At 40.7% G+C, this 117,232-nt stretch overlaps 2 protein-coding genes and 3 pseudogenes across 2 annotated transcripts; 2 read left to right on the forward strand and 3 right to left on the reverse strand.

The window, feature by feature from the left end:
- Window positions 1-10,086: 10,086 nt before the first annotated feature.
- Window positions 10,087-11,150, reverse strand: LOC122118772 (annotated as a pseudogene).
- Window positions 11,151-14,027: 2,877 nt separating this feature from the next.
- On the forward strand, window positions 14,028-18,966 carry LOC122118853 (annotated as a pseudogene).
- A 7,485-nt stretch (window positions 18,967-26,451) lies between these two features.
- Window positions 26,452-27,344, reverse strand: LOC122118854 (cytochrome c oxidase subunit 8C, mitochondrial). The gene is made up of 2 exons (XM_042692819.1): window positions 27,234-27,344; window positions 26,452-26,544 (listed from the first exon to the last, which is right to left on the reverse strand). Exons 1-2 carry the CDS (start codon window positions 27,342-27,344, stop codon window positions 26,452-26,454), a joined length of 204 nt encoding a protein of 67 aa, XP_042548753.1.
- Window positions 27,345-45,193: 17,849 nt separating this feature from the next.
- Btbd7 (BTB domain containing 7) lies at window positions 45,194-113,694 on the forward strand. The gene is made up of 11 exons (XM_042692548.1): window positions 45,194-45,414; window positions 59,206-59,393; window positions 60,639-61,718; window positions 83,882-84,090; window positions 86,326-86,401; window positions 94,542-94,702; window positions 98,274-98,417; window positions 101,856-102,045; window positions 105,127-105,305; window positions 107,058-107,510; window positions 108,549-113,694. The coding sequence occupies exons 2-11, from the start codon at window positions 59,312-59,314 to the stop codon at window positions 109,368-109,370; spliced, it is 3,396 nt and encodes a 1,131-aa protein (XP_042548482.1). The 5' UTR covers window positions 45,194-45,414; window positions 59,206-59,311; the 3' UTR covers window positions 109,371-113,694.
- LOC122118669 lies at window positions 81,235-82,000 on the reverse strand (annotated as a pseudogene).
- Window positions 113,695-117,232: the final 3,538 nt, after the last annotated feature.

A 117,232-nucleotide genomic window follows, 5' to 3' on the forward strand; every position in this document is an offset into this window, starting at 1 on the left:
CTTTTTAAACACAGTCTTGCTATGTAGCCTAGGCTGTTCTTGAACTCACAAGCCTCTTGTCTCAGCTGCTGAGGCCCTGGGATTATTATAAGTGTGCACTCTACAACAACTGGCTTTTTTTTTCTTTTTTTGTCAGTCATGGGGCTTGAACTCTGGGCCTGGGTGCTATCCCTGAGCTCTTCAGCTCAAGGCTAGCACTCTACCACTTTAGGCCCAGCACCACTTCCAGTTTTCTGGCAGTTTTCTTCCAGTTTTCTCATGGACTTTCCTGCCCAGGGCTGGCTTTTAACCATGATCCTCAGATCTCAGCCTTCTGAGTAGCTAGGATTACAGATGTGAGCCACTGGTTCTCAGCAATAACTGGCTTTTTTGTTTGTAAATGTTCAGTTTTCTCAGTATCATTGGTTGAAAAGTCTATTGTTTCCATCATACTGCCTTTGCATTCTGTCAAAGACTAGTCTAATGTTTATGAAAACATCTATTATGTCCCACTGATCTACTTATCTAGTCTTTCACCAATATCACAATATGTAGTGTTATTTATATTAAGTCAAAATGAAGTCATGCAAATTTTTTAATTTTGTTCCTCTTCAATATGATGTTGGTTATTCTGGTTCTTCTGTCTCTCCATACAAACATTTGAAACAATTTGATGATATCCACAAAATCACTTGCTAGGATTTTGGCTGGGGTTACATTTGAATCCATAAAGCAAGTTGAGAAGAACTAACATTTTATATTGAGTCTTTTTGTCTATGAACATGGACTATTTATGCATTGGATCTTTTTTATTTCTTTAATCAGTTTTGTAGTTTTTGTCAAATTAACATTAAGTACATTTCATTAGATTTATGTTTAAACATTTAATTTGGGATTGATAATGTACAGAGTATTGTGTTTTTAATTTTAAAAAGCACTTATTTAATGATAAATTATAGGAAAGCAACTGGCCTTTGTTAACCTTGACCTAACAGTGTTAGCACAACCAATTATTAGTTCAAAGAAATCACTAGGTGCCTTGGCTCATCTGTAATTCTACTTACTCAGGAGGCTGAGATCTGAGGATACTGGCTCAAACCCAGCCCAAACAGGAAAATCCATGAAATTCTCCAATTAACTTCCAAAAAGCCAGAAATGGAGCTGTGGCTCAAGAAGTAGAGCACAAAAGCTCAGGGACAGTCTCCAATCCCTAATATCAAGCCCTAGGTTGGGCACACACACACATACACAAATTATCAATGCCTTTGAATCTTCAATATAGACAATTATGTCATAAGCTTAATTAATTCCTTAATAATCTCTATATATTTTATTTCCTTTTCCAAGACTTGCAGATGATGTTTAAAGGGAGTGGTAAGAGGAAAGATCCTTGCTTTGTACTTGGAAAGCTTCTAGCTTCTAGTATGATATGAACTACAGGGATTTTTTAGACCTTCTTTATCAAATTAAAGATCTCTATTCCTAGTTTATTGAAAATGTTTATCTCTATTCCTAGTTTGTTATTTTCTTTAATCATAATAGTGTTAAGATTTTCTCAAATGCTTTTTTCCATCCACTGATATAACTGTAATTTTTCACATTTAGCCTATGGATACAATAGATTATATCAATTGTGTTTTAAATAGTGAACCTACCTTGCAACCTGGGATAGATGCCTCTTTGTCATAGTATATAATTCCTTTTATACATAACAGGTTTGATTTGTTAATATTATCTTCAGGTTTTTTGCATCAATGGTGAAAGATACTGACTTACTTTTTTAATGTCTTTGGATTTGGATTTATTAATCTAATGCTGCCCTCATAGGATGTGTTTGAAAGTATTCCCTCTGCTTCTATCTTCTGGAAGAGAATACGGACAATTTTACAATATTTTCTTTAATTGTTTGGTAGAACTCAACTATGAACCCATCTGGGCTTGGTGTTCTCTGTTTTAGAGATTATTGATTCAATTTGTTTAGCAGATATACTCCTATTCAGACTATGTATTTTTTGTGCATGAGTTTGGCACACTGTATCATTCAGGAAATGGGTCCATTTCATCTACATTATTAAATTAGTTGGCAAAAGCTATCCATAATTTTTTTATTTTCTTTTTAATATCCATAATATTTGTATTAATGTCCCCTCATCCATTATTATGTAAGCAATTCGCATTCTCTTCTTTTTAGCCTTGTTAGACACTTATTTAGTATATTGATACTTTCAAAGAACTAGCTTTTGGTTTTGCTGATTTTTTTCTATTTTGTTTCAAATAATTGATGAAGTAGGTCTATTGTCAATCATATTTTCTTTGCTTGTCTAAGAAAGTCTTTATTTCTCCATTCTTAAAGAATAATTTTGCAGGGTATAGGATTTTAGATTGTTATGGGGTTTCCCTCTCAAATTTTAATGTTATGCCCGTCTCTCCTTTTTTGTATGATTTCTGAGAAGTTGGGTAGAATTCTTATCTTCACTGGTTTATAGAAAGTTGTTTTGTCCATCTGACTTCTTTCAAATTTTTCTCATCTTGATTTTCTTTTGTGTGTGTGTATGTGTGTGTGTGTGTGTGTGTGTGTGTGTGTGTGTGATTGTATGTGTGTGTGTGTGTGTGTGTGTGTGTGTGATTGTATGTGTGCACCAGTACTAGGTCTTGACCTCAGGGCTTGGGTGATCTCCCTGAGCTTTTTTGTTCTTTTTTGCTTTTTCACTCTACATGAGCCAGAGCTCCACAACTCCACAGCTCCACAGCTTTGGGTGGTTAGTTGGAGATAAGAGTATTTCCTGCAAAGGCTTGGAAAAAATTATATTAAGTGAAGTAAGTCAGGCCCAAAGAAACATAGGTCCCATGGTTTCCCTTATTTGCAATATCTAGTATAGGTATGAGTCAAGCGGAAAAAGTCAGAAAATGTGATGTTAGGAAAACGAACCCTCAAATATGTATTTTAATGTTTTTGTTTCTTTCATGCATGTGTTTCTAACGCATTTATAAGATTATTTCTTTGTTGCATTGTATGTCCCTCCCCCACAGTGTAACCACCGCTTTCACTATATTTGATGTCAGTATAACATGTGGAGGAGACGGGGGCAAACAAGTCGTTTAAGGATTCAGGTGGACCTGTTGCAACAATGAGAAGTACAAAATGTCATGTCAAAACCAGCTTTACAATGTCGGTGTGGGAGGGGGGAGGGGGGGTATGATTGGGTGCAGGGGAGGGGGGAGGCTGGGAAGGGAGGTGAAGGGTAAACAAAGGAGGAGGCTGCAATGCTTGGTAAGAAATGTATGCATTATCCTGCCCATGTAATTGTAACCCCTCTGTACAGTATGTTCTCAAATAAAATAAAATAAAATTTAAAAAAAAAAAAAAAAGAGTATTTCCTGCATGGGCTGGCTACAAATCTGAGCCCCCAGATCTCAAACTCCTTAGCAGCTAGGATTATAGATGTTATCTGGCTTATCTTTAATTTTCTTTATCTTTGATTTTCTTTTATTATCACTGTAAATTATGTGCCTGGGGGGTGAAGATATGCTTAAATACATTGTATTCACAAACTAATGTGTTGAATTGAAAACCCTTTTTTACACTGTTTAAAAATAATAAAAATTAGGGGGGAGGAGGGAGGCTGGGAAGGGATGTGAAGGGTAAACAAAGGAGGAGGCTGCAATGCTTGGTAAGAAATGTACGCATTATCCTGCCCATGTAACTGTAACTCCTCTGTACAGTATGTTCACAAATAAAATTAAATTAAATTAAAAAAAAGAAAAAAAAATAATAAAAATTAAATTATAAGAAGTACACCAAAAAGAAAATTATATGCCTTGGTGTATGTTATCTTGGCCCAAATCCCATTTAGTGTTCTCTGATCATCCTGGATCTGTGATTTGGTGTTTCTCATTAATTTGGAAAATTTTTTTAATCATTATTGCTTAAAATATATTTTCTATTCCTTTCTCTCTTCTCAGGCTAGTGGTATTCCAATGGTACATATGTTACACATTATGTAGTTTTTCCACAATTCTTTGATTTGTTCATTTGTTTGTTACAAGATCTACTTTACTCCCCAAGATGGTCTTGAATTCAATATACTCCTGCCTCAGTCTCCAAAGTACTGAGATTACAGGCCTGCACCACAATAACCAACTTTTTTTTTTTTCAGTTTCTATTCTCTTTACTGTTTGGGGTACTTTAATTGTGTTTTATGCTTTTTTGTGTTTTTGTCATTTTCTCAGAATAGCTGAATATTATCTATCGGATAAGAAGAACTGTCATAAATAGGTCTTTAGTAATACGGGAAGGGAATAAGTCAGGGAAGTGGGAGCAGGGGTGGGGAAGCATCCTATGGCCCATGGTTAGGTCTCTTTCAGTAAGTATATGCCTCTGGAATATAAGACTACAAGTATTTTCTGTATCATTTTTCCTTCCTTAAGTGAGACAGAATGTTACAGTAGGCTAGGGTTTGATAATCACCTTCACCAACATAGAAGACTAAGGCTGATTAGAGTTGGATATATCTCTCCTTCCAGGTCAGCTATGCTCTAATAAAATGTCAACCTCATGTTGACATTTAATTGCCATGAGGATATTAAAAGATGGGAGATGATCTGTGCCTATAATCTCAGCCCTCATGAGGCTAAGATGACAAGATCTCATTTGAGCCCAACCTTCTATACATAATGAATTCCAAACAACCTGAACTACATAGTTAGCCCCTTTCTCCAAAAACATAAAAAGAAAGAAAGAGGAAAAGAAAAGCTTTCGGTAAGAGGACTTTTCAAAGATGATTATGTCATAAGGTTTCTGCTCTAATGAATTTATTAATATCATGATTGCAGGAATGGCTCAGATTATCTTGTGAATGGATTCCTGGTTTAAAAAAAAAAAAAAGGATGATGGCGGGTGCTAGTGGCTCATGCCTATAATCCTAGCTACTCAGGAGGCTTAGATCTAATGATCCGCAGTTCAAAGCTAGCCCGGGCAGGAAAGTACATGAAGACTCTTATCTCCAATAAACCACCAGAAAACCGGAAGTGGCGCTGTAGCTCAAGTGGTAGAGTGCTAGCCTTGAGCTGAAGAGCTGAGGGACAGCACCCAAGCCCAGAGTTCAAGGCCCACAACTGACAAAAAAAAAAAAAAGGATGAGTTTGGGGTCTGAAGATGTAGCTCAGTGGTAAAGTACATGCTTAGTATGCACAAGGACCAGGGTACAATCCCCAGCACCAAAATCTCCCAGGATGAGCTCAACCTGATTTTCTTTTAAGCATGTTTGCTTGCCCTTATACCTTATTATGATGCAGAGCAAAAGCTCTTGCCACATGCTGGGCCAAGCTCTTGAACTTCCTAGTCTCCAGATGGTAAATTAAATAAATAAAATCCGATTAACATTAAATTAACCAATATCTTGTGTTCTGTTACAACAGTAGAAAACACACATTAAGCTACCCCAATTTGTCAGGCTATGGTTAACTAGATTTGTATAAACGCAAGTCTTAATCAAAAACAAAAGAGAATACTTTGGCCAGGCATGGTACCACATGGTTTTTTTCATAGTAGGCTGCATGGAAGGGTCACTTAAACCCATGAGTTCAACACCTGCTCAAACAACGTAATGAGACCCTGTCAGAATTCTCTGGCATATTTCAAAATGATTCTTTTTCTCTTCCCCAGAAAGAAGCACAAGGGACTTTTCTCTGACATTCTTTGTGAAAACCTGGTCAAGCATCTGGAGATCAAATGACTAAGTTCCCTGAAGTTTCGAATTTTCAGACATCCACTCTGAGCCTCCAGTAATTTGTCAATTTCAGTTTAGACTTTCCTGTGCTGGCATCTGTTTTCATGGCAATTTTTTTTTTCATGGCAATTTGTGCTCATTAATTTCCATTCAGGTAAGCCCTTACTCCTCCCTATATTTATTTGTCTATCTCCCCAATCCCGTGGGCAATGGTCTAAGGACCTTACCTATCTGAGAAGAGCCATTGATTTTTTTTTTTTTCAGTCTGGCTCCTGGGGCGGGGAGAGTTTCTGGGGGGGGTTATTTTATTTTATTTTTTTTTTAGGTTCTTGGGATTTCATTCAGGCTTCCTGCTTGCTGGCAAGTGTTCTATCACTTGAGTGATGCTCTAGCCCTTTTCTTTTAGTTTTATTTTTGGTTTTGTTTTTCAGATAGGGTCTCCTACTAACTTTGCTGGGCTGGCTGCCAACAGGGATCAGTCTTCCTATGCCTCCCTGGTAACTGGGACAACAGGTATGTGTCACTAGGAGCTAGGTCTCCTTTCTGTTAGGATGGAGTGGCAACTTCCAAGCCCCTTACATACTAGAAGACAGAAGTTTAGATATTTTAATTAAGAAATTTTAATGTATAGTTTAGCCTTTGAATATCTCCAGATACATGTTAAAGAACAGTACATGTAGACAGAAATCGAGTTGGAGAATGTTCACATATCTGAAACTCTTCACTAATTTATTTCCTTTGTTGTAAGTGATTTTTTGCATTTGAGGCTTAGAAATACATCTAATTTTGTGTGTTTCAGCAGCCACTCTCTTTCTTACTTCACTTCTTGGAGCCTCTCATTAACTAGAAGTTTATATCATAGAAATGGCAAGCAAACCAAAATCCCCATAACAAGGCGACTTTTTAAGGAAGCTCTGTCATGTCTTCTGTGACTCCACCTAAGAATTCTAAACAAAAATGCAATTCATATATGCCTTTTAAAAACCTTTGGGATAATCCTGCTATGGGGGCCTCTAGTACCTTAGTTCCCTAAACCTGAATTGTACACAATTTCATGCAGATATTCAGTTAGCAAGTCTGCTCAGTCCCAAGGATCACTCCATATCCCCTGCAGAGCAACAAATACATAGGGAGGGTCATTTCTAAAACTCTACTTACTTTGAAACAGTTATAAGAAGTTGAGACTTTCATCCCACTAAATCCAGGATTATTTTTGGTTTTCTGCAAAGAGAAATGTAAAAGAGGCATAGTGATATTTAAGGTAACATGGCAGACAGATACTAAAGTCCAGGTGGAATAAGGAAACAAGTAGAGTCCAGGAAATGGACCAAACAGAACACAAATGTAGAAAACAAAGGCTCAAGCTTTTCCCACAAGAGTAAATTTTAAACCATAGTGCTAGAGAGACAACCAATCAAAAGGCTCAACAAAACAGGAAGTAGGCAATCAAAAGTAGCCTAATCTTGATTCTGTCTGCACATTACACACTGCCTCTTTAGCTCGCTACCCACCCACTCTGTCTCTTTTGATATAGGTCCTAATAAACTTTTGTTATTCCATAAATAAGTAAATAAATAAATAATACAACCTCAGGGGGTGAGCTTGCAGAATACCCTTGAAGATAATGCACAAAATAAAATATAGAACAAATATTTTAACTAAATAATAGTAAAAATCTAGCTTTCAGTCTTTTTTTTTTTGGTCGGTCCGGAGACTGAAATCTGGGCCTGGGTGCTGTCCCTCAGGTCTTCAGCTCAAGGCTAAGCACTCTACCACTTCAGCCACAACACCACTTTGAACTTTTTTTGGCTTATGTGGTACTGAGGAATCAAACCCAGGACCTCATGCATTCAAGGCAAGCACTCTACCACTGAGCCACCTTCCCAGCCCCAAGCTTTCAGTCTTTCAGGGGGGTTCTTATAGTATAGGGTAAGGCTAGCTATTTATAGTTTGTGTGTTAAGATAATATTCTAATTCCTAGAAAATGACATTTTTTTTTCCTCTATGCTTTTTTTTTTTTCGTCATTTCCAATGAGTTTAAAGAAGCAGAGAGCCAGGCGCCAGTGGCTCATGCCTGTAATCCTAGCTACTCAGGAGGCTGAGATCTGAGGATCACAGTTCAAAGCCAGCCGGGGCAAGAAAGTCCGTGAAACTCTTATCTCCAATAAACCACTAGAAAACCGGAAGTGGCGCTGTGGCTCACACGGTAGAGCACTGGCCTTGAGCTGAAGAGCGCAGGGGCAGGACCCAAGCCTAGAATTCAAGACCCATGACCGACAAAATAAATAAAATAAAGAAACGGGGAATGAAAATACCCTCCCCCACCATATTTTTTTCAGATCTGGCTCTTTGTTTTCATTTTTTTCAGTCCTGGTTAACATCATATAGTTAAATTTTTAAAAGCAAAACTAGCTAGGCACTGGTGGCTTATGCCTATAATCTTATACATTCAGGAGGCTGATATCTGAGGATCACAGTTCAGAGCCAGCCCAGGAAGACACATCTTTTGAGACTCTTTCTCCAATTAACCAGTAAAAAGCTGAAACTGGAGGCATGGTTCATGGCAGAATACTGTAAGAAAAAAAAAAAGCAGGGTGGGGGTGGAGAATTCAAGGCCTTGAGTTCAAGCCCCAATACAGGCACATAATGAAAAAAAGAAGCAAACTATCTGAATATCCTTACAGATGAAATTTATACTTTAAAATTGTGATGGTGAATAAAATAAAGTTCGTGTTTCACAAATACTTTCTTGGAGTGAAATCTAGTTTTTAATGAAAAATAATAAAGAAAAATGGAGACAGGACAATGGTGATTTGAGGCCAGACCAGATTTTTTTTAAAAGTCAATGAGACCTTCTCTCAAAAACAAGCTAAGTATGGTGGTACATGCATGCTTGCTATAATCCCAGCTACAAGAAAGATAAAAGCACAAGGATCTCAGTTTGAGGACAGCCTGGGCAAAAAATGGGAGATTCTATCTGGAAAAGCTCTAAAAGCCAAAGAACTGAGGGCATGACTCAAGTGGAAGAGTGTTTGCCTAACAAATGCAAGATCTTAAATTCAATCCCTAGTACCTACAGTCCACACTGGCCTTGAATTCAAAATCCTCTTGCTTCTTCCTCTCAAATATTCAGATTACAGGTATATACCACCATGGCTGATGTTAACTTGGATCAAGTCACTATAATGAATCTTATACTATTATGTTCATGTTGATTTCTCCATTCTAATTACTCATGCCCATAGACAAACTCACAGACTATAGAAAGATAAATGGTTACTCTCTTGGTGCTCTCTGTAAGAGCTGACAAGGGTCTATTAGGCCTTCTGTTACTTAGATCAATACTTGTTCTTACCACTGCCCAGGATGACTGAGTTTGCCCAGACAATGGATTAACAGAGGTAGTAAAATCATTGGTTATATTCACTAATATTTTAAAATTTTTATTCTTACCATCTTATGCTATTTTTCTAACTTATCATTTTTAATTTTCTTCTTTCCTGCCTTTCCTTTTTCTTGTTTTTCCTCTAATAGTTTGGGAAATATATAGTCTTTCTACTTTTTTTTGAGCCAATAATAGGGCTTGGACTCAAGGCCTACCCACTGTCCCTCAGCTTTCTCACTAAAGGCTAGCACTCTAGCACTTGAGCCACAGCTTCACTTACAGCTTTTTGGAGATTAACTGAAGAGTCTCACAGACTCTCCTGCCCAGTATTTCTATTCTTCATATCAACCTTTAAAATAGTTTTTTGAGACAGGGTCTTGAAATGTAGCCCATGCACATTTCCAATTCCCAATCCTTTTGCCTCTGTTTCCCAAGTGCTTGGATGTATAGGTGTATATCAGCACATTCATCTGCAAATTTTGATGAGATATAATTTCATTAAACATGTTTGAGAACATTTTTGCCAACAGTATCAGTAGCTATAGTCTTCCCTGATGTTTTTTTTTATATGTACCCATTCCTTTATTATCAAAACAATCTAATAGTCAACCTAGATTATACACTTTTAATACATATAAGTTACCATTTTTGGATATACTTTTCATCAGTACCCAGCCACATTCATATCTTGTCCTTCTAGTGAAAGGGTAAAATTTTACACGAACCTTACTCAAAGGACAAGACAATTGTAACAGAAAACAGGAAGTCTATGATGGGAGTCATTTGAACTTACAAGTAATATAGTATGGGACCTGAACTCTGGGCCTGGGCGCTGTCCCTCAGCTCTTCAGCTCAAGGCTAGCACTCTACCACTTGAGCCACAGTGCCACTTCCAGCTTTTTTCTTTTTGCTTATGTGGTGCTGAGGAATCGAACTCAGGGCCTCAGGCATGCAAGGCAAGCACTCTACCACTGAGCCACCTTCCCAGCCCTGTTTGTTGCTTTAGAGATAACTTTACTTTCTGAATAGTAAGGTCTTACAAGTACAACACAGATGATGCTCCAGCCAAGTGTTTTAAATAAATTCCAATGACTTGATATTCAAGTCAAAGCTAGATATTCAGTGTTTTCTTTACAGAAAATATATCTTTGACTTGAGGTACAGAGTGGTCTTTTAGAATCTTACATGAGGCATTGGGACATCAGCACCAGTGACACTGGCTTCTATGGCATCAATGTCCATTGGTCATTGATGGTACGCATATTACTTACCTCACATTCAATTCCCTCTTTAGATAGTACAGTCGCAGCTTCTAAGCAGTGGCCCACACGTCTCGAATGGGCAACTACGATTATATGTGTCTCTTACCTTTCTATTTTGGCTTTTCCAATGGGAATCAAAAAAATCTTTTGACTGAGCTTCTGCAGTAAGTCCAAAGGAAACTCCATACATCAATTCATTCTCTAACATCACCACTGGATTGTTATCCCGAATGGCTGATTTAATAAGTCCTTTTGCATCCTCTGAATTCCAGGGGCTGACCACCTTTAAGCCTGGGCAGTGCCCATATCATGCAGCAAAGCACTGTGAGTGTTGGGCAGCCACACCTGCTGAAGCACCATTAGGCCCCCTGAATACTACAGCACAGGCTGGAGGCCTGCAGACATGTAGTAAGTCTTGGTAGCTGAGTTTATAACCTGCTCAATGGCTTGCATAGAGAAATTGAAGGTCATAAATTCACAAATGGGCCACCACCCAGCCAACAGCTACACCAACTGCAATTCCAGCAAAACCCATCTCAGCTATGGGAGTGTCTATGATCCTCTCATCTCCATATTTTTTCCACAGGTCAACCTTTATGCCCCATCATACTGGGCAATTTCTTCTCCAAGCAGAAATACCTTCTCATCTCTTTCCAGGTCCTCATCCATACCTTGATTAATAGCTTCTCGAACTGTCAGCTGCAGCACCGCCGGCACAGTTCTATGAAAACGCCTCTTCAGCAGCCCAGAAACCTGCTAAAGGGGTCTTCTCATCAGCCTAGACACCGCCACCATGTTGTCCATGTCTTCTAGCCTTCCCTGATGTTCTTCATATATCCTTACCCCAACACATATCCTACCATTTGAGTTTATTATCTGAGGGTATCATCTGAAAGTCCAGTCCCAAATTATTAAACCTTTGTTTCATTAGAAACAAAAATAGACTATTTTGTTTAATGAGTATCCTTTACCACTATTTCCTCTACCCACCTCTTCATCTTTTTGAGTTTATTTTTGCAGAGATGGTGCCTATAATAATTATTTACCAGGACAAAAGTGAAGAAATGTACTCTGGAGAGTTTTCAAGTCAAAGAGTATGAAAGCCCTACAAATAAGAGTTATCTACAAGAAAGACTTATCTACAGGAAAAAGAAAATAAATTTCTGTGAAATAGAATGCTGGGGAACAACTACTTTATTTTCCCAGAAGTATGACCTTGATAATAAACTTTCAGTTTGGAATTAAGAGAAACCAGGTATGTTGGTACATGCCTATAATTGAAATAGCCAAGGGATTGAGGAAGAAGAAACATGAGTTCATGGCCAGCCTAATCTACATTGCAAGACTTTCTCAAAAAAACAAAAAGGACAAATAGAGCCGGGCATTGGTGGCTCACTCCTGTCATCCTAGCTACTCAAGAGGCGGAGATCTGAGGATCACAGGTCGAAGCCAGTCCAGGCAGGAAAGGCCATGAAACTCGTCCCTAATAGACCCCAGAAAAATAGGAGTAGTGCTGTGGCTCAAGTGGTAGAGTGCTAGTCTTTAGCAGAAGAGTTCAGGCACATCACTAAGGCCCTGAGTTCTAGCCTCACAACTGACCAAAAAAAAATGAGGACGAAAGAATCAAAGCCTAGTGTTTGCTCCCACTAACTAATGGAATCACATTATTTCATTTGTGAATGATCACATCACTCAGGATAAAAGAACAAAATCTTCAAAAAAGAAAACAAGTTATCCCATATCCAACAGAAACTTCCTTGCCCAAACTTCATCTCCAGCAGTTGTATATCACAGTTGCACATAAGAACCTGAGGGTTATGGAAAGTTACACTGAGATGATGTGCTGCTATACCTCAACAGTAATGACATTTGTATCCTTAATCAAATCAGTAATGGTATCAATTTTGGCAAGGAAGGAAAGCATACTCTTCCACAATCTACAACTCACCTCATGTTCCTCAAGTAGTAGATTTTAAGGCCTTGAACATTTAAACAATTCTCTTTTGATTTTCCACTTAAATATTTCTTCAGCTAAGTACAGTATTGCAATCAGTTAGAAAACTCATTTTCCCTCCTTTCTTTGAAAATTTTGTGTCATTGCCTTGCAAGATTGTGTTACAGTAAAAGATCTGATTGTTTCTTTATAGACAATCTTTATTTGCTATATGAAAGCTTTTTAGTATTTCCTCTTTAGCCCCATCTTCTCAAATTTAACCATAAAGAATTTAGGTATAAGCCTTTTATAATTTATTCTACTTAGACTTGATAGATTGTTCCAATCTGAAGCCTTTTAGTCTTCCTAGCACTGGGAAATTCACTTTAATTTATTTTTCTCTCTCCTGCCTTTCATCTTCTTGGCTCCATGTAGAATTTATATTAGACACATACTGAATTCCTATCTATATTCCATGTGCCATTTTTTCTCACCATTTCTAATTCCTTGATCTTTACTCTGTGTTCTCAAAGAATTTCACAGCTTGCTCTTGTAGCTAATTTGCTCTGACTGTTATCATTCTGTTACTTGGCTCTAATATTGAGTTCTTCATCATGTTTTCAACTGCTAAAAATCTCAACATCTCAGTCAAGGATGCAATGTTTTTAATGTATTGCAATATATTTGTCTAAAAACCTTCCTCTGGTTGCTACATCAACTGTGATTCCTCACTAGTATTTTATTTCTTGGACTTGGTACTTTTTTTCTTTTTTTTGGGGGGGGGGGGCGTCTGGTCATGGGGTCTAAACTCTGGGCCTGGGCGCTGTCCTTCAGCTCTTCAGCTCAAGGCTAGCACTCTACCACTTGAACGATAGCACCACTTCCGGCTTTTTTTTCCTGCTTATGTGGTGCTGAGGAATCAAACCCAGGGCCTCATGCAGGCAAGGCAAGCGCTCTACCACTGAGCCACCTTCCCAGTCCCAGTACTTTTTTTATGGTATGCTATTCCTCAAGTATTTGGTGAAAAAGAGTAATCTATTCATTTTGTACTTGAGAGTTTATTTTTTGTTTTTCAGTTTTGTATTTTTAAATTTTTTTCATTAGTACATATTAATTATACAAGAGGAGTTCCATTATGACATTTCTAAGCGTGTTGTGTATGTGTGTACAATGTACCTTGATCAAATTTACCCCCATCTCTCTCCCTCATCTCTCTCCCTGATTAAGATAATTTCAACATGTTTCATTGCCCTATTTTTGAACATTCATATCAAGTACTTCAACCATATTCACCCTCATTCACCCTCTTCATTAACCTTCTTCTCTCCTGCTAGTACTTGCCCCAAGATGTCCTGTTATATTTCCTGTTATTCTTTTTTCTATCATTTTAGTATATATTAACTGTACAAAAGAGATTTAACCATGATAATTCACACATGCATCCATTATAGTTTAGTTAGATTAACTTCAGCTATTGCTCTTTGCCCTGCATTGAACTGCAATCCTACTTCTACCTCCCAAGTAGTTAGGATTACAGGCATATGTCACTTTTATTACTGGCCTATACTTGAGAATTATTTTACTACTATTTATTCTTACTGTGATCCAATTTTAGTAGAGAGACAATTTTAGAATAAAGACAAGATATGTAGCACCAAATAAGGTTTACAAAGGCTCTCAACATCTAGAAATCAGTAGCAGATACCTGTAGAAAATTTCAGCCTCTTTAGTTAGGCCCAATGGCCTCATTAACAATTTCAGTAGAGAAGCCAATGCCAATATTCATTTCTAGCTTAGATAGCGGAATTAAGAACCATGGTATCATATTTTTGATATTTTTAGGATATAATAATCATACAAAATATTAAGTTCCACTATAACATTTGTTTATTATTTCAAGATTTTGTTTTATTTATTTAATACCCAGAGGTAATAGAACTGAATCATATGAAAATTCTATTTTTAGTGTTTTTTGAGAAATATCCAGAATGGTTCTACAGTGGATGGACTAATTTGCATTCCTACTAGCAATGTGTTAAGTGTCAGCACCCTACCATAAACATCACACATGCCAACATTTGTTATTTTTTGTATTTTTGATCACAAGCATTCTGTCTGGGTAAGATGGAATCTTAACATGGTTTTGAGTTGCCATTTTCTTGATGGCTGAAGACATTGGAACTTTTTTTTCCTGGATATCTGTTCCATTCATTTTCCCATTTATTGATTGGATTATCCGCTCTTTGTGTGTTTAATTTATTTTTAGTTCTTTATATAGTCTGGATATTAATCCCATCAAGATGAAAGCTAGCAAACATTTTCTCCAATCTGTACGTTATTCCATCACTTTTTTTCTGTTCAGCTTAGTAATTTAATTCATCCCCATTTGGCAGTTCTCACTATTTTTTCCCTAAGCAAGTCCTATTTAAAAAATCACCACCTACACTTAGATCTTGAAGTGTTTCTCTATGTTTTCCTTTATTAGTTATATATTTTCATTTCATATATTAGGTTCTTTGATCTATTTTAAGTTGATTTTTAATTTTTTTATTTTTGAGTTAATATGTATTTGCAATTTGATAGGGTTTTATTTTTATATTTTCAAATATGCACATAGTGAACTTTGAACAAATTCACTCCTTTCTTTGGATTCCCATGCCTCTCCTGTCCTCTCCTTTATAAGTTGATTTGTTTTATGTGTATGCTTATCCTGGGGCTTAAACTCATGGCTTGGTGCTATCCCTGAGTTTTCTGCTCAAGGCTACCACCTGAGCCACAGCTCCACTTCTGGTTTTTTGGTGTTTAATTGAAGAGTCTCACAGTCTCTCCTGTCAGGCTGGCTTTTAACTATAATCCTCAAATCTCAGCCTTCTGAGTAGCTAGGATTACAGGCATGATTACAGGTACCATGTCCCTGCTATAAACTGTTTTTTTTTTTTTGGAGGAGGGGGGTTGTGGGTCTTGAACTCTGGGCCTGGGCACTGTCCCTCAGCAATTCAGCTGGAGATAAGAGTTTCACTGAGGTTCCGCTTGGACTGGCTTTGAACTTTGATCCTCAGATCTCAGCTTCCTGAGTAGCTAGGATTACAGGCGTGAGCCGCCAGTGCCCGGCAAACATAAGTTGATTTTTATACAAGGTAAGAGGGACTAGTTTCAGTCTTTCTACACATAGATATTCAGTCTTCCAAGCACCACTTTAAAGCCACTCTTTTTTCCAATGTATGTTTTTGGCACTTTATTAAGAATCAGAGAGTTTTAGCTGTGTGGGATTATTTCTGTATTTTCTATTCTATTCCAATGGCCTGCTTGACTGTTTTGTGGCAGTACCATACTGGTTTTGTTTCTATGGCTCTGCAGTATAGTTTAAAGTCAGATATTGTGATACTTCTAGCCTTGCTTTAAAAAAAAAAAACAAAAACACAACTTTTTTTTCTAGTGTAAAGGATTAAATCCAGCACCTTGTACATGGTAGGCGTCGCAAGCCTAGTATTGCTCTTTTTACTTAGGATTGTTTTTACATTTTAAGTATTTTATGTTTTTTGTTTTTGTTTTTTTGGTTGATCGTGGGGCTTGAACTCTGGGCTTAAGTGCTTTCCCTGCGCTCTTCAGCTCAAGCGAGCACTCTACCACTTGAGCCACAGCACCACTTCTGGTTTTCTTTCTAGTGGTTTATTGGAGATGAAAGTCTCCCGAACTTTCCTGCCCAGGCTGGCTTTGAACCTCGATCCTCAGATCTTAGCCTCCTGAGTAGCTAGAATTACAGGCGTGAGCCACCAGTGCCCAGTTAGTATTTTATATTTCCATATATTTTTTAGGACTTTTTTTCTACTTCTGTTTAGAAAGTCATTGGAATTTACATGAGGATTGCACTAAATTTGTAGATTGCGTTTGAGATTTGAGAAAAATATGATCCACTTTCCTTATATTTACTCTCTTAAGCTTAAATTACTTAGGTTATCTTATGACAACAGAGCTTATTATTTCTCTATTTGAAAACCTTTATTAGTTTTCCTGTATTTGCAAAATCCTTGTTTTTGAAACAAGATCTTTTTTTTTTTTTTTTTTGTCAGTCGTGGGGCTTGAACTCTGGGCCTGAGCGCTGTTCCTCAGCTCTTCAGCTCAAGGCTAGCACTCTACCACTTGAGCTACAGCACCACTTCCAGTTTTCTGGTGGTTTATTGGAGATAGGAGTTTCACGGACTTTCTTGCCCGGGCTGGCTTTGAACTGCGATCCTCAGATCTCACCCTCCTGTGTAGCTAGGATTAGAGGTATGAGCCACCGGCGCCGGCCGAAACAAGATCTTTCTATGTAGCCCAAATTGAACTCACAATCCTCCTACTTCAGTCTTCCAAATTCTGGAATTATAAGTATAAATTACACACCCAGCTCCTTGACATAACATTTTGAACATCTAAGACTTAGTTCTGACCTACTCCATCATCATCTTTATATATCATTTTTCTTTTTACTCCAAACCATCAAGGTACACAGCCTTCTTCAATTTTGTGAAGGTCAACATGTTCTGCAGGAGCTCATCTATGTTGTTCCTTTTGTCTAAAATGTGTTTCCTTCTCTTAGTCTTGACCTATTTATCTTTGGAATCTCAACATAAATATCATATATCATGTTAGCAAATTATTCCTGTGATTCTCCACTCCCTCAACTTCTTAGATCTCCTGGCTATTCTTCATGTCCTGCTTGTGATTATATGTAAAAAGTTTGTCTTTCTCCCCTTCTATACCAAGTTAGATACATGACTTATCTATTTGGTTTCTCCATGTATTCCAAATGCCTAACACAATATATAGTCACAGACAATGCTCAAATACTGGAAGAATGAACATGTATAAAGAGAAAAGCGAGTTTGGAGAGGGATTTCAAATTTGAACTTTTTAATCTAAAGTGTCTATTCAATATCCAAGAGGAAATGTTAAGCAGACAGATGTAACTAACTTGACTTGAGGAGAAAGATCTAGGACAGAGAGATTGATTTGAGAGTAATCAACAAGTACATGGTAATTGAAGACATCCAATGGGATGAGGACATAGAGGAATAAATTTTAGTACAATCTAAGACTAAAATAGATATCACTTCCTGAATGTCAGGCAGGAGCTACTTTTCTTTCTCTATTTCTCCTTGCTTTGGCAATAAACCTTTGATGGCCTTACACATTGTGTTTCCTCTTTTGTGAAAGTCTCAAAATTTTTTCATCAATGATTTCAAAAGCCTTGTATGTTGATGGTTTTGAGAGACCTGAACCAAGGATTCCCCCTCTCTTATCATGAATCCTCTTCATCTCTTTCCCTTCTCTGGTTACAGAAAACCAAGGTGAACTAAGCCAGGAAGTGACACACACAAGTTCTTCAGAGAATTTAGATAAGCACCTTTCTTCTAGTAGCTGGTTACTTAACCAGAAGCACAGTAAGAAAAGGAAAAAGCCTACATAAGATCAAAATCTACAGCCTTGACTATCATAAGCACAACAGCCATAACAAGGCTACTTCATTATTTCTACAAAATCTCTACAGAAATTGAGCTCCCTTTTTCCTTAGATTCTACCTTAAGTAACAAGAGCTGCCTTAACTCCTGGCAAAGTGAGTTTCCCACCAGAAAAGGAGAACAGAGACTTTTTGCTTCTAAGACTTTACCTACAAAAGAAATAAGTTTTAAATACTACGTAAATGCTTTGTCTGCAGTCATCTTCAACTTGAAATAACTATGAACATAACTCAAAACCTCAGATATGAAGAAAACATATTTCAGAGTTAAGATTTTTTTCATTCTGGTATACCATTGTCATCAGATGTGCCTCTTTATTTTTCCTTTTGAAATATTATTTTAAATGACTGAAATAAGGATCTTACTGAAAATAAATTTGTAGGTGGCCATATTATATCACTACTACCTGTACATAATACTTTGAGTCAATACATAAATGTATATAAGCCTTGAATTAGTTCAGAATCATCTGTACAACTCTTACAGGCAAGGAAAAAAAGTTAGTTGAGTGAAATAGCACTAGCACTAACAAAAAAAAAAAACTTGAATTTACCTTGCAATACACAGAACCAGTATCCATTGCAATTTCACTGCTGTCTCTAATGTCAATGTTCTATCAAGAAGCCAGAAATCATCTGCATGACAGAGATTAAGACATAAGAGCTATTACAACACAAATAATGGTGATACTTGTGACATTACTATCTCCAGCTAAGTTAAAGAAACTTCAATATAAGGAAATACTTACTCCAAACTAAGAATGGTTTTTCTTTAGCCTTTGGAAGACTATAACTTAGGTGAAGAGAAGATAGAAGACATTTCTGATTGTCTTCTTCCTAAGACACAAAAATATTTATAGAGAGAGAGCAAGCCAGGTGGTTACTATGGAAGCAAAGAAGAAACAATTGAGCACACAGTAAAAATAATGAAGAGCAGGACTTGCTTTTGAAAAGAATACCTTAATGAATTCAGTAGTAGTCAGCAATGTGCTGCTGAAAGTCCTTCAGAACTTCCTTCAGAGAATCATGACTTGTGTGTACATGATTCACCTTCTTTAAATGAAAATCAAGAAATTAAGTCTTTGTATTGGGAACCATGGGCTTTTCTGCTGAAGGATAAAGTTCCAACAGCCCTACTATGTCAGGATGAAAGAAAAAAAATGAGACTTAGAGAGTAATTCCTTTTAAAGCTATGATATCATTTTTTTCTATTTTTTTTTCTTTTTTTGATCGATCGTGGGGATTGAACTCAGGGCCTGGATGCTATCCCTGAGCTTTCCTGCCCAAGGCTAGTACTCTACCACTTTGAACCACAGCACCACTTCTGTCACTTTTTCTTCTATGTGAAAGTTAAACACAATTCATATAGATTACTTTATCAAAAAGGTAATTCAAGTTGTATCACCTATATAACTGAAAAGCCTGGTCATTTGGCTTGAGTCTTTGGAATATGACACCCAAATTTTTATTTAGGATAAAGTTATTTATACTGTTCCCTCTAAAAGGTAAAACATTCCAATTCAACACTTAAAGTGTTGCTTGTAATTTTACTATATTCATTTTTAAAAGAAAATAAATGCCAGACAAATTCAAGTTGCTCTATTATATATATGTAAATATATTTATATAGACCATGTCTTATATAGTATATATACCATATATAATCTTCTATGTGTTTGTAAAGTTGTTTCTATAAGCAAAAAAATAAAATAAATCAAAATGAAGGGAGAAAAAACAAATAATAGATCAAACTGAGGGGAGGAAATTGTGTGTATGATATCATATAGATACTATTTCAAATACAGAGTTTTTAAAAAAGAGAGGAAGGATTGAAAATTATCTCTGAGATCTAGGCATATACTTGGATATGACAGGGAAAGGAACATTTCAGCCAGGTACTGGTAGTTCATGCCTCTAATCCTAGCTACTCAGGAGCCCAAGACCTGAGGATCATGGTTCAAAGCCAGCCTGACAGAAAAGTCTATGAGAATCTTATTTCCAATTAACCACCAAAAACACTGGAAGTGGAGCTGTGGCTTAAGTGGCAGAGCACTAGTCTTGAGCACAAAAGCTCAAGGACATTGCCCAGACCCTGAGTTCAAGCCCAGTATCAGCACACACACACACACACACACAATTTCAGTTAGTTAAAAAATAAATAAGTGGAAACTGAAAAGACTCCCCAAAACATGTTTTTTTTTCTTTTATTTTTTTAAAAGAATGGAAGATAGTGGGTAGCTCATTCCTGTAATCCTAGCTACTCAGGAGGCAGAGATCTGGGGATTGTGGTTTGAAGCCAGAATTAACTACCAAAAAAAAAAAAAACAGGACCTGGAGCTGTGGCTCAAGTGATAGAGTCAAGGATGATGTTCAGTCCCTGAGTTCAAGCCTCACATCAGGCACACATACACCCATAAAAAGAATGGAAGAGAGACACTGTAATTCTGTTGCCTTGCTGTCTGCAGTGTCTCTCTTGTACAGGCATCCTAATATATGTTTCTATTCTTCACATAGTTACCAACCCAAGGCTTCAAATTCCACAATTTGGTGGCCTTCACAAGGAAAACTGGAAGAATTCCTTTTCAGATCTTCAGTAGTGTTGCATTTGGATTTGGATACAACTGCAGGTCTCTGTCCTGGGAGGCTCCTTGATGAAAGCTAAAGATACCTTTTAAGTGTCTTGAACCCATTACTCTTAGTAGTAAACGAACTGAGACTTATACTGATTCCTTCACGGAACCATCTACTTCCCTTGAAATTTTGAGTCTCTGTGCAGAGCTACTTTCTGGTAAAATCATATACCAAAAGAAATTGAAAAAAAGAGTCTAACTACCTTAAGTTCATAAAGCTGAAGAGCCTGCAAGCTCTTTTCCATTTCAAGCCCCCACTTCCAACACAGGTGTGAACTCTACCTCTCCCCTGACACTTTTACTTTCAAATACTTATATTGGTTCATGGGATGACATAATCTCTGCCCTGTGGAGTGAGTCTCAGTGTCAGTAGTGAATCACCCTTGTTCTTTGCCCCTTCCCTTCTCTGGGAAGGCCTATAGTCAGGACTGCATGTCCTGACTTCATACATGGGAGTTAGCTCAAACTTCAGTGACCCTCTGGAGTTCCTCTCACCCTTGGATTGCAGCCCAATTTGTAGAGTCCCTCTAATGAGAAGACATCCATCAAAGACAACACCCTATGGGGCTGGGAAGGTGGCTCAGTGGTAGAGCGCTTGCCTTGCATGTATGAGGCCCTGGGTTCGATTCCTCAGCACCACATAAGCAAAAAGAAAAAAGCCGAAAGTGGCGCTGTGGCTCAAGTGGTAGAGTGCTAGCCTTGAGCTGAAGAGCTGAGGGACAGCGCCCAGGCCCAGAGTTCAGCCCCCCCCCCCCCAAAAAAAAAAAGACAACACCCTATTCCTCCAGATGCTGGGACCTTTTCTCCCAGGAAGATTCCCAAAAAAGACTTAGGGTGCCAGCCAGAAATTCTTCCCCCAAACTGGGACAAACTACTTCCATTCTCAGACTCATCCTTAGGCTAAGTCTCCTAATTCTCCACCACTAGGCTAAATTTTATACTCAAACATTTGAGAGGAAAAAAAATCACTTTTTTTTGTAGCTGCTTTGCAAAATATCAAATTGAGAAGTCTAGCCTCAGAATAATACTCTCATGTTTTTCAGAGTAACACTCTTGACAATTTTACAACTTGATTTTTTTTCCTGCTAAGGTTCCTCTAAAATTCATTTAAATTCTTTTGGCATTCTGGCTGATCCCCAGCTCTCTGCCCACATGCATGATCCAGACTCTTTTCTAGCCCTCCTCTTTTCCAAGACATTGCCCTTCCCCACAGCTCTCTCCCTTTTCCAATTCCTCATAGATATCTTTCCATTCCTTCTCCTACTTCCAATCCCTGGAGGACATCCACTTAACTCCTTCTGATGTGGATAACTCTGACCTATCTCCATCACATACCAGGTTTGAATGAACACATAATGTCTATGTTTAAAAGTCCACAAAAGTCCAATGGCTCCTCCCAAGAAATTAAATTATTTCTCTGAAAACCTCCCATCCCGTGTTTCGACTGTCCTAATTTTCTGGATAGATTGGTCACTCAACACTCTGCCCTGAGGAAAAGTCTTTTGCTCTCCACAGACATTTTTGTGCTTATTAAAGTCCCAGTGAAGAAAAAGTTCCATTTGTTTCATTTCATTCTCCAGGATATCAGAAATTAAAATAGTGCTTAGTTTGAGAAAGCATCTTAAATTGTTTCTACTGCCTTTAGTATCTAGTGACACAAACAAGAAAAATGTGGAAATGTCTTATTTATTTTTATATGTTGTGTGTAACAGGTCTTATATATCCCATTCTAAACGCTATTTGGAAAATTTTTGTGGTTACCTCCAGCCGACAAACTCCACAAAGGGCACCTCCACCATGATGGCTCTGACAGCAGGATGGCAGGAAAGTCCTCACCATCTTGTAACCCCCAGATATAAGCATAATTAACCTATAGCTAAAAGTATATGTGAGTACCCTAAATTAATAAACTTATCCATAGGTATTTTTTGTACATTAGTCTATCAAACTTTGGGCTAAAACTTCACTTGACCCTGGAATTTCAGAAAGCAACTATTATTATTTTTGGGGGGGTCCGGTCATGGGGCCTGAACTCTAGGCCTGGGCGCTGTCCCTCAGCTCTTCAGCTCAAGGCTAACGCTCTACCACTTGAGCCACAGTGCCACTTCCGGCTTTTTTCTTTTGCTTATGTGGTGCTGAGAAATCGAACCCAGGGCCTCATGCATGCAAGGCAAGCACTCTACCACTGAGCCACCTTCCCAGCCCCGAAAGCAACTAATTATTATGGCTGATTTTCATTTTTATGCAAGTTTGTCTTGGAACACTGAATTTTTTTTTTTGGGGGGGGGGAGGATCCGGTCGTGGGGCCTGAACTGTGGACCTAGGCGCTGTCCCTCAGCTCTTCAGCTCAAGGCTAGCGTGCTACCACTTGAGCCATAGCACCACTTCCGGCTCTTTTTTTTTTCTGCTTATGTGGTGCTGAGGAATTGAACCCAGGGCTTCATGCATGCAAGACAAGCACTCTACCACTGAGCCACCTTCCCAGCCCTGAATTTAAAATTTGAATGTTGTGTGTGTAAATATATTTAGGATGGTTCTTAAACTAGTACAAAGTTAATACATTAAAACTATTGTCCCTTTTTATAAAAATTATCTCAATTGGGTCTAACTAAAATGAGGGCATTTGGGAATTAACTCTCAGCTCTGGACTAAAGAAAAAACTGTCCTTTTCAAAACTCAGGCAGCCATCTTGCCTGCCTAAATGAACACTTGCTCAGAGAGCCTTCAAGTATGGTGGCTGTTGAAATAAGGAGCTTAATCTGTTTCATTCTGACATAAATACAGTTTGGGTTCAATTACTTCCTAATATTTGGTTTATTAACAAGTGTGTTTTTTATAAGTTATTACTACATAAAAAGTTTAAAAGCCAGGTACCGATGGCTTACGCATGTAATTCTATCTACTCAGGAGCCTGAGATCTGAGGATTGCAGTTCAAAGCCAGCTCAAACAGGAACCAGAAAACCGAAGTAGCGCTGTGGCTCACGTGGTAGAGCGCTTTCCTTGAGCTGAAGAGCTCAAGGACAGCGCCCAGACCCAGAGTTCAAGCCCTATAACTGAGTTAAAAAAATGTTCTATGAAAGTAATTGCTTGTACATCTTAATTAGCAAATCAAATAAAATTTTAAATGATCTAATATTTAGGGCCCTACATATCTGAATAAAAGTATGTAGAGCTGTAACTGCTGGTTCTATTATATATTAAATTATGTTCCTTCAAGTATGTAAGCTTTCTCTGATGCAAAGCTTAGGAAAACACTTTACTGGTGTCCTTGAAGTTAAAACTTTAATAATGCTAGTCCTTCATAGGCTTTGTGCTTATGCATTCTTAATTCTAACAACACAAAAACTCAATAGACTCCAGGTATGCTCAGCTTCAGGGCAATTCTTTCTAGAACTCTTTGCTGCCTAAGTTTAGCCTTGACTCCCACCTGACCTGTTGCTGACCTCCAAAGTGAAATCAGGCCAAACAGGACAACATCTCATCCCAGTAACAAAGAAACATTTACTGGGACAAAGCTTGTCCAGGCAACAAGGAACCCAAAAACAGTTTTGAAGAAAACTATTCAGGGAATGTTGTCAAATTCCATATCAATCACTTGTCCTAACCCTTTCAAAAGTAATTAAAGCTGAAAATCTGTGAAGAAATGATTCACAAGTATGGTTACCTGATGCTAAAACAAGCTATATATTAAGAAGTTATCAAAAATGTTATCACCGCTTTCTCTTGCCCAACACTGGGTGAGTGACACATCATTTATGCCAGCAACAAGGAGAAACCAAATAGGAGATGGTCTAGGCCTACCAAGGCATAGAATTAGACCCTATTGCCGGGCACTGGTGGCTCACACCTGTAATCCTAGCTACTCAGGAGGCTGAGATCTGAAGATCATGGTTCAAAGCCAGCCCGGGCAGGAAAGTCCATGAAACTCTTATCTCCAATAAAAACCACCAGAAAACCGGAAGTGGCCCTGTAGCTTAAGTGGTAGAGTGTTCACCTTGAGCTGAAGAACTGAAGAGCAGCGCTCAGGCCCAGAGTTCAAGCCACATGACAAAAAAAAAAAAATTAGACCCTATCTCAAATAGGGCTGGAGGAAGAGCTGAGAGCACTTGCTTGACAAGCACAAGGCCCTGAATTCAAACTCTACTACCACAAAAGAAAAAATTAATTGTTACCAGAGGCTCACAGGAACTCAATCCTATACTTCTGGTTGGAGTAATAGTTCAGTATTAAATAATTCAATGTTCACAACAACTTTATAGAACATAACCTCCTCAAATAACAAAAAAAAAATCAATTGTACCTTAAACGTAACACCTTCATGCATGTGAAATTAAGCAGTGAGAGAACATTACAACAAAATGAGCTACCACTTCCCAACACACAGTATTAATGCATGAGATTACTCAATAAGGGAGTGTCAAATAAATGGATCAGAACAGTTCTATAGACAGAACATCCACTATTCTTCCTTAGCCAGGACAAAGGTAAACAATCTTTTGCCATTATGTGGAGGTAGTCATTAGAAAATACAAATCCATCAGAATCAGAGCGGGGAAAATGAAGCAAAAGTAGTAAGGTTTTGTTGGATGTGAAAGACTAAAAGACTGGGTTAACTCTGATGGGCCAGATTTCATTTAAAGGGCCTAAAAGAAGTTTGTCACCAGATTTCATTTAAAGGGCCTAAAAGGAAGTTTGTCACCTGTGCAGAGGCAAGGTAGATCTTGATAAATTGCTAAGACAAGCCGGTGCCCGTGGCTCACGCCTGTAATCCTAGCTACTCAGGAGGCTGAAATCTGAGGATTGCGGTTTCAAAGCCAGCCCAGGCAGGAAAATCCGTGAGACTCTTATCTCCAATAAACCACTCGAAAACCAGAAGTGGTGCTATGGCTCAAGTGGTAGAGCACCCTCCTTGAGCTGAAGAGCTGAGGGACAGCGCCCAAGCCCAGAGTTCAAGCCCCATGACCGACCAAAAAAAAAATTGCTAAGACACTTATTACATATTTTTACCCAACTACGAGGATTATATACTTCAAAGTGGCCAGGCTGTGGTACAGCCAGTATTTTGGCTGTTTCTGGGACAAGTGAGATGAACATTTAAATAAGGAGGCTAAAACAGATCCCGCTTCCTTCAATCAACTGAAGGCTCTAAGAAAAACAGTGACTTCCCCTAAGAGTGAAAACTTCTTTTAGAGTTAAATCCCTTCTTTTCAGTCTACTAGTGAAGACCCAACAAGTACTTGATCCAAAAATATAAGCCAACTATAGCAACCTTGTATCAAACCTGTTAAGATAACCAAAATACTAACAAAATCATAAATTAGAGGTACAAAGTTCACATTTACTTACTTACCAAATCCTGGAATGTTAAGAATTTAAAGAAGCAAACACAAACTGATATGAGGCTGGAGCTTAGTGACAGACAGCTTGCTTAAGCATGTCAGTACCCATAAATTCAATCCCCAGGTTAAGTGGGGAGTTATATTTCTCACAGCAAATAATGAAGTAGCAATACTAATAAATCACAAAACTCACTTAGCTAAATTTATAACTACTACTTATACAGCTATACATCTAATCTTTTAAAGTTGTTATTAGATATAAACATTTACTCCTACAAAATATTACCTGGTGTCACTCCAAATTCCTATGTCTGACCTTTCATAGTAGTTCCTATTATATTTTTCATCACCAAAATTTCATCAGTTTTCTATATTTAGAAAACAATCTATTAAAGGCTGAGGATACAACTAAAGTGGTAGACCATTTGCCTTGTATGTTCAAGGCACTGACAAGAATAAATATGTGATCAAACATATGCAAAGCATAAGTGTTTCAATTTTATTTAATACTTAAGCAGAAACAAGGTTTTGACAATGGACCTACAAAGTATGCTTTACTCAAAAGCCCAAAATATTTGCCATAATCATATGGCTATGAAATTCAAAGTTCACAGTAGACTCCATTGTTAATTTAAGAAGCCACAGCCTTTTCTGAAAGCTCTTTGGGACAAAATGGTGCTCAACTTCTTCCATCTACACTTCTTTGTAATATTCCAGTTTGCTAAGTATATATGCCGCAGGGATTAAACAGGAGGTAAAAAACACCAGAAGTCCAATAGCCTGTTCCTGGAAAAGATGAAAAACTTCGTTAAATGATTATGGATTCAACTAGTGATTCACTGCCTAACAAAAACTGCTTAAGGGCTAAGGTGTACATTATCCGGTGGCAGAGCGTGAACCTCTACAAGGCCCTAGGTTTTCAATACCCTTCCAAGGTGGGGATGAGGGCTTCAGATGATTTGTGGATTTTGGCAGTTGTCATAGAAACAGAGTACTGGAATTCAATTCATAGACGATGTCATTAAATTTTTAAAGAAAACTTACTTCCGAGAGTGCCAGGTTCAGACCTCTATGCTCTCTATACTCGGGAACTTTAATGTTGCCCAGCGATTCTACCATTTTAGAGGCAATATCAGGTCTTGGCAATGAAAAGACGGTTCAAAGGTGGTAAACTCTTCAATGAACAATGCTCTATCCACCCTGGGTCACCACACAAAAAAAGTCCCGGGCCTGGTCCACGCCTGCAGTCATCCACCCAGACACCAGGACAGGCGCCCCCACAAGAACCCAAGCCTGAGCCTCCGGTGGGGTGGCGCCACCAGAGAACCTCCTCCCAACCCTCACAACTCTAGGACCTCACTGGCTCCCCCACAGCAGCCAAGCTGTCTCCCCACCCCCTCCCCCTAAATTCGGCCTCAGCCTCGCGCTTCCCGCCGGCTCTGCCCCGCCGTCCTGGCAGGTAGGCCTGGCCTCACCCCAGCCGTTATTTCATTCTGGTGCCGAGGCTCCGAACTGGCCAGGCGTCGACCAAGCAGGACTACGCGGTGGCGAAGGAGGGAAGAACCGAGCAGCGACAGGTGAGACATGGCGAACCAAAACACCGAGACACCGGACACGGACACGCACACGGAGTGAGGCGAAGCAAGCAAGGCCCGGTAGCAGAAGGCGCTCCAACCGGCACGTGACAGTTGGGCTGCGCATGCGCGGCAACTGCAAATGCCTGCGTGTCACTGCCCTACGCCACGCCCCTCCGCTCAGTGCTGCCCCTTTGTCCCGCCCCTTCCCCTCAGCGTGCAGCACTCAGCTCCACCTCCGGTGTATGACTTCGCTCCCTCGAAGTTCGTTTCCCACCTCCGCCGCCGGAACTCCAGCTTCTCAGCTCTTGCCCTAATTCGAGGTCTCTTGTTGGGTGACAGACTCCGTTTCCTTTATCTTCCTCCCCACCTATAGAGATACCACTCGTCATTAACGGCTCATATTACTTATACTCTAGTCTCGAATGTGAGTTAGTTTTCTGTAGATATTTCCGTAGTTTCATTCTTTCAAGTTTGCTTTGTTCGGGGAGGTTTTGTTGTATCTTGTTTATGGTACTGGGACCCAAACCCTGGATCTCATTTGTATTAGGCAAGTGCTCTTCCAATAAGCTATACCACCAGCTCTATAAAGAGTTTTCTTAGTACCGGAAGATTGAAACCATTGCTCATGCTTGCTAGACAAACACCCTACCAATTGAGCCATGCTTTCAGTCGTGTGTGTGTGTGTGTGTGTGTGTGTGTGTGTGTTTGTGTTGGTTAATTGGCCATAAAAATCTCACAGACTTTTCTACTAAGGCTGGCCTCAAACATCTATCCTCAGATCTCAGACTTCTGATTAGAATTTGCAGATGGACATGAGCCACCATTATCTGACTCATTACCATGCAACAAGTCAGCTAGAAAGAAGTGTACTGTTAATGTATTTGTCATTCTTTTAATGCAGCTACTTTTTTTTTCTTTTTTGCAGTTTGGATGAGTTTCTTTTTGTCTTTAGTCTTGTGAAGTTTCTCCAGAAGTTCTACCACTTGAGCCACAGTACTTATGTGGTACTGAGGATTCGAACCCAGGGCCTCATGCATGCAAGGCAAGCATTCTACCACTGAGCCACCTTCCCAGCCCCACACCTGTTAATATTTTACAAATATTTTTCTGTGCATTTGTAAAATACTCTCAGCATGTTAATGTGAACTTATTTTTTAAAAGTTTGTCTCTGTTCCATGAGCACTCTGTGTTTCCTGTAGGGTGAATTCTCTTTGTTGATTTCACCTCTGATGGTTTTTTATTCAACTGTTTTAAAACTATTGGTTAGTTGTCCCTTCATGTTTATGAATATAAGCAATGAGATGAATTATTCAGGTTCTTTCCTATTACTATCTAAATCCATTCAGGCTGTTAGAATACCATAGACTGAGTGGCTTATAAATAAATTTATTTCTCACTGTTGTGTAGGCTGATGTCACTGACCAGGTGAATGCTTTGTTTCATGTAGGATAGAAACCAGGACTAATATAAGGGCTAGGCAGAGAATCAGGAAACTTGGTGGTTGAGAGCCATGACTTGGTTATCCAAAAAAAAAGAAAAGAAAAGAAAAGATAGTTTTACTGCTCAACATTGTTTAGAAATTTTATTATCTCCTCTCTTAAGTGATTCACTCTCTTGTATAGGTGCATATTATTCCTTCTCTTAATAAATGTCGCTTTATCACTATGTTTCATGTTTTGCTTGAAATCATCTCTCATAGGAATACAAGAATTGAAGACCCTAGCCAGGTGTGGGTGGCTCACACCTGTGATCTTTGCTACTCAGGAGGCTGAGATCTGAGGATCACGGTTCAAAGCCAGCCAGGGCAGGAATGTCTATGAGACTCTTATCTCCAATAAACCACTAGAAAACCAGAAGTGGCGCTGTGGCTTAAGTGGTAGAGTGCTCGCCTTGAGCTGAAAAGCACAGGGACAGCGCCTAAGCCCAGAGTTCAAGCCCCACGACCAACAACAACAACAAAAAAAAGAAGACCCAACCAAAACTCTCAGAAACAAGACAAGCACTACGGAAGTGCACAAAAAGTGAAAGTATATTACAGTAAAAAAAAAGTATAGCAGGCTATTCCACAGGCAGAGCAGCCATGAACAAGATGTACATTTCATTTTATGGGGAATGTTTGAATATTCATGCCCTTTCTGGGAATTGTGCTTTTTTTCTAGGAAAGGGAGGGGACTTTACATAAGCATCACTTTGCACATAGTTCAAAATGGGTCCAAACTTGTGTTATAACTTTTCTCAGCAGAAATCTCACTACCCAGAAGTCTACAATGAAGCCAATGATGTCCTCCATCAGACTTGTTGCTGTCTTGGTGATTTTGTGTGTGTGTGTGTGTGTGTGTGTGTGTGTGTGTGTGTGTGTGTGTACCAGTACTGGACCTTAAACTCAAGGCCTGTGGTACTGTCCCTGAGCTTTTTCACTCAAGGCTGGCTCTCTCTACTTCCAGCCTTTTGGTGGTTAATTGGAGATAAGAGTCTCATGGACATTCCTGCCTGGGCTGGTTTTTAACTTCAGTCTTCAGATCTCAGCTTCCTAGTAGCTAGGGTTACAAGTATGAGTTACAGGTACCTGGTCAGTTGGTTATCTTAACCTGTCTGCCTTTAGTTCTCTGTCTATCTGTTTGCCACAAGAAAAGTAATTGCTTGCCTCTCATCATAGAGAAGGGGTTTTTGTTGTCTTGTTTACTTATTTGTTTTTGGTGGTGGTAGTAGGCTTCAACCTCAAGGCTTTATACTCACTAGACAGATACTGGTCCATTCACATCTGCCCTCCAATACCTTTTTTGCTTTAGCCATCTTTTCAGATATATCCCACACTTTTGACATGAGGCTGTCCTTGGGCTGTGATCCTCCTATCTATGCCTCTATTTTAGCTAGGATTACAGATATGCAGCATCGCAAACTGAAAGCCTGTCTGTTTTATTGTTTTCAGGTTGCTTGCTACAGCTATTCCTACTACTTCCCTATATCACTAGGAAGTCCAAAATTAAGGTGCCAGCAGATTCCAAGTCTGGTGAGGACCTGTTTCCTGGCTGAAGACAGCTGTCTTCTCACTGTGCCCTCACAAGGTAGAAGAGGTAGGGTTTTCTGTTTTGTTTTGTTTTCTTGTGATATTGGGTATAAAACCCAAGATGAGTGGGAGGTGGGATGATAGAAGGAGTGTCTGATCAACATGCATTGTACCTATAAACTGAAACTCCTTTGTACAACTATTTGAAATAAATAAATAGCAGAACCTAATACATACTACACATCCTCCACCATGGAGGTCCATCTCCAGCCCCAAACCTTCTTCTATAAGGAAACTTATATAACTTCCCAAGGGCCTCACTTCCAAATATTACACTGGAGGGCTAGGACTTCAATATGTGAATTTTGAGGGAACATATTCGGTTTACATATAATGACTAATGTCTCTTCACTATGAAAGTACGGACTGCATATTCTATGTCTGTGGGATGAATATCTCAACCAGCAGTTTATTTCCTTGTCAACAGTAGGATTGAACTCTAGTCTTCCAGCTGCTGCTCTGCCAACCCACAAGATGACTGAGTTTCTTCAGAAGCATTTGTCTTAACATGTTTTGGGTTGCCAGGTCACCATTTATTTAGGGGAGTTTAAACTGAAAACTCCAGCTTAGGATGAAAACCACTCATTAAAGGGCTCAGCATATGTCAGGTGGTACTTCTCCTTACTTCTCCCTGTTTTATTCTGCTTTATTGATACATCTTTGTTGGCTCCTTACCTTATGAGTCTTACCCCTGGATCTCTTTGAAATTGTTTCTTGTTTGTTTGTTTGGTGCTGGTCCTAAGGCTTGAACTTGGCCTGGGTGATGTCCCTAAGCTTCTTTTGCCCAAGGCTAACACTCTACCACTTCTCTACCACTTAAGCCACAGCTCCACTTCTGGCTCTTTTTTTTTTTTTTTTGGAGGGAGGGTGTGATAGTTATTAGAGATAAGAGTCTCATAGACTTTCCTGCCCCTGCTGGCTTCAAACCCTGGTCCTCAGTTCTTAGCCACTTGAGTAGCTAGGATTACAGGTGTGAGCCACTGGTGATCAGCTCTCTTGGATTCTTCTTGTCATGAACACAAGAGCTTTAGATTGGGTGGGAATTGGAGAGTGAGTCAAGGAGCCTTTCTTTTATCAATGTCCCTTCTTGTTCCAAGCCCTTCTAGAGCTGAGTTGCTATCACTTGCAAATGAGAAGAGTCTTAATAGTCTACTAGTAACTTCTTTTTTAACTCGGGTATATTGTCCCATTTTTAATTTGAAAAAGAAAGTAAAAATACTAGTGTAGTGCAGGCATAGTGCTAATGCACTGTAGTCCTAGTTACTTGGGAGGCTGAATGATCACTTGATCCCAGGAGTTTGGGGCCAGCCCGAGCTGACAAGCACCAGCATCACCACAAAAATAAAAAAAAAATACTGAACTGCTAATGAGCTTAATAACAGACAAGCCTGGAGGAATTCATCCTTATCCTGTGAAGTTTGATCAGAGTGTAGAATCAAGCATTTTTAAGTGTTTCTCTGTGACAAAAGTCTTAAATTACTTTTGCCAGTGTCAGTAAATCCACAACCAGATTCAACCACAACACAGTTAAGCCTTCCTGACGCCCACCCCCATCCTGGGAGATAACTCTCTTAGCTGCTCAAATTACCAGAACAACCAACCTTCCTCCATTGTTTTCACCAAGTCACAAAAGACTACAACTGTTAACTCAGACCTCTGCAGTTTTTAATAAAGAGCTAAGTGGGCCTGGATTCAATGCATTCCCAGTGACCCATAAGGCAAGGCCTTACTTTGGCAGTTACATAAAAGGACATAATTAGAGCTTTAGCTCTATGTAACCATGAATAAGAAAGACACTCTCACCCACTTACCTCTTTTTTTAAGGTGATTTTATGAGTGTTCATTCTCTAAATAATCTGGTGTTAGGTAGGGTTCTAGAAAAATTATATAATGAACACTGTACTACCACAAGCCCAGATATCTTGAATTGTCTCCTCTCTAGAAAAGCACATCTAATTTCTGTTCCTGAACCAGAGGTCTTGGAGGAATGAAGTGCCTCTCTTTGTCTCTATTTGTGTCTGTCTTCATAATTGCATGACCTCAATGACAGAGAAACTCAGAAACACAAGCAGTGAGGAGAGGAGTTGCAAAGGTGAGGAAAACATTCAAGTTATGTAACTGGTAACTTCAGTAACACACTTCTGAATTGCAAGCACATCAGAATATTAGAAGATTCAATAAAAGCCCTGGTACATTATTATAAAGAATCTTGAGAAAGAGAATCTAGCTAAGCACTGGTAGCTCAAGTCTATAATCCTAGCTACTCCGGAAGCTGAGCTCTGAAGATCAAGGTTGAAAGTCAGCAACCCCCCCCCTCTGAGATTTTTATCTCTAATTGTTGTAAAGTGAATCGTCCCAGAAGCTACATTTTAAAATATAGAATATTGACCAGGCACCCCTGTGGCTCACACCCGTAATCCTAGCTACTCAGGAGGCTGAGATCTGAGGATCGCGGTTCAAAGCCAGCCCAGGCAGGATAGTTTGTGAGACTCCTTTTTTTGGGGGAGGGGGGGTGTCCAGTCATGGGGCCTGAACTCTGGGCCTGGGCACTATCCCTCAGCTCTTCAGCGCAAGGCTAGTGCTCTACCACTTGAGCCACAGTGCCACTTCCTGCTTTTTTCTTTTTGCTTATGTGGTGCTGAGGAATCGAGCCCAGGGCCTTATGCATGCAAGGCAAGTGCTTTACCACTGAGCTACCTTCCCAGCCCATCTGTGAGACTCTTATCTCCAATAAACCACTAGAAACCCAGAAGTGGCGCTGTGGCTCAAGTGGTAGAACACTAGCCTTGGCTGAAGAGCAGAGGGACAGCTCTCAGACCCAGAGTTCAAGCCCCACAATGGACATATATATATATATATATATATATATATATATATGTATGTATAATATTGAAGTCTTTATTACACAGTTAGTAGGCTGTAGGCAGCCAGTTGTTACAAAGGCCTAAAGCCCTCAAACACACATAGCACATCTAGGATACATGCTAGAGAAGAAAGAAAGAACAAAACAATACCAACAATAACCACAATCCAATTCAGCTCCAATTGGGACGCCGTGATGATTAGAGATGAGCCAGGACACAGAACACAGGACAAGATGGCGACACCCATAGCATGGTGTAATGGTGGGTAGGCTGGTCCCAGCCTAAATAGGGTCTAAAGCAGGGGTCAGATCCACAAGAAACTCCCAGTCCCAGGCAATGGATTGACAGATTCAGTAACCTATCAGCCAAGTGTCCTGTCTCCAGGGACCTGGGCACACCCATCACCTGGGCATAGGGAACTGGGCAGGGGTTTCCTTCCTTCAGCCTGAAGACAAGATGCCAGACCCAACAATCCACTATGTGGCCAATATGGCACTGGACAGACCGGACCTCCTTACTTCATAATTAACAACCAAAAGGCTGGAAGTGGAGCTGTGTTCAAGTGGTAGAGAGCCAGCCTTGAGCATAAAAACTCAGGGACAGTGCCCAGGCCTAGAGTTCAGGACTGGCACAGAGAGAGTAGGTGTGTGTTTCAAGTTCATTCTTCTTTTAGTTGTGTAAGAATTTTTGCCAGTTCTTTCCTCAAAATAATATTATTAAAAACTCTCATTTTTACATCAATTTATTTGCTTATTTATTTATATGCTGGTACTGGCTCTTGCTCAGCCAGTGTCAGTGTCAGTTGACACTCTACTACTTGAGTCCTGCTGGCCAGAGTTGGGATTTGCCTGCCTAAACTGGCTTTAAACCTCTATCCTCAGATCTCGGCCTCCTATGTAGCTTGGATTATAGATGTGAGCCACTGTTGCCTGGTTCATATCACCTTTCTTCTCTTGTGAATTATATCAACAATTCTCCAATGGGCTTTTCTTCTGCAGAAGTAAAAAAAAAAAATTTAAGAAGTAGTTGGAGCCAAAACATAAAAGGTCAGAGTCCTGTACAACTATTTACTAGCATGAATATACTTCTTTAAAAAAAAATCCATGATAGTATTGATGGATATTTGGGTGTTTTTTTTCATTTTATGAAATATGGAACTATATGATCAGAGGCACTGAGATGATATTTGGTTTTTTAATTGCTTCTAATGCCTATAAACAATGCTGCCTGGAAATTCTTGTTCATATATACCAGTGCACATGCCAGTAAAGTATCTCTACAATGACTTGGTTGTTAACAATGCATTGAAGATTCTTTTGCTCTGTTCAGATGGAAATCTCAAGACAAAGAGTAGCTCCCCTAACGTTGGAAGCTCTAAGCCTTGAGTGCCAAAGGCTTAAGAGCTAGGATTTCACGGCCAGCAGCTTACAGCTATAAGCTTTGAGAACTAGAGACTTAGGGCTCTAGACTCTCAAAGCCAGAGGCTTACTACATCTCAGATCTTCAGGTGTCAGCCCCCAGCTATTAGTCTTTTTAGGTGACTCAGCCAGTCTCTGGAACTGTTTCAGCGGTCTGGGCTTGCTTTTTCACAGCCTCTTGCCTTCTGCAGTCTCTGCTCTTTGCAGGCACTCAACCTGCCATAGTGGTCTCCACTGGCTCTTGTCTTCCCAGAGTTCTGGATAGTCTCCAGACTCCTATCCTAGCAGGTCTCTAGAATCCCAGCCGCCCTCTAGCTGCTGCTAATGAACTTGCTAGGGGCTGGCAGGCCTGAGAATTCTCTGCTCTTTTGAGCAACCAGCTCAGCCTGCTCTACTTCTTATAAAGATCACAAGCAGGCAATAAACCTATTCAGAGTGGCTTTATTGGGGTCTAAAGAGGTGGGGTATGGCAAGGAGGGAAGTCTGCAGAGTGACCCAGGAGTGGGTAGCAAGCTTTGCCTATGCAGCCAGTCACACAGCCACACACACTGGCCAGGGGTCAGGCAGGAGCTGGGGGGACACCTCCAGACGCAAGTGAGGACTGGCTGGGGTGGGGCCCAGAGCAGCAAGTGTAGGACCTGCAGTGGCTGCCGACCAGGGTCACCTGAGGGCGATCTAAATCAGTCACCCGCCAGGGGTTAAGTCTCCCGGAGCAGAGCTGCCGTTCGATCAGCGGCCAGGAGAGCCGCCGCGATTCCCGGGGCTTGGGATGAAGGCCTGCTCGGACCTGGGCAGCTGCAGAGACCTTTCCTCGGGCACAGCAGGCCCGGCTCCAGGGCAGCTCCAGGAAACATCAGTAAACAGCCGCCGCGCTTCGCAGGGAAAATGGCAGCACTGGAGTTGCTGGGGATGCCGCCCGGGACTCATCTTCAGGAGCGGCGGCAAAGTCGTTCCTAGGGCGGAGCAGGCGACAGCAGCCGTGGGTGGCTACCCACGCAGCTCGCGGACCCTGCGGCCGCGGCGGGCCTGGAGGCGGGGCTGGAGAGCTGTCAATCAAACCTCCAGGCAGCCAGGCCCTGACACTTTGAATCCTTCCAAAGGAACAAAAACAAACAAACAAAAAAAATATTATGGAGTGTTTGCAACCGAGACCAACATGAAATTAGTGCATTTCTCAGATAAATGTCAATAACATTTAAATCCCACATAAATACCTTTAGGGAGGGCTACGGCCTCCTGGTGTCAAATGAGTTTTGTTTTTTGTTTTTTAAATCTTTTCCAGGTGATAGATTTTCCTGCTAAAAGCAGGAAGGATACAGAATTTCTATTCATGCATGTTTTATTAACATTTACACTTAGAATTGTCTGATATTAGGATTTGAACTCAGGGCCTAGTGCCTCTGGTAGGTAGGACTTTACCTACATGCCTACAATCCTTATTGTTTTTAGTTACTTTTCAGATTGGCTTGGACAAACTTGGGACTGCCTAGGCCTGTACACAGGACTTCTACACAACCGGGACAAGGACATACCACCATGCCTAGAGATAGAGCTTTTTTGCCCAGGCTGGCTTCAAACTACAATTCTATCTCAGCTGTCTGTCACTCAAGTAGCTGAGATTACAGGCCTGGGCCACTTTAAATAACCCTAAAATTTGGTTTTCACTGTGTGTGTGGTGTGTGTGTGTGTGTTGTGTGTACACGCATGTGCACTGAGATTAGGACTTGACCTTAGGGCTTTGATGAACTGGAGTTTTTAATAACTGAAGTACACTTTCTAAACTTCTCTTTTTTCTTTCTCTCTTTCTTACATCTCTCTTCCTTTCTTTTCTTTCTTTCCTTCTTTCTTTTTTCCTTCTTTCCTTTTCTCTTTCATTTTTCTTTTCCCTTTCCTTACTCTCTCTTTCTTTATTTCTTTCTTTCTCTCTTTGCCAAGTTCTACTAGACTCAAACTCTCAATCTTCCAGCTTCAGCTTTCTGAGTGCTAGGATTGAAAGTGTGCACCACCTTTCTCAACTGGTGTTCACATTTTAAATGTAGTTGAATTGGGGTTGGGGTGGGGAGGGAAAGTAGGAGAAAAATGAGGGAAGGGTAACAAGTTTGATAAGAAATCTACTTATTAGCTTACTTTTTTTGGGGGGAGGGGGGTCTGGTCGTGGGGCCTGAACTCCGGGCCTGGGCGCTGTCTCTCAGATCTTCAGCTCAAGGCTAAAGCTCTACCATTTGAGCCACAATGCCACTTCCAGCTTTTTTCTTTTTGCTTATGAGGTGCTGAGAAATCGAACCCAGGGCCTCAGGCATGCAAGGCAAGCGCTCTACCACTGAGCCACCTTCCCAGCCCCTTATTAGCTTACTTATGTAACTGTAACTCCTCTATACATCACCTTGACAATAAATAAAGAGAAAAAATATATAGTTTAATCCATTAATCTTATTTTTATTAGTTTAATTACCATCAGTTTATTATAAAAGGGAGATATGGAAATTATTTACATGATGAAAGCTCTAAGAACGTCCATAGAATGGGCAGCTTCACATGATGACATTTTAGTGATGTAATCATTCTACATACTTCCCAAGAATGTCACCATCCCTAAATAAATAATCCTTGTCACAGAGAACTACTTTGGTGCCTCCCTATTCTGGGAGAAGAACTTTATCACCCATTTTCGCATAAACTGGCTGAATCTCTCCACCCTTTCCTTTAGAGCCCAATCCCACAGCCACTACTGTGGCTTGCAATACTTTTCCTTGAGACTTTTCCTGGAAGCATAATGCCTCCTTTGGTTACAGTTTCAGCTGCACTCCTTTCGACCAGCACTCGGTCAAACAGAGGAAGACACTTCCTAAATGCTTGCTCAGCCATGACTTCACTGCTCAGACTCTCCTCTCACGCGGACAGCGGGTGCCAAAGGACTGAAGAAAAGGAAGCTTTTCCTAGGCTTTTCTAGGCAGCCTACCAGGTGAAAGCGCTATCCCTCGTCCCCTTTCCAGAAATGACTTGATTTGACCCTCAACCCGTGGAGAGCGCGGTTCCTTCCAAAAAATTCTGGAATGGAGTGCAGCCCAGGAACTATCTTAAGCCCGCCGGAGAGGGCTGAGCCCATTAATCTTATTTGTAAGGATAACAGTTTGGGGGATTTTGTATCTTGCATAGTATTTTCATCCCTAACTCAGGTTCCCCAATATTAAGAAATTCCCTAACATTTTCTAGAAGTTTATTAATTTCATTATTTATTAATCTTAATAATGCACTTAATGAAATATTTAATTCATTAAGCATCCATAACATACTAACTAATCGCTGTTCCTGGGCACTTTGAGATTCTTGTTTTCAGTCTTCTTCACTGAAAGCAAACCCTCCCAGGAGACCACACAGATATAATCATACAGCAAAAGGAGTTTATTGTCAGCAAGGGCTGACAAGCCAGTTTTCTCACAGGAAATGGAGAAATGGTACCTATCCTTTGTTCAGGGGCAATTTATAGTCAGGGGACTAGAGGTGGGGGAATTTCATGAGAGGTGGAAGTACTCGGCAGCAGATGACACATGGCTGGGGTGGCGTTTTCTGACTGCAAAGTTACAGTTAGCAGTCTGCTGATGCAGCAGGGGCTAGAATACTAACATTCGCCTTTTAGACTCTGGGAAAAATGTCTTAAATATGTGAAAACAGTATCATATACAAAACAATATCAGGAAATACAGTTTTGCTTTTCTTTTCTCTTTTCTTCAAATAGTTTAGCAAGGTTGTTTCAATTTAACATGTCAATTTATGTGTACCCCATATCTTGATCACAGTCAGCCTTCCCATTATTCTCCACTCCCCACCTCTTCTATCTCCACTTATCTCCTTAAGTTTCCTAGTTGTTTTTTTGTGTATGTACATTGAAAACTATGGCTGTACAATATTCACAGACTATTCCTGCTTTCATTCATCTGCACTCGTCCTTTCAGATTTCAACCCCCCCCCCTCCAGTCTAGACATGCTTCAGCTTCCTGGTATGCATGCTGCACTGCTTAATTGTTCAAAGGGTTTCCATCATGGAGTCTCACTCCAATGTACATTATACATTAGTCATTTGAATCAAGAATATATATATATGACTGTGTACATGTTTACAAATGCTTATATATTAGAGAAAACATGTGCCTCTCATTTCTCCCAGCCTGGCTTTTTTCATACAATATGAGTTTTTCCAGGTCCATCACTTTCTCTGCAAGTGAAATAATATTATTCTTCCTGATAGATGAATATAATTCTATTATATGTATATAGTACATTTTCTAGTTGCAAGGCAACTAGACTGTTTCTATGAATTGGTTATTTTGAATAAAGCTGTAATGAACATAGCTGTGCAAGTGTCTTTACTGCATTTTGACTTACAATCTTTTGGGTAAATGCCCAAGACTAGTATTGCTGGATTGTAATGTCATTTTTGTTTTGTTTTTTTAATCTTTTGAGGAATCTCCATACTGACTTCCATAGGGGTGGCACTAATTTAATTCACACCAAGAGTATATTAAGAATTCCTTTTTCTTTCCTCAGCTCCTTATTGTTTATTAAGACAGGACCTTTCTATGTAGCCTAGGCCTTGAACTTACAATCCTCCTGCTTCTCCCTCCTAAATGCTGGGTTTATACTTGTATAATACCAAGTCTGATGTATATTTGCCTTTTCTTCTTGATTTCAAAAACCTAGTTTGATACTGTAATTCCAAGAAGATGAGCCTGGAAAGTGGCTTCCATTAATAATATGGAAAGCTACAAAGCAGGTACAAAGAAAGGAAAACACTGTAATGGCAGTCAATGAAATACAAAGATGGAAATGACCCAAGTTTTTGGCTTAGTTTGCTAGGTAGATGGAATGAGTGCTACGGAGGGAGCAGGGAGAACAGAACATGAATTCTTGTAGGATTCTTACTATAAGCAACTGAAGTGCACTGTTTTTACCTACCTCTAACTGGTTGAAAATTTAAAAAGTCGGAAACTTAATGGCCCCTAAAAATGAAAATACTTAGGATGAGTTAGATTCAGACATATCCAGACATTGGTATTCAAATGCTGTCATGGCTTTCTTTTCTCTTAGCTTCTCTGTTTCCTTCTGTTAATGGCCTTCCTTTCTACTGCACATGACTTCCTCCTCTTAGCTAAACAGGACAATTTACATTGCCTTTAAGGTCATAGTCCCAAAGAATAGAGCAAGAGGAAACAGCTACTTTAAGAGCTTGTCAGAAATTTTCAGAAAAGATTCTGATTGGCAACCTGTTACATGCCTGCTCATATCGATCTAATCTTTTATGGCTTGAATATGAGATATTGTCCATGAACTCATGTATTCAATGCTTGATTCTTAAAGGAGGTTGCTTTTCTGAGAGGTGGTAGAAATTTTAGAAGGTGGGGGCTGTCTGGAAGAAGTAGGGAAGTGGTATACTTTTGCAAATTATATCTGGTTCCAAGCCTAGTCTTCCTCCTTCTCCTTTCTGCCTGCCATAAGGTGAGCAACTTCTACTTTCTGCCTCACCACCCTGATCATCTGCCTCACCATGGGCCACAGTCAACATAGTCAGGACTATGAACTGAAGCCTCTGGAACTGTGAACCAAAATAAACTCCTCTTCCTTTATATTGTTTATGTCACACATTTTGTCACAGAAATGAAAATTCTGACTAATATACTCTAGAGCCCATACTCCAATGAATATCATCTCACACTAGAGTTTTTTTTTTTTTTTTTGGTCAGTCGTGGGGCTTGAACTCTGGGCCTGGGCGCTGTCCCTCAGCTCTTCAGCTCAAGGCGAGCACTCTACCACTTGAGCCACAGTGCCACTTCTGGTTTTCTGGTGGTTTATTGGAGATAGGAGTCTCACCATCTCTCCTGCCCGGGCTGGCTTTGAACCACAATCCTCAGATCTCAGCCTCCTGAGTAGCTAGGATTACAGGCGTGAGCCACCAGCGCCTGGCCCACACTAGACTTTTATTTCTAAGTGCTTCTCACTCTGCCTTTCCATTTTGTTTCTGAGCTCCTCAAGGACAAAGGTCTATTTATTTATTTCCTACCACTAGTATCTATTATGACACATCACATTGAATGCTTGGATGCTTTATAAACTATTTGTATTTTACTAAAATGGACTAAACTCTGGTGTTTGACAATACAGAGGAAATTGAACTCAGGCTTTCCTTTATTCTCACTTGATAATCAACCAAGAAGACCTCTGTGACCAAATGTTAAACAAGCAGATTTTCTTTTTCTGCAGCAGTAGACACAGAAAAGTATCATCTAATTCAATTCAACTCCAACACTATCTTCCTAGAGAAAACATAAGACCCCACAGTTGAGACTTGCAAGTTCTACAGGACAGTCCACTGCTTCCAATGTCAGTTATAAGCCTCAGTTGCTTTGACTGGGCTTCCAACTCACTTACTAGCAATAAGTTGAGGTTTCTATGTCTCCCTCCTTGGTTTTTATTAATTTTCTAGAGCAGCTCATATAGTTTAGAATATAACTTTTACAATAATCTAGTAACCATATTACAAAAGATACAGAGAAAAGATGCATAAGTAGGGTGAGATATGGAAGCTCCGTGACCTTTCTGGAGGTAATCACCACCTGTTCAGCTATCTAAAAACTCTATGAAATCCTGTTTCTGAGTTTGTACGGTGATTTTTATTACAGAGGCAGGCTCAAACAATTATTGGCCATTAACTATCAATCTCTAGTCCCTGTCATTTCTCCCCCAACCCAAAGGAGGGGAATAGAGCTGGAAATCCCAACTCTCTAGTTCTGCCTCGGTCTTTCTTATCACAGTCCCTCTATCTGGAGACTATCTAGGTCTGAGTAACTCATTAGAATACAGAAAGACATGTGTCACTTTGAAGATTCCAAGGATTTTAGAGGCCCTATATCAGGAAATGGAGATAGAAGATCAAATACATAGTTCATGGTATCACAATATGAAAACTGGTGTTGTTTCAAATTGCAGCAGGTGGTACAATAAGAAAGTACAAAGAGGGGGCTGGGAATGTGGCTTAGTAGTAGAGTGCTTGCATAGTATGCATGAAGCCCTGGGTTTGATTCCTTAGTACCACATCAACAGAAAAAACTGGAAGTGGCATTGTGGCTCAAGTGGGAGAGTGCCAGCTTTGAGCAAGAGAAGCTCAGAGACAGTGCCCAGAATAAAAGAAAAAAGAAAAAAGACAGTACAAAGTGGATGGACTGAAGAGTATACTTAAGGATGTGTTCTAGGCTAGGCGCTGGTGGCTCACTCCTGTAATTCTAGCTAGGGAGGCTGGAAGCTGAGGATCATGGTTGGAAGCCAATGCAGGCAGGAAAGTCTATGAGACTCTTATCTCCAAAAAACTACCAAGAAACCAGAAGTAATGCTGTGACTCAAGTGGTAGAGCACTAGCCTTGAGCTAAAGAGCTGAGGGACAGTGCCCAGGCCGAATTCAATCCCCATGACCCCCCTCCCCCACCACACACAAAGAAATGAATTCTAGATCATATATGATGATATATATGATATATGATATGATATAGCCTATTAGAATTCTCAGAATGTGCAAATCGGCAAAAGGATAAGGCAGAACCAGGAGCAGTAGACCTTGTATAGCTTTTCTAAAAGCCTTTGAGGAATTTTTACATCAAAGGCAGAAGAGTGGTGTTAACTTCAAATTACTTAGAATGTTATTATTGCTGATATTTTAATTTTGTGTTTGAAATTGTGACTAGGAAACAGAGCCAAAGTCAAATCATGAAGGTTAGGAACAAATAAACAGTGTTAATAGCGGGGACTGATCAATTCAACATGCTAATAGTTAAGTAAAAGGAAGTGAATTTTCATTTTCATTTACCATTCTAATAAATCATCAAGAGTCAAAGTAGACAATTGAAGTTTTAGGTTGCCTGTAATAATAGCTCTTTCAGTTAATACAATGTTTAGCTGATGAAGATAAAGGTGAAGTAATGGAAAATAATAGAATGTGGCTTGACTTTTAGATAAGGTTCAATTATAGTCTAAGGGAAGTAAAACAATATAATAGAACTAGTCACTGGCTCCAACTAGATGGACCAGTTTACCCTGATCATTCTCACTTTTCCACTGACTTAGCTACTGTCCAGGGCTTCAGGCATAGTTAAGATTCACAAGGTAAAGGGGAATACTTTTTCAAATTATTACTACAACCTCTACTATGCTCCCCAGATCTTCAAGGATTAGAATAAGGTAGACATATAAGGAGGAAGAGATCTTTCCAGGAAGAAAGAGGTTGATGAATGAATAGAAGGTAGGTATAGCAAATCAGAAAGAAGTTCAAAGAAAAATAATAGTATTCATAAAGATAAAGTCCTTCCATTAGAAGAGGTAAAAAAATCCACTTTAAATCTTTCAAACAAATACAAAATTTATAATAAAAGAATCAAGAGATAGTTAAACACATGATAAAGGGCTGGGAGATGAATCTCAGTGGTGGACCATGTACTTGACATAAGAAGTTCTGGGTGGGGCTGAGAAGGTGGCTCAGTGGTAGAGCACTTGCCTTGCATGCCTGAGGCCCTGGGTTCGATTCCTCAGGACCACATAAGCAAAAAGAAAAAAGCCGGAAGTGACGCTGTGGCTCAAGTGGTAGAGTGCTAGCCTTGAGCTGAACAGCTGAGGGACAGGGGCCAGGCCCAGAGTTCAGGTCCCACGACCGGACCCAAAAAAAAAAAAATAGAAGTTCTGGGTTCTGTCTTCCACATGACAAGAACAAAAAAGCCAGGCACCAGTGGCTCAGGCCTGTAATCCTAGCTACTCCGGAGGCTGAGATCTGAGGATCAGGGATTAAAGCCAGCCCCAGCAAGAAAGTCTGTGAGACTCTTATCTCCAATTAACCACCAGAAAACCGGAAGTGGTGCTGTGGCTCAAGTGGTAGAGCGATAGCCTTGAACTGAAGAGTTCAGAGACAATGCCCAGGCCCAGAGTTCAAGCCCCACAACCAACACAACAAAAAGAACAAACAAACAGGAATCAAACACATGACAAAATTCCATACTGTTATTATCCTTTGAGTTCTTACCAAGCCATGCTCATTTCACTCTGGGAACAGTATATCAATCGTTGAAACCATGGATTTGGGAAAAACAGTTTATTCACAAAACTATCAAGCTTGTGGAGACTGGAAAGCAAAGTTCAAATCCACCTCTCTGTGGATAGAGTATGAAGATATTTATTGCATCAAACTAAATCAACAATTACCATCATGACTTTACATCAGAAATGTTATCAATAGTCAAGTAACTGACTATGAGCAAGGGAATTGGGTTAAGTCTAGAAAAGCAAGTATCTAAGAGTAAACTACATCTAGGTTTATTCAGGAATTAATGTACAACTGAAGCAGGTTAAATCTACAAAGTTCATTTGAGAACTAAGGGCAAGTGGTTTATTCAGAGTTTCAAAAATAATCACCAGCTAAAAGAGGTATGTCAGTGCCAGTTGTTGGTGGCTCACACCTGCAGTCCTAACTACTCAGAAAGTTGAGATCTGAGACTAGAGGCTTGAAGCTAGCCTGGGCAGAAAAGTCCCTGAGACTTTTATCTCCAATTAACAAGTGAAAAGCCAAAAGGAGTTGTGGCTCAAGTGATAGAGCACTATAGCCTTGAGTGGAAAAAGCTAAGGGAGAACATAAGGCCCTGACATCAAGCCCACAATACCTGTACACATAGACACACACACACACACACAGTAAGGCAAAAACTTGTTTTCTTAGTAAGATGGAAAATGCAAATACTTTAAAAATATTCCTGCAGAATAGATCATGTATTGTTAAGGTCTAAGAGAATAGCAATGATTGTGCTTAGTGTTTGTAGCCAGAATGCTTGGATTCTAGTCTCAGCTTGCCTACTTAGCTGTAAAGAGTGATAATAACACCTGTCCCAACTCCCTCAAAGGGCAGTTTTAGCGTTGAAACAGAAACTATGTATTAAACTGTGTTTTCAAAACTATAAGTACTCGACAAATAAGTAGCTTTTGTTACAGCATAGCTGAAATGATCGCAGACTCACAAACAAGGGGCACGTAGAAAGAACACTGGCTCTCCTACGTTGGGGTGGGGGGCGGTGAGCTTTCATTAATCCTGTCTTGTTGAAACCTTTCAGTGTCCTTAAAAGACCTTTAACATCCTATACAACTATCATGGTAGTGCCCACCGAAATGCCCAGTCTGTGCAAAGGATTTTTCCACGGAATCGCAGTTGCTTTTGAGGCTGCCGGCCGCCGAGCAGTTTGACCACTAATCGAATGCCACAATAAGTGGGAATGAGGGGGACGCCGCGACCAGCCTCAAATCCCCGGCGATCAGCAGCAAAAACACGGCAGCGCTAGAACCCGGCGGAAGCCAGGCCCACCATGACCAGGCTCCACCCCCACCCTAGCGCGCAACGATGCAGGCCCACGTGACCCGAGCGTGGCGACGTCGGGGGCGGGCGGGGCTCGGCTGGCTCCGCAGCGCCGCGCAGGCGCCTTAGGGCCGCGCCGAACCGAGCCCCTCCTGCTCCCTGTAGGAGTCAAAATGGCGGCGAGGGGCACCTGGAACAGTCCCGGAGCCTGAGCTACTGACAGGAGAGGGCGGCGGCGTCGGCGGCGGCCGAAGGAGGATGGCCGCGGGTGCTGGCGCCGGTGCGGACGGCGGTGCTGGTGGCGGGGGCGGCGGGAGTGACGGTCCCAGCAGCGGCAGCGGCGGGAGGAGTCTCCGAGGTGAGTCCCTCGGCGTCTCTGGGACCGTGGAGCCGCCGCTCTGCCCCGCGCGGCGCGGGGCGTCCGAGCGCGGAGAGGGCTGTGGCTGGCGAGGGGACGCGGGGCTGGAGCAGGGTCGCCGCGGGAGGCGTCCGTCTGGGGCGCAGGCGCGGCGGGCGCCGGACTGGCCGGTCCCGGTGCTCGCCGAGGGTCCGCCGGGCGGGCCGGGCGGGGCGCCGCCGTCCCGGGGGCCGCGGCCGTGCCGGGGGTCGCGGCGCGAGCTGTGGCGTTGAGGGTGGCGCCCGGTGGCCGCGGCGGTGGCGGGGCCGGCCGCGGGCTCCGGTGCCCGGGTCTGAGGGGCGGGACCCGGGGAAACCTCCCCCGAGACCTGGGGTGCGGAGTTTACGGATGCCGGTGTCGGGGGTGGGTGTGAGGGCGGCCGGCGGGGAGCAGGCCTGTAGCCGGCTACTCCCGGGGGGAGAAGTTAGAGGGTCCCGAAAGTTACTGTTGGGGTGGGTTTTGGGGGGTGGAGAATTGGGCTTTTGACAGGTATGGAGGGAGACAATACCTTGTGTGTGATGAGGAACCGGAGGTTGTGCCTGGTGGGTATTTGATGGCCTTTCCGGTTCGCACGCGATTTTGGAGAAACTCCCGAGTGTTGTTTTTACTTTCTGCCTACAATAGTACCTCTTCCCCTACCACACAGGTAACAACTACTCAGATGTAGGCCTGATTTACAGAAGCAGTCTTAGCTCTCTTCTGTTTCTCGGCGTTCCGTTTCCTCCTCTGAAACATCTTATTGTAACAAGGAAGGGGACTTTTTTTTTTCTTTTGCAGAATTCCTTAGCTTTTAAGTCAACTAACACTCGTTTTTGTCTATGAATACCCCTTTCTTTTTAGATCGGTGGAGTAAATTGCTTTCTTCCTGCTATGAATTGCTTTACGGGAATCTTGGGTTGTTAAAAGCAGCTGTGATTAGGCCTATCTTGAATTTTTGGAGTCAGGAAAAGGTTTACAGAATTGGTGTGGTGGTTGTTTTAAAGCCAAGAAACGAGGGCTAAAAAATGGTTTGTCTTGAGTCTTAGAGCTGGTTAAGAGATAGGACCAAAACTCCTACCTAGGCCTTTCTACATACCATTTATAGCCTTTTTTTCTACACTCCGCAGTTTCTTAGTCTTCATTGTGTTCTTCACGGTCCTTCTATCCCTACCCCTAAATCTGTGCAATAAAGTTGAAAGCAGAGTGTCTCTGGTTCTGACAGCTATCTCAAATAACTGAACATTTCTTCTACTAATCTGAATTTAATAAAAACATGTTTCATGCAGAGTTTTTGTAAGTCCATGACTACATATTCACTAAATTACAGCATGGCTCCTTTTTCTTTTCTTTGGTCAGTCATGGAGCTTGAACTCTGGGCCTAGGCAATGTTCCTCACCTCTGCAGCTCAAGGCAAGCGCTCTACCACTTGAACCACTGTATCACTTCCGGCTTCCTGGTGGTCAGTTGGAGAAAAGACTTTCCTTCCCGGGCTGGCTGGACTGGCTTCGAGCCATGATCCTCAGATCTCAGCCTCCTGAGTAGCTAGGATTACAGCGAGAGCCACTGGCGCCTGCCTTAGCCATAGCCCATTCTAATAAAGCCTACAGGTATTTTATCCTACAAAACCTGACTTCTGTAGTGTTCTGTAGTGCAGTAACATCATTTAAACAAAATTTTTGTAGGATTTATAACAGGTTATACTGCCCAGTTTCCATGGCTCATCCTGTTGGATCATAGTAATTTTATTTGTAGTGTGTCATAGGTTTATAGTGTTTATAGTTAACCAGCAAAAATACAATAAAACCAAGTGAATCTAGCTTCATATTTTAATTACTGAAACATGTCCAAAATTACACAGGTGATTATTGAAGATCTGTTGGATCTTCAGAAGAGCTACTGGACAAAGGAAAGAAATGTAATTCATAGACTTTGCCCTCAAGTTCTTATTGGAAAAAAATGTGCTCACATGAATCTAGAAGACCATCTAGTGAATTCTAATACAAACAATACTGTGGGTTTTCAAGAGAGAGAATTTCAGTGAGGCCTTAGCAGTCTGAAAAACTTCCCAGAACACTTGGTACTTCATCTGGAGAGGGTTACTTTGTGAGAGAAAAGCAAAAGGATAATTTGAAGATTAATTTTGACAGAAGGGAATAAACAGAGACTAAGATAAGCAACAATAGAATTTATTTGGGAGGATGATTTCTTTTTGAAAGTTATCAGCCTGTAGAAAAAGATTTCAGTGTTTAATTGAAATTGGGCTTTTTATTTTCTTATACAAGATATAGATAGCCTTTCAAAGTTTAAAGGCCAAGGATTAATCTGTTAAGCAACAAAACTATCATTGATCTACTTTGACTCATTTTGTTACTGTAATTCATTTTCACTTACAAGTGGAATTTTGCTGTATTGTCCTGTAGTCACATGATTGTCAATGTTGTAGCAGGGTGCAGAATTGGTTACTTTACCTATTTACTTGGGTTGTTTTGTAAGTCTCACTAAGTAGTGGTGCTGGACTTGAGCCTGATGTTTATTTAGTCAAAGATGCTTTCCAAATCATGAGCCTTCCACTTCAGACTCCTCCTCCCACCCTCTTTTTTTAAATGGCACCAGGAATTTGACTAAGGATTTCATGTTTGCTAGGCAAGTACTTTACCACTGGAGCCATGTCCCTAGGTCTTTTTTTTTTTTTTTTTTTTTTTGCTTTAGTTCTTTTTTATTTTATTTTTTGTAGGTTGTGAGGCCTGAACTCAGGGCATGGGTGCTGTCCCTGAGCTCTTTTTCGCTCAAGGTTAGCACTCTACCACTTTGAGCCATAGTTCTATTTCCGGTTTTCTTGTGGTTTATTAGAGATAAGAGTCTCTTGGTCCCACAGTACTGTGAAATTGGGAAATTATGTAACCACTTAATCACAATAAAAATTTTGAAAAAAAAATGAAGAGTCTCTTGGACTCAGGCTGGGAAGGTGGCTCAGTGGTAGAGTGCTTGCCTTGCATGCTTGAGGCCCTGGGTTCGATTCCTTAGCACCACACAAGCAGAAAAAGCCGGAAGTGGCACTGTGGCTCAAGTGGTAGAGGGTTAGTCTTGAGCTGAAGAGCTGAGGGACAGCGCCCAGGCCCAGAGTTCAGGCCCCACGACCGACAAAAAAATAGTGTCTTGGACTCTCCTGCCTCTGATAGCTTTGGAGCACAGTCTTCAGATTTCAGCCTGAGTAGGATTACAGGCTTGAGCCACCAGCATCTGGCTCTTTTCAATATTTATATCCATAAAAATTTACATGTCCATCAGCATTGCATTATGATTCTTTTCTAAACACTGGGTACTTGCTTACTTTTTCTCTTTTTGAGAATAATTAATGAATCTGAAGTGGTATCACATTGTGGTGTTTTTTGTTTTTTTTTTTCTCGGTCCTGGGGGTTGAATTCTGGGCCAGGGCACTGACCCTCAACTCTTCAGCTCAAGGCTAGTGTCCTACCACTTGAGCCACAGTGCCATGTCCTGCTTTTTTTCTGCTTATGTGGTACTGAGGAATCGAACCCAGGGCCTCATTCATGTGAGGCAAGCACTCTACCACTGAGCCAACCTCCCAGCCTCTGTGGTTTTCATTTTTATTTCCCTAGTGATCATGAGTGTCCTTTTCCATTCTGTTTGGCTTCTTGTATATTAACTTTGAAGAAATACCAGGATATCAGGTTCTTTGCTTTTTTTTTTTTTTTAATACGAGGTCTCACCCAGAATGTTCTTGGAAATCTCCATTGTTTGCTTCAGCCTTTCTCCTGCTAGGAATCTAGATATGTATTACCAGGATCAGTTTGTCGATTTTTCATTTCAACTTTTTTTCCTTTATTTTTAGGAGTTTTTTTCCTGAATATTAATCTCGTATTAAACATGATTTGCAAGTGTTTTCTTTTTAATCTATAGTTTCATTGAACTTTGATGTGCAATTTATTTTTTTCAGTATTTTTTGTGTTTAACATTTTTTTTTTTTTTTTTTTGGGTCTGGTCATGGAGCCTGAACTCTGGGCCTGGGCGCTGTCCCTCAGATCTTCAGCTCAAGGTTAGTGCTCTACCACTTGAGCCACAACGCCACTTCCGGCTTTTTTCTTTTTGCTTATGTGGTGCTGAGGAATTGAACCCAGGGCCTCTGGCATGCAAGGCATGTGCTCTACCACTGAGCCACCTTCCCAGCCCTGTGTTTAACATATTTGTAATATGTCATTATTTGTTACCATTGTAATAGTCCATATGCCTCAGTTTACTTTGAATAAATTTACTCCCTTCACCATATTCAAATTGCTCTCCTCGGGCTGGGAAGGTGGCTCAGTGGTAGAGCGCTTGCCTTGCATACATGAGGCCCTGGGTTCGATTCCTCAGCACCACATAAGCAGAAAAAAAAAAAGGCCGGAAGTGTCGCTGTGGCTCAAGTGGTAGAGCACTCGCCTTGAGCTGAAGAGCTGAGGGACAGTGCCCAGGCCCAGAGTTCAGGCCCCACAACCGGACCCAAAACAAAAAACAAAACCAAACCAAAATCAAATTGCTCCCCTCAGTCCTGCCCCCTTTAACAAACAGCATTTGGAGGATATTATACTGTATCCATGTGTGTGTGTACATGTGTGTGCTTGTATGTGTATGTATGTATGTCCACAAACAACTTTCAATTCTCTTTATCCTTTAGTATCTCCTCTCACAAGTTTTTTATTTTGGCTAAGTCCTACTTACCCAGTTTTTCTTTTGTTGCTTGAACTTTTAGCATCATATTAAAGAATTCATTGCCATATTCAGCATCATGAAACTTTGCCTCTTTGTGTTCTTTTAAATGATACTTAGTTGTAGGTATTCTGTTTAGGTCTTTATAGATAACCAGTTCTTCTAATGCTGTTTGTTTTAAAATATTCCTTTCTCATTGAGTGGTTTTGGTACCTTTATTAAAATTCACTTGAGGGTATAGATCAGTTTTAAAGAATGTGCTTAGCATGTACAAGAGGCTGGGTTCAAGCTCTAACACAAGTGATAGTTGTTATTATTTGACCATAGTTTAAGGGTTTATTTCCCTTGTATTCCATTTGCCTGTAAGTCTGTCTTCATGCCAGTGTCGTGCTGTTTATTATTATTATTACTATTATTAAATAGATGTACAAAGGAGTTTCAATTCCAGAAATCTGGTTATGAATATAATGCATTTTGATCAATATCACCCTTTCCATCATTCTCCCCTATCTTTCCTCATCCCTGTTAACATTATCCCCACCTCTGGTCCCCAGCTTCACCCAGACCTGAGGTCCTCCCTGCCCTAGAGTTCCCACCCTATAGCTGGCCACTCCCATTCTCTGCCCAGACCTACCTGTGCAAGGACCTTGCCACTAGCCCCAGAGCTACCCACCTGGATAGGGGCACACACCATATTGCTCCCTCTCCTGGGGGGAGATATGGTCTCTAATAAACCTTATAATAATTTTTCTCTTGTGCGTGCCTGCCTCCACATGGTCCCCCTGGGATGGTCTTGATGGATCCTAAAAATCCTTACCTTCAAGTTACAGTTCTTACACTGAATATAATGACTATTTGCTCACCCTTTCTCTCTTCATTTGTGTGCCCTCCCCTGTCATCCCCTCTATCATGCATTGTTTTTTCATTGGGTTGTGTTTTTTTTTGTTGTTGTTGTTTTGCTACTCCTAGAGTTTGAACTCTGACCCTTTGTGGGTCCTAGGGCCTGGCTTAGCTTTTCTTTTCTTTTTTGCTGGTCCCAGGCTTCAGGGCTTGGGTGCTGTTCTGAGCTTTTTCTCAAAGCTAGTATGCTAACACTTTGAGCCACAGTGACACTTCCAGTTTTTCTGGTGGTTGATTGGAGATAAGAGTCTCATGGACTTTCCTGCCCAGGCTGACTTTAAACTGAGATTACAGGTGTGAGCCACCAGCACCTGGCTTCCAATGCTTTCCTTTATTGTTCTCAGCATTTCTTGAGATTCAACATTTGGCTTTCTGTTCATTCTTCTAAATCCTTTTTTTAAAAAAAATTTTTATTAAATAGTTGTACAAAGGGGTTTCAATTTCTAGAAGTCAAGTTATGAGTACAGTACATCATAGTACCATTCACAAAACTGTTCTTCATGATCCAGTAGTTTGGAATTGGAGCTTTCCTAATGAAGACTGTCCTGGATGAGGGTACCTTGGAGTTTCGGTAGTCATGTTTCTGTTATCTTTTCTCTCCAGCCAGTTTCGGGCTTCCTATCAGGCTCACCTAATGTGTTTTCTTATCTCTCAGGCTCTACCACTGGAACCCATAGTTGCTTATCAACAAGAAATATAATTTTATATTATTAACATGTGCTAATAAGTTGGTATCAGAAAATCTAAATGCTTTGGCTTTTGTGAAGTTTATGAGAATATTTTTCTATTAAATTCAGTTGAGGGCTGGGAAGGTGGCTCAGTGGTAGAACACTTGCCTTGCATGCATGAGGCCCTGGGTTCAATTCCTCAGCACCACATAAGCAAAAGAGAAAAAAGCCGGAAGTGGCGCTGTGGCTCAAGTGGTAGAGTACTAGCCTTGAGCTGAAGAGCTGAGGGACAGCGCCCAGGCCCAGAGTTCAGGCTCCACGACTGGACCCATAAATAAGTAAATAAATAAATACAGTTGAATATATTCTGATATGAGCTGTTTCTCTCTTTTCTTTTTAAACTCAAATCTGAACTAACATTTCTCATCACTGACTCCTTCTTTTTTTTGTTGTTGAGAAACTGGGACTCGAACTCTATACCTGGTGCTTTGTTCGTTGGCTGGTGCTCTACTAACAGTCTATGTTTCCAACTTTTACCACCTTCTCTAAAGCTGCCTTTCTGTACACCACTAAGCCTACAGTAAAAAACAGTGCATCTAATTAAAATAGTTATTTTATTAATTCAGGCAAATACTGACTGACTCAAAATCTCTTTTTATCATAAACAAATGTTATAAATGACACCATTGTCTTATGTGGCAATTGATTAGAAAACTTCTATAGACTATCTTGCAGGACCTAATAATCATGTTCACCGTCTGTTTATAAGTACTTTTTTCTTGCTCCTTCTAGAACTACCTCAGTTTGGAGGGATACAGCTGCAAGAAGACAACACAGGTTTTGATGTTGGGGTGGCTGGGTCAAAGTCAGTCTCTTACCTACTGCTGTGGCCATCAGTGTTTCAGTTACCTCTGCCAAACAACCAGATTAAGTGGATATGCAAGGTACAACCTACTTTTTTTTTTTTTTTTAAGTTAGTCGTGGGGATTGAACTCTGGGCTTGGGCCCTGTCCCTGTGCTCTTCAGCTCAAGGTGAGTGTTCTACCTCTTGAGCCACAGCACCACTTCCGGTTTTCTGGTGGTTTATTGGAGATAAGAGTCTCACGTACTTTCGCCTGGACTGGCTTTGAACTGCAATCCTCAGATCTCAGCCTCCTGAGTAGCTAGGATTACAGGCATGAGCCACCAACTCCCGGCTCCTCCTCCCCTTCCTACCTCCTTCTCCCTCCCTTCCTCTTCCCTCTCCCCTCTCTTTTTCTCTCTCTCTCCTTCCTTTTCCTGCCTTTCTTTCCTTCCTTCTTTTCTTTTCTTTTCTCTCCTTCCTTCCTTCTTTCCTTCCTTCCTTCCTTCCTTCCTTCCTTGCTTCCTTCCTTCCTTCCTTACTTCTTTCCCTTCCTTTTTTCCTTCCTTTCCCTCTCTGTCTCTGTCTCTCTTTCTCTCTCTCTGTCTCTGTCTCTGTCTCTTTCTTTCTTTCATGCCAGTAATAGGGCTTGTGCTCAGGGCCTGGGCACTGTCCTTTAGCTTTTTTGCTCAAGGTTGGCACCCCATGACTTGAGCTACACCTCTGCCTCCAGCTTTTTGGTGATTTATTGGAGATAAGAGTCTCATGGACTTTTCTGCCCAAGTTGGCTTCAAACTATGGTTCTCAGGTCTCAGCCTCCTGAGTTGCTAGGATTACAAGTATGAATTACCAGGACCTGGCTTCATTCATTACTTGGTAGACAGCTGGGTTACTTCCATGTTTTAGCTACTGTGAATAATAAGCTGTGAACATGTGTGTACAAATACCTTTTCCATTTTCTGCTTTCAATTCTTTGCAGTAAAATTCAAATTGCACAGTCATGTGGTATTTCTCTTTTTATTTATTTTTAGAAATAGATGTTTTCTGCAATTGTCCTATCTTGCATGGAATGCAAGAGTTCCAATTTCTCTCCATCCTCACTAATACTGTGTGTGTGTGTGTGTGTGTGTGTGTGTGTGTGTGTGTGTGTGTGTGTGTGTGTGTGTTAGTAGCCATCTTAATGATCTCAGTGGTTATGATGAGATAATCTCATTTGGCTTTCACTTACATTTCCCTAATAATTAGTGATATTGATGATTGTTAATGTATTTGGCTATTTGTGAATCTTTGGAGAAACAACTTTCAAGGATTTGCCTGTTTTTAATTTTTTTTTAGTTTTAATTATAAATCATATTTTCTTACTTTATGAGTTTATAATTCACTTTCAGTTGCTGAAAATAGACTTGAAGGCTGTGTCTCCTAACTTTCTTATCTTGGTAAACAGAGTTAATGAAACATAATAATGAAACATAATAATGACAAGCTGTATGACAAGCATTGTTAGTCTGCTATTGGAAATGTCACAGTTTTCTGTGCTGGGGAACAGTCTTTTGTCTTTATAGTAGATGGTCCCATTGAGACAGCCTAGCCTAGTTTGTGTCTTTCTGAATTCCCCTTCTGGTGTCATCTTTTTGAAGATGCCTTCAAAGGCAAGGGTTTATTGCTGACTGCTGCTTGCTGTTCAATATCTTTTTGTCATGTTGCTCTTGAAATGCATCCAAGGATAAAACTGAAGCTTACAAAGAAAGTAATCTTAGCTCTTTTACTTTATCTTGGACAAGTTACTAACCTCTCAGCCTCATCAGTAAAAATTGTTAAGAGAATGAGTTAATCTATGCGAAAGCTTTAAGACAGAATCTGTTGTACAATAAACCCTAAAACAAAAAAGAGTTATGTTAGATAAAACATGGAGTATGAGATGGCTATAGAAAAAAATTTAATTGGTGACTTTTGGGAGTTTCTTTTTTAAACTACTTATTTCAGGTTTATCAAGAAATGTGATTGGCTATAGCATGAACATGGTCCCAACTTCACCTCGTCAAACACATGTTCTCTCTGTTTTGTACCACTTTTTATACTCAAGCATCTTGGCTTGAAGATAAGTATTCAGCTTAGATTTGACAGTAATGAAGTATTGCAGTGGTTTTGCATTTCTCTTTCATTTTAAGTTGCTTTGCTCCACTTTTCTGTCCTTCGTTCCCTAATAATCAAACTAATAGAAAAACATGCTTAAACCCAAAATCCAAGTGCTTTTTTTTTCTCTGTAGACTAACATTCATTTTCCAAATTAGTAGGTTATATTGCTTCATTGAATTTTAAGAAATCCTATTTAATCTTCCTTATTTTATAGATTTAGAATTAGGCCCATCAAAGTTCAGCATGAGCTCATACCTGTAATCCTAGCTTCTCAGGAGGCTGGAATCTAAGGATCATGGTGCAAAGCCAGTGTGGGCAAGAAAGTCCATGAAACTCTTACCTCCAGTTAATCACACAAAAACCAGAAGTAGAACTGTGACTAAAGCAGTAGAAAGCCAGCCTTAAGTGAAAACCTCAGGGACAGTGCCCAAACCCTGAGTTCAAGCCCCAAGACTGGGGGAGGTAGGAGGGAAGGAGGAGTCAAGTGTGACTTCTTCCTCATATGTGGAAAATCAATGACAGAATGCAATCCTAGATCCCTTAACTCTTGGCGTCTTCTCTGCTGCATAAAGCAGTATATGTGTTTTCATAACAGTAATCAGCATTTTTCCAAACTGTTATATAAGGTCATTCTTTTACTTCTCTGTAGGGCAACAGGACTCATTTAGATCAAGCTAATTACTTCCTCTTCATGATGTATCTTAACACTTAAAAGAGGCTATAAAATTCCATTCTGGGCAGGGAATGTGGCTTAGTGGCAGAGTGCTTGCCTAGCATGCATGAGACCCTAGGCTCAATTCCTCAGTACTGCATAAACAAAATTAATAATAAAGTTCCCATCTGGTGTTAATCCTGAATTTTTCAAAATTTTAAATAACTCTCTATAAAATACTGACCTAGGATTGGTTTGGTTTGCGTTGGGTAAGTGGGGAGGAAAGGAGCTGACTTCTGCTTTGTTAATTTTATTTGTTGTTGTTTTTAATTTTCTGATAGTTGTTTTCATTTTTGCATTCAGGATTTTCCCCTTCAACTGGGTCTATTGTACTTAATGAAACATTTTAACATAGTTACATGGTTTGATTGCGACCCATCTTGTTGAGGTTAACAGAGGGAATTATCTAGAATAGTGATTCTACAAAAAGAATTTATAAACCTTCTAGGGCCATTTGCATCTCACACTTCTTTTTTCCTTACCTGTCATCTCAGCCAAATATTAAATTTCATCCTGTGTCTATAGCAGACAAAAATCAGGCTTGCCTACGGGGAAAAAAAAAATTTCTTGAAGAGATTTGAATTCTCATTTAACCTAATTTCTAGCATCTAAAGACAGATTAAATTAAAAAACAATGAGCCAGGGCTGGGAAGGTGGCTCAGTGGTAGAGCGCTTGCCTTGCATGGATGAGGCCCTGAGTTCGATTCCTTAGCACCACATAAGCAAAAAGAAAAAAGCCGGAAGTGGCGCTGTGGCTCAAGTGGTAGAGCGCTAGCCTTGAGCTGAAGAACTGAGGGACAGCGCCCAGGCCCAGAGTTCAGGCCCCAGGACCGGACCCAAAAAAAAAAAAATGAGCCAGGTGCCAGTGGCTCACGCCTGTAATCCTAGCTACTCAGGAGGCTGAGATCTAAGGATCACTGTTCAAAGCGCCAGCCCAGGCAGGAAAACTCCATGAGACTCCTTTATCTCCAATAAACCACTAGGAAACCGGAAGCGGTGCTGTGGCTCACGTGGTAGAGCGCTCACCTTGAGCTGAAGAGCTGAGGGACAGCACCCAGGCCCAGAGTTCAAGACCCACGACTGACAAAAACAAACAAACAAAAAAGAACAACAACAAAAATATACTACTGTGTACCATTTGCCATAGATTTTATTTTCTTTTGTTTTGATCAGTATGAGGGTTTGAACTCAGGGTACCAACTTTCATTTTAAACCTAACAAAATTCAAATAATGAATTTCCCCCATAAAGGAACTTTTTCTACATTTCTAGTACTTAAGAATTAAAAACTTTGATTAGCTGGGCGCTGGTGGCTCACGCTTATAATCCTATATAGGGCTGCTCAGGAGGCCAAAGTCTGAGGATCGCAGTTCAAAGCCAGCCCGGGCAGGAAAGTCCATGAGACTCTTATTTCCAATTAACCACCAGAAAAACAGAAGTGGCACTGTGGCTAAAGTGGTAGAGCACTAGCCTTGAGCTGCAGAGCTGAGGGATAGGGCCCTGGTCCAGAGTTCAAGCCCCCAAAACAAAACGAAACAAAACTGTGAATAATACTGAGTATCAAATGTTAGAAAGTATTTGATTGATTACTTATCTGTGTTAAAATGGACTTTGCTGGAAGAAGTAACTTGGTTTTGGCAATTCAGTTTACAAAATGGTATTTAAACCCTTTAGCGTCTGGCCACATCTCAGACTTTTAGTAGTATGTGTTAAGCAAAGTTTAAAGGTGGTGTGTTCTCACAGATAAATTTTACTAGAAATTTGTTTATATATTATTTGATTGGAGCTACTGCTCTTTAAAAGTATATCTAGGGGGCTGGGAAGGTGGCTTAGTGGTAGAGCGCTTGCCTTGCATGCATGAGGCCCTGGGTTCAATTCCTCAGGGCCACATAAGCAAAAAGAAAAAAAGCCGAAAGTGGCGCTGTGGCTCAAGTGGTAGAACGCTAGCCTTAAGCTGAAGAGCTGAGGGTCAGCGCCCAGGCCCAGAGTTCAGGCCCCATGACCGGACCCAAAATAAATAAATAAAAATAAATAAAAGTATATCTAATTACTAGAAAGTATTATATGTATATATGTGTATCTACACATATATGCAATGTTGTATATGTTGAGATACACATAATAAAAGATCTGAGTAAGCCCTGGGCTGGTGGCTTATGCCTGTAATCCTAGCTACTTAGGAGGCTGAGATCTGAGGATCACCACTCAAAGCCAGCCAGGGCAGGAAATTCCTTGAGACTCTTATCTCCAAAGTGGTGCTGTGGCTCAAGAGGTAGAGCTCTCACTGCCTGGAGCAGAAGAACGCAGGGACAGGGCCCAAGGCCAGAGTTCAAGCCCCATGACTGACCAAAAAAAAAAAAAAAAAAAATCTGAGTAAAACACAAAAAGATTTGAATAGAAAATAGGGGTTTTCCTAAATGTGAATTACTAAGGTTATGCTGTATCAGTAATGGAGGTGAAAATAAATTCTAACACTCTTGACACAGTTCTGTATTTTAGCAGGTTTTCTGTGATAGTGTGTATATGTGTTTTCTTTAAATCTTAGTTGTTAAAACATTTCCATCTTTCATTTTAGGCCAAATTAGTTGGTTGCTGGTTTACCTAACAATTCTAATAATAGAGTTTAAATTTCTCTTAAGCCCTTTTTAGTTAGATAAATTTTAGATATCCAAATGGTTTAAGGTGTAAATGTATTCTTTAGTCTTGTTCTCTCTTATAGTTTTGTCTAAGTGTATATATCCTGCCAGCATCTCTGAGAGGAGAGTTAAATCACCTGGTTCAAAATTTAATCTATTAATGCTACTGGACCTGTTATATTATCAGATATTAGCAGTATTTTTATTTCAGGAATTTTTGAGGAAGGTAGTTATTTTTTCCCCTCACATATCTCACTGTATTTCTAACTCCTGAAAAATGACTATAGAATAATAACTTAAAGATATTTTCCTTTAAGTGTTCACTTTTCCTTATCCCCTTTTTCATAGACTGCCCAGTTTTATAGATTAAAGACCAGATGAAGCAGTTTTATCTTAAAGCAGAAAAACAACAAGCCAATTACTTGTCTGCATTTTTTTTAACTAGTATCAACTTTTTTTTTTTTTGCCAGTTTGCTCAAGTCTATAGGCACTCTACCACTTGAGCCAGCCTTTTCTGTTTGTGTGGAAAGGAGGAATTGAACCCTGGGCTTCTTCATGCATGCAGGGCAAGCACTCACCACTAAGCCACATTCTGGCCCTCAACTTTTTTTTTTTTTGGGGTCCGGTCATGGGGCCTGAACTCTGGGCCTGGGCGCTGTCCCTCAGCTCTTCAGCTCAAGGCTAGCGCTCTACCACTTGAGCCACAGCGCCACTTCCGGCTTTTTTCTTTCTGCTTATGTGGTGCTGAGGAATCGAACCCAGGGCCTCATGCATGCAAGGCAAGCGCTCTACCACTGAGCCACCTTCCCTTGGCCCTCAACTTTTTAAATGTTATTAAGTTGCTTAGAATATTGGCTTACAATTATGGGCAGTTGTCGCAATCTTTTTTATTTTAATTGTAGCCTTTCATTTTAGTCCAAATGCTCTTTCTGTGTTTTGAAATTAGTATTATGCTTTTTTTAATAACCTGAAAAGTATATTATTTTATGGCTCAGAGTTACAGGAAGATTCATATATCAAACTTAAACATTTAAAAAATATTTACTGGAAATGTACATGTAGATTGACAATATACCATTATTTACCAACAGAAGCAGTTCTTTAGTAACATGTTTTTGTGATTTTTGAGATACATTTGGAAAAATAAACACAATTATCTTTGTTTTATATCAAGAAATGGATGAAAAGATGCAGCTGGATCCAGGGTTGAAGGTTCATAAAGGCCTCTGGGATTATACTCTGAAGAACCAGCAGATGGAATGCCTGAGTGACTGAAGAAAATGGGTGCTAATGCATCTAACTATCCTCATTCATGTTCCCCAAGGGTAGGGGGAAATCCACAGGCCCAACAGACTTTCATAGGTAACTTTCAGTTTTTCTGACGTATTTTCCATCATAACTGTAAATGGAATTGTGTTCTTAGTGATCTTGGTGGATAAGCAAATTGATCTGTGGAAATGTTACAAATAATTCTGTGGCATCTGGATTCCTCCCCTCACCAATAAGAAATATGGCTTTTATGGGTTTTATCAGACTAAATACTTTATAGCACAAGGATCTTTAATTTTGTTGTAGCAACCATAACTGACAACAAGCTAGGAATCTCCAGTCATATGTACTGGTCTTTTTATTTTGCTACTATAACTATAGTCTTGGTATAATTAGGGAGAAAAACATTTCACAATTACATATGTGTATGTGTGAATATATATATATATATATATATATATATATATATATATGTCTATAAATTGTTTCTAGAAAGATGTATTATTTATTCCTTGATTTCCAGAGAACTAAAGGGACTTAAAAATTCAGACTGATTTGTTCTTTTTGTCTCTTTTTCTTTCCTTCTTTTCATTTTTATTTTTTCTATTTCCTATTTGTTTAATTATGGATTTTTTAGGTAGTGTCTCACTATATAGCATACTCTGACCTTAAGTTCTCAGTTCCTGCCTCAGTCTGTATTACAGAAATTACTTCCTTTTATAAAAATGAAAATGAGCCGGGTGCTGGTGGCTCATGCATGTAATCCTAGCTATTCAGGAGGCTGAGATCTGAGGATCTTGGTTCAAAGCCAGCCAGGGGAAGGAAAAGTCAATGAGACTCTTATCTCCAATAAGCCACTCAGAAAACTGGAAGTGGCACTGTTGCTCAAGTGGTAGAGCGCTAGCCTTGAGCTAAATTGCTGAGGGACAGTGTCCAGGCCCAGAATTCAATCCCATGATGGACCAAAAAAAAAAAAATTAAAATGAAGCTGAGTGTTAGTGGCTCAACGTCTGTAATCCTAAACTCTGTAGGCTGAGAAACAAGGATCATGTTCAAAGCTAGCCTTGCAGGAGAGTCTGTGAGATTCTTATCTCCAATTAAATCACAGAAAAAGCTGGACGTGGTACTGTGGCTCAAGTGGTAGTGCTAGCCTTGAGCAAAAGGAACTCAGGGACATACCCACGCCCAGAATTCAAGCCTCAAGACCAGCAAAAAAAAAGAAAGGCAGTTTTGAGTAGTCCAAGAATGTATTTGCAAAAAAATTTTGACATAAAAAATGTTAATGTGGGAAACATGTTAAAAAAGAAAAACAAATTATTTGTTTAATTTTCCTTTTAGGAACATCATCTTATTCCCAGCAAGGCTATGGCTGTGAATCAAAATTATATAGCCTTGACCATGGCCATGAGAAGCCACAAGACAAAAAAAAGAGAACCTCTGGCCTTGCCACCCTCAAAAAGAAGTTTATTAAACGTCGAAAATCTAACAGGTCTGCAGATCATGCCAAGCAGATGCGAGAACTCCTCTCAGGGTGGGATGTTAGAGATGTCAATGCATTAGTGGAAGAATATGAGGGAACTTCAGCCTTAAAAGAGCTTTCTCTACAAGCCAGTTTGGCTAGACCAGAAGCACGGACATTGCAGAAAGATATGGCTGATCTTTATGAATATAAGTATTGTACTGATGTAGACTTAATATTTCAAGAAACTTGTTTTCCTGTTCATCGTGCCATTTTGGCAGCAAGGTGTCCATTTTTTAAAACACTGCTTTCTTCCTCACCTGAGTATGGGGCAGAGATAATAATGGACATCAATACAGCAGGTATTGATATGCCTATGTTTTCTGCTTTGCTACACTACCTTTATACTGGAGAATTTGGAATGGAGGACTCGAGGTTTCAAAATGTCGATATCCTTGTTCAGCTTAGTGAAGAATTTGGAACACCAAATTCCCTTGATGTAGATATGCGTGGGCTCTTTGATTACATGTGTTATTATGATGTTGTCCTTAGTTTTTCTTCAGACTCTGAACTGGTTGAAGCTTTTGGTGGAAATCAGAACTGTTTAGATGAAGAGCTCAAAGCCCACAAGGCTGTTATTTCTGCACGATCCCCGTTTTTTCGAAATTTATTACAAAGGAGGATACGGACTGGTGAAGAAATTACAGACCGAACTTTGAGGACTCCTACAAGAATTATATTAGATGAATCCATTATACCAAAAAAATATGCGAAAGTAATATTACACTGTATGTATACAGATGTGGTGGACCTTTCCGTTTTGCACTGTAGTCCCTCTGTAGGGAGTCTCAGTGAAGTTCAGGCTCTTGTCGCAGGGAAGCCAAACATGACCAGGGCAGAAGAAGCCATGGAACTTTACCACATAGCACTGTTCTTGGAATTTAACATGCTTGCGCAAGGTATGAAATTCTAACTTTTTTATTTCTATAATTACATGCTTGTCTCCCAAATTGAAAACATAACCAGTTGGTTCTCATTTCAGTGCCTATGATGAGCAGGGTCAGTTTTTTTGAGCCTATAATTATAAAGTCTGAGACAGCATAAGGGTCAGGGATAATGGGGCCTTCCATTTCATATTAAAATTAAGCTTAATTTTATATCGAATTACCTATTTATATTCTGTCTGTACCCAAACTTAAATGATTGGTTTCCCTGATTTTGAGGTTAAACTCTCATATTTATACTCAACACCTTGTTGATTCTTAAATATTTGCTGTTAGAATAAATTCATTATAAAAATGAAGATAGCTGCATTTGAATATAAATTGATTTATATTAGATTAGAGAATTGGACAAACCCTCTAATTTACATTTCTAAGTATCTGTATCTTTTTTTTAGCTTAGCTGTACATCATACACTACATTTAAAACACACTAGTGAATCCTGGCATCTGTGGCTCACGTCTATAATCCTAGTTTCTTAGAAGGCCGAGATCTGAGACTTGGACCTTGAAGCCAGCCCAGGCAGGAAAGTCCATGAGAATCTTTATCCCTAATTAGCCACCAAAAAAAGCCAGAAGTAGAACTGTGGCTCAAGTGGTAGAATACTAGCCTTGAGCTTAAAAAAGCATAAGGATAGAGCCCAGGCCCTGAGTTCAAGTCAAAGTTCTCCTTTACAGTACCCCCCCAAAAAAACAATATTAATGATAGACTTACAGGCTTCTTTCAGTTAGTTTAGAAATCTTAAATTGGGACACTACGTTTTTTTGTGTTACAGGTCAATGAATACACAAAAGTTGAGATTAGAAAGTATGTATCTGTTGGTAAATGTTAAATCTTAACATTTCAGAACTGGAAAGGTGTGTGTGTGTGTGTGTGTGTGTGTGTGTGTGTGTGTGTGTGTGTGTGTGTGTGTGTGTGTGTGTGTGTGTGTGTGTGTGTGTGTGTGTGTGTCTTCAATCATATATATGGTTGAATCAATCATTTAATAAGACTGAAAAATTAAAAGCTAAAATAAAAACCCAAGTTAAATAACAATAACAGTATATAACAAGATTATACAGAAAGATATATACATAATCTGTAAAAATCTTATTTATCCTCGTTTTAGGAATAGATATTTTATCACCACAATCAAAATGTCATAAAGCTATTTTATTAGATTAAAATAAGAATCACTGCTATTTCCTGTGGCTTGTGCCTATAATCCTCTATAGGAGATTGAGATTGAGGATCAAGGTTCAAAGCCAGCAGGAAAGTCCATTAGATTCAAAGCCAGCCTTGGTAGAAAACTTCATAGATTCCAACTCCAAAATAACCAGCAAAAAGCAAGGCTAGACATTTTAAGCAAAACAAAATAATACTGGAGGTAACACAATCCCAAACCTCAGGCTCTACTACAGAGCTAAAACAAAAACTGTTTGCTACTGGCACAAAAACTGGCTGGCAGATCAATGTTACAGACCCAGAAATAAAACCATATGCTAACAGTTATCTGATACTTGACAAGGGAGCCAAAAATGAGTGGTGGAAAAAGATAGCCTCTTCAATAATTGGTGTTGGGAATACTCAACATCCATATGTAGAAAATTAAAACTAGATCCCTATTTGTCACTGTACACCAATATCAACTCAAAGTGGATCAAAGATCTCAACACCAGACTTGAACCTTTAAAACTGTTGCAAGATGGATTAGGAGAAACACATTAGAAATTATAGATAGGAACTTTTTGTAAAGAGTCCCAGGGACGGGTTTGGGAAGGTGGCTCCGTGGTAGAGTGCTTGCCTTGCATGCATGAGGCCCTGGGTTTGATTCCTCAGTACCACATAAGCAGAAAAAACCAGAAGTGGTGCTGTGGCTCAAGTGGTAGAGCACTAGCCTTGAGCTGAAGAGCTGAAGGACAGCACCCAGGCCCAGAGTTCAAGCCCCACAACCAACAACAACAAAGAGTCCCAGGGACACAGCAAATAGGAGAGAGAATTGACAAATGGGATTACATCAGAATCAAAAGTTTGTGCAGCCAGGCACTGGTGGCTCATGTCTGTAATCCTAGCCTCTCAGCAGGCTGAGATCTGAGGATCATGGTTCAAAGCCACCCCAGGCAGGAACATCTGAGAGATGCTTATTTCCAATAAACCACTCAGAAAACTGGAAGTGGTTCAGCAGCTCAAGTGGTAGAGCACTAGCCTTGAGCTGAAGAGCTGAGGGACAGCATTCAGGCCCAGAGTTCAAGCCCCCCAAAAAAGAAAAAAAAATTGTGCATAGAAAAGGACATAGTACAGCCAACAAGCCGGATGCTGGTAGCTCACACCTATAATCCTACCTACTCAAGAAGCTGAGATCTAAGGATCTGTTGGAAGCCAGCCTGGGCAGAAAAATCTGTGAGATTCATCTCCAATTACCACTCAAAACCAGAAGTGGCTCTGTGGCTCTGTCACTTTAGAGTACTTGTGTTGAGCACAAAGAAGTTCAGGGATATCACCCAGGCCCTGAGTTAGAGCCCCATGCCCCCCCTCTCCCCAAAGCCAACTGGGAGGAAATCTTTTATCAGCAATACATCTGACAGAGGCCTAATATCCAAAATATACAAGGAGCTCCAAAAATTAACCTCCCCAAAACATAAACCAATCAGTAAATGAGCAGAGGAGCTAAAGAGACACTTCTCAGAAGAAGAAGAAAGAATGACAAATAGACACATAAGGAAATGCTCAATATCCCTAGCCATCAAGGAAATGCAAAACAAAACAGCTTTTGAGATTCCATCTCATTGGCCAACATCAAGAATCTAACAGTAACACACACTGACAGAGATAATGCTGCAGAGACAGTACACTGTTGGTGGGATATAAACTAGTACAACCACTCTGGAAGGTGGCTTGGAGTTGTCTCAAAAAACTAAACATAGAATTTTCTTGTGACCCAGCCATACCACTCTTGGGCATCTGTCCAGAACGTTACAAGTCAGGATATTGTAAAAACACTTGCACATCTATGTTCATTGATGCCACTGTTCACAATAGCCAAGTTACAGAAGCAGCCTAAATACCCTACAATAGATGAATGGTTCAAAAAAATGTGATACATATACACAATGGAATTTTACTCATCCATTAGAGTAAGATTATGTTATTTGCAGGGAAGTGGATGGATATCTAGAACAAACCATGTTAAAGAAGGTAAGCCAACCTCAGAGAGACAAATGGTGCATGTTTTCTTTCAGATGTGGAAGCTAGATTTAAAATACAATTGGACAGAGTAACTTATACATGTCTAGGCATTCACACACAAAACATACTAAAGGAGGAAGCTCTTAGGGGAGAAACCCAAAGATGTAACTCCTCTGAACATTTAAAATACTATTTATCAAAACAAATTTCAGGAAATGGAAACATGGGATTTTCTGTTGGTTATGGTAATGGTGTTTTAGCATGTGTGTGTGTGTGTGTGTGTGTGTGTGTGTGTGTGTGTGTGTAAGAAGGAAGGCACAGTAAGAGGAGGAATGATCAGCAAATGCAGTTGTGGTATTCAATATACACTGTGTGGGAAATGAACTATGTAACTTATGGGCAGGGTCGGGAGGGGGAAACTGGGAGAAAACTGAGGAAGGATGACATTGTCCAAAAATAAAATGTACTCATTACCTGATTTAGGAAATGATAACTCTCTATACAATACCTTAGTAATAACAATAAAATTATAGTTTTTTGAAAAAAGTAGGGCTAGAGGCACAGCTAAAGTGGTAAAATGCCAGCCTGGCAAACAAAACAAGCAAATGCAAGGCTTGAATTCAAAACCCAGTACAAAGGGGTGGGGGGAGAGAGAATAAAATTTCTAATAGTGCTGGGCACCCATGACTCAGGCCTGTAATCCTAGCTACTCAGGAGCCTGAGATCTGAGGATCATGGATCAGTGCCAGCCTGGACAGAAAAGTCCCTGTGAGACTTATCTCCAATCAATTACTCAAAAACCAGAGGTGGAGCTATGGCTCAAAGTGGTAGAGCACTAGCCCTTAGCAAAAGAAGGCTAGGGATAGCACCCATGCTCAGAGTTCAAGCTGTCAGGACTGGTTTTATAAAAAAAATTAGCCAGGCACCTGGTGGCTCACACCTGTAATCCTAGCTACTCAGGAGGCTGAGATCTGAGGATCGTGGTTCAGGCAGGAAAGTCTATGAGACTCTTACCTCCAATTAACCACCAGAAAACTGGAAGTAGCACTGTGGCTCAAGTGGTAGAGCTAGTCTTGAGCTGAAGAGCTCAGGGATTGTGCCCAGGCCCAAAGTTCAGGCCCCACAACCACCACCACCAACAACAACAAAATTAATAGTGTATAACTAGATTGGAAGAAATAAGACCAGGTATTTGGTCACTTTGACTTCTCAGTGTTTAGCATTCACTAGGTAAATAGTTCTTACAGTATGACCACAATAGTGAGAATATGCTACTATTGATTTAGCTTTTTTTTTTTTTTTTTTTATGAAAAACATTCCTTTTTTTCTTTTTTAAAGTACACAGGTTGAACCTAAAGTTCATGTTTACAAAACATCACCCTTATTGGGATACTTATTTATTATTTATATCTGAATCTATGCAGTAGGAAACTGAACACTAAAAGTTCTGGTCTTGATTTTAACTATTGTGCTTTACTTTAAAAGTCACATATAAATGATAATATGAGAAGATGTAGTAAGGAATAGAACTTTCAAGTCAAGACAAAATGTGATACCATAAATTTACACATTACCTTTCCTGCCACCAATCCTTGGAATTTCATTATCACAGAGAAAACACTGCTTATTTCTGAGAAAAGACTTATAATTAAATTCTGCATAATTTAAAATAAAAAGAAGATGACATTTGATGGGCTCTGAATTGTACATAATATTATAGAAATCCTTCTTGCTATGGCTACAAAATGCCAGAAATAGATAAGATTTAAAAAGTCGTACAGCAAAGATGAGAGGGAGGAAGGGGGGGACTGAAGTGACTAAGCACCAGCCTTGGGTTCAATCTCCTGTATTTACTATTCTGATCTGTTGATAACAGTCTTTAGCTTAGTCCCATTATTCTTCAGGAAGTACATTCAAACTAATTTGCAAAGAGAAAGCAAGCAAAATGAACTGCCAGCTCCATTTAACTGAGACAGGAAAGAGTGTCACTAGCAGGGCAATGGAGAGAGGATAGAAAGAAATGGATGAGTGAATAGAAACAGTAAGTGTTGTTTTATGTGTGGTTCCAACCATGGACTCTTGAAACATGACCAAGTTACTGAGGGAAAAAGTTTGGTTATTTCTCTCAGTTCTCAGCTTTTAAATTTATTTATTTATTTATTTATTTTTGTGGGTCATGGGGCTTGAACTCTGGGACTGGGCTCTGTCCCTCATCTCTTTAGCTCAAGACTAGAGCTCTACCACTTGAGCTACAGCGCCACTTTCAGTTTTCTGGTGGTTTATTGGCGATAAGAGTCTCATGGCCTTTCCTCCCTGGGCTGGCTTTGAACTGTGATCCTCAGATCTCAGCCTCCTGAGTAGCTAAGATTATAGGCATGAGCCACTGACGCCCGGCTAGTTCTCAGATTTTTTTAGGGGGTGGGGGGGGCGGTCCGGTCATGGGGCCTGAACTCTGGGCCTGGGGGCTTCCCTCAGCTCTTCAGCTCAAGGCTTGTGCTCTACCACTTGAGCCTTAGAGCCACTTCCGGCTTTTTTCTTTTTGCTTATGTGTTGCTGAGGAATCGAACCCAGGGCCTCAGGCATGCAAGGCAAGCGCTCTACCACTGAGCCACCTTCCCAGCCCTAGTTCTCAGATTTTTAATTTAGCAAAATATCCATAATAACTAAAGATATGAAAAATTCAGTGCCTAGACCATTTTGGACTGAAAGTTCTTCTAAAGTTGAAAATGCATTCTTTATCCAGAGAAAAAGGTTAAAATCTACAATAAAATGTCTGGCACTGAAATGTTCATGTAGACTTTGGTGGCAACACTGTGCTATTTTCTTTTGAGGTAAGCAGTATTTATGCCGAGGATGGTACACCTGCAAGTTGTTGAAACGTTCACTAGAACATATGCAGTCTAAAGAATTGCCAGGGTCTACTGTGTCAAGCCTGCAATTCTAGCTACTCAGAAAGTTGATAAGCAGATAAGTTTACTAGACTCCATCTCCAAATAACCAGCAAAAAGCAAGACTGAAGCATGGCTCAAGAAATAGAGTGCCGGGCTCCGGTGGCTCATGTCTGTAATCCTAGCTACTCGGGAGGCTGAGATACAAGGATCGAGGTTCAAAGCTAGCCCGTGTAGGAAAGGCCGTAAAACACGTATTTCCAATCAGCCACCAAAAAAATGGAAGTGGCGATGTGGCCCAAGTGGCAAAAGCGCTAGCCTTGAGCTGAAGAGCTGAGGGACAGCACTCAAACCCAGAGTTAAAGCCCCATGACAAAAAAAAAAGTGCCCGCTAAGCAAGTGGGAGAGCAATTGTGAGGCCCTGAGTTCAAAGCTCAGTTACCACCAAGAATAAAAAATAAATGAACTGGGGCTGGGAAGGTGGCTTAGTGGTAGAGCGCTTGCCTTGCATGCCTGAGGCCCTGGGTTCGATTCCTCAGCACCACATAAGCAAAAAGAAAAAAAGCCGGAAGTGGCGCTGTGGCTCAAGTGGTAGAGGGCTAGCCTTGAGCTGAAGAGCTAAGGGACAGCGCCCAGGCCCAGAGCTCAGGCCCCACGACCGGACCAATAAATAAATAAATAAATAAATGAACTGGGCTGGGAAAGTAGCTCAGTGGTAGAGTGCTTGCCTTACATGCATGAGGCCTTGGGTTCAAATAAATAAATGAACTGGGCTGGGAAAGTAGCTCAGTGGTAGAGTGCTTGCCTTACATGCATGAGGCCTTGGGTTCAATTCCTCAGCACCACATAAGCAGAAAAAAGCCAGAAGTGGCTTTAGTAGAGCGCTAGCCTTGAGCTGAAGAGCAGAGGGACAGCACTCAGGCCCTGAGTTCAAGCCCCACAACTGACCAAAAAGTAAAATAAATGACTAATTTGTAAAATTCCAAAATGGATAACTAGGTTGGAAAGGCCCTGAAAGAACCATCTAGGTTTTCCAACTTGAATGCATCTCCTCCTCTTCATAGGCATGCAGGCAACAGTGCCTGGTTCACAGTATGAGAGCCTTCACTGTTCTAAAACTGTTACCACTTCAGTGGGGACTTCGCAAGGATAAGAATTACTTTCTTACATATCACTTAAAATCACAGTTCCAAGTTTCCAGTCTTAAAATTCAGACTCTTTAATTTTTTTTTTTTTGGGTCCAGTCATGGGGCCTGAACTCTGGGCCTGGGCACTGTCCCTCAGTTCTTCAGCTCAAGGCTAGCACTCTACCACTTGAGCCACAGCGCCACTTCCGGCTTTTTTCTTTTTGCTTATGTGGTGCTGAGGAATCGAACCCAGGGCCTCAGGCATGCAAGGCAAGCGCTCTACCACTGAGCACCTTCCCAGCCCCTCAGACTCTTTTAAAACAATAATGCATATCTTATATTCAGCCTATCCTGTTTCAGATGCAGGGAACTTTTGATATTACATAGCCAACTAAAGTCATACAAAATGGTTCACATAATGTTTCCTGAAGGTGAGCTATCTGGTGTAAACTCTCATTCTACTATAAGCCCTTTTAGCAACACTAGGATAAATAGCCTAATGGTTGCTTTCCCCTAAAGCTCCAGTATAGTTTTATAAGTTGTCATAGTTAAATTCAGCTATTCCTGTTTTACCTTACTCTTCCAAGGACTACAAAAACTAAAGGAGTCCAAGGTGCAGGTGATTTTTAAGTTAAGGATTGCTTTCCCTTGTGGCAGCCCAGGGAGCGTGGCTTGCGGTGCTTTGTCAGCCACACCAGTGGGACTGTGGCGCCAGCTGGCCCGGCCCCAGGAGGTACAATAAGGCCTGTGTGTTTTGAAGATACATGGAGATAGTTTCGTTAGGACAAATGTTTCCTAGAAGTTTGTTGTAGAAGATGGCTGAAAAAACTGCATAGGACCACATGGGAGGTAACAAGGTGAATGCCCAAGTCCATTAGCTGGTGGTGGTTAAAATACTGCATTACTTGAAGTGATTGCAACTTTCCAAGAAACAATCTGGTAACTTCAAATGGCTGGGGGATGTGGCATGCTACATTTTGGAAGGAAAAGTGAAGCATTGGTGAAAAGAACATAAACAGATGAAGATTAATTTGCTGCTGTTAAACTCAATAAATATGTATAGAAAATATTGTTTTTTTGGGTGGGGGTCCAATCGTGGGGCCTGAACTCTGGGCCTGGGAACTGCTGTCCCTCAGATCTTCAGCTCAAGGCTAGTGCTCTACCACTTGAGCCACGGTGCCACTTCCGGCTCTTTTCTTTTTGCTTATGTGGTGCTGAGGAATCGAACCCAGGGGCCTCATGCATGCAAGGCAAGCACTCTACCACTGAGCCACCTTCCCAGCCCCAAAAATATTTTTTTAAAAAGGGTTATCTGGGGCTGGGAAAGTGGCTCAGAGTTAGAGTGCTTGCCTCACATGCATGACGCCCTGGGTTTGATTCCTCAGCACCACATAAACAGAATAGGCGGAAGTGGCACTGTGGCTCAAGTGATAGAGCGCTAGCCTTGAACTGAAGAGCTGAGGGACAGCGCCCAGACCCAGAGTTCAAGCCCCATGACCGATAAGAAAAAAAAAAAGGAGGGGGTGTTAGCTTGGCACTGATGGATGACTCAGGCTTGTAATTCTAGTGACTCTGGAGTCTGAGATCTAAGGATCCCAGTTCAAAGCCAGCCTGGGCAGGAAAGTCTGAGAGACTTTTACCTCCAATTAATCACTAGGAAACAGGAAGTGGAGCTGTAGCTCAAAATGGCAGAAGCATTAGCCTTGAGCACAAAAGCTCAAGGACAGCACCCAGGTCTTGAGTTCAAGCCCATGACTGACAAAAAATTAAGAAATAAAAAATAGAAAATAAAAAGGGTTTAGCCAGGCACTGGTTGGCTTACACATGTAATCCTAGTAACTCAGGAGGCTGAGATCTGAGGATTGCAGTTTGAAGCCTGCTTGGGTAGAAAAGTTTGTGAGATGCCCATATAATTACCTTCAGTTAATCATAGAAAAGGCCAAAGTGGCACTGTGGCTCAAGTAATACAGTGCTAGCCTTGAGCAAAAGGAGCTCAGGGACAGCACTCAGGTCCAGAATTCAAGCCCCAAATCTAGCCAAAAAAAAAGAAGAAAAGAAAGAGTGAGGTGGGGGAGGGAAGAGAGGAAGGAAAGGAAGGAAGGATCCATCCATGTAGTCTTACTCCCTAGTATCATACTGGAATCATAAAGTATATATTTATAAATGTCTCCAAAGGATTGAATCTTAGAGTATATTTATAGAACTGCTAAAATATTCAGTGACAATAACTGGCCTGAACTGCATGGCTTTAACCATTTTTAAATGTACTTCAGTGAAAAGGAATATCTGTCTGTGCTAGCCTTACTTTAGTATTTATTCATACATATCCATGGAGAGGAAAACTTTGAAGTGTTAAAACATTTTTATATGCCTCCTGTTTTAATATTGCCATGCTTATTAAAATGTAAATGTTGGGCTGGGAAGGTGGCTCAGTGGTAGAGCACTTGCCTTGCATGCATGAGGCCCTGGGTTCGATTACTCAGCACCACATAAGCAAAAAGAAAAAAGGCCGGAAGTGGAGCTGTGGCTCAAATGGTAGAGTGCTAGCTTTGAGCTGAAGAGCTGAGGGATAGCACCCAGGCCCAGAGTTCACGCCCCATGACTGGACCCAAAAAAAAAAAAAAATTTAAATGTTTTGTATGTCATGATATTTGAAGGTAAAATGTCCACATGTCTAACAGTACCGAGAGGGGTGCTGGTAGCTCAAGGCTGCAATCCTCCTTACTCAGGAGGCCAATTGTGGTGTGAAACTAGCCTAGGCAGAAAAATATGTGAAATTCTTATCTTCAGTTAACCAGCAATAAGCTGGAAGTGGGGGGTGTAGCTCAAATGGTAGAATGCAAGCCTTGAGCAGATAAGCCAAGCAACATTATGAAGCTCTGAGTTCAAGTCCCAGTTACCAACATATATGAAAATAATGAATTTTAAAAATAAGTAATGGAAGTTTTTTGAAATAACAATTATAAGTTTTTACCTCAAAATTTGTAGGTTATTTTCCCCTCTTTTTTGTTGTTGTTGCAGTGGAAATAAGGGTATTAATTTATTCTTTCTTGTTAATGGGATAATGGTTTAAGAATGTGAACAAGATACTTGTTACTTTGATATCCAAGGTAAATGGGGGGTTTTGTTTTTAGATAAAGCGGTATATACCTGTATGTTTCTCACTGAGTACTGGAATTCTTTTTATTTATGTGTGTAAATACTAGGGCTTGAACGCAGAGCCTATGCACTGTCCCTGAACTTTTTTCTCAAGATTGGCACTACCAATTAAGCGACACCTCCACTTCCAGCTTTTGCTGGTTAATTGTAGATAAGTCTCAAGGACTTTCCATGCCTAGGCAGGCTTCAAGCTGCAGTCCTCAGATCTCAGCCTCTTAAGTAGACATCATTCTGTTCTTAGAACACTTACATGTAAATAAACATTAAAAATGAAAAGTTCAAGAACTTTAGTTTATTGAGCAGGGCACCAATAAACCCATGCTTATAATCCTAGCCACTCAAGAGTTTTAAGGTTAGAAGGTTTGAGGTTAGGTTAAGAGGCTGAGATTAAGCCCCTGCAAACAAATCTAAGAGACACTTACCTCCACTTAACCAAAAAAGGCTGCAAGTGGAGAAGCCATACTCAAGTGGTCCAGCACCAGCCTTGAGCAAAGAAACTAATAAGCAAGAGCATGAGGTCCTGAGTTCAAGCCCCATTACTGGCATATAAAACCAACAAGAATAGCACCATTAGTTTCCAAAATAAGCATAAGTATCGTAAGTAAGGGTACTAAAATTTGATCCTGTGTATGCTTCATGGCATGAAAAGAAATTGAAATCTTTTATCTGTTGTCTGTACTTTAACCTCATCCTTTAGTAAATTACTAAAGGTTTTTCTTAGAAGCTTTTAGCTTCTTTCCCATCTTTTTCTCCACACCCCCCCCCTCAACTTTACAAAAGTTACAGGAATAAATAGTAGAGGTGTAGTCCCTGTATATTTTCACACATGTAGTATGAATCTCAGAGATTTTCACCTTCCTATCAAAAGAGAATAATGTCAGGGAAGAAAGCCTTGCCATATCCTTTCAGTATTTGCTGGAGTTTGTGGTCAGTGATTGATTTTACTAAGAACTGAAGATACAAACTGGCAACTTCCCTTGCACTCAATAGAGTAGAGTTTCTTTACCTTGAATAATTAAAGTCTCTTGCCTTCCCAGCTCTTTCCTTCACCTACTCAGTTCCGTCTGTAGTTTCTCATATTACCTTCCAAATAGATAATCCGGAGATACTTGAAGCTTATGCAAGTTGAGACCCTAAAAAATTATCTCAGCCACCTTAGATTTTCTATTCCCCTTTGTCAGTACTTCAAACGGTATAGACAGCCTACTGGGGGTGGAGTGACCCAGAGGTATCTGAGCTCTCTTTATGTATAGTTGTTAAAAATGCCAGGTTTTTGTTGTGGTCAGACAAAGAAATACCAGAATATACTCCCAATAAATTTTGGGGTTCTAAATGAGCTTCTTCTTGTCCGATATCCTCAATATCCACACCCATGAATGGACTTACTAGTGTACATAGCCAGGTCTTGCCATTCTTTGGGTGTCTATATTTCTTTCTTCCAAACAGGAGAACTGTGTTTTCCCATTTAGACTGTGCTATGAACCTGATCCTGATTAGTGGTTAGTAAGAGGAGTCCGGGCTAGATCTTAAAAGAGGACAAGCATCTGTGGAGCAAATGAGTCTTGGAGCTTAACATTCTCAGCTTATCCATACAAATAACCCCATTCCAGGTTTCTGTGTCCAAGTATACCTTTCAAGGACTAGGTTTTTGCTGGATGCCGATGGCTCACACCTGTAATCCTAGCCACTCAGGAGGCTGAGATCTGAGGATCGCGGTTCAAAGCCAGCCTCAGCAGGAAAGTCCCCGTGCGATTCTTATCTCTAAGTAACCACTCAAAAATTGGAAGTGGTGCTGTGACTCAAAATAGTAGAGAACTAGCCTTAAGCAGAAGAGCTCAGGGATAGCATCCAGGCCCTGAGTTCAAGCCACACTACCAACAACAACAAAGAAAAATAGGGCCCAGATTTTTATCATTGAAGAGTTAATGAACTTTCATGCAAAAAAAAAAAAAATAATGTTTCCTATAGTACTGTGTTTGAGTTCAGCCTTGCAGCGAGCACTTTACCACTTAAGCCAGGCCTCCAGCCAATTTTTGCTTTAGATTATTTCTTAGATAGGTGTCACATTTCTGCCCAGGGCTATCCTGGACCTGGGTCCTGGATCCTCCTACCTATCTGTATTAGGTCTTCCTCATAGCTGCACATGCTTCTACATCCAGCTCTTTATTTTGTTGAAGTGGTGGAGTAGTAGAGCTGTCTTGCTAGCTTGTTGTCCAAGATGGCTTTAAACTGATCTTCCTGCTTTTTGCCTCCCAAGTAGCTGGGATTACAGGTAGATGACTTTCAATTTTTCTTTTAATAGCTCTGATGTACTTCCAATTAAAATTTTAGCCTAAGTTGACAGTCTTCCTAAAATTTCAGGAAATAGAGGTTTTTTTTCTTTTGTTTTCTTGGTGTCCTTCCTCCCTCCCTCCCTCCCTCCCTCTCTCTCCCTCCCTTCCTCATTCCCTCCCTTTCTCCCTCTCTCCTTCCTTCCTTCCTTCCTTGCTTCTTTCCTTCCTTGCTTCCTTGCTGTCCTGGGGCTTGAATCTGGGCACTGTCCTTGAGCGTCTTTTGTTCTTTACCAGTTGAGCACCACTTCTGGCATTTTCTGTTTTATGTGGTACTGAGGAATCAAACCCAGGGCTTCATGCATGCTAGGCAAGCACTCCACCTAAGCCACATTCCCAGCCCAGGAAATGGAGTTTTTAAGTCTTCAGACTTTAAAGGATGCCTGAATTTGAGGGTTTGCTAAGTTGAGCTCGTAGTTTTGAGTTTCCTTGGCTTCTAAGGCTGTTAATTAAAGTTAGACAGTATCAAGGCTTTATACTAAGTTTGCGTTTCAAGTTGATGTTGATCTACTCTAGTGAAAACTCCCTGTTGGCATGTTGCTGGGTGCAGGGGTACACACACACACACTCCCCTGGCGCAGGAGTACGTACACACACACACACACACACACACACACACACACACACACACACACCCCTGAGTGACACACACACACACACACACCCCTGAGTGACACACACACACACACACACACACACACACACACACACACACACACACACACACACACACACACACACACACACACACACACACACACACACACACACACACACACACACACACACACACACACACACACACCCTGAGTGATCTAGTTGTAGAAAGTGAGTGATCTAGTTGTAGAATTTCATTCAAGAATCTTACTTTCTGTAACTAGGTACCTTTGTCTGGATATCTCCTCCCTTTCCCTGCAGTCTGCCAAAAGCACACCAGGCTTGCATGGTGTGCTTGTTTATTTTTTATTTTATTTATTATTTTTTATTTTACTTTTATTTGTAAATGCTGCCAAGAACAGCAGGTAAAGCTGGAAGGTGAGAGAGCAGGATGAGTGTGGGTCACTAGTCTGGTTCCCTGGACCAGGTTCAGACTTCAAAATTGTCCTTCTGATGAATATAGAGAAACATTTGTCCACCTATTCTCAGAAGTCACAGTGACCAACACTGAGGCACAGCCTGGCTAGGCTTCTAGCTCATATATCCCATTCTCATTTTCTGCCTTAGATCTGGCAGTTTTGTTTCTTTTTTAAAATAAGTAGCGATGGTGTGATGATAATGATGTTTCAGGAATTACAAACCTTTCAGCAGTGTTCAGTGTAGACTGAAATGGAGGGAGAGATAGTAGAAGGAAGCTTTTGGGGAGTTGATATGTAAGGTGCTGAGACTTTGAGCAAAGGTGTAGTATAGGAGAAAGTGGAAATTCAAATAATGAATAGGCATTTTCAAGGAGTCAGGCACAGAGTAGAAGTCAAAGTTAAAGGAGGGCATATGTAGGTAGGCATGTTGAAAGTTAAGATTTCTAGCATAGAGAAAAAGGGTAGTATATAGACACATTGGCTCCCTTAATATTTTTGATAATTCAGTGAACACTGATAGATTATTTCAACCTACACACAGGGAACAAGACTTATAGAGGGTTTTTGTTGTTTTGTTTTGAGACAGGGTCTCAAACCTCTGTGTAGCCCAGACTGACCTCAAACTAAGGATTCTCCTGCCTCCATCACCCAGATGCTGGGATTATAAGTGCACCACCATGCCTGACTGAGACTATGTTTTGATCCTACACATACTAGTAACAGAATCAAGAGTTAGTGATGGAAGTAATAGTAAGATGGAAGTGATAGTAAGAAATTCAAAGCCAATCTCTTTGCTTTCTGCCACCCTCATCCCTCTTGTTTTATGATTTCTTTCCTTGAGATTCAGAATCAATAAATGTACAGGACAGAACCAAAGAATATTTTCTTTAAGCCTATTAATACTTTGAGTCTTATTTCCAACTTTGGTACCATTGAACAGTCACAATGCAAGGCCAGCTTTGCTCTAATTTGTGATCCTGTTTTGTGTTGTCTAGTGAGCTATAATCTCTCCCTCATTTCTTTCCTTTTCCTGTTTTCTTCCTTCTCTTCCCATCTCAGCCCCATTATGAAACTCCAAATCTACAAGCCGTTTATATATTTCCTGATGGCCTGGAGGCAATGCAAGGTTTCCCACTGTGATTAAACAAGTAGGAGGGCATGCCTAGGAATCAGATCCTGGTAATATATTAGAGACCTGTTAAGCTTGTGACTTTTTTAATTATCACAAAACATAAAGAGGAAAAAAATTAGAATAAAAATAGAAAGTGGTCCTATTTAACATACAACAGTAACAATCATGTGTGCTACTAAATATTAAATTAGTTCTACTTCTTTAGATCCCAGCCATATTGATTCTATAGCTCAAATTTTGGCAAAGAGACATTTGCCACTAAGAATAGGAAAGAAAAGATTCTGGTGAAAGAGAATAGAGGGAAGTGTTAGACTTTATACTGCCTACCAACCTCACACCAGTGTGACTGAAAATGCTACTTGAGCAGAGTGCATTTGTGTCTTTTATCCACTCAATGACTTAACTACAGGTAGAGGATTGTTTGGTTTGGTTTGACTGTTTTGAGACAGGTCTCACTATGTAACTCAGGTTGGCCTCAAGTCATTTTCCTGCCTCAGCCTCCTGAATGCTGGATTACAGAGGTATACCATGCTCACTCAAGTTTCTCTTTTATAAGGAAATTGTTAATAAAAGCATTTGAAGCCGGGCGCTGTTGGCTCACACCTGTCATCCTAGCTACTCAGGAGGCTAAGATCTGAGGATTGCAGTTCAAAGCCAGCCCTGACAGGAAAGTCTGTGAAACACTTATCTCTAATAAACCACCAGAAAACCAGAAATGGTGCTGTGGCTCAAGTGGTAGAGTTCTTGCCTTGAGCTGAAGAGCTGAGGGACAGCACCCAGAGTTCAAGCCCCACAACTGACAAAAAAATAAAATAAAAAGCTTTTGAGTTCATCCAGAAAGTTACATGGTTTGTTAGTCAACCATTGCTGCATGACAAGCACCATGACAACCTCCGTTTCATATGACAAGCAACATGTACCTCCTCCTAAGTTTCTAGGGTTCTGGGCCCCTGTAGGTTAACAAAGATGGCTTGTTCTCAGGGCTGCTATGCTTTTCACATAGCTGAAGGTAAGATAATAAACCCCAGATGAAAGGACTTGCTAGAACAGTCCTGTTCAAAGCGTGCCCGCAATGAGATAAATACAGCAATTGAGAGTATAGAAATTTTTCTTGCAATTTGTTGTCATGATATTAAAGTAGCACTTTTGCTGAATTTTACTAACATATTTGACCATAACAGAGTAGAAATTTACAAACAAACTGTTCCTTAAGTGAACTATACAACTTGGGGGTGGAGATTGAAGGGAGGAGAGAGTGAAGGAAGGGAAGACACTGTACAAAAGGAAATATACTCCTCACATGAATCATGTAAATGTAATACTTCTGTACATCACCTTTAAAATAGTAATAAATAATAATTTACAAAAAAGTTCCTTGACTTCTGATGGCTTGATAACTGCCAAGATAGAATATATGGTGTTGTACTCATTAGAAATGGGTACCTTCATGAAGTGCTAGTGGCTTACACCTATAATCCTAGCTGATATCTAGGAGGCTGATATCTCAGGAGGCTGATATCTGAGGATCACGGTTCAAAACTGGCTAGCTAGGTCAGGCCTGTCTATGAGACTCTCATCTCCAGTTAACTACCAGAAAACCAAAGTGGTGCTGTGGCTCTAGTGGTAGGGCGCTAGCTAGCCTTGCGCTGAAGAGCTCAGGGACAACACGCAGGCCCAGAGTTCAAGCCCTACAACCACCCAAAAGGAAAAAGAAAAAATTTAAAAAGAAAAGGAAAGAAATGAGTACCTTCACTGTATATACATGAGCATTCTCTCCTGTCTTGGTCTTGAGGGATTCGTGTTAGTATTACTTTGCTATTAAGTAGCAAAGCTAGAATTTCAAGTCCAGTCTAATTTCAAAGTCCATTTTTCCTACCTATCCTGCTTTTTTTGTTTGTTTGTTTTGTTTTTGGGTCCGGTCGTGGGGCCTGAACTCGGCCTGGGCGCTGTCCCTCAGCTCTTCAGCTCAAGGCTAGTGCTCTAACACTTGAGCCACAGTGCCACTTCCGGCTTTTTTCTTTTTGCTTATGTGGCGCTGAGGAATCAAACCCAGGGCCTCAGGCATGCAAGGCAAGCACTCTACCACTGAGCCACCTTCCCAGCCCCACTACCTATCCTGCTTTTATATAACCTTAGAAGCTTAAATTTATGATCATGTTATCTTTAATTTTCTTTCTTTACCTCTGTCAGTATCCTGGGGAAATAGAATTGTAACACATCTTTACCTCTAACTTCCCCCAGCTTCAGTCTTCTGTAAGGTTGCCTTTCCTATCAAACTCACCCTAACGTTTACTCCCAATTTTGACCAGCCTGAAGTCTTCCACTAACTTCTGGTTGACTTCTGTTCACTTCAGTTTAACAAAAATCACTGTAAAATTATGTATACTATTTGAACTTTTCCATATTTCTCTCTTCAGCACAGTTTTATGTCTTAAGGTATCATTTATGTGCAGATCTCATTGTGGTCATCTCAGTTTTCTTTACAAGAATGTTATTCTAATGTGTAGAGTAAATTAAAGTTACTTTGCCAGGCGCTGGTGACTCATGTCTATCGTCCTATCTACTCAGGAGGCTGAGATCTGAGGATTGAGGTTTGAAGTCAGCCCAGACAGGAACGAAACCAACAAAAAACTCAAGTGGCTCAAAATGGTATAGCACTATCTTTGAGGGAAAAATCTCAAGGATAGTGCCCCAAGCCTTGAGTGATAACCCCAAGACTAACAAAAATAAAAACAAATCAAGTAAAGTTACTTTATATTTGTGATAGATACAGCTTACATATCCTCTGACCTTGGTTCCTATTTGGTATAAGGGCTCTGTGTACTCTGTCCCTAATTTGCTAAACCATTCCCTGCTCCTACTTTCCTAAAGGGGTTGTTTTTTAATAATTTATTAAGTAACTGATTTATGAATTCAGACCAATTTATTGGTTTATTAGGAAAAGCCACTTTGTCCTTTTTTTTTTTTGACAGTTGTGGGACTGGAACTCAACTTGGGTGCTGTCCTTGAGCACTCTACCACTTTGAGCCACAGCTCTACTTCTGGTGTTCTGGTGGTTTTTTTGTTTTTTGTTTTTGTATTGGAGTCTTCACGTTGTCTTGTATGTTGACATAGATTATGCCAGATGTGAGGACCTTCTTCATTCACTTTATTCACAAGAGTATAATGACCAAAGGGCAGATCCTTGAAAAGTTGTACTAATGTTTCAATATACTGTAGTTTACCACCACCACTTTCTTACTCATCCTACTCCCTAGTTATTTTCCCCCCAGTTCTTTTCTGCCTTTTCACCAGTCAACTCTGAAATGCCCTAACCCAAACAGTTAAAGCTATTCATTTGAGTATAGTAGGATAGACATAGAAGACATCTCAACTCCCCACCTTTGGGATTAAATAGACCACAGCAGTGAAGGTAAATGCTGGCTAAAAATAAGAAAGGTATTTTTTTTCTTTTTTTCCCCCTAGTTGTGGGGCTTGAACTCTGGGCCTGGTTGCTGTTCCTTAGCTCTTCAGCTCAAGGCTAGCACTCTGCCACTTGAGCCACAGCACCACTTCTTGTTTTCTGGTAGTTTGTTGAAGAGTCTCACCGACTTTCCTGCCCAGGCTAGCTTTGAACCAAGATCCTCAGATCTCAGCCTCCTGAGTAGCTAGACGTACAGGCGTGAGCCACCGGTGCCCAGCTAGGGAAGGGTTTTTTTTCTTTTTTGCCGGTCCTGGGCCTTGAACTCGGGGCCTTGGCTCTGTTCTTGAGCCTCTCTGTGCTCAAGGCTAACGCTCTACCACTTGAGCCACAGTGCCACTTCCGGCTTTTTCTGCTTATGTGGTACTGAGGAATCAAACCCAGAGCTTCATGCATGCTAGGCAAGCACTAAGCCACATTCCCAGCCCATAAGGGAAGATTTTTTGTGTGTGTGTGAAAATACTGTACAGAGGAGTTACAATTACATTGTAAGATAATGAGCACATTTCTTATCAAGCATTGTAGCCTCCTCCTTTGTTTCCCCTTCCCATCCCTTCATATCCTCCCCCCCATCCCATCCCCCCCACCAAAGTTGTAAAGTTCATTTTTCGACATAACGACTTGTACATCTCATTGTTGCAATGGGTCCTGTATCCCTGATAAGGGAGAATTTTTAAGGAAGCTTTGATACAAATAAATAGTAATGACTTCTGAAGTCAAACTCAGCAAAGTGCTACTACTGGGGAAAAAAAAAGTCTTAATGTTCTGAAAATGCCCATATGAAAAAGTAGGGGAGGGGCTGGGAAGGTGGCTCAGTGGTAGAGTGCTTGCCTTGCATGTATGAGGTCCTGGGTTCGATTCCTCAGCACCACATAAATAGAAAAAGCCGGAAGTGGTGCTGTTGCTCAAGTGGTAGAGCACTAAGCTTGAGCTGAAGAGCCCAGGCCTAGAGTTCAGGCCCCACAACCAACAACAACAAAAAGTAGGAGAATGACCCTTCAGACACAAGCTCTCTGAACTCTGGACATAATGGAGAATTTAGCTGATTACAGTCTGAGCCTGCTGAGCCAGATGTCCTGAGGGCTTCCCAGCAAGTAGCTGTCTGGCTTAATCTGTGCCAGAGTCCATCTGCTCTATCACAGTATACTCTCCAATTTGTTATTGTTGTCCTTAAAGCTCTTCAGAGCAAGAAAGTATTTGGTGTCTTTACTCTGACCTGAAGGGGAGATAGAGAGCTGATTATTGTTGGGGAGACTTCAGGGGACTGAATTTGGTCTTTGCCCACCTACTGGGTATTGTTGAGAGCTCCCTATTCATGCTTTTACCACAGTGACCTGCTCACTCAGAGCTGTCTGGTTAGTGCAGGTATCCAGTCTGGCCAAAAACCCCTGTCCCACAGTAGGCTGTACATAGCCATCCACCAGGATATCAACGAGAGCCTTTTGCATACCCTTGAAAAGAGTAGTAGTGGTATTTTGTAGACCTAGCAAGTAGGAGCAGAAATTCTTGCCTATTAAGTAATGAGGGTGTCGGCCTTATGCATAAAACAGGATATCAGAGGCACAGATTACATCAAAAGCTTTCATCCTATATACATAGAGAGAGAGATAGTTGTAGCAACTTTGATTTCCCTGTGTTTCCAGTTGTAGCAGTGTTGCATCATCATCTGCAGGGAGTTGGAGTTCACAGGTGGTATCCTGAGCTCTAGAAAGTTGAGTATCTTTCTCTTTTTTCAGGTCGTTGGGGGCATTGTATCCCATGGGGACATGAGGCTCCCTTCTAGATTTCATTGCAAAGCACATGATTTGCCTCTTCACAAAAATAAATAGTACAAATTCTGGCTCCAGTAGGCCATTCTCAGCATGACATTCCCCCTGATAGCCAGTTACTGCTGGACACCATGGCCTCCCTGTCTTCATAGAACTGCTCAGGTTTTCCTGCTGCCCTGACTCATTAGCGCAGGCTCAACTGAAGCCATGATGCCTGGGTTCTTTGCAGCTTCATGGCCATTTCCTTGTGGGGGGAGAGGGGGTACCAGGCATGTAGAGAGCTCTTGTGACTCTCAGTTTCCTCTTACATAAACCCAGTAAGCTAGTTGGGAGCTTTTCTGTTACAAGTCTTAAGCTACTATTCTCTTAACCTTTCTGGGCATCCAGTGGTTTGATAACTGCCTATCTAACACATGGGGCTCAGAACAACAAGAGAGCAGTGCTATGCAGCATTAGCCTCTGATGAAGATTACATGCTTGTTCTTTTAGAGTCTGAGATTGCCTTATCTTTATGGCATCCAGGTTTATAGTTTACATTCGTGGAGCTAAAATACCCAGATAGTACTACTTTACATAGGTAGTAATTAAGCTAAGTTCACCCCTATCATCTACTGTGAAGTTGATTTTTATTAGTCTTAAGTATAATTCTATTTCATATTCATCTTGACTTTGTTGCCAGTTATGACTCTGCTTTTCAATGTGTTGTTAACCAGGCTTCCACATCTAATACATACATTCCACATCTATAGCCAAGTTCTTGTCCAACATGGCAAAGATAGAGACTCTACTTGCAAGTTAATCAGTACTGTTTATAAATGGTTCTGTTAACCACAGTTCTGTCATTCACTTCATATCTTCAAGGATCTCATTTGTGTATTCAGCACATTTTTATTTAGTGCCTTTCATGTGCAAGAAGGTGTTAATGACATGCCAAAAGCAGCAGGTCCTGTCTCATGATAATAAACTAGTAGCATCTTGTTTAAGAAAAAGTATTTGTTAAAAAAGCTTTGTTTAAAAAAAAATACAGATCTCTGTATTTCTCCTCATCAGAAAAGAGAAGGAAGCACTACTTGATATAGGTGCCATATTGGCTGCTAATGATCTTGTATCACCTCAACAGTGGGTTCTTCTTACCTTCCATGATTTGGTGTCCTTTTGTTAGGCTATAAAGCTCCAAATTTATTGGAAAGCAATCTGTGAAGTAGCCATATTGTTACTATTTGTCATGATGGCATTTAAATGCTTCTTTTTTTTTTAATATGACCAGGATTATTTTTAATTTATAATAGTCTTAATGAAGAATTTCTACCCAACTTTAGCCATTTTTCCTTCTATAGTCTATATCATTCAGATTTTACATATTGTTATCTTTATATTTAAAATGACCTGTCTTAAAGAGAATAGCCATCTGTCCACAGATTTTCTTTAAGTTCTTGAAATGGCATAGCTGTTTTCTCTAGCATCTTTTTCACTTAAACCACTTATTTCTTTTTCATTTAACCAGAATTAAACCTAGATGAGCACAAAACTTTAATGCTTTGCCAATTTTTGAGAGATTAAACTATTAATGCAAGGTAATTTTTATTTGAATGATAGAAGAATCTTCATAAATAGCAACCAACCTGTATTTTTCTCAGATGAATGCTCTATCAGTCAGGTGTCATCTGTGGCCTTCCTCTGGTCAGCTTTTACAACCCTATCATTTTTATTTACTCTTCTTTCTCCCTTTGGTTCAGTGTTTTCTACTGTACTACCATACTCAGACTATTGAATTTAAACATAAATATTTATTTTATTAAGCAGATATGAAGATTCTTTGCCTTTTTCTCTAGATCCATTTCTGTAATGAATCCAATTTCCTATGGATGTCTATTGCTATCCTATCCTACCAAGTCTTGGTGACTTCCTTGAGTTCTTTTTTACTACTACAACTTTTACATATAGTGCCAGCACACTTATGTTCAATACGTAATATTTATGATTAATCTCAAGAAGTATTTGCCTTCTCTTTTAGGCTGTGAGGATATCATTGCTGAGAGCATCTCATTAGATACCTTAATTGCCATCCTCAAGTGGAGCTCGCATCCATATGGCTCCAAGTGGGTGCACCGGCAAGCTTTGCATTTCCTCTGTGAGGAATTGTCCCAGGTCATGACTTCGGATATTTTTTATGAACTCAGCAAAGACCATCTGCTTACTGCTATCCAGTCTGACTACCTACAGGTAATCATTTTTACACCTCTCAAATTCATTGTCATTGATATTTGTACCAAAAAAATCCATCGATTCTCCATGACTCTTCTGTCTGGAGTAGGACAAGGGGAGGGAAATAGGCTGTGATAAATCACCCAGGAATGTTCTCTTCATATTTATACAACAAAAGCCTTCTGGCTCATTGGCCCATTGTGAATACTGCTTCCATGACTCACCAATGTGAACAAGGCCACGACCTATCCAACTACACCAAATAGAGGTTGAGGCTAGACAAGGGCACATCCCAACAATAATATTCTGTTGATATGCATTTACTTTAATAGTTCCTTTTAGTTGAATATCAGTTGTATAGATTGTAGTCAGTAGCTTAAAAAAGCACAAAGTAAAAACGTTCAATTTCTTACCTGCTTCATCTACTATAAAAAAATAATGTTTTGTATGTATTCTGTCAAAGTACAATGTTATTTTCAAGTTTGTATTGGAGAGGATTTTTTTTCTTCTTTGATACAGGGTTTCATTATGTAGTTCAGTCTGGCCTTAGACTTGAACCGTTCCTGCCTGGCCTCCTTGGAACCATAGTTCTTCCAGTTTTAGCTTCCCAAGTGGCTAGAATTGTAGGCATGAGCCAACAGCACCCCACTTGGAATTAAGTAAATGCTTTGTGCTTGATTTATATGTCAGTCTAATTTGCTAATTTTAAACTAATAAATTTTAGATATATCAAAAATTACTTATTTTTGGTGCCAGTACTGGAGCTTGAACTTGGAGCCCTCTCGATTAGCTTTTTCCCCAAGACTGGCGCTCTTACCACTTGAGCCCCAGTTCATGTACAGCTTTCTGCTGGTTAATTGAAGATGAGTCTGTCAGATTTGTCTGCCTGGATTGGCCTTGAAGCTTGTTCCTCAGATCTCTGCCTTCTGATTAGGATGATAGGTGTAAGCCACTAGTGCCTTGCAAAGCTTTTTTTTAAGTTTAAGGTTTGTTTTTGCATTGGCTGTATGAATTTTATGCCAAAAAATATATAGCAGTTTTAATGTGATGGAACCAAATCAGTTGAGCTGCTTCCTACATCTTTGTGTGTTTGCTAGATAAATTATGAAATGTCAACATCTCTGTCAGAAAATGAAAGGAAAAGTTAAATTCAGATCTGTGTGTTTTCTGCAACATTGCTTTGGTTGCCATCCAAATGTCACACTTGGACTTGATTTGTGGGAACCTTTGTTCATTAATCTTGTCTTGCTGTCCTGTCAAGACTAGTTGTTTGTGGGAGTTAGTCAATTACCTCAGGTAATTGTCTTTATTTAGGAGCTTTGCATTCCTTGTAGACAGTTAAAATCTTAGAGTGCAGCCTAGGTTTAAAAATAGTAACCAGGGTGCTGGGAAAGTAGCTCAGAGGTAGAGTGCTTGCCTCCCATGCATGAGGCCCTAGGTTCAATTCCTCAGCACCACATAAACACAAAAAGCGGAAAGTGGGCTCTGTGGCTCAAGTGTAGAGCACTAGCCTTGAGCTGAAGAGCTGAGGGGCAGCACCCAGGCAGAGTTCAACCCACAGACCCAAAAAAAAAAAAAAAAAAAAAAAAAAATTTAAACAGAAATAAGGAAAAAAGAGTAAACAGAAATAAGGGGCCCAGGGCTGGGAAGGTGGCTCAGTGGTAGAGCGCTTGCCTTGCATGCTCAAGGCCCTGGGTTCGATTCCTCAGCACCACATAAGAAAAAAGAAAAAAGCTGGAAGTGGCGCTGTAGCTCAAGTGGTAGAGCGCTAGCCTTGAGCTGAAGAGCTGAGGGATAGCTCCCAGGCCCAGAGTTCAGGCCCCACAACCGGACCCAAAAAAAAAAACAAAAACAAAAAAGAAATAAGGGGCTCATTGCCATTTCACAGATTATACTTCAAAGGTCCCTTAAAACCTGCAAAATTCCTAGTAGAGATTTCAACCTCTCTTCCCATCTTTGCTAGGTAGTAGTCCCTGGTAGCACTGCGTTTTTTACTTTTATGTATTTATCTACATCTTATCCCCAAGGAAGATCTTAAGGTAACTGTAGAAAACCCATTTACTACGATAAAATACACTTAAAATAGGAGACCACAGAATTAATTTCTGTACATTTGTTGTTAATGAACCAGAAACAGAATTATGAAATTTTAGATAGCCAGTATAAAGAGGAAAACATGGTAAGTTGTACTGTGTATTTACATTTAACCTAGAAAAAGTCACTATAATAAACATAAACCATCTTTTATTATAGGCAAGCGAGCAAGATATCCTTAAATATCTGATTAAATGGGGAGAGCATCAGTTGATGAAAAGAATAGCAGACAGAGGTAAGTTAAGACAACTAGATTGTGCCAATCAGCTTACATATCTTGTTAGGGGTTTTATATCCCAAAGCTTACTGCAATGCATGCAGTATGCCAGTCTTACAAACAGTACCAATCTGGCCATCAGTGCCTCACACTTGTAATCCTAGCTACCTCAGAAGGCTGAGATCTGAGGATTATGATTCAAAGCCAGCCCAGACAGAAAAGACCATGAGACTCTTATTTCCAGTTAACTACCAGAAAAAGCAAGAAGTGAAACTGTGGCTCCAACGATAGTGTTAGCCCTGACAACATAAAGCTTGTACCTAGGCCCTGAGTTCAAGCCCAAGACCAACCACAAAAAAAAACAGTTTTGGCCTGGCACTAGTAGCTCGTACTTATATTCATTGATGCTTAAGAGGCTGATATCTGAGAATCAACCTTCAAAGCCAGCTAGAGTCCAAGAGACTGGACTGGAGGCATAGCTCAATTGTTAGAGTACCAGCTATGAGCAAAACAGCCAAGCAGAAAGTACAAAGTCCTGAGGTGAAGTCCCTGTACTCACAAAAGAATATATATATATTTATATTTCTATAGTATATCATATTTTTTATTATATTTCATATTTATACATGCATACAGTATTGAACACTATTCAGTGGTGTGGAAATAGAAGTTTTTATAGTCAAGAGAAGAGGTGTTATATATATGTTGTTAAATATATCAAAATTTTATTTCACAGTTTTAAAAAGTTATGTAATCAAGTATTACAAAAGCTTATTGTTAATAGAATATTTCTAGAATTATTGTTCATGATTGCACAACAATATGAATGTATGAAAAGCCACTGGATTTCATACTTTAAAATTGTGAGAATGACTGGGTGTCAGTGGTACACACCTATCCTAGCTACTCAGTAGGCTGCGATATGAGAAACATGGTTCAGAGCCAACCCAGGCAGACAAATCCAAGACATTCTCTTGCCTCCAGTTAGCCATGGTGTAACTGATAAGACAGTTGCCATAAATGGAAAAAGCCATGTACTGACTTTTTAAAAATCCTAGTACTGACTTTTAAAAAAAAGGTCAAAATGATAAGATGGTGAGTTTGTTTTTTGTTTGTTTGTTTTTTTGTCGGTCTTGGGGCTTGAACTCTTGGCTTGGGTGCTGTCTCTCAGCTCTTCAGCTCAAGGCAAGTGCTCTACTGCTTGAGTCACAGTGCCACTTCTGGTTTTCTAGTGGTTTATTGGAGATAAGAGTCTCACGGACTTTCCTTGCCGAGGCTGACTTTGAACCCTCGGATCTCAGCCTCCTGAGTAGCTAGGATTACCAAATTGTTGGGGGTTTTAGTTTGATTTTTGTCAGTTGTGGGCTTTGAACTCAGGGCCTGGGCACTGTCCCTGATCTCTTTTGCTCAAGGGTAGCACCCCACAGCTCCACTTCTGGTTTTCTGGTCATTAATTGGAGATAAAGCCCAGTCTGGCTTTGAATCATGATCCTCAGATCTCAGTGGAGAAACTAGGATTATAAGTGTGAGCCACTAGTACCCAGCTAAACCTTTTCTTTCTTTCCTTTCTTTTCCTTTCTCTCTCTCTCTCTCTCTCTCTCTCACACACACACACACACACACACACACACTTTCATTGCTCATGGGGCTTGAATTCAGTCTGGGTGCTGTCCCTGAGCTTTTGTGCTCAAGGTTAGTGCTCTACCACTTTGAGCCCACAGCTCCACTTCCAGTTTTCTACTAGTTAATTGAGATAAGAGTCTCACTTTCCTGCCTGGGCTGGCTTTGAACCTCAATCCACAGATCTCTAGGATTACAGGTGTGAGCCACCAGCACCTGGCTTCAAACCTTTTCAGTAGTGTCCCTTTAATATACTAGTACCCAAGCACTAGGAAACAAAATCAGTTCTATTGTATTTGCCCACATTTATTTCTCTTTATTCTGTAAAAAGCTTTAACTACTTGAATTTTATGCGTGCGTGTGCGTGTGCGTGTGTGTGTGTATGTGTGTGTTCTTTCCAGTACTAGGGCTTGAACTCGAAGATTTCTCTGCCCAGGCTGGTATCAAACCTCAATTCTCAGATCTTAGACTCCTGAGTAGCTAGGATTATAGGACACCAGCTCAGATTTAATTTTGTTTTTTGCTCTCTTTCTATGCCGGTACTGGGGCCTTAGGCCCCTTAGCTTTTTCACTCAAGGCTGGCACTCTACCACTTGCGCCACACCTCCATTTCTGGTTTATATTATTCTTGTGTGGTTAATTGGAGATAAGAGTCTTACAGATTTTTTTGCCTGGGTTTGTTTTGAACCAGGATCTTTTTTTTTTTTTTTGGTTCCGGTCAGGGAGCCTGAACTCTGGGCCTGGGCACTGTCCCTCAGCTCTTCAGCTCAAGGCTAGTGCTCTACCACTTGAGCCACAGCGCCACTTCCGGCTTTTTTCTTTTTGCTTATGTGGTGCTGAGGAATCAAACCCAGGGCCTCAGGCATGCAAGGCAAGCGCTCTACCACTGAGCCACCTTCCCAGCTGAACCAGGATCCTTAGATCTCAGCCTGAGTATATAGGATTATAGGCATCAGCCACCAACTCCCAGCAAACTTAAAATGTTTTGAATCTTAAATTTTTTAATCTTTTTCTTATTTTTTTGTTGGTTGTGGGGCTTGAACTCTGGGCCTGGGCACAGTCCCTGAGCTCTTCAGATCAAGGCAAGCGCTCTACCACTTGAGCCCAGCACCACTTCCAGTTTTCTGGTAGTTAATTGGAGATAAAAGTCTCATAGACGTTCCTGCCCGGGCTGACTTTGAACCATGATCCTAAGATCTCAGCTTCCTGATTAGGATTACAGGCATGAGCCACTGGCACCCAGCTTAAAAAATAATTTTATTTATTTATTTATTTTTGGTAGTGGGGCTTAACCTCTTGGCCTGGGCGCTCTCCCTGAGCGCTTCAGCTCAAGATTAGCACTCTACCACTTGAGTCACAGTGCCACTTCCGGTTTTCTAGTTGTTTATTGGAGATGAGTCTCACGGACTTTCCTGCCTTGGCTGGCTTTGTACCATGATCCTCAGATCTCAGCCTCTTGAGTAGTAGCTAGGATTACAGGCATAAGCCACCGGAGCCCAGCTTAAAAATTTTTTATAATGCCAAATCCATTCATGGAATTGTGGGGGGAGCCCAGGGGGAAGGTTCTGTGTGCCGGCTGTGAGGCTTGATCTTAGAGCCTGGGTAAGGCTAGCACTCTAGTATTTGAGCCACAGTTCCACTTAAGATTGTTTGTTTGTTTTTGTTTTGTTGTTGTTTTTAGTGGTCAATTGAAGATAAGCTCGTGGACTTTCCTACCCACACTGATTTCAAATCATACTCTTCAGATCTCAACCTCCTGAGTAGCTAGTATTCCAGGCATGAACCTGGCTGCAAAATTTTATTTGCAAATTATCCTGCTTTGAAAAATGTAGATGGGTACTAGCCCTGGCAGTACTTAACTCCATTAAATTACTCAGAAAAAGCTGGAAGTGGCACTGTGGCTCAAGTTGGTAGAGCACTAGCCTTGAGCAAAAGAGGCTCAGGAACAGTGCCCAAGTTCTGAGTTCAAGTCCTAGAACTAGCAAAAAAAAAAAATATTTTTGTAACTTGAAAATCCATTCCTGCCATTTTTAAGAGCACACAAAGAGTAAGAAATAAATGCTTGTTACCTAGTACACACATCCCCAGCTGAAGTTGAACAAGACACCAAGGCTTCATCTTCTTTCAGATCTACTGTAAACAAGTGTCCTTTTCACAGTCTATTTAGTACCCTTTTTTATGTTTCTTGTTCATAATGTGTGTTATATAAATGTCACTGGAACCTGAGTTTCTGTGCTGTTGACCTCATATGAATTCAGTATTAAATAAAGAATATATGTTATAAGAAGTCTTTAAATAGAAACATGTAAAACAAAGTCATATCTTAATCAGTTGATGAAACTGCTTTGCTCAGAGGTTTATAGGAAATTAACACTGTGTTTTCATAGGAGCAGTGGTTTGGTTTCATTAAGTCACTATTTGTGTGAATTTTGTAGGACATAACTATATACCCAAGTAAGAAGAATCATTGCCTTTAACTTCATAATCATTATTAAAGGCCATTGGTTCATTGATGTGAGGCTGGTCGTAATGAAAGGACATATTTACTTTGATCAAATAAAAGCAGCCTTAAGGGATAAAATATCCTTTAAAACAGTAGTTTAAAACAGTAGTTTTCGGGGCTGGGAAGGTGGCTCAGTGGTAGAGTGCTTGCCTTGCAATGCATGAGGCCCTGGGTTCGATTCCTCAGCACCACATAGGCAAAAAGAAAAAAGCCAGAAGTGGTGCTGTGGCTCAAGTGGTAGAGTGCTAGCTTTGAGCTGAAGAGCTGAGGGGCAGCGCCCAGGCCCAGAGTTCAGGCCCCACGACCGGACCCAAAAAAAAAAAGAAAGAAAACAGTAGTTTTCATTGTGAGATTAGCATGGAAAGTTCCTCTGCTAGGGATAAGAAGGAAGCTAAGCCAGAAAGGCCACATTTTTTTTTCACCACCTTTTATAAAAGTGGTTCATACCTATTACTTACTTGGGGATTCACATAATATTTCATATGAAAACAAAGCACTGCTTAAAGGAAAAGAATTGTTTTGAGGATTGGTAGGATAGCCCAGTGGTACAGCACCACCTTTCTAGAATGTATGAGGCCCAGGGTTTGATCCCCATTACCAAAATGGGAAATTAATTATGTATAAATCCAAATCATAACAAGGCAGTTATAACACAGTTGTAACTATTCTTTATTTGAATGACTCCAGAAAAAAAACTTGTAAAAAATGCTGCATCACATGATTTAAAGAAGATCCAGGCCAGCCACTGGTGGTTGACGCCTGTAATCCTAGCTACTCAGGAGGCTGAGATCTGAGGATTCCTTCTTGGGCAGGAAAGTCTATGAGACTCTTATCACCAATTAAACACCAGAAAACCAGAAGTGGCACTGTGGCTCAACTAGTAGAGTGCTTGCTTGAGCTCAAGAGCTGAGGGATGGTGAGTGCCCAGGCCTAGACTTCAAGCCCCATGACCAACCGGGAAAAAAAAAAAAGCTGGGCACCCGTGGCTCAAGCCTGTAATCCTAGCTGCTCAGGAGGCTGAGATCTGAGTTTCATGGTTCAAAGCCAGCCTGGGCAGAAAAGTCCTTAGAACTTATATCTCCAATAAACCACTAGAATAAAACTGGAAGTGGCGCTGTGGCTCAAGTGGTAGAGCATTCGCCTTAAGCTGAAGAGCGCAGGGATAGCGCCCAAGCCTAGAGTTCAAGCCCTGTGACCGACCAAAAAAAAAAAAACAGAAGAAGAGGAAGATACAGACTGCTTATAGAATACTTGTAAAAATCCAGCATTTACTATATTCATGAATGAAGTTTTGGGTTGTTTTGTTTTTGTGGTGCTGAAAATTGAACTCAGGCATGTACTTTTCTAGGCAGGTGCTCTGTCACTTGAGACACACACCCCAGCCCTTGTTGCTTTCATTGTTTTGAGGATAGGATAGGGTCTTTTCCTAGGTTTTTCCTAGGCTGGCTTGTTGAACTACAATCATCCTGTTTATACTTTTCGTATAGCTAGAATGACAGGTGTAGCCCACCATGCTCAGATACTATTTGTGGTAGGAGTTTCACTATTTGCCCAAGCTGGCTTTGAACCACAATCTTCCCAAGTATCAATGTTAATATTTTAATATAATTTTGTTATTACTAAGGTGTTACATAAAGGGATTACCATTTCATAAGTCAGGTAATGACTACATTTCTTTTTTTTTTTTTAGCCGGTCATGGGGCCTGAACTCTGGGTCTGGGCGCTGTCCCTCAGCTCTTCAGCTCAAGGCTAGCGCTCTACCACTGGAGCCACAGTGCCACTTCGGGCTTTTTCTGTTTATGTGGTGCTGAGGAATCGAACCCAGGGCCTCATGCTTGCAAAGCATGCACTCTACCGCTGAGCTACCTTCCCAGCCCCATGACTACATTTCTTTTTGGACAATGTCACCCACCCTTTCCTTTACTTTTCCCCCCACCCCATTTCAATGTTTGTTTTATTTTATTTTTTATTTTTTTTTAATTGTGAAAATAACGTACAGAGGGGTTACAATTACATGGGCAAGGTAGTGAGTACATTTCTTACCAAGCATTGTTGCCTCCTCCTTTGTTTCCCCTTCCCATCCCTTCCCATCTCCCCCCCACACACACCCCCACCCCACCCCCACCAAATTTGTGAAATGAACCCCAAGATAAAGATTCAAATGGTTTTTCTTTCTTGCGATTGTTTCTAACATATTTATAAGATAATTTTTTTTGTTGCTTTGTATGTCCCTCTCCCACGGTATAACCTCTGCTTTCACTGTATTTGATGTTGGTATAATTTGTGGAGGGGAAGGGAAAAAACAAATTGTTTAAATAGGGACACAGGTGGACCCATTGCAACAATGAGATGTACCAGTCATTATGTCAATGTTTATTTTAGTTTATTTTGTCGGTCGTGGGCTTGCTCTGGGCCTAGTCACGATCTGTCCCTCAGCTCCTTAGCTCAAGACTAGCACTCTACCACTTGAGGCACAGTACCACTTCCAGTTTTCTGAGTGGCTTATTGGAGATAAGAGTCTCACGGACTTTCCTGGCTTTGAACCACGATCCTCAGTTCTCAGCCTCCTGAGTAGCTAGGCTCAGCCTCCTGAGCCATCAATGCCCAGCCAATGTTATTATTTTTAAGAAAAAGGAGATAACCCGCCCCCTAGATTAAAGACATTATTAAAGATTTCCAAAATTATATTATTTTTCTTCCCAGTATTATAAGCAAATCTGTATTTTTACATCTTCCCTTTTCATTAATAGTCAAGAAGGAAAACATTCTCTGCTCTGAACAATGGACATTCATTACGTGTCAGAGTTCAAAGGGTCCACACACATGCAGTAAGATTTCATAAAAATCTTTTTTTCTTTTAGCAGTGCTGGATTTGAAACTCAGGGCCTCACACTTGATCGACAGTTCTCTGTCACTTGAACTATGCCCTTTAGCACTCCTGATAGACCCCACCCCCTTCTTTTTTTTTTTTTTTTTTTGCCAGTCTTGAAGCTTGAACTCAGGCCCCAGCACTGTCCCTGAGCTTCTTTTGCTCAAAGCCAATACTAACACTCTACCACTTGAGCCGCAGCACCACTTCTGGCTTTTTCTATTTATGTGGTGCTGAGGAATCGAACCCAGGGCTTCATGTATGCTCGGCAAGCATCCTACCGCTAAGCCACATTCCCAGCCAAGAATGTATCCCTAAAATGTCTGACTTTTTGGACTACTTTAAAATAAAATAAGGGCATTGTACAGCATGCAGCTTAGTTTGCTCATTAGTATATGTATTCGCTAACAATTTAACACGTATCAATCACTTGGTATCCAAAGGAGGAAAGCCTAATGTATATTAATTCTATCAAGGTGTGTGTGTGTGTGTGTGTGTGTGTGTGTGTGTGTGTGTGTGTGTGTGTGTGTGTGTGTGTGTGTGTGTGTGTGTGTGTGTGTGTGTGTGTGTGTGTGTGTGTGTGTGTGTGTGTGTGTGTGTGACTACTGGGGCTTGAACTCAGGCTTGGTGCTCATTTAGCTTGCTTGTTTGTGACTGGCACTCTATCCCTAGGCCCAAACCTTCAGCCTACTTTTCTGCAGGTTAGTTGGAGATGGTATTGAAAGGACTTTTCTGCCTGGACTGGCTTTGAATTTTGATCATCCAGGTCTCAGCCTTCTGAGAGGTGTTAGTCTTCTATCAAGTTTTATGATTTTTATAGGCCCAGGGCCCAGGCCCTGAGTTCAAGCCCCAGGACTGGCAAAAAAAAAAAAAAATACATTTTTGATCAAACTCCAGATGTTGATAGATTGTCATCTTTCCTAGTTTGAGTTAGTTGATAGGAAAGACTTTTATTCTTTAGGAAAAAATATTGCTGTTCTTGGTTATTATACTTTTTCTTTATCTAAATAAGCTGCTTTAAAAGAAAAAAAGATGTTTTTACATCCCGTGAAAGCAAATATAGTGATATACATAGAATGATACTGAATGTAGAGTGTGTATGGAGAAAACAGCCTGTCTCCTGAAATTTGGATTTGGTTGGAGACTTTGAATTTTCTGTCTCTTAGAACCAAACTTACTGAGTGGCACTGCACATAGTGTGAACAAAAGAGGTGTGAAAAGACGGGACCTGGACATGGAAGAACTTCGAGAGATTCTTTCTTCTCTTTTACCTTTTGTGCGGATTGAACACATCTTACCTATAAACAGCGAAGTATTAAGTGATGCAGTAAGTGGCTTCTTTCATTTAAATCCCTTCCATGAGAAAGCAAAATGCCAGGCTTTTCTTCTTTCAGTCATTACAAAAAATTTCTCCTTCTAAAAAAGTATTGTGAAACTGCAAATTCCATGAGGACAGAAATAAATGTCTGTTTTATGCAATGTTGTGGCCTCAATGTCCTCACATAGTACAAATAAATGTTTGATAGGTGAGAGTTGACTTGGTAAATAGGTCTTATAAGAGTATAGTTCCAGGTAGAATTAATCATTTTTCTGTGTAGATCAAGTAGATCCTTATTATAAGAGGAAAATGGAGACTCTTCAAGTACAGAAACAAGTCAAGACAGCTAGAGGATTGATTCATATAAAAGATTCATGGAAGCCAGATACCATTGGCTCACACCTGTAATCCTAGCTACTCAGGAGGCTGAGATCTGAGGAACACAGTTCAAAGCCAGCCCAAACAGGAAAGTCTGTGAGCGTTTTATCTCCCGCTAATTACCAAAAAGCCAGAAGTGAAGCTCTGGCTCAAGTGGTAGAGTGTTAGCCTTGAGCAAAAAAGCACAGTGCCTTGGCCTTTAGTATAAGCCTTAGTACTGACACCAAAAAAAATAAAAGTTAGGCACTGGTGCCTCACACCTGTAATCCTAGCTACTCAGGAAGTTGAGATCTGAGGATCACAGTTGAAAGTCAGCTGTCACAGGAAAGTCCATGACACTTTATCTCCAATTAAACACAAGAAAACCAGAAGTAGCACTGTGACTCAAAAGTGGTAAAGCACTAACCTTGAGCGAAGGAGCTCAGGGACAACGCCCAGTCCTGATGACTGACCAGAAGAGAGAAATGGGGAGAGAGGGAGAGAGGGAGGAAGAAAAGGATACATAGACCTTCTGACTGTACTTCTGACCATTTCAATATTAATGGCACTGATATTTCATGTTTTTTAGGGTTGTTGGTGTGTCCTAGGTTTGAACTTAGAGCCTGGGCACTGTTCTTAAGCTTTTGTGCTTAAAGCTAGTGTTTTACCACTTGAGTCACAGCTCCACATGTAGCTTCTTGGGGGTTAATTGGAGTTAAGAGTCACAGAGTTTCTCACCTGGGCTGGCTTCTAACCACAGACCTCAAATCTCAGCCTCATAAATATCTAGGATCATAGGCGTGAGCCACTGGCACTTAGCTTCATTGTTTTGTTTTTTGGGTTTTTTTTGTTTTTTGGGGGGGGTCCGGTCGTGGGACCTGAACTCTGGGCCTGGGAGCTGTCCCTCAGCTCTTCAGCTCAAGGCTAGTGCTCTACCACTTGAGCCACAGCGCCACTTTGGGCTTTTTTCTTTTTGCTTATGTGGTGCTGAGAAATTGAACCCAGGGCCTCATGCATGCAAGGCAAGCGCTCTACCACTGAGCCACCTTCCCAGCCCCCTATTGTTTTGTTTTTTAACTAATAGAATTGTTTGAATTAATGGGTGGAAAAAATGTTAGTCCCTCATAAGTGAATGCATTTAATGTAATACTTGTAAACGTAGTTTTTTGTTTTTTTTTGTCTTACATAGAAATTTATGTAATAATGGGATACATGTTTCATTATGTGAATAGTGTGTGTAATCATCAAAGCTTGATATTAGCATATCTATCACTTTGATATTTCTTTGTGTTGAAAATATTCAGAATGCTCTTCTAGCTATTTTGAAGTGTATAGTGCGTTGTTATTTGTAGCCACACCACTATGGAAAGGATCACTTAGAACTTACTCTTTCCGATGCCGGGCGCCAGTGGCTCACGCCTGTAATCTTAGCTATTCAGGAGGTTGAGATCTGAGGATCATGGTTCAAAGCCAGCCTGGGCAGGAAAGTCCGTGAGACTCTTACTTCCAATAAACCACTAGAAAACCGGAAGTGGTGCTGTGGCTCAAGCAGTAGAGCGCTCGCCTTGAGCTAAAGAGTTGAGGGACAGTGCCCAAGCCCAGAGTTCAAGCCCCATGACCAACCAAAAAAAAAGAAAAAGAACTTAACTCTTTCTGAATGATACTATTGAACCCATTGGCGGCCCTCCACCTACTGCCTCCAGTAACAGCTATGCTACTCTCAACTTTTTCAGGACAATTTTGGAGTTTGAACTCAGACCTTCCACGTGCTAGGATGTTGCTCAACCACTGGAGCCACAGCTCCCCCCTCCCCTTTTTTTTTTTTTTTGCTGGTCATGGGCCTGAACTCTGGGCCTGGGCGCTGTCCCTCAGCTCTTCAGCTCAAGGCTAGGTAGAGTTTCATAAGTTTCATAAATTTTCTTTCTTGCTGGCCAATAAACCAAGATTCTTCTGCTCTCAGACTTCTCAGTAGCTAGAATTATAGACTTAAGCTACCAGTGCTTAGTTTCTACTGTCAACTTTGATGAGATCAACTCTTATTTCATGTATGAGTGAGATTATACCTGCATTCATCTTTCCTTGCCTGGCTTATTTCATTTTTGTCAGATACCTAGTTTGCAAATGTTTTCTCCTATTCTGTAACCTCTCTCCACTTTGTTGATTGTTTTCCTTTGCTATACAGAGCCTTTAGTTGGATAATCCCATTTGTCTATTTGTTGTTTTGTTAACCATACTTTTGAGGTTTTATCCAAAAAGTCCTTGCCTATACTATTTTCTTCTGGTAATCTGTAGGGAGATTTTTTTTATTTTTTTGCTTGTTTGTTTTGGTGCTAGTCCTCAGGGCTTGGCTGCTGTCTTTCAGCTTTTTTGTCCAAGGCTAACCCTCTACCACTGTGTGGGCTGTCTCTGAACCTTGATTCTTAGGTCTCAGCCTACTTAGTATGGTAGGATTACAGGTATTAACTGAAACTTCTAGAATATAAACATTTTCAAACACTGATGTCTAATCTGTGATTCTAGCATAACAGATAAGGCAAAATTGTCCAAGGAAAAAAGTCTTATTAAAATAGGAATTAAGCCTAATGAACACAAATCATGGTGCTACAGTATTAATTCATTAGCAGGGGAGGGTAAATTTAAATCCTCATTTCTTAGTACAGAAAATCCTTGTTTTATCGAATAAGTATTAAATGAAGGTTTTAAGAGCTAATTGTTCTTATTCTTTCAACACTAATAAAGAAACAACTGAGCCTCCACATACAGTTAAGTGGACAGCACTCCACTTTCTCGAAAAGTTATATATGATCCCTTAAAGTAGAATAAGTCAGTGCTCACTTCACTGTGAGGAGGTAGTGTTTGAACCAAGTCTGTCTTCTCTTAGAGCCTACTGTATGGTGTCCAGTGCCAAGTCTATGTTTTCTCTTGGTTGGAGATGGGTGAGGGATGAGCAAGAGGTAAAAAATCAGTTTTCATTAAATGTTGTTAGTCCAACTTAATTGGGTTTTAATTAATGCCATTCTAGTTAGAGAAAAATAGAAAATTATAGTACATTCTTTTTGCTGATCCCTTTGGATATTATTAAGCATTTGGAAATAATACTATATTTCACATTTCTAATTTTGTATTTAAATGGTAAATTATATACATTTGTAGGTATAAATATTTTGATCTTGGTATTATAATGTTGTATATATCTCTTGATCATCTAAAAATTCTTTTCAAGATGAAAAGAGGCTTGATTAGTACTCCTCCATCAGACATGCTTCCAACAACAGAGGGTGGAAAGTCAAATGCCTGGTTACGTCAGAAAAATGCTGGCATATACGTCCGTCCACGGCTTTTTTCTCCTTATGTAGAAGAAGCAAAGGTAACAAAAATGTCTGAAGATAAGTGACTTATTATAGACTATGCACAAGATGTTTGTTTATGTTGGAATTATTTAAATATTTAGACCTAACCAAAATGCCCAGTAATAGGAAAAAATGAAAGTAAATTCTAGTTTGACTATTCAACAGAGTATTTTTCTGAAATGTCTAATTATGGAGCATAAAAATTCATTCTGAACTTTTCTCAGATACGTTGCCAATTGACTTGCAAATTGTTGTGATTTTACCGAAATCATTGTATTTTATGATCTTAAGGGTAGGAGAATGTTGTGAAAGCAAACCAATTATTTTATCTGACTTCTATAGCAAAGACACACATGATCTCTTGGAACATGGTTCCAGAGTAGCTGACCATTGGAAGTTACATTGAGGGGTTTTTTGTTTGTTTGTTTTAAACTAGCTCAAGGCTAGTTCTGGGGCTTGAACTTCAGGCCTGGGCTCTGTTTCTTAAAAGCTTACAACTAGTGCTTTACCTAATGAGCCACAGCTCCACTTCCCTTTTTTTTTGTTTTTTGGGTTTTTTTGGTGGTTAATTGGAGGTAACAGTCTCGTGGACTTTCCTCTCTCTGGACTGGCTTCAAACCACAATCCTTAGATGTCAGCCTCCTGAGTAGCTAGCATTATAAGCATGGGCCACAAACATCTACCTGCTTTGCTGTTGTTGTGGGTTTTATTTGTTTGTTTTTAATTTTTGTAAAGGCTATATACGGCTATGTTTGGAGGAGTTACAAATGTTACATAAGTCGGGTATTGAGTACTTTTTTTTTTTTTGCTAGTCCTGAGGCTTGAACTCAGGGCCTAGGAAATGTCCCTGAGTTTCTTTTTCTCAAAGTGAGCACTCTACCACTTGAGCCACAGCAACACTTCCAGCTTTTTCTGTTATGTAGTACTAAGAAATCAAACCTAGGGCTTCATGCATGATAGGCAAGCCACTAAGCCACATTCCCAGCTTGAGTACATTTCATTTTTTTGTTGTTGTTGGTCATGGGGCTTGAACTCAGGGCCTGGGTGCTGCCCCACAGCTCTTCAGCTCAAGGCTAGCGCTCACCACTTCCAGTTTTCTAATGATTTATTGGAGATAACAGCTTCACAGCTTTTCTTGCCCAGGCTGGACCATGATCCTCAGATCTTAGCCTCCCGAGTAGCTAGGATTATAGGCATGAGCCACTGGCACCCGGCGAATACATTTCTTTTCGAACAATGTCACCTCTTCCCTCATCTTCTCCCAGTTTTTTCCCTCCCAATCACTCCTCCCTCACATTGTATAATTCATTTTCAACGTAGTAGCTAGTGAATACTACTGCTGTATTTGTTCATCCTTTGTCCCCTCCCCCCCCATTTCTGTGCTCCCCCTTACTCTCACCAAAACTGATAAACTTACATACAAGACAAAAGGTAAAGAATGCTGTTGAGCTTTTAAGGCATACAAACTAAGATAAATTTGCAAGCCCCAAAGTAAACAGTTTCATTGTGGATACTGTAATATAAAGAACTCCTCAGGAAAATATGGCACTGTGAAAATGAAACACTGTAGTTTTATTTGATGTATTCACACATAAGAACTTTAAGGTGGCCTTTGGCTCTATTAATCCTTAAAAGTCAGAAATAACCAGTAAGCTTTTGAAATAAATGTATCAGACTAAATATATTTGGATATAGAATTTATTGTCATAAAAGCTTTCTCATGTATTTCTTCAAATTTTAGTTTAAGATGAATAAAAGGATTTGTGAGATGTCTATTTGACTTAAGTGCTTGATGTTGCTGAGCCCTTAAAAGATCAAGTTTTAATAAACTCCATCAGAAGCCCAGCAACTGTAACTCACACCTATATTCCTAACTACTGAGGAAGCTGAGATCTGAGCATTGTGATTAAGAGCCAGTTTGAGCAGACAAATCTGTGAGATTCTTGTCTCCAAATAACCAGCAAAAAAGTCAGAAATGGAGGTGAGGCTGGTAGAACACCAGCCTTGTATGAAAAAGTCCTTAATAAAGCCCAGAGGTCTTGAGTTGAAGCCCCAGTACCAGTACAAAAAAAAAAAAACAACCTCCAGAGGAAGCTTCATCAGAAGGCTTTAGAGTTCTTCCTCTATGCTGCAGAAGGCTATGTGCATTCCAAATTTGATAATCTTTCTCCCCTAGTAAAAGTGGGAAGTGTTCATATATTACTTCATTTGGGTCATTCTGTAATTTGGTGACATAGATGAATATGAAACTAATTTGACAAAGGCTTCTTTCTAGGTTCATTAAATTTAGTGTCAGTCTTTTAATAGTTTATATTTTGAGCATTTTTGTTGGATTTGATACCCATCATATAGATACATTGTTTTCTTTATAATAATTTCACGTATAACGTTTCTGATTAATTTTATATCTTTCAAATCTTTTCATTTCAAATCTTCTAATTTAAAGGAAATTATTCAAAAGATGATTATATCTTTTCAGAAGGGAGTACTTTTCTCCTTTTCACCAGTATGTGTATATGTATTTGAAGTCAGGGCCTCTTACTTACTAGGCAAGTATTCCCAGCCCCTTGTTGCTTTAGTTATTTTTCCAATAGAAACTCATGCTTTTACCTCCTGTAGCCACCTAAACCCTTATCTTCCTACCTATTTCTCCTGTGTAGGTAAAATTATAGGCATATACCACCATGTTCAGCTTGTTGGTTAAGATGTGGTCTTGATAACTTTTTGCTTAGGCTAGCCACAAACCATGATCCTCCTGATATCTACTTCCATAATAGCTAGTAGGTTTTTTGTCTGGTTGGTTTTCATTTGTTTTTGTTTTTAGTAGGGTCTCACTGTTCTCACCTAGGCTATCCATAAACTCAATCTTGCCTCATAAGGATATCCTCAGACTCATGCCCTTGCCTTAGCTTTTTGAATGCTTGGATTACAGGCATGTACCACTATTTTTGGCTTCTTTCATCACTAATTTTTTTTTTTTTTTTTTTGTCAGCCATGGGCCTTGAACTCAAAGCCTGGGTGTTCTCCCTGAGCTTTTGTGCTCAAGGCTAGCACTCTACCACTTTGAACCATAGTGCCACTTCGTTATCACTAACTTTATTTTATTTTATTTTTTTATTTTTGGGTCTGGTCGTGGGGCCTGAACTCTGGGCCTGCACGCTGTCCCTCAGCTTTCAGCTCAAGGCTAGCGCTCTACCACTTGAGCCACAGCGCCACTACCTGCTTTTTTTCTTTTTGCTTATGTAGTGCTGGGGAATTGAACCCAGGGCCTCATGCATGCAAGGCAAGCGCTCTACCACTGAGCCACCTTACCAGCCCCCTTATCACTAATTTTAAACTTCATAAATGAGCAACAATAAGTGAATTCACCTTTTATTAAATGTAGTAATCTTGTTATAAATATTAACACAAAAAAGTTGACAAATTCTGTTTATTCTGAACTATTATTATTTTAGTCAGTCCTGGATGAGATGATGGTGGAACAGACAGACCTTGTGAGACTGCGAATGGTTAGAATGTCCAACGTTCCAGACACTCTCTATATGGTCAGCAATGCCGTGCCACAGTGCTGCCACATGATCAGCCACCAGCAGATGAGCAGTAACCAGTCAAGCCCTCCTTCGGTTGTAGCCAATGAAATTCCGGGTAAGGCATTGTTTTAGTCAGACCTCACAGTTAAATGATGGATCTTACGGATTTTTGTAATTGCTAGTGATCACCAGCCCTTTTTCTTTGGGGGGGGGGGGGGGGTCCAGTTGTGGGGCCTGAACTCTGGACCTTGGTACTGTCCTTCAGCTCTTCAGCTCAAGGCTAGGGCTCTACCACTTGAGCCACAGCTCCACTTCCAGCTTTTTTTCTTTTTGGTGCTGAGGAATCGAACCCAGGGCCTCAGGCATGCAAGGCAAGCACTCTACCACTGAGCCACCTTCCCAGCCCTTTTTGTATGCTACTCTTCTCCACATTTCAATTCTTTCTATGCCTTATTCTCCTTAAAGAATACTTCTGAGCTAAGACTTTTGTTAATATTAAAATCTTTGTGTGTGTGTGTGTGTGTGTGTGTGAGAGAGAGAGAGAGAGTAGTAGTAGTAGTAGTAGTAGTAGTAGTAGTAGTAGTAGTAGTAGTAGTAGTAGTAGTATTACCTTATCCAGACTGATCTCAAACTCATAGGCTCATGTGATTCTCCTGATTCTGGCTGCCAAGTAGTTTGGGACTATAGATGGACACCACTGAGTAATTATTATTTACTATAAGCTTTTCAGTTTAGCCTAAGATTTCTCAACTCTAGAACTGGATAATTCTGAATATTAGGGGGCTGTATGGCTAGGTATTCAACAGTGTTTCTGGCCTATACATACTACATGCCAGTAGCACACATACACACATATACCCTTATTCTTGTGACATTGGTTTGGAAACTTTTTTTATATTTCTAGATATTGCCAGATGCCCTGTAGAATAAAACCACTTCTGTTGAAAACTAGAAATTCAAAAACAGTGTTGAATTATTTATTTTGGTCATGGGGCTTGAACTCAGGGCCTGGGCACTGTCCCTGAGTTCTTTCACTCAAGGCTACTGCTCTACCACTTTGAGCCTATTCTCCTACCAACCTATCTTTTCCACAGAGATGGGAACTCTTTCAGTTTTGTTGTTATTGTTGTTTTGTGAGGTTGTGTGTGTGTGTGTGCATGCATGCATGCATGTGTGTGTACACATGTATTCCTATAGTGGGGCTTGAACTCAAGGCCTGGCCACTGTCCCTTGGCTTTTTTTTTTTTGGTCGGTCATGGGACTTGAACTCTGGGCCTGAGCACTTCAACTCAAAGCTAGCACTCTACACTTGAGCCACAGCGCCACTTCTGGTTTTCTGGTGGTTTTTATTGGAGATGAGAGTCTCACGTACTTTCCTGCCTGGGTTGCCTTTCATCCGCAATCCTCAGATTTCAGCCTCCTGAGTAGCTAGGATTACAGGTGTAAGCCACCAGTGCCCAGCTGTCCCTTGGCTTTTATGTACTCAAGGCTGCTACTCTACCACTTGAGCCACAGCTCTAGTTCTAGGTTTTTGCTGTTTAATTGGAAATAAAAGTCTTTTTTCTCCAAGCTACCTTTGAACTATAATCCTTAAATCTTACGATATGATATCCTCATGTCTCCCTTTATCTCCCTTTACTTTTTCAGTAAAGGAACGTTAAGTATCTTAGGCTTTATGGGTGGGACATACAGACTATCCAACTACTCATCTCTCACAGACATAGATAATACCAAAAAAAATAGGTGTGTTCCAGTGAAACTTACATAAGTAGATTGCCAGCCAGGCGCTGGTGGCTCAAGCCTGTAACCCTAGCTACTCAGAAGGCTGAGATCTGAGGATCACGGTTCAAAGCCAGCCCAGGCAGGAAAGTCTGTGAGACTCTTATCTCCAATAAACCACTAGAAAACTGGAAGTGGCACTGTGGCTCAAGGGGTAGAGTGCTAGCCTTGAGTTGAAGAGCTGAGGGACAGAGCCCAGGCCCAGAGTTCAAGCCCCATGGCCTGCCAAAAAAAGTAGGTTGCCAGCTTGAGGCATCCCTCAGGCCAAAGCCTACAGCTCTGATCCTATCATCCCCATGTGCATGACTACTGGTACTTCTCTATGTTCTACCTTTACTTGTGTTCCAGCCTCGTCTTAACACTTCACACTTGTACTTCTACTTAGGAGCTGGCTGCTTGTGCCTTATTTTCCATATTCTTTGCTCATTTTTATACTGTGCCTGTTCAGTTCACAATCACTGAAACCAGAGCCTTTTGAGGACAGGGATCATGTCTTCCATTCTGTGCATCTAAATACCCAAGTTGAGTCCCTGTTGCATAGTCAGGTGTCAAAACAACAATTTGAGTAAAAGAACTTTATTTATTTGCAGTGTTGAAATTTGGACCTAGGACCTTGCATTTGCTAGGCAAGCACTGTGTCAATTACACTACATGTCTTGACATTCAGACAAATGCAAGTCAAGTTTTAGTTAAGCTGTGGTCTAAAATAACATAATTGGGAGCTTTTTCTTGGGCACAATGCAATTTTAAAACCTTGAAAAATAGAGGCATATAAATTGATATTGTTGATAGGAAATTAAAATAGTATCTAAAAATTTGCCAGACTCCAGTGGCTCATGCCTACAATGCTAGCTACTCAGGAGTCTGAGATATGAGGACTATAATGTGAAGCCAGCTGGTACAGGGAAATCCATAAGACTCTTATCTAATTAACCAGCAGAAAGCCACAAATGGAGGTTTGGCTTAAGTGGCAAAGCACCAGCTTTGAGCAAAAAAGCTAAGGGACAGCATCTAGGCTGTGAGTATAAGCCCAGGTTACCGAGACCTTAATAATGAAATAAAAATATTTGAATGTGGTAGAGTGCTTGTGTAGAACAGATGAAGCCCTGGGTTCAATTCCTCAGTACCATATAAACAGAAAGAGCTGGAAGTGGCACTGTGGTTCAAGTGGTAGAGTACTAGTCTTGAGCAAAAGAAGCTCAGGGACAGTACCCAGGCCCTGAGTTCAAGCCCCAGGACTGGCAAAAAAAAGTGTGTGTGTGTGTGTGTGTGTGTGTGTGTGTGTGTGTGTGTGTGTGTGTGTGTGTGTGTGTGTAAGAGAGATTTTGATACAAAGCATATGCATTTTTCCTTGTGCTCATAGATTAGTCTTATATAGGTCAGGAATTTTGTCTAATGGGTGTTTTTCTCTTTCCAGTTCCTCGTCTCCTGATTATGAAAGACATGGTCAGGCGCCTACAGGAACTACGGCACACTGAACAGGTGCAGAGAGCCTATGCACTCAACTGCGGTGAGGGTGCCACTGTCAGCTATGAAATCCAGATTCGAGTACTGAGAGAGTTTGGGCTTGCAGATGCTGCGGCAGAGCTTTTACAGGTAGGACACACATTGCTGTTGTAAGGTGTTGGCCCTTGATCATCAGTCAGGCCGTGTTGAAACATACTAAGGAATTTGGGTTTACTTCTTTTTTTTTTCTATGTGCCCTGTCACTGCCTGGTGAAAGATACGTGGCTGAGTAGACCAGCTTAAAACTGGCTCTTCTGCTTACCAACTTGCTCACTGGAATCCAGTTACTTAACCACTCTGAGCATTCCTTTCCCTCTGTATAGATGGATTATTGTGAAGATAGGGAATACTATATGTAGTGGCTATGTCCCTGGGACATGACAAGCATCTGATTGGTGACTGCCACTGAGTAGCTAGGATTACAGGCATGAGCCACAGTACCCAGCTGTCCACTTGGCTTTTATGTGCTCAAGGCTGCCACTCTACCACTTGAGATGGCCACAGAGATGGCCAAGGAAGAACATTCCAAACCTCACTGGCTCACTCTCTGGCTTGGCCACTGGATTTAGAGTTTAGCTTTCTACCATACTTAGAGGTTTTCCTGATTTTTGTTCCCGTTTCCTTCCCCCTGTTCCTCTCTCCTATATACCTTATAACTTTTTGCAAACATGCGAATCATGGAAGAGATTTTTTTTTAGTCTAGCAGAAGAAAATAAAAACTCATTTCTACTAATGAGTAGGTACGAAAGCAATAACATTGGTTTTACAATTAGATAGGATTTGTAAAGTAGTATAATCATAGCCATTAAATTGGATCCTGAAATAAAATTTAATTTTGCCTGGTAAAGTGGTTTGAACACTTTTTTGCCACTAACTCCAGACTCCATCAGTCCTTGTCCAAGGATAAATGTGACTTGGTGTTTCTTGGTAAGGCAGCAGACTGTTTTTAGGTTCTTGATTATATTTCTAGACTGGTTTTCTTCTAGTTTTTGTTTCCTTTGTCATTCTAAATTGCAACTTAATTTAATGCCATAATTGTATAGAAGTATTTTCATATAATGTTTTATCAAAATCTTAACCTACATAGTCATATATAAGAAATGGTGCCTTGCTCATGTAACTGTAACCCCTCTGTACAGTATCTTTATAAGAAAAAATACATATTTAACAAAAAGAAATGGTGTATTGCAGTTGTTTCTTATGGAGAATGTAAAGATTCTGTGTCAGGAATTCGTTAGAAAGATCCTCAACTGAAGGTCTCTGCTTCCTTTGATTTCATAAAGTTCATTTTCTTTTCTTTTTTTTTTTTGGTCAGTCGTGGGGCTTGAACTCTGGGCTTGGGCACTGTCCTTGTGCTCTTCAGCTCAAGGCAAGCACTCTGTTGCTTGAGCCACAGCACCACTTCCAGTTTTCTAGCCATTTATTGGAGATAAGAGTCTCACGAACTTTCCTGCCTGGTCTGGCTTTGAACCTCGATCCTCAGATCTCAGCCTCCTGAGTAGCTAGGATTATAGGCATGAGCCATCGGTGCCCGGCTTCATCTTATTTTCTTAGCTGTGACCTATTTGAATTAGATTTTATTACTGCTTTTTGTTTTATCAAATAATTCATAAGAGGTGACTTCCTGGAATAGTCATGAGCAGTTTTCAATAGTTGTGTCTTAGGGCTACATAAGCTTCACTCTGTCCTGTACTATTATTAAGGTAATTTTTTTCTTAGGCTATATTAAACCTTTTTACTCCTGCTGAATGTAGTTTTCTTAGGTACCTTGCTTAACTCAACCTATAAATCTATGAAATCTAATTAATATCCTTTCTTTTTTTTTTCAAATTTATTTCTTAGAATCCTCACAAGTTCTTTCCTGATGAACGTTTTGGGGATGAAAGTCCACTGTTGACCTTGAGGCAGCCTGGGAGATGTCGTGTTAACAGTACACCTACTGCAGAAACCATGTTTACAGACCTGGACTCTTTTGTGGCCTTCCATCCACCTTTGCCCCCTCCACCTCCTCCATACCACCCTCCAGTCACCCCAATTCATAACCAGCTCAAAGCCGGCTGGAAACAAAGACTCCCCAGTCAGCACCCTTCACGTTCCTTTTCTTACCCCTGTAACCATTCGCTGTTTCACTCTAGAACAGCTCCTAAAGCTGGCCCTCCCCCAGTCTATTTGCCAGGTATTAAAGCAGCACCTCCTGATTGTACCAACACAACAGGACTGGGGAGACAGACAGTTGCTGCTGCTGCTGCAGCAGCTGCTGCTGCCTCAGCAGCAATGGCATCTGAGAAACAAGTGGTAAGTCAGCACCTGGGTAACTTGCCTCAAACCAGAGGTTTATGGGATATTAGGAGCTAGTCACATGGCCGCAAGAGCCTTACTGGGATTCAGCAGAAACCAGTGTTACAATCTGAAAGCATACCCTTGAGGGCCAGGAAGTAAGCATGAACAGGAGAAAGAAACTTGGAAGTATAGAAATACTATATACTACTGTACACTACAGTAGGGCAAGATCTCTAAGTTTATTTGTTAGGATCACATAAACTAAGTTTATCTGAGCAATACAGATAGACATGGCACATATATAGAATCTGTCCTTGATATCCATGAAACCTGTTATTCTACCAAATGTCTTTGGTATGGGACAAGAATACCTATGTGCCAAGTATACCTATGTGACAGAGTCTCTGCACTAAGAAAATGGGCAGAAATTTAGTCCCCATGCATGTCTTCTCTGGCCAGATCATCAGATCCTGATCTAGCCCAGAGCCTCAGTCCCTAGAGCAAGTAGGTAGTGATGAGAGGATTCTTTTCATGATTTGCACTGCTGTAGAGGTTGAGCTTCTGTTTGATTTTTTTTTTAAGTCTTCCCTACGCTGTCATGCTGTCTTGAAAAAAAGACCATACATCTGTTTGTTGAGGCAAAAGCTTTATTTAAATGTGAATTATTGGAAGTGATGGACTAATATACAACCTGGTCACATTATTGTCCTTTATCCCCTTTCTGCTGTTCCTGGTCTTACTTTTTCTTCTATTCCTATTCCCAACTTATATAAGGGTTGATAGCATTTAAAGTAATTTGTTTATATTTATGGTAGACTTGGTTATAGTTTTACAAAAGTGAAATCTAAATATCTAACAATGTTTAAACCATGACTTACATATACATACAATGGACTCTGCTACCAGTGATTATAGGGAATTTTAAGAGTTTTGTAATTCTTAAATATAAGCATGCATTTTATAATCAGGGCACAGGGTCAGTGAACCATTTTTCAGAAGGAATTGTTAGATCGTTTTTTTTAACTGTGCCTCCCCTCCTTGTCTCTGTCTCAGTGTACACAACCACCTTTGCTGAATGACCTGATGCCAGATATCGCCATGGGGGTGTCCACACTGTCTCTCAAGGACAGAAGGCTTCCAGAACTTGCTGTAGAAACAGAACTAAGCCAGCCAATTTCCGAAGTAGGACCAGGGCCTACCCATCATCTCTCATGTGTTCCACAGAGGCATACACACACGTCTCGAAAAAAACACACACTAGAGCAAAAAACAGATGCTAGAGAAAATCAGCAGGAATACCCGGATTTCTACGACTTCTCAAATGCTGCTTGCAGACCTTCCACGCCTGCTCCTGGCAGACGCACCCCGTCCCCTTCACAAGGTGGATATTTTGGTCCTGATTTGTACAGCCACAATAAGGCATCACCAAGTGGCTTAAAGTCAGCCTACCTTCCTGGTCAGACCTCTCCTAAAAAACAGGAGGATGCTAGGAGAGACTATCCCCTGATCTCTGATGGGCCTCTTCACAGACAGAAGAGTGAGCCAATACGCCTGGATGTTGTTGAGCAGCCTCCCCCACGGTCAGACTTTGCTTCAGCAGCTCCAGAAAACACTGGTAATGGCCCAGCCCATGTCAGGGGACGAACCACTGTAGAAACTGACTTGACTTTTGGGCTGACTTCTAACAGACCTTCTTCACATTCTGCATGTAGCTCTGAAGCACCAGAAGAACAACCCGGCAGGAGACTGGCAGACAGCGAGTCCCTGGGCCATGCAGTTCAGAGAAACACAGATCTAGAAAGGGAAGATTCCATAAGCAGAGGAAGAAGGTCACCAAGCAAGCCAGACTTCCTCTACAAAAAGTCTGCTCTCTGAGAGCAGCTCGGAAGTCCTCTGTGCCTGAGATGTGAAACATCCCATTACAATGTAACCCAGCGACTTACCGGCTCACTGACGCCAGCTCAGTTCACATCGTTGTCTTCTAGTTTTTGTGTGCGTACATGTTTTATTCCACATGGCATGCTAACAGTTATTTTGGATGCCACGTCTGTCTGTTTTGTGTTTGAACAGTTGTGTGGGGAAGCATTAAAGAGCAAGCAAGCTGGCACTTTTTTTTCCTCTTTACAAATGATGGAGTTTTTTTGCACTTGTACATTTATTTTAGCTGTATTAATTTTTTATATCAGTATGTTAAGCGTTATTGTTATACTAAAAGGACTGTATTTTCATACTTTTTTGCATTTTACCTTTCATCTACGAGTTTCCATGTGCATTGGATTGCACACTAAGATGTATTTTCTTATAAAATAGTTCTGTGTTTATTTTTTAATTATAGAAATTCCAAAGAACAGCACATCAAAATGTTCCTCTTTTTAGCGACTGTTTTAGTTCCAAAATCTTCCTGCTCTGTCTCCATAAATCTGATGTCATTTCTTTTTTCCCCTAATAAGTCTTGGGAGCTGGTCTTCATTCCCCCAGCAGGAGTACGATCAGGGTCCTGAAGTCTTCAGGTTCAAGAAAGAACAGCCTGTGGTGCCCAGCCCATCGCTGGGGTGTTTTTTTGTAAACATGGTGTGTGTGAATGTTGTTCCGGACCTGTGCAGACTCTGGTGGTGTGGATTACAGGATCACTTGCTTGAAGAGGTTCTAAGGAGATTGGATCCCTTGGGATTAGGAAGCAGTGAAAATAGCAAAATCACACCAAGGGCGCTCTGACAGGTCTCTCTGGCTCACACGCAGCTCTCCCCTGAGCGGGGGAAGTGACCGCCCACTGCCTTCGGTTGTCCTGCTTTCTATGGGAAAAACCAAAAACAAAAGGGCTTCAGTCTTACAGATGTTATTTGGTGTTTGTAAACATATGTTTTCTTTCCAGTGTTTTTCAAAGTACGTCTGGATTTTGTGTCCTATAAAAAGTTCTTGTATAACGCATAACGCTTTATCACCAAAAAGAAAAACAAAAAAAAAACACACACACAAGGTAATTCTTTTCAGTAAAACACTACATGTCCTACTTGAACTCCAGGGACACTGGTTTGGCATTTCCTGAACCACTGAGCACATGGGGTCTCCCCAAACCCTCACCCTTGGAAGGGCAATGTACGAGCTAAGGACTGTTTTTTTCTTACTATCCAGTGTAAATATATTAGTATATGAGTTTTTAAATCACTTCAACGTTATTTGAGCATTCACTTTGTATTTTTACAAACATGTACACACGTAGCACTTAGAAGAAAAGAGAACTTCCGGAACATTCCTTCACGGAAGGGTATTGGGAGCCTCTCTTCTATGTATGTGTATATATGACTGAATCACACTCATTCTAAAACTATGCAGGGCTAGGGAGCCTTTACAAGCTACCATATAAATGAATTACATGCACTTTGAAGTAATTAGGTTTCTGTTGAGTGTCGACAGCTCTATAATTTCTTCTGAAACTGTAGGTTCTCTTATGGTCCTTTCCTACTTTTACCCTGTGGATATACACTCAGGAATAATCTGACACTTAAAACAATCCTAACAGTAGATAATCACACAGATGGAAACACATCAGTCTCTGCTGCCTGACTAGTTAGCTGCTGCTAGCACATTGCTGACCAAGGCCATGCTGCACACCGAGCTCCTGGCCTGGCAGAGATCTCATCTGCTGTAGGCCAGCTCACATCGCCTTTAAGGCTCCTTTTTTAGAGATAGAAAACCATAGGACCCATCCTCATTTTTCAGAGTTTTAACTCTTATAATAGATGATGGTGTCTTTTGAAGCCCATTCTCAGTCTGTTTTAAAAACCAGAGATGATTCCATCATACTCTTTAATATGTGTTTCTCTACATGTGTTGGCATGAATCGTTTTGCTACAGTTTTAGATTTCTATTCTAAATTAGCTGTAACTGCAGGTACTGCAGATGGGAATGAGTAAACCTAATTTGGGTAAGGATGAAAAGCATCTCTCAACATTTTTTTCTCCCATAATGGACCAGTGCTATTGATCCCACACCTTGATTTTTCTGAAAATTCATTATTGTTTCTTTATATCCCAACACTTTAAAAATTCACGGCCACTGTTTATGGTATTATTTAATTTACGAGTTTTTGAGGATTTAGTAGCTTACCTGGCTAAACTATGTGTACAGAGGGGAATCTTAATTTGTGGGCTTGTAGACTGATGTGACTTGTAAAAGATAAGCGTGGCTTGTGTGTGTGTTAGGATAGGTGTTTGTGGACTTTCCATGTATCTTGTGAAGTGTGGTTAATAGGGTAGGTTGAATAGCTATGTGCCTCTGGCTTTTGAACCCATCTGTCATTTTTAATGCTGTACTAAGATAAATGTGAAGTCTGAGTAGGATTGCTCTCAGAACAAAAAGTCATGTATAGTATAAAATTTAGGCCACGGGAACTGGCATTTTACTTGGTTTAGAAGTTTTAATGAGAACCAAATCAAAAAATACCATACCTTCTTTTGAGGCCGTGGACAATCAGGTCGTTAGGACAATCACCACTTCCAGTGCCCACAGTGTATTGAGGTTAGAGAACCATCACTTAAGTTCTGATACAGAAGAGTGGTCAGATTTCTTAAGGACACTCTTGTTCCTTCGAGTATTGTTTCAGTTGTATGATTTTGAAAAATAACTTCAAAATCGCTTATGGTTCATGAGGGGAAAACATAACATCATGAAAAGCAGGAGCATCATTCAAACCACGGGTGCTTGAATTCCCAATGTCGCATCCTTTGGCTTGTTTCCTAGGCACATGTCCTTAGACCTGAGCTAGCCTGACATTTCAGAAACCCATTAGGCATGTAGGATTCTACTGAGTTCATGATACTTGTCTTTTTGTACCCCTGTCTGAAATATGACTTGATTCTTGTTGTTTCCTCCAACACTTGTCATCGTGTAAGTGGGTTCTCTTTTCATGAGTTGCTCAAGTTCGAGCTTTGGGCACAGTCTTTGTGCTTTTGGCAGAAGCTGAGGCTGCAGAATGTAACAGGGAAGTGAATGCAACACGGCTGGGCTCAAAGCTGACCTCAGGCACTTTCTGTAGAGTTGAAGGATCAACACTCACCATAACTACCCTGCAAGACATGAATGCTCATAATACTGAATTTGGCCTTTTAGAGAAAAATGTGTTTTGTGAAACACTTGTAAGATAGTTATTTAGCGATTCCTAAAGCATTTGTGTTTTTCGACCTGAACTCAAAGGGAAATACTTAAGTGGTCAGACGACTGGTGGCTCTGTCGTGGCTACTGAAGCCACAGGGATGGGTGCTATTCCCAGTCTACAGCAGTCCACTGCTACTACATGGTTTACTTTCAAACCTCAGTACTGATAATCTCGCTAAGAGCTGCCCTGCACACAGCTGGAAGGTTTCTTACTGTTTTCCAAGAACACTGACGTAGGAGCACTGCTTTATGAAATGTTCAGTTATCCTTCTGTCCCATCAATTGCAATAGCCGTTATGTAGTAACTATCTGAGCGAGTCTTTTGATTTTCTATCTTCTAGAAAACCTTCAGACTGTGTAGCTATCTTCCATGTTCTGAATATTATAATGCTGTGGCCATTTCTGTAGAAAGATTATTTGTGAGTGTGTGTCTTGAAAAAAAATCTCTTCTTGTGTTTGTGTTTATGTAGGTTTTGTCTGAGATCAGAGAAGCTCTGGAAGCTTCCTTGAGTGTACCTGCATGTGACACTGTATCTGGGTTACCTGGGCAGGCCGTGGGAAATCCTGCTCTTGGGTGAGCTGGCTGAACACTAACAGTTCTCCAGCTCCACCTGCTGTGTCTGTACCACGTCTGTACTTGGGAGAAGTGGGACCTTCTACACCACTGCATTTCTTGTGGTTGTGCTGTTACTGGTATAAAGTCAAGTGCCTTCAATGCTAAAGGCTCAGAAATTTTTCTTAAACTGATTTCATGTCCTATGCAAGTGTTTTCTACAACCTGCATAACCAGTACTTTGTAAAACTTGTTTACGCTTCAATTGTACATAGTGTTTTTTAAAGAAATATATAGTATTTTTATTTAGGTACCTCCAAACTTGAATTCGTCTGTGTGAAGCATTGTAAAACAGTACATTTCTCTTTTGAGTACCATTACAGTTGTACAGAGGTTTTCACTGGTTCTATTTTTCTACCGTTACTGATAAGCATGTAACACTGACTTTATCCTACATAGAGTTGGCATTTCAAATAAATGGCTTGTATAGAACCTACTGAGTTGAGTGAAGTCTGTTTTAGCAATGCATGTGCAATCTTCATCTACAGATGTATTTAAACTTCTTGTTTTTCTCCTTGAGGTTTAAACATTTTTTATAATAATAATATATAGTTTTCGTGGAAATATTCTGACTCACCAAGTTTCTCTTATATCACTGGAACATATGTTTGAGAGATTTTACTTTTTTTTTTTTTGGTCAGTCGTGGGGCTTGAACTCTGGGCCTGGGCGCTGTCCCTCAGCTCTCCAGCTCAAGGCTAGCACTCTACCACTTGAGCCACAGCGCCACTTCTGGCTTTTTCTGCTTATGTGGTGCTGAGGAATTGAACCCAGAGCCTCGTGCATGCAAGGCAAGCACTCTACCACTGAGCCACCTTCCCAGCCCCCATTTGAGAGATTTTAATTGACAAATCGGGTCTCCAGGCACCTGGAGTTGGATTCTGAAAAAAAAGAATACTTATAATTTCCATCTTAGAAATTTTGCTGTAAAGCCCCTCCCCCTTCTCAGGTGGAAGGAGTTGAACTCTGAATCTCTTACACAAAAGATGTGTTTTGTGGGTGAGTCTCTTAAAAATCTACAGAAGCGCTGAGCACTGGTAGCTCATGCTCATAACCCTAGCTAAGAGAGATCTGAAGATGACACTTCAAACCCAGCCAAGTCAGGAAAGTCCTTGAGACTCTTATTCCCATTTAACCACCAAAGGGCTGGATGAAGAGATGTGGTTTAAGTGGTAGTCAGCCTTCAGTTACAAAGTTCAAGCCACAGAACTGACACATGGCACATACACTCACACACTAAAAACGAAAATTGAATGTGAGCTTGCATTTTTGTACTTGTGGATTACCCTGAATGATGAACTTGGAGGTAAGCTTCCCTGCTCACTTTGCTCCTGCCACTTTGGTAGGTAAGGAGATCTTTCCTGAGCTAGGCATCTGTTGCTCACACCTGTAATCCTAGCTACTCAAGAGAGTGAGGTCTGAGGATCACTGTTAGAAGCCAGCCTATGCAGCAATGCTGTGAGACATACCTAATTCACCACCTAAAAGCTGGAAATGGAACTGGTTATCAAATGATACAGCAGCAACTTTGTTCGAAAAAAGTTATGCGAGTGTGCAAGACTCAAGCCCCACTATGGGCACACACACACGCACACACACACACAAAGGCAATCTTGCTGTAGTTCTAGCTACTCAGGAGGCTGAGATCTGAGGACCACACTTTGAAGCCAGCCTGAACAGGAAAGTCTGTGAGACTCTTATCTCCAATTAACCACCAAAAATCCAGAAATGACACTGTGGCTCAAAGTGGTAGAGCTCTAGCCTTGAGCAAGAGCTCAAGGACAGTGCCCAGGTCCTGAGTTCAAGCCCCATGACTGACCAAAAAAAAAAAGGAACTCTCTCTTGAGCTCATCCTTCTCAGAATCTGATACGTGGAGCAGTGGACAAAATAGGAAATCATTTCTACTAGCTGTACATGAAGGCAACCCAAACAGTGCAGTGTGGAGGGGAAGACTGGTTTGAAATGATTGAGCAGTAAATGGAGGAGAAATAATGGATTCTGTGCTGAACACTTCATATTTTTATCTTGAATCCTTCAGTGGAATAAGTACGATTTTCTTTAATCCTCTGAATTAAGGAGTCTTGTTTGTACCATTTTACAAAAGAAAAGCTTAAGCTGAGGGCCTGGGAACCCTTTTCTCAGGTCACACCGCTCGGAAGTTGGCAGAGCTTGGGCTGAAACACAAGCTCTTCGCCCCTGTGCCTGCTGTGCCCGCAGGCTGGCGGTCAGGCAGAGTGAGGGCAACAAGGCTGAGGAGGTGAAGTGGGTATGAACGTGTGCATTTGTTCAGCAAATATTCCATCTGATCTATTACAGATACTGCAGTGACTAAGGCAAAAGAACAGCACAAAACTTGGGGTACGCAGCCGTTTCGTTTCCAGGAAGCAAAGACATTGACTCGTTTGAGGGAAGGCTGAGTATCTGACTGGCACAGAGGTGAGAGGGTTTTGTGGAGGAGGGATATTTCAAGTCATGTGAAGGAAGAGTGCAGGGAGAGGGCAGAGGTGGGAAGGGAGCCAGGGAGGGCACGTGGGCCCAGCCTGGGGAGGAAGGGCTGAGCTTAGACAGTTTGGTTACCTCACCCTAGCTAGGGACAGCCTTCAGGGTTTTTGTTTGTATTTTTGGTCGGTCATGGAGCTTGAACTCTGGGCTTGGCGCTGTCCCTGTGCTCCTCAGTTCAAGGTGAGCGCTCTACCACTTGAGCCACAGAGCCACTTCCGGTTTTCAAGTGGTTTATTGAGATGAGTCTCATGAACTTTCCTGCCCGCTGACTTTGAACCATGATCCTCAGATCTCAGCCTCCTGAGGATTACAGGCATGAGCCACTGGTACCCAGCTTCAGCCTTCAGTTTTGAGATGGGTCCTGCAGGCAACAGGATAGCTACCACAGGGTAGGGAGGACATAATTAGCCAAATTTGCATGTTTCAGATCACTAGCAAGAGGTGAGGAGTGAAGAGACAGCAGTTGGCAAAGGGGCAGATTCAGACTACAATGGATGCAATGTCTCCTGACTTTGGTGGGGGGGGGGGGCGTGTAATCCGGGGGGGAAGAGAAGAGGCTGATGGAGGGGAAACATGAGTTGTAATGTTGGTCAAGTTGGCTTGATGCTGGTTGCTAGGCAACAGCTATCAAGTGGCAATTAGGTGTGGACCTGGACCTCTGAGCAAGCTGTCCACACAAATGACACTTAGAGCCTTGGGGGTAGGTGGTGTGAAGAGGGGGAAAGTTGAAAGGAGAACTCGGGTGATGAACTTGAAGGAACTTCAGCCTAGCACACAGAAGAAAGCTCATAAGTATGGTGTATGCTCAAAGGGCCCAGCTGAAGACAGTGCCTGTGGCTCACGCCTATAAACTACTCAGGAGGCTGAGATGTAAGGATCAAGGCTCAAAGCCAGCCCAGGCAGGAAAATGAGACTTATCTCCAATACACTACAATAAAAGCCAGAAGTGGAGCTATGGCTCAAGTGGTAGAGCACTAGCCCTGAGCCAAGAAGGGACAGCACCTAGGCCCTGAGTTCAACCCCCAGAACCGGCACACACATACACAAAAAGGCCCAACTGAGCTTGCTAGACAGGAGGGAATATGATTGATCTACAGAATAAAGTGAAGGAGGCAAGAAACAGAATAATGTGGGCTGGGAAGGTGGCTCAGTGGTAGAGCGCTTGCCTTGCATATACGAAGCCCTGAGTTTGATTCCTTAGCCCCACATAAGCAGAAAAAGCCAGAAGTGGCGCTGTGGCTCAAGTGGTAGAGCGCTAGCCTTGAGCTGAAGAGCTGAGGGACAGCGCCCAGGCCCAGAGTTCAGGCCCCATGACAAACGAAAAAAAAAAAGAATAATGTATGCCCATTTGTATAAAAGAGGATGAGGAGACATAATAAACGTGAATGAAAATTTTTGCAAGAATCTGTGAGCTTACGCAGGTCAGCCTCTGGAGAAGTGGATCTGGTAGTGTGGGGTGGGAAAATTTA

This window comes from Dipodomys spectabilis, unplaced genomic scaffold (genome assembly GCF_019054845.1).
Source record: "Dipodomys spectabilis isolate Male_0828 unplaced genomic scaffold, ASM1905484v1 ptg000157l, whole genome shotgun sequence".
NCBI classification, from domain to species: domain Eukaryota; kingdom Metazoa; phylum Chordata; class Mammalia; order Rodentia; family Heteromyidae; genus Dipodomys; species Dipodomys spectabilis.

Excerpts from the sequence above, each read along its gene's own strand:
- Btbd7 (XM_042692548.1), top strand. The coding sequence starts at position 59,312 with ATGGGTGCTAATGCATCTAACTATCCTCATTCATGTTCCCCAAGGGTA. Across the intron at positions 59,394-60,638 it reads GGCCCAACAGACTTTCATAG|GAACATCATCTTATTCCCAG; the intron begins GTAACTTTCAGT and ends TTTTCCTTTTAG. Across the intron at positions 61,719-83,881 it reads ATTTAACATGCTTGCGCAAG|GCTGTGAGGATATCATTGCT; the intron begins GTATGAAATTCT and ends CTTCTCTTTTAG.
- LOC122118854 (XM_042692819.1), bottom strand. The coding sequence starts at position 27,344 with ATGTCTCACCTGTCGCTGCTCGGTTCTTCCCTCCTTCGCCACCGCGTA. Across the intron at positions 26,545-27,233 it reads AGAATGAAATAACGGCTGGG|GAACAGGCTATTGGACTTCT; the intron begins GTGAGGCCAGGC and ends CATCTTTTCCAG.